General features: G+C 54.3%; 1 protein-coding gene across 2 annotated transcripts; it reads left to right on the top strand.

The window, feature by feature from the left end:
* Positions 1–42,054: 42,054 nt before the first annotated feature.
* On the top strand, positions 42,055–131,148 carry BMP7 (bone morphogenetic protein 7). 2 transcript variants are annotated; one of them, XM_045981850.1, is made up of 8 exons: positions 42,055–42,491; positions 42,632–43,593; positions 75,095–75,284; positions 101,123–101,271; positions 115,956–116,153; positions 124,125–124,201; positions 125,669–125,779; positions 129,091–131,148. In XM_045981850.1, the coding sequence occupies exons 2-8, from the start codon at positions 43,176–43,178 to the stop codon at positions 129,238–129,240; spliced, it is 1,293 nt and encodes a 430-aa protein (XP_045837806.1). In that variant the 5' UTR covers positions 42,055–42,491; positions 42,632–43,175; the 3' UTR covers positions 129,241–131,148. The 2 variants fall into 2 exon arrangements, with proteins under 2 accessions (XP_045837806.1, XP_045837805.1); XM_045981849.1 differs by lacking the exon at positions 42,055–42,491 and having other exon boundaries at positions 42,569–43,593.
* Positions 131,149–141,065: the final 9,917 nt, after the last annotated feature.

Raw genomic sequence — 141,065 nt, 5'->3', positions numbered from 1 at the left:
GTGTCAGAATCCTGGCCTAGAGACACCCAACCACCCCTGTTTTCCAGCCGCGCTCCAACAGCCAGTCTCGGCTTTATTTGAAAAATCAGTTGACACTAAACAGCGACTTGCTTTGGTTTAAGGAGGCTTTAAAACTTTTAGGTAGTTCTCATCCTCCTTCTCTGCCACTTCTTCGTCGTCTTTTTTTGTCTGTCTTCCATTCTAAAGACTTCCTGGCAACAGGCTTGGACAGGAAGAGACCTTTTACAAAAGACCAGAAGGCATCTTTAGTGGCCAGACCCAAGGTGATAACATGCTCCTAAGGTGATTCCCTCTTCACTTCTCCTTCTCTCCTGTGCACAGGTCCACACCAGAAGGCCTCCCCGGTTTCCATCATGACATGAATCATCTGGCAGAGACAAGTGCTTGCCTGGCACCCAGGGCTCTCCTTGGCACCAAGACTCAACAAAGAGCAAGATCGCCAAGTGCCATACCCACATGGCTGGTACTTTGGTGGAGAAGATAGATTATAAAGACAACAAAGAAATCTACAACACAAATGCAATGAGGTTGTGTTGTTGGGAACACACGTCCTGGTGTGAGGACAGGAAAGAGTAAAGAAGTGACCAGAAAAAAATGGGAATCATGAAGAAGGGCCCGCCACAGGCTGGAAGGAATGGCACATGCAAAGGTCCTGAGGAGAGATGGGATCGGAGAGTCAGCCAGTGTTAATGGAGGGTGTGAAGGATGGGAAGGTGGTGGCGAGAGGGTGGGCAATGGCCAGACCATCTGGGGCCTATCAGCCAGCGGGAGGAATTGGGACTTTGCTAGAAGGCAATGATTCTAACTGGGGAATTTTGCCTCCACAGGACACCTGGTGGTGTTGGGACATATTTTGGACTGTCACAACTTGCAGGAGGTTGAGGGGAGAGGGTGGATTTTCCTGGCATATAGTAGTTCAAGGCCAGGGATGCTGTTAAACTTTCCCAAGTTAAGCATTCCCAAGTGCCCAGGGCTGTCCTCGCAGGAGAGAATGAGTCGATCCCAAATGTTAATAGTGCCAAGGCTGAGAGAGCCGGGTCCCAAGGCAGGGGGAGGTCATCAGAGGGTTCAGAGCGAGAGATCCATACAAGCTGAAATAAGAAGAGAATGGAGCACAAGGGAGGGAGGGCGAAGGCGGCAAGCCTGGGGAGAAGAACTGTCCCCGCGCAGGTGAGCAGTGCTCCCGGACCAGATGCTGTCCTCCAGGAAGGAGAAAAGGCACAGGGGTGGGGATTTGTGGTATCAAAGTCAGAGAGGGTCACACGTGTTTTGGAAATGCTGGATACTCCATCAAGAGAGCAGTCTAGCATGAATCCCAGAGCAAGACTCGATGGGTTCAAACCTTGGCTTTGCCCCTTGCCAGCTGTGTGATCTTGGGTAAGACTCGCAATCTCTCTGTGCCTCAGTTTCTTCATTTCTAAAGTAAGGACCATAAGAGTACCCACCTCACAGGCTCAATGTGGAGAGTTAATTTGCTAATACAGGTACATGAGTTCGTATATGCCTGGCACGTGGCGGGCACTCGGCAAGCATTGCCCTTTATTAGAGCAAGGCCTACGTGGGGCGTCAGCAGGCGTCTCTACAAATTGAAGGTTCTGCGTAAAAACCTCATGAACCTGTTTAACCCACATTTACCAGACTTACTTTTTCATGACTTTTCCTCATTGACACTCAGAAAACTGGAAGTCCTTAGAATGCACTTTAAAAACAGCTACCCTGAGATCTAATTCAATGATCACAAAATTCACTCTTTTAGAGTCCTTCTTCCAAGTGAGCTTGCGGAACCGCGCATCCGCCATCGCAATCCACTTTCAGAAGATTTTGGGTTCTTCCCTCTCCCTGCCCCTGGCAAACCCCCCCCCCCCAGTACCTCTTAGTCTTCCAGTGGCTTCCTGCAGCCCCCTGGCAACCTTCTGTCTTCGTACATTTGCCTGTCCTGGAAATCCGTATAAACGCAGTCTCACAATATGAGGCCTTTTTGATGGGTTCATTCAATCAGCATGTTCTCGAGGTTTGTCTGTGTGTATCTGTGCTTCATTCCTTTTTATGGCCAAGTCAATCTCCCGCTGGGTGGAAAGAACAGTTTTGTTTACCCATTCATTAGCTGATGGGTGCTTGGGTTGTTCCCACTTTCATGAATAATGCTGTTACGAACGTTCTCGTACAGATTTTTGTGCAGACGTGTGTTTTCATTGCTCTTGGGTCCAGACCTTGGAATGAAACAGCTGGGCCAGCATTTTGCAGAAAGGGGCGCTCTCTGAGACACAATGATGCTGCCAGTGTGTCCACTCTGCCATTTTCCTCCCCTGCCCCCCAACTTCTTTCCCTCTCCACCATGCAGGGTGCAGGCCAGAACTTTGCCACTTCCCAGCTGCGTGATCTTGAGCAAGCACTGTGCACCTCCCTGAGCCTTGATTTTTCCAATCTGTAAAGTGGGAATTAGAGGCAGGGAGGCTGTTTGTGGAAAGTACTTGTTCCGGTGTCTGCCAGTCCATCAGCGGAAGCTGGTAGCGTCTCTGAATGTGTCCTGTGAGATCTTACTGATACAAGCAGTGTATCTTGGCAGATGGCGTGGACAGATTCCTGGGCTTGTCTCTGGGCAGGACACAGGATGCACACATCCTCACCTTGGCTAGCATTTGCGAAATAAATCTCTGAAGTGGCCACCTCGAGAGGCATTGTCCTGCAAGGGCCCAGCACACCCATCCTTGTCGATCTGGGATAACCCCGCTTTTCCAAGGGTGGGAAATGGTGTCTCTTTACGGTTTGGCTTTGGGTGCCTGCCGCTTCACCTGGGCTATTTTGCTTCCACGGACACACTCTGAGGTAGGTGCTAGTGTTGCGCTGTGTTGCAAAGGAAGGACCCTGCTCTTCAGGTGCAGGGCTGGCCCATGGGTTTGGAACACAGGCCGTCTGGCTCCGATCCCTGGGCTCTCTGCCTCGGCTTTACTGTCCTCCCACGGAGCCCAGGGCTGGCAGCTAAACACAAGAGAGACCTCACGGTGACTACTTAAGACCATTAAGAACATCTAAGAAACATGTCCATCCTTCAAATCAACATATACTTACTGAGCAATTACTCTGTGCCAGGTTCTGCAAACACAGTAGAAGTCCCTGTCCCAGGGACTTGCCGTCCAGCGGGGCAGGGAGAGCAAATACATCTGAAATATCACGTAAACTCCATGAAGAGGAACAAAGCAGGGTTAAGGGGCTGGGGAGCAAGAGGGGTGATGTTTCTGCAGGGAGGGCAGGGCTGGGGAGTGAGAGGGGTGATGTTTCTGCAGGGAGGGCGGGGGCGTCTTCCCAAGGAGGTGCCATCCCCATCCCCATCCCCATCCCCATCCCGAGGAGGTGAGTGGTGAGCCCTGTGGGCACTTTCCGGATGAGCTCTTTGGAGGCACATACAGGCTTTGAGGGAGAGCACAGATGGGATGTTTGAGGAACAAGGAAGCTGGAGGAGCCTCAAGTTGCCCCCCCCCCAAGATTCCCATCCTCTGCTTATTCATCCAGACTTGAAGCTACGTGCTGCCGGGCAGGGACTTTGTAATTGGGATTAGAGCCCCGAGTCCGTTGACCTCAAGATGCAGAGGTAAGCTGGGGGCATGGAAACTCATCAGCGGAGCCCTTGGAGAGTGGAAAGCGAGTCCTGTGTGGCTGGGGGCCACAGGAAAGGTCAGAGGGACTGGAAGCCGAGAGGATCTGCTGTGCCCTTGCTGGTTGGGAACCACAGGACATGGTGGCCCTCTGGGACCTAAGAGCTGTCCCGGGCCAAAAGCCACCAAGGAAATGGGGCCACAGTTCTGCAACCACGAGGAATGGAATCCTGCCAATTACAGGAATGAGCTTGGACGAGAACCCTCAGCTCCTGGAGAGAGCACAGCTGGCTAACACCTTGACTGCAGCCTGAGCGGAGAACCAGCGACGCTGTGATGTCCTTCCAACCTACACAACCGTGAGCTAATAAAAAGTTGTTGTTTCAAGCTGCTAAATTGGGGTCATTCATGACACAGCATAGAAGACAGATGTGGGGGTGGCGTAGCGAGACAGAGGACGCAAGTGGGAGACAGAGAGGGTGAAGCCCAAGAGTAACAGGCCAGATTCTGCCAGGCTGTGCCTTTGTGCCAAGGACACAGGAAACCACCACAGCTGAGTAACTCTCAGACCTCCTCACCGTCCTGGCTTTTCTCACTTCCCATCCTATCCTGCATTTGTCCCATCCCCACACCCTGCTTCTGTCTGTCTACTGACATGTGTTCATGAATTGGCTGGGACCCTGTTGACTGCGTGACAGGAAACCACACAAATTACTTAGCCCTCAAACCCAGGGGCTTCAGGAGTAGCTGGATCCAGGAGCTCAAGTGTTACTTTCAGAAATCTGTGTCTTTCCATCCCACCACTTTGCTTTCTTCTGCCTTGCCCTCATTCTCAGGCAGGCTCTCCCCCACGTGGTGGTTGAGACGGTCACCAGAAGTTGTGAGTCACATCCTGTCATCTTCACAACCTAATCAGAGAGACCCTTCACCTTTCTACATGGCTCCCCTAAAAATCCTGGGATGATCTGGGATGGCCCAGCTTGGGTCACGTGACTACTACAGAAGCAGTCACAAAGGGTCGGGGAAGGAGAAATCCTGGGGGGCAGGGAGCTCAGCCATGGACCTGTTCCCAGATGTGGGGCTCAGGGGATAGGGAGCAAGGGGGCTTCAGGCCTACCTTGAAACCTCCTAGATTGAGGAAAGGGAGGTTTGTTCCCTTGGGGTCCTTAAGGATGTCAATGGGGGGCTGTGAACAGCAGAAGAGAGAAGTAATGCTGTGGGGGGCAAAGTTAGCAGATCCACTAGGAGCCAGCTCTGCCCACGTCTCTGGGTGCCGTGGGTGCTGTGGGTGCCGTGAGAGCCATGGGCTCCATGGGTGATAGAGCTTCTGCATGGAGATCCCAGAGCCTTACCCCCCTGTTCAACTCTGATCTTGGAGCCGTCATTCCTCCCCTCGTTATCTCTGCATCCTATTAGAGCTTGGCACAGGCAGCGGGAGCTGTGGAAACACCACACAACCCTGCCTGTGCCCTGGTTGTTTACTGGAGAAATAAAGAGAGAAAGAAATTCAGCAGAACAGATGCTTGGACCCCTGGAGCAACCCTGGGAGGCTCTGCAGCAGTCATCGTCGCAGACAGATGCCGCGAGAGCAGCCTGGAAAGTCTGGGCCGGCCCCAAACAAATGAGGGCCTGCAGCCAAGTGTGAGGCCGGCTAGAAGGTCCCAGCTGGAGGGGAGCCCTGGGGTGGGGCCGGCCCAGCGGGATGCCCCAGCCCACTGCCTGTGGGTGCGTGCACGCGCGCGCATGTGTGTTGGGGGGCACCAACAGCGGCATTTTCTCCCTGTTACTTTCTAAATGCGCTGTTGGAAATAGCCCAGGAGGACAGGTGTGCTGGTTGGTTTGAGACCCTCCCCTCCCCAGCCACCAGTAAGCCTTGTGCTTGGCCTTACAGTGGCCCACAAGGATGCAATGGGTTCTCCTCGGCCCCTCTAGCTCCGTCCTACTGCTGGAGCTACTCCAGCCTCAAGGCCTCTTTGCTGCACCTGGAATACGCCAGCGCAGTCTTTTGCCTCAGGGCCCTTGCACCTGCTTCTCCCCCCACCAACAACACTCTTCCCACATGTTGCCCTGTGGCTAGCTGCCTGCCTCTCTTTAAGCTTCTGCCCCCTTAAGACATAGGACTTTGGATCAGGCTTAGTGATGCTGCAATCAGCGTCCCTAAACTCTCCGTGTCTGGGAGCCAGGAAGGTTCGTCTCTCACACTCACTGCATTGCCAGTATCATGGTCTGGGGGGGTCTAATGGCTGCTCAGAGGCCCAGGCTGACCCAGGCTCCTCTCCTTGGATTTTCACAGTCACAGTGGCAGTGGGAAGGGACCATGGCAAGGCACACAGTGATTCTGCGGTAGCACTCAAATCGGGCACCTATCACATTTCATTGGCCAAAGCAAGTCACAGGGGTCCGAAAGGAGGACCATGACATGGGACTGCACAGCCCAGGCTACCCCTTTCCTGAAACTCCCCGTGACTGTGCCCCCTCCCCACCCTCCGCTGTAGTGCTCTGCCGCACCTCTCCCTACCTGACCTGTTGCTACACGATCTGCCTTCTTCCCCCCGAAAATCGAAACCCCAGGAGGTTGGGGTTTGTCTGGTTTTGTTCACTGCTGAATTGCAGGCCCCAGAACACTGCCTGGCATACCAGAGGCCCTCAGCAACATTTAGTCAAGTGGATCAGTAGTAGTTTGAGGAGCTGCTGCCCGAGGACGTCCCCGGGGCCGGGCACTGTGCAGAATGCTCTTCACCCATGAGCTCGTTACAGCCACACCTCGGCCCCACGGGAGAGGGAGCTCTGTCATGACCCCATTTTCCATACATGGAAACTGAGGCTCAGACGAGGCCAAGACACTTGCGGAGGCCACATAGCGAGTTAGTGGGCAGTGCTAGCCTCCTGACGTCCGAGAGGCCCCGTAGGACCCGGGTGTGGGGGCCCGACGGCCAGGCATGGCAGCTGAGCATCCAACGTGTGTGGGGATGGGGCCTGGGAGCGGGGGCAGAAGACAGAGTCACAACAGCATGACCTCGTCATTCGTTGGTCCCCGGACACTGGGCTTGGGGAAGCACAGCTTAATTCATGCTCTTGAATTCGCCCGCTGAGCAGAGGAGGAGACTGAGGGACGGCTAGGTGTTTGCCGCCTTGTTGGAGGGAAGCTGGGACTTCCGCCCCAGCCGCCCAGACATGGAGGCCGGAGACCTACCCACAGCCTCTGACCCACCCCAGCGGGGGAGGGAGCAAGAAGCCCACTAGCCTCCTCACCGCCATGGAATCCCTTTGGTGCACCCACTGGACCGGCTGCTGGGTGCCTTCCTGCCTGGCAGGGACGGATCGATTTTTCCATCGGAGTCCTTTTCCTGCTTTCTTCCCACATGTACTCTTCTGATGCCCGGAGTGGGTCCCTGACCTCCCTTTGGGCTCTGTCTCCCCCTCCCCACCCCTCCCAGCACTCTGCGCTCTCCCGAGTGTGGCTGCTCTGCTCACTGGCCGGGCCTTCCCCTTCAGGGGCCTGCCTGGGTTTCATCCCAGCCCCTCCACAGACTAACCCCGTGACCACAAGCCTCCCTTTGCCCATCTGTAAAGTGGGGGCGCCCATCACACCGGCCTGAGAGGGTCGTGAGGATAACATACCCCGATGGTGCAAAGTGTTCAAGCCTTGGGAGCAATCCTTGTTTCTGAGACCTCTATGGGCACCAAGGGTCTATTCTAAAACATTCAGCGGCTGTGAAAATTGGCACATTCGTTGCTCACGGCGTGGAAAAGCAGGAGCGTTGCAAACAGGCAAATATTCTCCAGCATTCGACGGGCTTGACTCAGGTTTTTCGGATACACAGAGGAAACCGCTGAGGCCGATAATGGGAACTAGCGCTGTCCGGGGTCACTTTTTCGAGGCAAAAATATCACTGGTGTCACATAATCCCACTTTAGTAAATGATCTTTTCACTTCCCAGATTATACATTTCTGAAATGTTTGAACTGGTCTTGAAGGCAGGGATGATTCTGTAATCAGGACAAAGGGAAAAAGGTATGAGCCTCATAGAACAGAAGTCAATGAGGACCTTTGTGTATCTGTGACTTTGTCTCCCTCCGTCCCTGGCTTGGCTTCAGACAGTGTGAGGGATCTTAAAGTGTGAGGGATCTTCATCCCTGCTCTTTTCGGGAGCTCTTGACTTACAGCTAAATGAGAAAAGAGTAAATGGCTCTTGGATGTCTGACAGTGGTCTCGCCGTAAGGACATCGCTCATGTCCCCGGACTTGTGAGCTGGCACTCAGCCCACCTGTTCGTAATCCCAGATAGGGGCTGCCTCCTCTGTGGCCTGAGGGCGGTCAGCCCCTTATCCCTGCCATGGAGACAACAGCCACAGCGTCCTCCCTACCTTGCATGCTGCTTCTTCTAACCACTTTGAAAGCCATACCCACACTCTTTGGCACTATAATTAGTCCTGCATGTGGAGGTGGGCCTGGCAGCAGGACAACCCCTTGAAATAAAAATTATCCCAATGCCACTTGGCATCCACGTGTGGTCCTGCCACTCAGGTCTACTCGCCAGTGGGAGCTTTTCTTTTGAGCAGGTGGGTTTCCTTGAGAAGTGCTGCTGGTAAGTCAGACCTTCTCAATCAGCATTAGCATATTATCCAGACAAGGTAAGATTCTGGAAAGAAAAGAGCAAGGAGGCAGGCAGAGGAGAGCCGTCACCAATTCTGTAGTTGGAGAACTTCTCAGGGGATGGTCCCGCTGTCACAAGACTTCCAGTGACCAAGAGCTTTCATTTCTGCCCAGTTCATGATGAGGAGTCAGTTTCGCATCTCTTTCAGAAGACTCACTGGAGGCTTGGCGGTCAGGACCAGAAACAAGAAAGCCTCCCTGAGAGGAGCCCAGCTACTCAGCTGCAGACACACTTGGCTCTGGGCTGTGTGGCTTGGAGTGTATGCTCTGTGGCCAGAATCCCTGGGTTCCCACCCAAGTTCTGCCAGCTATTAGCTGTGGGACCTTGGGCCAGTGATCAATCCTTCTGGGCCTCAGTTTCTCTATCTTTAAGATGGGGATGGTGAAGCACCTACACCACAGGTTGTTAGAAGGATTCACTGTGGTGATGCAGGTGAAGGGTTTAGCACATAGGGATACTCGGTAAATGTTAGCCATCCGCACCACGGTAGCACTTTCTTCAGAAGACGTTATTTATTTGAGAGAGAGAGTGCTCGCATGAGTTGGGGGGGAGGCAGAGGGAGAGGGAGAAGCAGGCGCTCTGCTGAGCAGGGAGCTCCATCCCAAGACCTGGGGATCGTGACCTGAGCCAAAGGCAGATGCCCAACCGACTGAGCTACCCGGCACCTCACTGTTACTACTTTTCTCATTAATATTAGTATCATCATCTTCTGATTGTGATGAAAATATAGTCAATGTAAGCACATGCTCAAACTCTGGTCCGGCTTATGCCCCGTCCTGGTAGATGAGACCCAAGGGCCTGCATACCATCGGTTTACAGGAAAGCTTTCTGGCCCTAATGAAGAGAGGCGGGAGCAAAGGGCGATTTCAAGGTAGTTAGAAGAAGCAGCATGCGAGGTAGGGAGGACATGGTCTTGTGGCTTCTGTCTCCCGGGAGGAGGTGACCCCTATCTGGGATTAAGAACAGGTGGGTTGAGTGCCAGCTCTCGAGGGGACACGAGCGATGTCCTTACGGTGAGACCACCGTCGGAGGTCTGAGACCCATCTACTCTCTCTTTACTCAGCAGCAAATCAAGAGTGCCCCCAAAACAGCAGGAATGAAGACTTGTACTTTAAGATCCTTCGCGCTCTCCGAAGGATGTTGTCCCACCTGTGTGTGACAGCTGGAGCTGCTGCAGCATCTCACGACCACGAGGGGCCAAGCCGGTCTGGAGTGGAGACGGCAGAGCAACACGACTCTGGATCGCTGACCAGTTCCCAGGGACACTGATCCCAAGTGGAGCCGCCCATCGGTGGTCATCACATTCCGGGAGGGAAATCCACTTTCTCACTGTTGTTGTTGTTGTTTTCAAGAAAGAGAGAGGGAAAGAGAGAGCGCAGGGAAAGGCAGAGGGAGAGGGAAGGAGAACCGTAGCAGGCTCCATGCCTAGTGCAGAGCCTGACGCAGGGCTCGATCTCAGGAGCCCTGAAACTGCGACCTGAGCCGAAATCAAGAGTCAGACACCAACCAACTGAGCCACCCAGGGGCCCCTACTTTCTTAATGTCTGATCCACTTTTAATTGGCGGCCCCGTGACCTGCTGTCAGACGTATTGTCACCGACGAACCAGCAGGCTCGGCGTTCCCAGTCCTCCGGTGTCTGACCTACGTCAGCGCTACGTGGCGGGGACACGGAAGCCCTCGAGTTCACAGTTGCGGCCAAGCTCGCAGCAGGTGAGACGCCCTCCCAGAGCGCACACTGCGGAAGGCTCCAGTCTGCACCCAGGGTCAGCTGCCGCCATCACGCTGAGTCCTCCTCCAGGGCATCTGAGGCCATGCGGGTTATCCTCCTTTTACCCACCGGGCCGCGGAGGTGCCAAGAGGTTAAGGAACTTACCCCCGGGGCCCCAGCAAGAAAGTAGTGGAGCTGGGGCTTGAACCCAGGCCTGTCTCCCCTGTGGGAGACAGCTTCTCCTGGGACAGGAACCCTGCTGTCCCCCATGGAAGCACTTTCTAAGGATCAACGAATCCTGCAGAGTGACGTTGCCCTGGGATCCTGGAGGTCCCAACGCAGGGCCTCCGCTCCCGTCGCTGCTCCTCCCTGTGTCTGCTTGGTCCCGAGGCGCTCCCCAGGGATGCGGGAAGAGCCAAAAATCCCCTGGCTCGGCTGCCTTGCTAATAGAACGAGAATGTTCTTGTCAAGATGGATTTCTTTTGGGGACGGCCAAGCTGGCCACGTACTCGGCTGCTCGAGACAGAGGACAAACACAATGTGTCATCCAGGACTCGGCTACGGCAGCTGACACTTGTCCTTCGATCCTCGGGGCTGGATGTGCGAAGACGGGCTTTGCACTCCAAATCCAACCTCATGGCGGCGGGGGAGGGTAGTTTTAGTGATTGCTGATGACTCTGGGCTCCCTTCCCACGTCTCTGTCATTTCCCGTCTTCTCCCGAGGCGACTCTCAGTGTCAGCTCGCAGACGTCAGTCCCCAGGACAGGGTGTCCTTTCACCAAATCAGCCTGTGGAGGGACAGCTGGGTGCGGTTCTGGGGGAGGGGCCCCTGGTGGTCTTCTTCGATCTCTTAACACCACCTGCATGAGGGAATCCCACAGACTGGTGGAAATCCGCATCAGACACTGTTTCTGTGGGCTTTGAACTTTGATCCCTGGCTCTCGGGGGATTTCCCCAAGGATCCTTATCTGGGACACCGCACAGCTGATTCCGTTGGGCGCGCTGGAACCAGACACGAATGCAGTCACGACCGAGCTCCCTGGGGGCCTTGGCGAAGGGAGAGACGCTGGAAGGCCATCAGTGGAGGCGTTGGCCCTCAGATGACCGCGGCCTACAGGGCGCCGCTCGTGTGCCTCACGACTCGCTGTCAGGAGATAATTGCACACAGATCTGTTTTCCTTTATTTCTTATCTGGTTATTGGCAGCGCTAAGATACCCACCCTCTTCTGCATGATTTGCAACCAGGGAAGCTGTCCATTTCGTCATGTGCTTGTAAATCCCTGTCTCGGTTAGCTTCTCAGTGCGTCCAGCTGCTGCGGCTGGGGGTGGGGGACGGCGTGGGCATTTGACCTGGTTGGACGTTCCATCCTGGGGGTCTAGCCTCTTCTGGGCCAGTCACAGAGGGATGACCTCATATTTTACGTTGTGCTGATCTTTCTGCCACTCCCTCGAGTGTAGGCAAAATGCAGGATTGGAGAGGCACCCTTCCGAGGTCAACTAAGCAGGCTGGTGCGGTGTACGTGAACAATCTCTTTGGGGGGGATGGTCCCTGTCTTCACCCTGTGCCCTTGAAAGCCGGAGCAAGCATGTGTGGCTTCTGCCTCTGCAGACCGGGCCCATCAACCGCCTCTCCCTCTCGCCATTCCAAAACCCCTACTATAACTTTCCCCGCTCTGTGATGGCATTTAATGTCACTAAAGTGCGACGGAGTCACCAATATGTTCCCTTTGGGATTTTTCTCCCTGCCCCTCTCATTCTAAAAATTCCACATTTTCAAACAAACTGTAAGTCATTCCCCTTCCGACTCCTGCTCTTCTCTCGGCCTCTGGGCTGCTGTGTTTTTCTTCATGCCACCGTTTGACATTGGATTACATCTGGTTCTGTATCTGCCTCTTGTTTTCAGGTGGTTTCCTCCCACTGCAGTGGAAGGAGCATCAGGACAGAGGCCTTGCAAGTCTTTTGGGTGCTCCATTCCCGGTGTCTAGAACAGGACCCTTGGGATCGCAGGAATGCAACCGGGCCTTGATGATCGATAGCACCGACCCATTCACTAAATACCAACTGTGGAAATTCTCGTGGTGCGTGTTGGATACCAAGGTCAAATGCTACAAGTCATGGATGAGGGGCTGAGGCGTGTCTTGTGTGTGTTGCACAGCTTTTACCGTGTGGAACTGGAGAGCCGTGAGGCATGCGGTCTGTGAGCTGGGCTCTAGCCTCCAGCTGTCTGGGTTCAAATCTGTCCCCAGCACTTGCGACATCTGTGTAGCTGGGCAAGTTGCTCCGGCCCCTCGGTATCCATTTCCTCATCTGGGGGTAATGTTAGTACCCACCTCCCTGGGACACTGTCTGGATTTAAAAAGGCAATACATGTAGCACACTTAGAAAGATGCTCTCTGCCGGGTCTAGGCTCAGCAAAGGCAGCTGTGATAATCCTTACAGCGGCCTCACTAAGCAGGAACCACGATGCTTCCCATTTAGCAGATTGGGAAACTGAGCAAGCCATTAGCAGACAGAGCCAAACAAGACGCACCCTGCCCTCAGCGAGTTCCCAGTTTGGTGGAGGGAGGAGACAACCATGCAAAAAACAACAACAACCCAACAACAACAACAACAAACAAACAAACAAACCCAAAAACCTCAGCTCTGCCCTGCATTACCCTTAAGAAAAGTCTAGTGTAGGCAGCATGCCTCAGATCCCGTTCCTTACAGGATTGCCTCCAAAGCCTGGCACGATACTGTGCTCTGTGGCTTCTGGGACACCTTGCCCTGACTTCCATGCCATTCCAAGAGAATCCCCAGTTATGCAAGGACATGGGCCAGGGTGTGACCTTCTGTATCAAGTGGTCGTAAGTATTCTACACAAAGAGCAGGATGTCTGAAGAGTGCTCCACGAGTGGAAGAGGCTTTGTAGTAGATCTCCCAACCCAGCGGCATCCCCAGGGATGGTGGCGGCTTACGGTAAGTGCGCTGTTCTAGTTCATTCACAGGCTAAGTTTGGTGATGCGGTTCCCCAGTGTCCTCCAGTCGAGATCTCTTCACGGACTGTTGGAAGGGCGCTGAACCTGGGGGCCAAGAAGACACACAGCACAGTTCCCACGTGCTTCTTTTTCCTTAAGCTGAGCTGCAATGCTCCCGGCAAGACAAGGCTGCCTGAAGAGTAGCTCCAGGCCCCGCACAGCAAGCTGAAACCTGCCTTAGACCACGGGCCTAGGAGGGCTAGTCATTACCTGGTTCTGGCCTTTGAATCTTGCCGATGGTGGTATTTATATTCTTAAACTCTGGCTGAGCAGACAGGCATTTCCTTGGGAGTGGGCCTTGTTTGAAGAGTTAAGTCAACAGTGTCTCCAAATGACTCCATGGAGACTGCCGAGGAGATGGCTCAAGGTCACCGAAGGCTAAGGGCATCCATGGGCCACATGCTGGGAAGAGGAAGAAAAGGCTAGTCGCAGCCGTCCGCGTTGATGAATACTCCCTGTGCACGATGCATTGCAGCCAACTGATGTCTAGGATTCCTCTTGAATAGGAATTATTATCCCTGCTTCATAGAAGAGCAAACTGAGTCTCAGAGAGGTTAAATAATCTGTTTAGGTCACACAGCGGGGATGCTGGGTATCTGAAGTCTGGGACGTCTGATTCCAAATTCCATACTCTCACCCATAATGGGCTCATGATTTTTCCTCTTAGGAAAGCAGTAAAGAAGACAGCCTCAGGAGAGGAGGGAGAAGACTGTGAGGGGACAGGAGAATCAGGGGAAGAAAGGAGTGCAGGTGTTAAGGAGGGAGGTTGGGTGGCCTTGCTGATTTGCACAGGCTTCCCAGGGAAAGCACAAGCCTGTTGGGCAGGAGTGTCAGCCTGCAGCCAGCGGCAATCTCCCAGAAGAAATCAAGGGGGTGTGGCCACAGAAGCCACTTCAAAAGCAACTGCATGTTCTGCCTCTGGAGTCAGCAGGACACTTCAAGTTGCAAGTGACAGAAAACCTAATCAAGCCGGCTTAACAGAAAAACTGAAAGATAAATATTGGCTCCCTCACTTAAAAGCCCAGAGTAGATGACTTCAGGTACGGCTGAGTCCAGGTGCTCCAACAATGCTTCTCTCCGTGTGGTCTCCTTCTTCAGGTAGGCGCTCTCCCAGGAGGAGGGTGGTCAGCAGCTCCAGGCTTGTGTCCAAGGCTCTCCGCAACTCCAGTGGAAAGAAGTGCCCTTTCACAAGAGTTCCAACAGAAACGCTGGCACTGAGTGCCGCTGCCACTGACTAACCTTGCCTGAGTCAGGTGTCCATTTCTGAACCAATCACTGTTGGCCAGCGCTCTGATTGGCTTACCTATATGGAGACAGAGCCAGCCCTGCCAGAACTCCTGGGACTCAGAGGAGGGTGTGTCTCCAAGAGAAATTTCCAGAAAAGAAGTGTTAAGCATACTGAAGAGTGAAGACAGAAACGTCAAATATCCTCTACAAAGCATTTTTTAAAAAAATTTTTAGGTAGTCTTTATTCTTAGGTACACCCAACATGCAGCTGGAACCCACAACCCTAAGACAGAGAGTCACGTGCTCTATTGCCGGAGCCAGCCAGAAGCCCCAAGCTTTTTCCTATTGTAGAAAAATAAGGAGCTTCTCCGGGGTCATCCGCCCCACCCACCTGCACACTCCTTCAACAATATTTTTTCCTCCGTTCAGAAATGATCACATGACCGTGTTGGAAAGCACAAGGAAAGAGAAAAAAATTACCCCTAATCTCACACTGAGAGGAAGCCATCCACATTCCGCGCCGGGGGTTTCCCGATGTACTATAGTTTCTCCATAACTGAGGTCATTTTACGTATTTAAGTGCGGGGGCCGCGCCTTCGTGTTAGTGGTATAACCATCTCCCTGCTGAGAAGAGGGACTCTGCTTCACGCAGACGGAGGAATAGATGTTGATGCTCGGCGGCGAAGCTGAGCGCCGCGCTGAGTTAAGGCATTAAGGCGATGCTGGATTGTGACCTGCGGAATGGGGCGACATACGCCACCCAGACGGGGTGGGCAGGGAGCACCCCTAGCATCTGGGCTCCCGCTTTGGCGAAGTGAAAACCCCAGGGTCATCTTGATGGGAGGTGCGGTTTCAGTTGACGCACACGAGCAAAGCCAAGTCACCAGATTTATGACTTACAGACCCCAGGAATGGAGGAGCCGCAATGAGCTGGAAGAAGGGCGGTCCTCCTTCCCCCTGCCCCAAGCAAGCCAGGTAGTGAACACTTATTACATAGAAGGGTGTTGTGGAGGTCACTACTTTTCACGAGCTTAACTCTAAATTAGCTATATTAAAAGGGGCCCCAGGAGAAGCAATGCAGGAACTTATGGCAGAATCCTCAACTCGGGTCCTTATCTAACTGTCCAGACTTGGTGTGAGCAAGCTTGTCGTACTGTAAAATGCCAGGACAGCAACTCAGAGAAACACAAGTTGTCCTCATCACAGGGACTTAGGGCTCATTCTCTCATTCCTGCTTCCAGCCTTCAACCTGGCTGTCCCTGCTGCCTTGATTCCTGTCCTTCTCTGAGGCCGGGTCCCTGTGCTGTCCTGCATCAGGGGGCTTCTGTGTTTTCTGGCTGGGGGCAAGTTTACCTTCCTCTGCAATGACTGCAATGTCATGTGTGGCTTTGGCTTGCCTTGAATTAGGGTTATCTGGACCACGTGCCCCCCTTCCCCCTCAAGGCTGGAACTTATGTAGTGTTTACTTAATGAGCATCTATGGGGGGGTGGCTAGGGGGAGGACACTGTGAACAACAAACTGACATGGTCCTGCCCTTGCGAAGTTTACAGTCTAGACTGGTGGACAGACATCCAGTCATTCATGTCAATCACATGAAATAATAACGGAAAAGGGGAAAGTATTTTGGCCCTTGAGGGCATGTTTAGGGGGGGGGGATAACTTGATTTCCTCTGGGGAACCAGGAAATATTTCATGGAGGAGATGACACCTGAGCTGAATAGGAGGTCCTATTATTCACTCATTTACACTTTGAAAAAATGTGTGCTCACTGTCTTCTAGGGCAAAGCCTATCTCTTTCCCCACTGACTCGAACGGCTTATCCACGGGATTTTTGATCCAGGAATTTGAGTGCATTTGCCATGTTCAAAGTGTATTCCTGTATTCACTCACTCATTCATTCATTTGAAATACCGGTCGAGGTCCCTGCAGGTGTCCAGCACTGTTGAAATCTGGGCAGGCAGTTTCAGGACTAGAATGGTCGAGCAGTATGCTGTATGTAGAAAAGGCTCAACAAACATCTATTGGACAGTGAGGTGAATCTCTCAAGAGGTTGCCGGGCCATGAGGTTCTTGGACATTGGCGGTTTATTTATTGTTGTATGTTGGGATGGTTCCAATGCTTATGAGCTGAAGTTTCAGCTTTTACGTTTTGGAAAAATAGCAACTTGTATAAAAAGGTGTACACATTACAAAGGTGTCAATTCCCCCGCTTGTGATTTGTGTGATTTGGTATAAATTATTTTCAAGCTCCAAACTTTAGGATCTTGACGGTTTAAAGGGGGATAAGAGCCTAACCCTAGGTTGTTCAGAGATGAAATAAAGTGAGTGTAATCCTGAGCGCCCATTGCCTGCTTGTAGAAAGCCCTCGATTACACTGGTTCAAGTTATGCTCACACCCAAGAGAGCTGTGTGCCGTCTCAGGGATGCTGAGAGAGCAGATGTGTCCCAGGGAGATGAGAGCGAGCGGGTGTGTCCCAGGGACATGGGAAGGAAAGGAGGGTTTGACCTCTTTGGTCCTCAGTACCCTCCTCCCCTCTTTCCTCTCCCACCTTCAAGTGGCCACATTCCAAGATCAGGGGTGGGGGTGGGGGCCCGTCTCCCAGCTTCCAGCACATCTCCTTGGTCTAAGTGGCGGTAGTTCTCTCTGGGTGGCCGGTGGACTGACGTCCGGCATCGCAGGTCCCATTTCTTGCTTGCTTGCACCTACCTCTGAACGGCAAAACATCTCCCAGCCACGCTCCTGACTCACCTACGTCAAAGTCACACTCGATGCACTGAGGTTCCTTTTGCAAAGTACGAGACAGCCCTTTCCAGGTCACTGCAATGGAATTTGACCCCCAGAGCCCCCGCTCTGCCCCTTTTCAGAGTCGGACTATTCCCTGGCTGTTCCCAGTGGCCTCGCAGGAGCTCAGTCTCCACCTCCCTTGAGGAGGGCAATTACAGCCGTTTTCATTTCAGTGTATCTTTATTATTACACTGTTGTTTTTAGATGACACCAGGCGTACACTTTCATTTTTAAAATACTGCAACACGATTGTCAAAGTACATTCCTCTCCCCAGAAATGAGCAATTTGTGAAAAATTCTTTAGGATTTTTTGTGTTTCCTGATAAACAAACACGGGTAACACTAGCATTAATCTTTTTGTCACTTTTTTTGGTCACTTTTTTTAAACCTTTAGGCACATCTTGTTTTCTTAAAAGATTTTTTATTTGTTTATTTGAGAGAGAGAGAGAAAGAGAGCGGGGGAGGGGCAAAGGGAGATGGAGAAGCAGACACACGGCAGAACAGGGAGCCCAGTGTGGGGCTCGATCCCGGAACACCGGGATCGTGATGGGAGGCAGACACTTAACCGACTGAGCCCCCAGGCACTCTTTGAGGCACATCTTAGACATCGTTCCAGATCAAGTCCTTCTTTTTTAGCAGCTAAGAGAATCTGCTGTAGGGATGACCAATAGTGCACTGTTCCCTCCAACACCGGTAGATACTGAGTGGTTTCTCATTCTTTGCTATCGCAAACACTGCTGCAATGAACCGCCTTATGTCCATTTTGGAAGGCCCTGGAGGAACCATAAAATTGAAAGTTGGAATTTAGACTGGAAAAGCAGAATCAGTAGGTCAATGAATAACGTATTATGAATCAAGCCCTTCCTCGGACACAGACAATATTTAATGCTTTTCTGTGTATTAGTTTACTCCTCACAGAGATCTGTGCGACAGTCACTCTTAGCGCTGTTCACAGGTCTGGAAACTGAGGCACAAACAAGCGAAGTAATTGCAATCGCAGCTGGTAAGAAGTGTGTTTTCAATTTCAGCCCATATTCCACCAGCGACCCCCAGGAAGATCACGTCCAAGTACTCTCCTGCCAACTGACCATTTTCCCCTACTCTCCAACAAAAGCAGGTCATGGAAGAACGTAGCCCACAGGTATGGAGCACTTCCCAAATGCTTTATGCGCCCCCCATGGTAATCTTCACAACCTCCTCACTTCACGGCTGGGGAAACCAAGGCACAGAGGTGTTGCTTAAGATCACCCAGCTTGGGCGCCTGGGTGGCTCAGTGGTTTAAGCCGCTGCCTTCGGCTCAGGTCATGATCTCAGGGTCCTGGGATCGAGTCCCGCATCGGGCTCTCTGCTCCACGAGGAGCCTGCTTCCCTCTCATTCTCTCTCTGCCTGCCTCTCTGCCTACTTGTGATCTCTCTCTGTCAAATAAATAAATAAAATCTTTAAAAAAAAAAAAAAAAAAAAAAAAGATCACCCAGCTTGGGGCGCCTGGGTGGCTCAGTGGGTTAAGCCACTGCCTTCAGCTCAGGTCATGACCCCAGGGTCCTGGGATCGAGCCCCACATCGGACTTTCTACTCAGCAGGGAGTCTGCTTCCCTCTCTCTGTCTGTCTCTCTGTCTACTTGTGATCTCTGTCTGTCAAATAAATAAATAAAATCTTTAAAAAAAAAAAAAAGATCACCCAGCGTGTACAAGGGGATTTGAGATTATGGCATCTATTTCATTTTGAAACAAAAGAAAATTTACATGAAGATGGTCTTAAGAAGTCCATGGCCACCCAAGGGGTTCCCCCCCCCCAAGTCACTTCTTGCCTAGGTCAGTAAGGGGTTTGGTGCAGTGGTGGCTGGCAGTGACAGTACCTTTGAGGTCTATCGAGACAGTGGGGGATGATTTGGGCATAGGGCTGGGCGGGGTTCTGTCCATGGAAGGGCAGGACTCCTCCCCGGCGAGGTCACGATAGCCCTTAGCGGGATGTCGGGTGGGGGCCGAGAATCCCTGCAAAGGTGAGGACGGAGACAGGAAGGCATTTGCACCTCCAGGTAAGAAGCAGGTGAGCCCCTCTGGGGGTTTCTAGCACTCCTGGGGCACCCACCTGTGTGCCCCTCCCCATTCGCTGTCAGGACTCACCCATTCTCCTTTGTGGCCCTGCAAACCTCGCCGGCACTCACACCTTCGTGTCAATTGCTTTCTTCAGCTAATTAGATCAGCACTTGCCTCCTGGGTGCCCACACTTCCCCTTAAGGCCTTATCAGGAAGGAGACAGACCTATTTCTGAGGGAAGATAGCTGAGACTGAGTGGGGGTTGCCCAGCATGAATGTGGAGACAAAGTCCCCTTCAGGAACCCCGGAGGAAGAGATGGGCCAGCAATGGAGGGGGGGAGGGGCAGCTTCCTGGTCGCTTTGAAGGAGTTGGGGTGAGTGGATTGGAGGAAAGTGCCAGACCTGGGGACGGCTTGGAGGAGAGCGGGGACGGGGGACGATGTGAGACCCTGAGTGGCCTGAAAAGCCCTCAGATGACAAGGTCACTACCTTCACTACATCAGGAAGACCTAAGACGGCTGCAGCCGGAACGTGACCCCACCCCGGGACACGGGTCCTAAACATCGGCTTCTCTGTGGCTTCGTGTCTCGCCTTTGGCTTGTCCTCATCCATTCCTCACCCACTCCCTTTGCACCCTCTTGGCGTGAAGACAGCAAACTCTGGGCTTGTGAGGGGGTCCTAAGAAGTGGCCAGGGATCCCCTTGTCTTCGCATCTGCAGAGGCAGGCAGCTGTCCTGGCTTCATGCCCCACTGGTGTTCCCACACGTCCTACTGACAGTGCCCACCAGCCGGGTGCTTTCGGCTCTCAGCCCAAGCTGTTCCTTCTTCCTGGAATGCCTTTGCCCCGAGGATGAGGCCAGGTCCCCCTTCCTGCAGCATCACGTCCCTGCCTCCCCCTCTCAGCCGGGGGTGGGGGGGGGGAGACAGCTGCTAGCCCTGTGTCCCTAGTGTGTGTCACTAAATACGTCCCTGTACCAGGATGATGTGAGACGCTAACTTTAGGGATAGCGGGGCGAGGCGGGTACTGAAGCCCTTTGTTCTGTTTCCACAATTTTGCTGCAAGTCTAAAATTACTTCCAAAGCAAGAAGTTCACAAGAAGAGGGACCCGATCATCCCAACGGAGCTCACGGACTTGATTACAGGCCCCACAAGTCCCGCACAGCAGGATCTCCTTATCCCGTGGGTCAAGGTCTGTCCTTTGTTTCTCCTCTGGCCCCGTTTACCCCCATTTGTTCAAAGCATGGACTGAGGGGAAAGCCACCCAAAATACACGCGTACAGACCCTCTGGTCCCCCCGCTCTTGGCTTCCCAGAGCTCACACACAGTCAGCTTGGTCCCTAAGCCGCTGCTTGAAACCACGTTGCTGAAAGTCCTCGCATTAGGTGGGTCCCCCTGAAATAGCCCCTGAGGCGCTGATTTACTGAGGACATGTACCCAGGGCCAGCCAGACAGGGGAAGGAAGGAGCCAAACTTGGGGCTGGTTTCCAGGCACAGTGCCCGGCGGGGCCCGATCCCACGGAAGTTTCTGGAGTGTGAAGGACACTCAAAGCCTGGCCTGGCTAGACGCAGGGGCTGGGCTTGCTGGCTCCGGGCCACGGGCTTGACGACAACCAGGTGTGTCCTGCTCCATGTACCTGCAACAGATCAGCGACCGCGAGCGAGAGCAGGTGCAGGGCCTCGGGCGGCTGGAGAGGAGAGCACAGCGCCAGAGCGGGACCCCAGGCAGCCTGCATGGATGCTGGAGGACAGACAGGAAGCGAAGGTGGATGGGCAGCGGGGGACATCTGGCACACGCTGGAACCGCAAGCCTGAGCTGGAGCCCCGGACGATGGACTGGAGCTGGTTCCCTCCCGTTCCCTGGTTCTTGTTCCTTCTGACTGAGAGGGGGAGGGGGAGGGGGGCAAGGGTGTCCCGTAGCAGCCAGAATGTCACAGAGCTGAACACGCAGCCTGGCCCAGGGGTCAAAGAAGCCGAAGGAGGAACCAGGGGAGGAGGAGGGTCAACGGCAGGCCTCACGCCATGGAAGTGAGGCAGGAGGCGAGAGAGAGTGTGTGAGCCACACAAGGGCTGAGCCCCACGGCACCCTCCGCGTCTCACACAGGGATCTCTCTACTCGCCCTGGTACGGCCTCCGTTGTGCCCCACCCCCCCACCCCACCCCCCCCCCCCGCCCCAGAAGAGATGTTGAAGTCCTACCCCCGGATGTCCGCACAGGATGTCATTTAGAAAGAGGGTCGACGCAGATGTAGTCAGTTGAGGTCATAAGATGGAAGTCATGTCAGAGCAGGGTGTCCGACTCTAGCTCGGCGACCTTAAAAGGAGAGGAGACATTCAGACACGGACGTGTGGACAGAAGGCGTCAAGGTGGAGGCAGAGACTGGGGGAGGCGGCTACAAGCCAGGGAAGGCCGGGGGGCCACCGGAAGTGGGAAGCGGGGAAGAAGGATCCTTCCCTAAAGGCTTCTAGGGGGAGCACAGCCCTGCCCTCCCCTCGATTTTAGACTTTCAGCCCCAGCGCCGTGAGGGAATAAATTCCTGTCCTGTTAAGCCATCTAAGCTTCTGGTACTTTGCTTCAGTAGCCGAGGAAATGAAGGCGACCGCCTCCCCCACCCCACAGAGAAGGGGGTTCCGTGGCTCAGAGCAAGCCCAGACTCTCAGATGAATGTCACCTCCCCAGGGAGCACAGCTCAGCCAGGCCCAGCCCGGGTCCATCTTGGTGAAACCTCAGTGGGGCTAGGCAGGGCATCGGGTCACTGGGCATCTGCCCAGCTCCTAGCTGCCATTCTGCTCTGCGAGGACAAGCGTGTCATCTGATCCTTCTCTTCAGTTGTCCCAGACCTAGCAAAGTGCCCGGCACACAGTAGGGCGTTTTGTACCTGACGGAAGGGGGTGGGGGCTCTCAGGGACAGAGAAGCGACCATTCCGGGCTGGTACTGCAGCCTCGATGGGCAGGAGTGGGGGCCTCGTCTCCCCTGACCCTCACTGGTCCGCAGACTAACGTCTCAGAGAAAACCCAGCTTTTTCTTCCTTGTTCCTATGGGACAGACAGCTCCAAACCCCTGGCTCATCAGTTTCCGCCACGTGTTAATTTATCAGGACCATCATAATCTTCGGGGTGGGGTGATTGACGGTTTGGAGGGATTACCAGCTCATAGTGGGGAAGCTGATAGGCATTCATTATCTACTTAACCATTTAAATCAAACAAAAAAGAAAAGTCTTGTTGCACAGAAGGTGATGAATGTTTCTGTTAAAACACCCTATTAAAATGATTCATTCACATGGCGAAGAATTGCCTGGTCTCCGGACACCACAGAGGAGGTGGGAAGATCCCACCAGACCAGCACTGGGAGCGGGGGAGTCCTGCAAGAATTCGGGGATTTACTTCTTCCTGCGGGCAGGGGTGGGGGTAGGGACATTTCTGCGCAGGCTACAGCCTGGCTGCTTGGTGGATTTGGCTTCTGATCCTCGCTCACCTCTGACAGCGAGGCTGCCAGCTGCCCAGTGAGGGACTAGCCGTGAAAGTTTCCCAGCAGTTTCCCCAAAGTCGCCTTCTTGAATCGTTTCTAACCAGCTGAGGGTTAAGGGTAAGGATGTTGCAGTGGTGCTGTCTGAGAAGGGCCTTAGGTTCCTCGTGGACACCGAACATTTGATGAGTGGAAATGCAGCCGAGAGATGGGGAGCGAGGGCTGGGAAGGGGCCGGCTTGAGAGTCTCATCCTGCCACGCCCCTGCGTGTCCGACCTTGAGGAAATGACTTCTCTCCGAGCCTCCATTTCCCTGTCTGCTCACACCTGGACATAGTTCCCTGGGGGTTTTTGGGAGGCCTAAATGAGAATCAGAGTAAAATGCCAGGGTTGGTTCCTGGGCAGAGCTTAGCACAGCCCCAGGCACAAAGCAAAGGCTGGGAAAAGTCACTTTGGGGCTCCCTCAGTCTGCATCTCAGAATTCCCACTTCCCCAGAGACACCTGGGCTCTCCAGGACAAGCCGTGCTCTGTGGGTCGCCAGCTTGTTACTGTCTTCTGAAACCACGGATGACATTCATGCCACCCTCCCGTGTCTTTCTCCCTGTACCCTCACCTCAGCCAGCCCGTGCAGCAGGCACTCCCTTTAGCTCCATTTTCCAGGTGAGGAAGATTGAGGCCCAGCAAGGGTTAAGTGACTCACCCCAGATCACGTGGACACTAAGTGATGAGTGCCCAAATTGAACCCTAATCTGTCTGAATCTTTGTCTTTGGTATTTACAAATATGTCTTGCCAGCTGGGAGAGGCAGGAAATGGGTGAATGTTTCTTAAGGAATCACGTACCAGAATCTCTCATGCCCTTTATCTCATCGAATCACCATGGTAGCACTTCAAAGTAGGTATTTTATTAGTCTTGATTTATAGGTGCTTGCTCATCGAGTGTTTGTCCTTTGGCACAAGGAATAACTTTGGGGAGGCAGGCGGCTTTGGAGGCAAACTACGTTTCAGTTCAGCTTCGTTATGGAGCTGTGTGACCCAGGAACAGTTGCCTAACCTCTCTGTGCCTCAGCTTCTCCCTCGGTAATCCTGGCACCCACCTCCCAGGGCGGTTTGAGGCTCAGTGACTTTATATCTCCATCCAGGGCTCACGGTCAGGGCTTGGCACTTGTTTCCTGTGGTTAGGAGCCCCAGTGGGCTGGGGTCTGACAATGCTGGTCCCCCTGTCGTTGCTTGGAGTTGCAATGATCTATGGGGTTTCCGCCACTGGAAACTGTCCACACCGATCTGATCACAGTGACGACTACTGCCAACAGCACACCACGCTTTCTCACTTTTATTCGAAGATCAAGTTCATATTTCTACTATCTGCTGTAGGTGTGTCTGAGAAAGAAAAAAAAAAAAAGTAATTTAAAAGCCTGGAATTCAAAACCCTCAAACCTTTGAAGCTACAGCCAGCTGAAAAAATTGCAGTCAACTGTAGTCACTCATGTTTATCAGGGGAAGGAAAAAAGTTCACTCCAAACAAAAGTGCTTACCAGGGAGAGGGAAAATATGAGAGGTATTTGGTCAAACGCTTCATTTGCTCCAGAACCTGCTTCAGAGCAGCTTAACCAGCAAGGCATTTCACCCACGGGGGGCTCGGCCGCTCCCCCCCAACCCCAGGATGTTATTAAGTTGAAAATAATTAGGTTGCTAAGTGATTTCACGCCTGTGAAACCATTAGAAAGGAATCCTGTCATTGTTTAATTAAAAAATGAAGAGAGAAGAGAGAAGGAAGGAAGGAAGAAGGAGGGAAGGAAGGAGGGAGGGAAGGAGGGAAGGAAGGAAGGAGGGAAGGAAGGAAGGAAAGAAGAAAAGAGGAAGGGAGAAAGGAGGAAGGGGGAGGGGAGGAAGGAGAGCAGCTGAAACTCTTAGGGGACAGGGCTCTTCTGGGGGCTGGTTAGGAACAACTCTTCTTATCACAGAATGAGCTCATTTCCTGCTCAGCTGGAAAGCGATTCCTGCCATGGCCCTTCGCCTGTGGCCCTCACCCTTAAATGGCACCTCCTTCCTGCAACTAGAGGAGAACAGAGGGATCCTAAAGTTCTCTTGGCAACATGTACCAGCTCCTGAAGACTGCAAGGGTCCCAGCTAAAACACTGAGCTGAAGTTCTGGACTCGGACTGGTTCCAGTGTTTCCCAGTTTGTGTGGCCTGGGGAAGGTCCTTGGCTTTTGCCTGACCGTGATTTTACTTATGTGCAGAACAGGATCAGTAATAGAGGGTCCTGCGACCTATTTAGACCAAATCCTATGAAACTGCCGTTTTCGTAGGTCAAAATGGCCCAACATCAGTAATTCCTTATGGCTGGACCTCAAACAGTGACAATGGAAGAGTGTGAGGGTGTTTTGAATGGTCACATATTGTACTACTGCAAGGGGTGAGCTCATCCGACAGGTAGTCGCTGGACGTCTGTGAGGTGCAGCACTGGGCTAAGGTGGCATATCATTTGGACATCGCTTCATCCTTGCAACAACCCCAAGGATGGTTACAGCTGTTCTTCATTGCTTGGATAAGGAAACTGAGGCTCTGACAGCCCAAATCACATACCCCAGGACATTCGCCTAGGATGAGTAGGGGCCAGGACTCGAACCTAGGCAGTCTGACTTTAGAACCCAAGCTCTTGACCATTCATCAATCATTGACTATTTTAAATCAATCTGTTCATTCACTCAAGAAATATTAATTGAGATTTTTAAAAAATAGACCAGGCACTGTCCTAGGCATTAGGAAAACAACGATAAGGAAGACAAAGTTGCCAGTCCCATGAAGAGAGAAAGACAAGACATAGCAGAGAAATAAAAAATGTTATAGATAATGGTAGTAACATGAAGATAAGAGGTGAATGAGGAGAGGCTGTGATATAATGGAAAATACATATTTGGTCTTCATCTCCAGTTATTGGTATAGAGATCCTAAATCCTTTGGGATTTCTTGAGTAATAAGGGTGATAGGAGAATTTTTTGTTATAATATTTGGTCTTTGGCTCTGCTTCCTGATACAGAGCTCTTAAATCCTTTGGAATCTAATGAGTGAGAAGAACGTCTTTTGTTCTAATGAGGTGACTCTTGGCAGATCCCTAAATAGCTTCATGATGGGGGCTGGTCCCCAGAAAGACCAAATCTTGATAGAAACCTGGAACTTTCAGCCCCATTCCCCAATCTGAGTGGTGGGGAGAGAGACAGGAAACTGAGTTAATAATTAAATTAGTCATACCTATGCGATGAAACCTCCATACAAAACCCTAAATGATGAAGTCCAGGGAGCTTCCTGGGTTGGTGAACACATCCATGTGTTGCATGTGCTATGCACCCCAGTTCCACAAGAACAGAAGCTCCTGGGTTTGGGATGCTTCCAGTGCTATATATCTCCTCATCTGGCTGATCATTTGTATTCTTTGTAATATCCTGTATAATATACTGGTAAATATAAGTCATATTTCCTTGAGTTCTTTAAGTAGTTATAGCAAATTACCAAGCCTGAGGAAGAGTGTCAGGACCCCCTGCTCCACTTCCAGTTTATAACTGGTCAGTCAGAAGTGTGGGAGTCCCAAGACTTACAATTGGCACCTGATGTTGGCACAGTCTTTTGGGATGGAGCCCTTCACCTGTGGGGCCTATGTTACATCTAGGTAACGTCAGAATTGAATTGAGCTGCAAGACATCCAACTGGTGTCCAAAGAATTAGAGTAGTGGTTGGGTAGGAAGAAGCACACATTTGGAGGAGAAACAGATCACAGTTGGTGTCAGAAGTGGGATTTGTTAGCCTCACCGTGTTTCACGGGAACATGTGATTTGAAAAGAGAACGGTGGAAAGCAGAGGGTGATGGCCACATGGTCACCCATCATAGGGACCAGCAGCTGTACTGTAATCAGTTACTAAAGATACAAGTTAGCAACAGAATTCAGAGTTGGATCCAACTTTCGGAGAGTTGGGTCATAGGATACATAAGGAAAGGCAAACTAATAAAAAAAGCAAAATATGTCATTCTTTGGTTAATGGTAATAGGTAAAATGAAGTTAAAAGAGAATGTGGATTGTATCTTGACATTAGACAAAGCTCAGATTTCAAGCAGTCAGAGATTGGCCACTAGCTCCCAAGGCAGTCATATAGGGAAAAGCAGTGGGGGAATAACAGAACATAGTTGTAAGCCTCCGGTCACCACGAAGGCAGTCCATGTGAGAAGAGGGAAAAACAAAGCAAGCACTGGAACCAGAGGGTATAGTGTAACGGAGTCTCCATTTGTAGATCAGCATCATCAGCTTCCTGAAGAACTTTACTAAAATGGATTTGGAGAGTACCGAACTTGGGGACAGGGATCATAACACGTAGTGCCGCAGAGCAGAAGCAACTCTTCTGATAGGGTAGTCTGGGTGGTGGCATTTGAGGAGGAGCCTAGGTGGCTGGAACATCTGGAATAGGGCGAGCATCGTAAAGGTAGCTGGAAGGCGGGGGTAGTTGTGGACGGCAAGGCTTTGGGGGAGGTCACGTGGGAGGCCATAGCCATGGTCCAAGCAGAGATGGTGGTGGCCTGGATCCAGCTGTGGTGGGAGATGTGGGTAGAACCTTGACAGTGGAAGCAGAAGGACCTGCTGATGGCTCAGACATGAAGATAAGAGGAGGTTGTTTGTTTTCATTACTCCAAGTCCACCGCTACTGCGTTGGGGAGAAAGGACTAGAAATCCAGGCTCTTGGCATTGGTCAAATACTCTCTTCATCATTCATTCATCTCCCAAGCATTTATTGAACTCTTACTGTGTGCTTGTCCCAAGCACTGCGACCTGCTGTGTGCTCGGGGAGCCTCCATTCTCGAGGGAAGGGCAGACTCCAATTGCAAATGTCCTGACAGTCCATATAATGACGTGGGTGCAGAGAAGCAGGGTGCCCTGAGAACACATGGCAGGGAACCTCACTACTCCAGGCTTCTTGCAGAGGGACAAAGCTGGACCATAAGGATAGCTAACACCTCCTGGGTCAAGCATTCAGGACTCTCGAGGTCCAGGGAGGTTGCTGAACAATTTATAATCTGTGATCTCATTCCATCATGGTGAAACTCTACAAGGAAAGAAGGATCCTTTTTCCCTTTCACAGATGAGACAACCCAAGGTTCGGTGGGAGGGGGTAGGCTGCCCAAGGTCACAGCTGGCAGAGTCAAGATGCAAACGGTGCAATGTGGACCCTAAGATGTATCTAGTTCTCTGATCAAAGTTCTCTGGCACCAGTCCCTTCCCATTACTGCCTGGGAAAAATAGACATGATTAATAAATCACTATGTCAAATAATAAGCTTGTTCTACCTCCAGACAGTCCCCTGCGATAGAAGCAGGTGTGTTTTTTTTTTTTTTGAGGGGGGTGGTGAGCATGAGAGAAACTTGATGAAAGTCCAGAATTTTCCCCATGAAGTCCACATGACCTTTAATTACTTACAGATTTAATAGAATATCATTCCACATGATTTATTCTACCGAAAGATTGATTAGGAATATAACGTGAATTGTAGTCACTCTCCCCGTGCAACTTAAGATGATTTAGTGCCAAATAAAGACTAACCCCCAAGCCCTCGCTTCAAAGAGCTGCAGTCCCCCTTGTTGTTCTGACGCATTTGGGAAAACTTGTGCCTCCATTGGTCAGAAAGCAATTCGATCTTTCCTAAGCTTCAACTAAATGAAGATCTGGATCCTTCCAACCTTGGTGAGAGGGGTGGAGGCTTGACTGGGGTCTGGGTCCCTTTCTTCTAGCCCCGGGTTTCTCAGCTTCAGCATCATGGACATTCAGTTTGGATCCATCTCCATCACGGGAAACCCTCCCAGACAAGGTAGGATATTGACGAACCCCCTGGGGCCTCCACCCACCAGATGCGGGTAATACTCTCCCCAAGTCGTGAAAACTAAAAACGTCTCCAGACATTGACACATGTCCCCTGGAGGTGGGGTGAGCAGGACTCTACCTGGCTGAGAACCACTGATCTAGACTTCATGAACATGAGGAACCAAAGTGTGTTCTTTAGAAAAGAGCACGTAAACATATTTAAAATCTCACTTGCACGTGTATGGTTCAAAGTGGGGAAACTTTCTCCAAGGGATACATCACAGCTTCCTTTGCCTCCTCTCTTGGGTCCTTGTTCTTACCAAGACCATATCCTGCAGGTGCTGCCTGGGAGGCCCTAGGAGGATGGACACTGTCTCCCTTGACCTTTAACAGAGGTGCTGCGTGGGACACACCTTGTGCCTTGGGGGTGGTTGGTGTATTTCTTCTCCTCTGTATTCTAGATCCTGCATGAAGCCAAGGGACTCCCCAGGCCTCCAGATGAAAAGCCAAGTGGTCAGCCCGAGTTCTCAGGCCAGGGGAACACATGCTCCACCAGCTTCTGGGTTTGCAGCTTTTGGGAACCTCTGTCCCTCCAGGATGACTTTTGATGTCACCGTGTGTGTGTGTGTGTGTGTGTGTGTGTGCCCCATAACACACTGCAAGCACTAATTATGGAAATTTGTGGGACCGTCCTGCTCTTGCCACCCCCTCCCCTTTTCCATCTTAGACAACATAAAATAGCCCTGTTTTCCTTTGTGGCAGGACCACCAAGGCTGAGCAAAGGGCCGCCAGCCCCTCCCGAGGGTTCCCCTGTGCTCTGCTCCACTTGCTTCTTTCAAGGGCGTCTCAATGAGTGGCCTTGTTGAGACGTCCACGAAGGCCCAGACTAGAAGGGACCATTAAAAACAGTTTAATCAGAACAAAAGGAGTTCTGTTCTTATTGTCCCCCAGCCCCCGCCCTGGTTGCGGTTTGGATGCAGCAGCTAAAAATCTATCTGCACCGAGCACCGACCCTGGATCCGCCATGCTACAGAGTGCACCCTCTGCGGAGATTTCTGGATGGATCCTTGGAGGAGATAATTTACAGCTAACGCCAAACACAAGGAGAAGCCTTTTCATTTGGCACAAATGTTTCCTATTAAAAGCCTTCGAAAGCTCCCTGCGCTCAGAGGAGTGCTTCATCCTGCACAAGTTCAAGGTGATCGTATTAATGCATCCAGAACTCTTTAGAGTCCTTGGTTTGGATGCTGATTCTGTCCGCGAGGAACGGTGTGGGACTGGACTGTGAAAAATTATCCGGAGGCAGAAGCCCGTGAAAGAGGAGTGTCTCTGGGTTGATTTCAAATGCCTGTCCTGAAAGCTTTTGTGGTTAGTAATTTTCTGCTGCTGAGAAGCTCCAAACAGGCAGGGGCCTTTGTGGTAAACCTCCAGAACCTTCCGGAAGCAGGGAGAATTGGAGCAAAAAGTAGTGGAGCTTTTTGTGTGTCGTGGGGGGATGGGAACGTTTGTGGCCGGCTTTCTGGGACATCAGAGTCGTTCAATGCCACCTATTCTTTGGAATGGACCACCTAAAAAAGACTTGAAAAATGTTTTCTTTTAATTTGGGGAGTTTAAAAATTAGTTTTTAATTCTATTATTTTATGTATTGGCAAAGATGAAATTTCTACGGATGACTAGCTTGGAAGCTCATCTCGTTTGACCTGTAGACTCTTCTTCCACATTTCCAGAAGGGTGAGAGCATCTGGCTGTAGGCTTTTCTTGCCGTGTGGGGGCTGATACAGCTCACAGCCATTTTCACGCCGGCTCACAAGCACATCTAAACAAAAGGAGTCAAAGGAACCAACCTTCCTGTCTGGGACTGAACCCCAGGGGAAAAATGGGACTGCTGAGGCCTGAGGGGGACCCCCTGTGCAAACACCCAAGAACTAGCCAGAAAGCAACAGGACAACAGTTGGACCAAAACATTGCTGTGTGATGTCAGATAAAAGCCCCAGAGAGAATTCAGTACATGACTGTTTCCCTCCCAGCGCCCAGCAATCAGGAACGTGCAGGATCCTGTCTTTCTTCATCCCCCAAGGAATTCAGGAGTGTGGATTATGAGAGTGACATGGAAAAAAAAAGAGAGAGAGAGAGATGAAGATCAACACCAACCACTTCTTACCATCTCTCAAGCAATTATCATCTGCCAGGCACTTCCACACTCTGCCCCTCTGATTCTTCTAGGCAACATGAGGGAGAGAGATGAGCAGGATGGTTGTGCCCATTTTACAGGTGAGAAAATGGGGACTTGGAACAGTGCAGGCTCACGCAGCGAGTCAGCACAGGTTCTGGTCTCCGCCAGCCCGAGATCCTTTTCCTGAGGATCCCAATGCTGCTGGTCCCCCACCCACACTTTGAGTAACCAGGCTTTCTTGCAGGGGTCCATCAACATTTTCTGTAAAGAGTCGGATTGTAAGTATTTCTGACTCGCAGAATGTACAGTTTCCACCACGGCTACTTAATTCTGCCATCAAACATGAAAGCCGGCTTAGAGAAGAGGCCAAGGTCTGGACGTAGCTGTGTTAATAAAATTTTATTATCTAAGATAGGTGACTAGATGCGGTGCCCGGGCCGTGGTTTGCAGACCCCTGATCGGGTTCCTCCCCTAGATGTAAACAGTCGCTACCTCAAGAGGACGTCAGGAGGGTGAACTGAGTCAGGCTCGTGGCATGTGGGGCAGATGCTGCCTGTTGACCCAGCATCCATTCTCTCCCCCTTTCTTTCTACCAGAACCGACATGGCGCCCGCCAAAAATATTCGCAGGTTAGCCTCTGTTGCAGCTAATCGTGCCTATGTGACCCCGTGTTGGCCGATGAGATGTGTTGTTCCCTCGTCCTTCCTCTTCTTTCCGTTCATCACTCTGGAAGACTCCTGGGATGCCCGGAGCTGGGCAACCATGTGACCCCAAGGGTGGAAACCACAAGCCAAGGACCGCAGGGCACTTGAGAGGAGGAAGGTCCTTGCATGGAAACTGCTTCAACCTATAGGGCTTCCTGCCTATACACTTCCTATGTTCGAAACCGGAATGTTCTTTTTGGCCAAGCCATGTGGGCAGGTTTCTGTTACACGCAGCCTAATGCAAACCTATCACCTCTAACACCGAGTCCAGGGCTGGGCACATCATGAAATCTTACGATGCGATCGTTATTCAAGGTTGGTAAAATCAGACGCGCTGTCTCTGGCCCTCCTAGGCATCCTGAGTGGTGGGCTGGGTGGGGGGTCAGGTGACAAGGTCTGGCATGAAAGCGATGTGAGGGACTCTTTACCCCTCCAGTCCAGTGAACATCTGGGAAGTTGTGGAGGAGTAGGGAGAGCTGTGCCTTCGTGTTCTGCTTCCGTAGTGTTCAGACCGTCTTGGCTGTGGCTCTCCTTCCCCCCAGGACACACATGACCTGTGACTCAGCCTCCTGCCCCTGGTAGTAGTTTCGAAACTCACCCATCCCGTGCTTGTAGAAGTTTGGGGTGGAGCCTTCTTACCCCCTGTGATGGTTAATTTTAAGTGTCACTTTGGGCTAAGGGATGCCCAGATGGCTGGTAGAGCATTATTTCTGGGTGTGTCCTGAAGGGTGTTTCTGGAAGGGATTAGCATTTGAATTGGTAGACTGAGCAAAGAAGACCGTCCTCATCCATGTGCGAGGGCGCCATCCCATCCTCCGAGGGCGCCATCCCATCCTCTGAATCCTGTGAAAATGTGGAGGAAATTCAGGTGCTCCATTCCTTGGCCCAAGACCTAGACATCCTTTTTTTTGGAAGCAAGAAGTTTTCCCTCTCCACCACGGTCACCAGCCAGCACTGTCCGTCTGGAAGAGTCGGGGGCTGGGTCCCCATGCCGTGGGGAGGATGCCAGTCTGTGGCAGGACATAATGAAGCCAACATTCAGGCAGATGCTGAATCAAAACCCAGAGCTAGAGAGATGGAGAGAATAGAGCCACGAAAAAGAGGTCGCCCTGTGAGCCCCTGGAGCCAGCGCTGTCTGGATGGGACCTCCCTCTGAGAGGTACCACCTGGGGCTGGGCTCCCTTCACCGCACTGGATACATTCCTGACTTAATGTTACAGCTCAGGGAAACACTGTGCTCTAATTAAAGACTGAGAAGCTCTAAACTGAAGAAACCTGTTTGTCTTTCTCCAGCTCATCTATTCTTAAACTGACCCAACCAGCAAGTCCCTTTCCATGCACCGCGTGCGCACGTTTGATGAATGGACAGAAAGAGGAAAGACGGTCTGGGCAGCGAGACGGTAGAGGCGGGGAGGGGATATTCGCAGCATCAAACTCATCTGGAAAATGGAGCTTGGAGGTGGCTCCTCAAAAGCCAGATGTAGAGAATGATCTAGGTCCCCCTGCCCTCCCCAAGCTTCCGGTCTGCCTTAGGGTTCAGCTCCCCAGGGAGGAGATCTGTGTCCACACGGGGCCATTTTCATAAGATGACCTCTATGAGTCATGTTCCGTTGTTTTATCTATAAAAATTCTGCCTTAGAGACAGACCCCCTTTTAAACCCAGGACGGCTTTATCTTCCCAGCCTGTTTATCACTGAATGCTGACAAGGATTGCAGAAGCCACAGATGCCTTGACCTAACCTCTAAGAGGGACTCAGTGCGGCCACACTCAATTGATTTTTTTTTCCCCTCCTTCAAAAATGGAAACGAAACAACCAAATGTCTGTAATTAAATTTTCTGGTTATAATGAAGCTTTTGAAGCCCTGTAAATCATCCTTTTGTTTCTCCGCTTCCTACCCCCAACCTCCAAGCAAGTTCCCACAAGGCATTTGGGAATCAAAGAATATTACCCCATAAAAACAAAATCAGGGCCACCGTGCCAGAGACACAGAGGGACGTGGGACAGATTACAGCCTGGAGGTGGGTGTGGGGGGTGGCGGCTTCTCCCGTTCATGGGAGCCCCGCAGAAAAATCCTCGGACTTGATATCTGAACAGCGGCTGCCGGAAGAGGTCTGGGTGTGAGGTGACCGCGATCTCTGCAACCTCTTTGATGTCTGGGAACATCAGCTTCCTGGTTTGGCAACTGCAGACAGCTTCCCCGGGAGCACGCTCCTCGGAGGCGGCCGCCGGGGATGGGTCTGGCCAATGAGGATGCCGAGCTCCAGCCCAGCCGTGGACGAGCACGCAGCAATGCCCGTGTCTGGACTCTGCTGCAGGACAGGGGCTCAGGCCGGGGGTTTGGGCTGACTTCTTTTGCCCATAAGAATTAAGTACCCACACAAGCCACCCCTGGAATGTGGTAAGACGCCGGTGGCCGGGGATCCGGGCACAGGGAATCATTCACCAGGCCCTAGAAAAAGCTGGAACTAGAAGGTGTTCCTGGAGTCAGGTGGCCCAGATGCTCTTGGGGTTTAATTCAGGGTCTTTGAACTTGCAGTCACCCCTACCAAGAGCGCCCTTTCCCTATGCATCTCATGCCTCGTTCCCAGATAGCACCTTTTCAGAGAAGCCTTCCCACCTGTTGATCTCAGCCTTTCCCTGGTGATGCCTGAATGCCTGAACACGAGGCCGTTCTTGTCTACACGCAACTGTCAAGGCCATTTTGTCACCTGATCTCCCTGGTGACACTGGGCTCTAGGATGAACCCCTCAGGCACATGCCTACTCTCACTCAGTGCCTCAGGGACAGGGTATCGGGGACAATCCCAGCTCCTGATTCTGAGTCAGGCAGTGTTCCAGACAGAAACCAAGAAGTGCTCTCCAGGAGGTCATTCATCCTCTCGGCAAGTATTTGTTGAGTGTCTACTATGTGCAAGACACTTTCTGGACTCTGCTTAAGGTAGTGAACAAATCAAACCGAAATTCACACCCACTTTCCTATGGGGGAGAGACAATAAACCAATAGACACATAACTATTTCCAGTGGTGGTGAGTAGGTATAAGCTTGTCCCACACAATTTGGGGTGTACTTATATTTGAAAATTAGTCATTGTTTATCGGAAATTCAAATTTAACTGGGTGTCCTATATTTTGATTGGCTAAATCTGGCAGCCTTACTCAGTGGTCAGTCATCCTGTGAACCACAGAAATAAAAGTCATGGCTGGCTTTATGGAGAGGTGTGGCTGGAAGAAACAAGGGAGTCAGAAGCAGGTTGCCCAGGGTGTGAATGCTGGCCTTGCCCTTTGTCCTGGCCAAGCTCCTTGACTTCTGTGCCTTGACATCTTCATCTGTGAAATGGGAGACAGAGCATCTAATTTCGGGGTTGTTAGAAGATTCGGGATAATCCGCAACGTGCCCAGCACCAGACAGCTGTGTTGTTAGGGCTGACCCTCATTATTCCTTGCATCATATGTAGGAGGGGGTCAAATCTGTTCATCTTCCTCATTATCTTTTTACACAATTCTGGACTAACTTAATTTAGAGTGAAGGCTTACCAAGGGGGGAGGCAATAGAGATAAAATTCAAAGTAGAAGAATTTTTTTTAAGATTTTATTTATTTATTTGACCGACAGAGATCACAAGTAGGCAGAGAGGCAGGCAGAGAGAGAGGAAGGGAAGCAGGCTCCCTACTGAGCAGAGAGCCCGATGCGGGGCTCGATCCCAGGACTCTGGGATCATGACCTGAGCCGAAGGCAGAGGCTTTATCCCACTGAGCCACCCAGGCGCCCCGATTTTTTTTTTTTAATGGGCAGAAACACAGTGATGAGGGAAGAGTAAGAAGGAGAATAAGAGAAGGAAGAAGGAGCAGAGATGGAGCGATGCATGGTGTGGAGGAGGGAAGAGCTCCCAGGACCCTGGGAGCCGGGAGCCCGACTTTGAACGACAGCTGGGAGATGTAGGGTCCCACCGTGTTTCTCTGGGTCTCAATCTCTCTATCTTCAAGCTGAAGGATATGAACCACACATTTGTAGGATTTTGGCTATAACTGACGGAAACTCCGTACCCTGTGGCTTAAACTATCAAACATGCTTTTCAGCAAGCAAAGAAATACATTTTTAGTCTAAGTACGTCTCAAGTAAAGTATGGGACATACTTAGACCAAAAATTATTCATTGTTTATCTGCAATTCAAATCTAATTGGGCATCCCACATTTTGATTTGTTAAATGTAACAACTTCAGCCCCCTTTCTTGCTCTCTTTCACCGCAGAAGCTCTGTTTTCTGCGTTGAGCATCTGTGAAAAGCTTCCTTGATCAAAAGTTTCAGCTGCTGTTAAAAGGGAAGGAGGGTAAACTTCAGATTGACATGATTTCCACGGCCCTTTCCAAGCTCCCTGATGCTGTATTCTGCAGGGTTCGTGGCTACAGCAACAGAAACCATCTGGGGCTGACTGCTACAGGAAAGGGGTTTACCAGAGAATCTTGGGGGACTCACAGAACCTCCAGAAGGCCTGAGAACTAGGTTGGGGGGCTCTACAGTTGGGAAAATGGCCCCAAATGGCTCTGCAGAGTGGTTCAGGTGCAGAAAAACGGCATCTGACGGGCTGGGACTTGGTCACATGCTCTGGTTGCAGGCTGGTTCCAGGCTGGGACACGGCGTCTGTGGGCGGTGCAGCTCCTGTCTGGGGGGGCAGGCTCTGCTTCCCAAGAGGGGAGACTCCTTGGACACAAAGAAGGGCTCCCAGGGGCAGTGTGGAGGTAGGAGACACCTAGAAGCAACGGCCGTGAAGACCCCACCTCCTCAAGAAAGAATTCTGGATGTTGATGTTTGTGGGTGAATTGTCTGAGCTGGGGGGAGGGCGAGTTTATGGAAAGATCAGTTACCAGGGCCAAATAGCAGGCGTGTCCATGGGACAGGGACTCTGGAGAGGGTTAGGGTCTGGTGGGGAGGGTGGTAGTTCTTTCCCTCTCACTCACCCACCTCTCACTCACCGAATGTTCCACAAATAGTGTATTAAATGGAGTTGCTCTGAAATGCACAGACTTTGGGGGTCCTTCGGTTTTGGGGGAACCCGATAACCCTCCACACCTGGCAGAGCCCTTTATAAGGCCAGAGGCACACGGGAGTCCAGACACTGACCGGTAGCTGTGAAATAAGTCCAACTTAGTGTCAATACACGCAGAGAGCTGTCGCATACAAACAGGTTTTCCACTTTTCTTGAAAATTAGAGCTAGGTGGTCACCTTAGACTACAATTCCTTTTTTTTTTTTTTTTGGTAAAATGTGTTTATTTGTGTGTTTTCTTTAGACAGGGAGTGAGGGAGTGGGGGGTGGGGGCGGAGGCAGAGGAGGAGGGAATCAGGCTCCACGCCCAGCACAGAATCCGACACAGGGCTCCATCTCACGACCCTGACATCATGACCTGAGCTGAAATCAAGAGTCTATATGATGGGGCGCCTGGGTGGCTCAGTGAGTTAAAGCCTCTGCCTTCGGCTCAGGTCATGATCCCAGGGTCCTGGGATCGAGCCCCACATCGGGCTCTCTGCTCAGCAGGGAGCCTGCTTCCCTTCCTCTCTCTCTGTGGGTCTCTCTGCTTACTTGTGATCTCTGTCTGTCAAATAAATAAATAAAATCTTAGAAAAAAAAAAGAGTCTATATGAGAGTTGGATGCTTAACTGACCAACTGAGCCACTCAGGTGCCCCTAGAATCCAGTTCCTGGACGGCATCCCCCCATTCCCATGGGAATGTGGTTTTCAGGTCACTTTCTCCGCAGCCCTCCCTGTTATATCTGGGCTGCTGTCCTCTGCCTCCTGCTGTCACGTCTATCTCCTACAGGGTCTCCTTTAGTGGGAAGAGGAGAAAAGTTAGTTGTAGCTTCAGAAATGTAGAGCTTTGCTCAGCATGTAGTCCACAGACCAGGAATATCAGGACACCCCCCGCCCCCCCAGCAGGAACCATGTGAAAACCCAGAATCTCCAGACCCACCTGGACCAGCTGTGTAGGCATCTGCGTTCCACAGCTCCCCAGGGATTCGTGTGCACGGCCAGGATGGAGAAGTGTTGCTTTCGGCTTAGGCAAGGGGGAGAAACCATCTGCTCCCAGATCACTAAACCCCTAGGTGTTTAAGAGCCTGGGCTGCGTAGACAGATGGAGCTTCAGATAATGTCTCCATCGCACTGGGTGCGTCGCTGCCAGAACCTTGGTCTACACTGTGGTCTGAGAAGTCGAGCAGCCCCCTGCACGTTGAAGGGTGACGTCGGACGGTGACGTGGGCTTAGGCAGCGTCGGGCGCACCGGGTGCCTGACCTCAAACCCGTTAGCTGCTCTTATTCGCATCTGGGAAGGAGGAAAGGGCTCCTTCCAAAGCTGAACCGGGAACAGTAAAGGTTCCAAAGCGGCTCCTCCAATTGAAGAAGAAATAACAGCCGTGCGAGTAATAAACAAAAATAAGTTTCCTCTTAGCTGTTTGGGAGATCCGGAGATCAGCTTTCTCTGGTGTGTGTGCATGTGCGTGTGCGTGTGTGTGTGTGTGTGTGTGTGTGTGTGTCTGTGTTTTCCATTTGCAGCTGTGGCTACTGACGCATGTACTTAAGCCCGACGGGAGCCGTCCGGCATTTTACCCCTGTGTTTACAAAATTGGGCAAAGAAAGCCCCAGAGTAAGCGAGTTTGAGCCAATCCCCAGGGCAATGGAAGATCGGCCTGGGAAGCAACGTTCCGTTACAGGTGCCCGAATAATCTCCTCTCCAGGGTAAGTGGACACAGGCAAGGATTTGCATGGGAGGATTTTATTTTACTATTTTTTAAAAAGATTTTATTTTATTTGAAGGAGAGAGATCACAAGTAGGCAGAGAGAGAGGAGGAAGCAGGCAGCTGGGCTGGCTGAGCAGAGAGCCCGATGCGGGTCTCCATCCCAAGACCCTGAGATCATGACCTGAGCCGAAGGCAGAGGCTTAACCCACTGAGCCACCCCGGCGCCCCGCATGGGAGGATTTTAAAGCCCGTGCATGAGGAAGCTCTTGGCCTTTTACTCCATGCTGGTGTCCGAGGCCCAGGTCATCGGGATCCGGCCAGAGGGGTGAAAAGTGGGACCAGCTCCCAGACTGCCTTGGCTAGGGAGGCGGCCCCCAGGGAGCCCCTTGGCCTGCTGAGCTTCTTCCAGGCCAGACGGTACCATGTACCCCGGTGAAGATGAGCTCCCCACCTCCCGCTGACCGTGAATGTGAGGGCAGCAGGGTTCCCTTCTTTTTTATTGCCTTCAGATGCAAGCTGACTCGGGCAAAATCGCTTAGGCAAGATGTGACTGGTGATGTATGAAATGAAAACTCCTTGCCCGGTGCTGGGAGGCCGGCGAGCGTGGGGTGTGGACACTCGGCTGGGCTGGCCAGATACAATGAGACCCCTCACATTTCCAGGCTGTCTTTCAGCCAGGCGAAGCGGGCCCCAGGTGTGGAGCAGACTAGGGCAGATCGGGTTACGGCCGGCCGGGGAGTCCAGCGCTGGGTGCCCAGCTCGGGGAACCACAACTGGGGTGGGGGCTGGGGGGCCGGCCGCTGGAACATGAGAGAGGCTCCAGGGAGGGCGGCTCCTGGGCCCTGGATGGCAGGGGAGGGCTGTTGGGGGACAATGAGGGGGTCAGAATGCAAGCACTGGACTTTCATCTCCAGTACGGGCTCCTGCTCTGCTCTCCTGCTCTCACCCCTCACCCCTGCTCTGGATCTCATAGTCGGGATACAGGAACCTTTCTCTGCTTGGCCCCAAAGCAGACCATCATGAAGAACTGTGTTATTTTTAACTTAGAAGGCTTTCCTGTTAACATATTTTCCTTTTCATCCAGATGGTAACACACATTGATCAAATGCTTTCTCTGTGCCCCAGGCACTTTGTAAAGCCCTTGATGTGAATTGATTTCACTTCCAACTCCTCCTGGCAGCCCTGGGAGAAAAGGGATCCTAGGAGATGGGTGCTAATAGGCTCCCATTATACAGATGGGGGAACTGAGCTCAGAGAGTTTCACTGTCTGAGACATGAGTCCAGGTGGCAGGCCTGGGGTGTGAAACCAGACAGGCAGGCTTCTAGCACCAGGCTGCTGGCTCCCACCCGACTTTCTCTAAACAAACTCCAAGAGTTTGCTGGTGTCATCATACGGGTCTCGAAGCAGCATCTGATGTATTCCTAGCCAGACAGCTCTCACCCGCTTGTTTGCATCCATCCATCCATCCAGGGATCCAGCGAGCCTTCCCTGAGGGCCTGGGGCAGTGCTGGGCACTCCTGGTGAGGGGCGGCGGGGATGAGAAGAGAAACTAGGACACCCCCCTCCCCACCCCCCAGCATGGATTGCAGGAAAGATAAGCCTAAATGAGGTTGTGGGAATTCAGAGGGAACCTTATCTTGCCCAGGCCTTGGATATGGAGAAACGTTTTCTCTTCATCGTACATGGAAAAAGATGGTATCCCAGAGGGAAGGTCTAGGGGTGAGGGGTCTGGGGGACACCTCCGCCTGTGCCTGCCTAGGAGGTGCTCAGCCGACAGTGTTCTGTAGGCATTGGCTGTGCTTCTGCTGTTCACTCAGTGGGTACTTACTGAGCACCCGCTGTGTGCCAGGCTCCCTTGGGCTCAGGATGCAAGGTTGGGGGGGATAATCCTTGCTTCAGGGCCTTCCTGTGGTTGAGGGGGGACAGGGTAGATGCTGGCCAACCAGTTGTTTTCATATGTAAATTAGTAGCAGTACCTGCTGCCCCTTCCCCCCAATACCTGTCAACCACACCCCCACACCCCACCCCCCACATCCCCCCCTTGTCCAGACTTGAGAGTGGATTACAAAGCAGAGAAGGTTGCTGCATTCTGGAAGACAGCAACCCCGCTTCATCCCAGCTGGTGTTGGAAGTGCGCAGAGCAGTCCCAGCGACTTTGTCCCTGGACGGCCAGCCCTGGGGCCAGTCTGGGGTCCCATCCCTGACCTGCAGGGCCCGCTGCTCGCTCTGCCTAGGATGCCTGTCCCTGGGAAACTGTCTTCCCTCAGCCTTCCAGGACTCAGGTCCGTGGCGTCCCCTCCAGGAGGTCCCCTTCCCATTTCTCACCTCCCACCGCCCCTCCCTCACCCTGCTAATATCCCGTCTTCATCACAGGACTCGAGGATCTGGGCTGCACCCTCAGCAGCAGACACGGGAGGCCAGTCCGCACCCCTCGGGCTGCCCCCGCAGGTCCCTGTGTTAGCTTTCCACGCCCCATGACGCCCATCGGAGTCTTTCTTCCCTGCCCCTCCCGTGACCCCCATGCTGCCGGGCTCCGGCGGCTGAGCGGACCACCTCCTTCCCCGAGAGAATGGAGGGACAGCACTGCCGCCCCTCCCGCTCCAAAATCCCGATGAAGCTTCCCGCTTTGTCTCCTCTGGAGTGAATGCCAGCTTCGTCCGGCCGGAGGCGGCCGCGAGGGCTCCCTCACCACGCACGGTGCTTGGCACCAGAATGGGCCCCAGAATTTGCAGGGCCCCGCGCGAAAGGCAAACGGGGGCTCTCTGCCCACAGATGACGAGGGGCGGCGATACCGAAGCAGGAGAATAGAAAGCCGAGTGTGACCCCCTTCGGAGCGTGGAGACGGGGGCGTCTAGGCGGGTGTTAGCCCATGAAGCCCACTCTGCCTGCCACCCAGAAAGGGCCGCGCCAAGTTCTGTCGAAGGAAGGAGCTCACTGATAATTTTCAGAGTGCCTCAGCCGACAGGAGGTCAGGGGCTCGGGACCTGTTCCATCTGGAAGCCCGGGGTCTCGGTAACAGGGCGGGAAGACGTGACAGGAATGGCTGTGACCGGCGCGCTCACGTGGTTCTCCTCGCCTGGCTTCTGGCCTCACCTATCCAGCCACGTGGCCCCTCGGGCTGCCATCTTGTCCCAAAGCCCCCAGAGGGCCCCAGGGCAGAACCACCTCTGCTCCAGAAAACCCTAGAAGACCAGGTTTATCTTTCCCAGTCCTGGAGCTTTCTCCCGTCCCCACATGAGGCCAAGCCAGACTGCCCCCCCCCAACACTTGTCTCCCCAACTCAGCCCTTTCTCTTTCACCCCAAACTGCCTGTGGGGCCCCTGCATCGAGCCCGTCACCTGGGAACCCTGAGCTTGTGGGTTTGCCTCTTCGGGTCAGCGCCAGGAGGGGAAGGCGGCAAGGCTGAACTTGTACCCAAGGCCTCACGTGTGTTCTGGGGGAAGAGCTATTTTGCTCCCATTTTTACGGATGAAGACATGGGGCTCCTGGAGAGCAGTGACTCACCTGAGGTCTCAGAGACAGTCCCCTACGTTCCCGCCACCGGTGCCCATGCCCAGTGTGTGCTGGGCTCCAAGGGGCTCGGCATGCCCACAGGATGAATGCGTGCTGGGAGGGGAGACAGAGAGGCTGGCTGGGGAGGTCCCAGGCCCAGCCCCCCTCAGAGGTGGCCTGGATGGATGCAAGGGGGGTTGGGGGCTCCTCAGACACTGCCCACCAGGGGCTGATGGGGAAGGGCAGAGGCAGGAGTGGGCTGGGGACAGGCTATGTAGGCTCGGGCTGAGGAGTGCTTGGAAATAAGCAGAGCTCACAAGGTGGGGGTGGGGGTGGGGGGAAGAAATCTTGCGGTCCATACAATTTCAGTCATTTCTACAAATTTTGCACTCCCAGATGCTACCGGGACCTGGGTTCAAGGCGCTGTGGTTGCACGGGAGACAGAAAAACTCGGCCCCCCCCACCCCGGTTTCCAGTGGGACACAGGACAGTAAGGAAGGCACGAATAACTCAGAGTAATTCCAGACGGTGAGGGGAGTTAAAGCAAATAAAACAAATGTGCGTCGGGGTGAGGAGGGGAGGCGACCTTCTCTCTCCTGGTCTGAGAGGAAGGGGCACCCGAGTGGCACCAGGAGGTGGAGGTTTGGCCATCGGAGCTAGGCACAGATGGAGGTGGGAGGGATTAAACGGAAGGGATAGAATTCCGGGCCGAAGGAACGGCAAGTGCAAAGACAAGCTAGCCGTAAGTTCTGGGAGGCGCGGAGGGATCCGCGTGGTTGGAGTAAATGGAACGCTAGTGGAGCAAAGGGACAAGAAGGGCTTGGGGTCACCTCCTCCAGGAAGCCTTCTCCGATTGCTGCGCTGCCTCCGCACTCCTTCAGCTTCTTTCCCTCCGCCCGAAACGAATCCCACGGGTACCGCTCAGGCCTCCTCCCCATCCCGACTTTGAGTCCCGAGAGGGCCGGACGGGGCCGGATTCCTCCCTCCGCATCCCCGCGGCGCTCAGTCCCGCGCTGGGCACCCTGTGGGCACTCGGTAAATATTTGTAGAGCGCACTAGAAGGAATGAATGAACCCATTGGGCGCAGCCGGGGGGAGGGCGGGGCCGAGGGCAGGTGGGAGGCCGCGGGCGCGGGAGGGGCCCCTGGAAGCCCGTCCTCCTCCTCCTCCTCCCAGGCCCCAGCGCGTACCAGCCTGGTGCTTCGGAGGCGGCCTCTCGTGCGACCAAGGGCGCGCGCGGCTGGGAGAGCGACTCGGGGCCCCTGCTCTCCGCGCCGGAGTTCGGAAGAGAGTGGGTCGCCGCCGCCCGAGGGCGAGAGCGCGAGCGGAGCGGGAGGAAGGAGCGCTCGCTCGCCTACCGCCTCGCTGCCTCCCCGGCGCTCGCTCTCCCGGCTCCTAGGTTTGCTGGCTGCTCCTCCCACCCGCGCCCGCCTCCTTGCTCGCTTGCTCGCCCGCTCGCTCCAGCCGGTTTCCAAGCCCCGCGGTGCGCCCGGGCCACTGCCGGGCGAGGGGCCCCGGGGCTATCGCCGAGCAGGGGGCGGGGGTCCGGGCAGAGCGCAGCCGGCTGGGGAGGGGCCATGTCTGGCGCGGGCGCAGCCGGGCCCGTCTGCAGCAAGTGACCGAGCGGCGTGGACGGCCGCCTGCCCCCCTCCGCCACCTGGGGCGGCGCGGGCCCCGGTGCCGGGTGCCGGGAGCCCGGGTCGCGCGTAGAGCCGGCGCGATGCACGTGCGCTCGCTGCGCGCCGCGGCGCCCCACAGCTTCGTGGCGCTCTGGGCGCCCCTGTTCCTGCTGCGCTCCGCCCTGGCCGACTTCAGCCTGGACAACGAGGTGCACTCGAGCTTCATCCACCGGCGCCTCCGCAGCCAGGAGCGGCGGGAGATGCAGCGCGAGATCCTCTCTATCTTGGGCTTGCCCCATCGCCCGCGCCCCCACCTCCAGGGCAAGCACAACTCGGCGCCCATGTTCATGCTGGACCTGTACAATGCCATGGCGGTGGAGGAGGGCGGCGGGCCCGACGGCCAGGGCTTCTCCTACCCGTACAAGGCCGTCTTCAGTACCCAGGGCCCCCCTCTGGCCAGCCTGCAAGATAGCCACTTCCTCACCGACGCCGACATGGTCATGAGCTTCGTCAACCTCGGTGAGTGAGGGCATGAGGGGGTGGGGGGAGCGTCTCGGTCAGGAGGTGCTTCGAGGACCGGGAGGGGGCCGCTTCTTACACCCAGCCCGCCCATCTTTACAACTCCGGGGCCGTTTGCAAAACCGCAGTGCCTGGCCGGGGGTGTCCTACTCCCAGCCCCAGGGGACCCCAAGCTGAGCGCGCCCCAGGTAGGGCGAGCCGGGCTCGTTTGGCCTGTGGGAGTGCCGCGGAGGAAAGGGCTGGTCCGAAGCCCCCTCCGGGTTAAATCGGCGGCCGCACCTCTGGGGCTGGAGGCGCCGGGCCGGCCGCGGCTCAGTTCAAAGCGCGGGGCTGGGTCATGTGAGCCGTGCCGGGCCCGCGCGGCCCCTGCTACCTGGATTGAAAGGGCCCTGCTGGGCGAAGCTGCCTTCCCGCCCTTTCGGGGCCCCTTTCAGCCCTATCTGGACCTGGCATCGCAGGCGTCGCGCCCCCTTCCCCGCCCGGGCCAGCCCTACCTGTCCCCCTCGCGGTGCGCCCTCCTTAGCGTGCCGGGCGCCGTCAGTGTCTCCGAGCCCCTCTCCGTGCGACCGGGCGCGCACCCCCCCCCCCCCACCCCCGGCTCTCAGCACTCCTGGCGGGGGCTGGGGAAGAAACGGTGCCATTGGGAGCTTTCTATTTTAAATATTTAATGATAGGTCCCAGGCGGGCAGAATCCATTTTCAGCGTTTATCACGTGTGGCGCGCAAACCACGGCTTTCGGCGATGGAGTAGCGCGGGATCCCGGAGCAGACTCTGTCGGGGGCGGTTGGGGGGACTCACTCCCCGAGCCGCAGGGACCCCGGGGACCGGGGGCTGGTGCTACAGCGGGAGCGCCGTGGCTCCTCCTCCCTCCGCGCACGCACATTCACCAAACTTGCTCAAACTAACCGCCGGCAGCGCGCTGTAGGACTGATGGTCAAATATTTGGTTTCCGAGATAACACGCCCCGATAGCGCTGTTTCCTGAGCCCATTTCATTCTACGTGTGTAACTTGCTGCGAAAATCCGAACGGAGTCGAGACAGCAAACTCACGCCCACGGGAGCCTTGTCAACAGCGCCGGGATATTGAAGCCCCCGGCTGGGGGACTTGGGGCGTGGGTGGAGGCGCGGGTAAGCCGGGGATCAACCCCAAGGCTTCCAGCCCCAGATAAGGCCCGCTGGTGCCCGGGTCGCCATTGTCTGCCCTTAATAATAGGCAAGAATCAAATAGTGCAACGGGTTTCAGAGAGCAAGGGGTGGGAGGTTTAGATGCCAAAATAACTCCAAGAAAGTTTAAATTATACTAAGCAGCCAGCTAGAAGGAGGCAGCTCCGTATGTCCCGATTTAGAACAATCTCTAAGATGTATGAGGTGGAAAAAAGCAAGGTGCAGAACCGGGAGGTTACGTATGTGCTTGCAGATCATCTGTTCCCACTAGAAGAAGGCACCGTGAACTGGAAATAGATTTTACTGGGGGGGGGGGGGGGCGGGGCAGGACTGGGGCTGGGGCTTGGGAGTGGGAGCTGGGGTCTGATTTCTGATTTTTCATGGTTTGCACTTTTGTCTGTGATTTTTTTTTAACAATGTGTATTTATGACCTCTACCAGAAACTAAAGAAAAATTCCAAATCTATATCTGTGTATCTATGTATATGTGTGTGTGTAAATTAAAGCAAGGCTCTGTAGCTGTCCTGAAGCCCATGGTCTCCGCCCCCCCCCCCAACCCACCCCATCCCAGGCCCTTTCTCTGGTGAGGGATTTATGGTATCTTCTGTTCTTTTGGGTACCGGTGACTCCCAGTGAATGCAGCAGGTCCCAGTGGTGGCCTTAAGAGACAGGCTGGGGTCATTAAAAAGGCATTTGTAAGCCCTGGCTTCTGCTAACCCAGGGCAGAAAAGCACCCTGCTTCTATGGACCAGCAACGTGGTCAGGACTTCCTCCCCCCGCGCCCCACCACCACCACCCCCAGCCCAGAGCAGGAGTAGGTTGCTGACTTGGTACCTCTGGGAATCTTGGGGCAGCGCTGTTTGCTCCCCCTGGGTGGTGGGAGCAAGCCGGGACTTGTTTGGGAAGGCCACAGCTGGGGGGTTCTCCTCCTTCGGCTGTGCACACACCTTTCAACCCGTTAGCCTCATTTCTTTCATCTTGAAAGGACAAAGACCAGCTTGTCTGAGCCTCTTAATCAGTCAGGCTGGCTTTGGGCTTTGTGGGACAGTCCTGACTTTCTCAGGTCTTGCTTTCTGGAACATCACTCCAAATTAGATGGCACAGTGGCTTTTAACAGAGTGCGCTGACCTTGTTTTCTTTCCCTCGCCGTCCTTAAAACTTGAGGTAATTAGTTGGGGGAAGACCTGGCCTGCCGTTCGGCAAGACTCTGCCTGCAGATACTTTAAGGGTGGCCTTTCATTTCTGCTCAGCAACAGCGTGGGGGGAGTCAACTGTCTGTCCCCACCATTCAGGCCAGGGCTGGGGAGTTTCTTCATAGGAGGGGCCTGGGGGTGGCCGTGGGGGTGGCCGCCGTGGGGGTGGAGGGGAGTGTGTAGGAGACCAAGGAAGACCAAGGAACCAAGGAAGCGAAGTTTGCCGAGGAAGCACACCGTTTTTCCTTGGATCGCAAATCATAATTGATCTATAACATACAAAGTTTTCTAAAAGTGCATTGAGTCTCACACTTTATCCAATTATAAGAAAATGTCATTCGTCCCTATCAGATCATCACTTGGTAACCCTCGCAGGGACCCTGCGGCGACTTAGTGGGGGGCTGCTGGCTCTCTCCACTGCCCCCCTCCTCCCTCCAGTGCATACTTGGGGGACCTCTGACCAGATCCTGAAGGCTTTTGCAGACCTGGTGCGTTGATTCTTTCTTCTGTCTGCAGCCAAACTGATTTTTGTTCCTCTAAGTCGTTCTCCTTGGAATTCAAGCTTTCTGCCAGGCTGAGTGGGATCTAAACTAGAGGAGAATATAGGACAAAACCAGATGCCCCAGCTTCTGACAAAGCCCACCCTGTCCGATGAAGCCCCGTGTGATGCTAGCTGAGTTACGGAGGGGGACCCACATCTTCTCAGCCGGGGCCCCTTCGGTTCAATGGCGAGATTTGCAAACTGCTTTGGATTAACAAGCCCGACTCCTCTGTATAGATTCAATTTTGGAATTCAAAACAGGCTACCCCCTCTGAAATTGTCCCCAGGCAATATGAGTTCTGCAGACCGAATCCGCCAGAGCCCCCTACCACTCCCCTCCGCCCCCCCCCCCCCGGAGAAATCCAGCAGATCTTTCTGGAATCTTCCAAAAGCAGCCGGCTGGCATTCGGGGCGTGTGACGTGTGTTCCTCTCTGGCCCAGGTTATAAAAGAACCAAATTTGTTTTAATCTTCGAAGTTCAATAAAAAAAAAAAAAGTTGGAAACCGGTCACTATCAGACTCTGTATAAAAGTGGCTTTTGTTAACGTAGCTGGGGAGCAGGGAGAAGGCTGTGTAGTTTTTGCTTTAGACCGTCTGGCTGTCCGTTTTGTTGACAAGTGTTTGGCATGAAGAGCTCTCCTCTTGCCCCTTAAGAACAGGCCCTACCACTGTAGAGTATTAGAAAAAGATTCTGTTACAGTTTAAAAATTTCCTTCAGGGAGTGCTTCGTGAAAGGAGCACTGGGCTGCAGGCATTTGCAGCTGTAACCTGGCTTGTGTTAAAATTTGGAAGGGGCTGTTCCACATTCCAGCACTTGGAGCAACGGCCCTCACTGGTAAGCAGCCAGAGGTTAACACAGATGTCGCACAGGCTTCCCCCTGCTTGCTTGCTTGCTGCAGAGTGCCTACGCTCCAGCGAAGAGAGCCCCAACAGCTGGGTTTTTAGCAACCCTTTCAAAATCACTTCTTTCAAACCTCATTTTCCCGGTTCTTAAATCAAAGATCTTCTCCACACCGTCCCCCCCCCACCCCGCCTTTTCCCAAGGATATATCTGACCCAGATTTGAACTTTGTTGATCTTCTTTGTACTTCCCTTCTGGAATCGAAGCAGGTTAAGGCCGAGCCCTGGATGCCAGCCTATGGGGCTATTTTTGGTTTTTATTCCAAGGGCTCTCGTTTGGTTGTGGAGCGGTCCGCCCGAGGTGTAAGGAAGGTGGCCCAGGTAAAGCTCGATTTCTGGGCAGTAAAGGGACGATTCTGTGAATGCCCAGAGAGAAGAAAGGGCTTGCGAGCCGCGGTCCGGGCCCCTTTCATCGCCTAGTAGGGCTCTCAAACCTCCCCGAGATAAACACAGCTGGTGTCCCATCCCCTGACGGCCGGGATGCCTGCGATATGAGCGAATGTCACATGCCTGCTGCACTCGGAGGCAAGTGATGACTTCATTCCGGGGAGAGTCCCATCTGACTTGATTGATCACCCCTATCGCTTTAATATCTTTTTTCCCCTATTGGGTAAGGTCATCTTTGGCCCCTTGCAAGCACGGGCATGTCCTAACGCTTCCCCAGTCCCCGCCCTCCCCAGCCTGCCCGTCCGTTTTGCCGGATGAACATGTAGCATGGAGAGCCCGAATGGCTGGCCGTGTTCATTTTTTGGCCATCACTCTTCAGACCTAGCTGGGGCTGTCGACACACTGTTTCTGGCAGGCTGCTGCGACGCTTCGCCGTAGTGCGCGCTGGCAGTGTCTGCGGGGTTAGGGCGCAGGCAGGGATGTGTGGGACCTGTCATGTTATTGTCAGAAGGAATGCGAGGATTAGCCTTGAAAACGTGCTGGTGGGAGAGCGCTGCAGCTGTGTACACTTATTATAAAAGACTGAAGTCCCACTGGTAAAATCAATATATTGAGTTGCACGACCCTCTGCTTTTAATTAGTTTGAATCAAATGCGCCGGTGCCATTTTGCCTCCTCTCGCCTTCATGGGGTGAGGAAATACCAATATTTACATAGAAACTGTTAATTTGTGGTGAAAATGATAACACATTTAGCTCCACATGCCCGAACTGCTCGAACTTGATGGATCCCAGAGCAGCGTGGCGTTGCGGGGTGACGTCCCCGGGGCGCGGGAGCAGGGGCGGGGGCCCCGGGAATGCGGTCCCCGGGACTCCCGGGGCCGCACGCGCAGGTGGGCACATCCGTGGGCGAGGTGCCTAGGGAGGCTGGGCTTCTGAGAAACGAGCCGATTCTTTCACTGCGAGCCAGAAACGTTGGGATTCACCCACATCTTCTACAAGCTTCCCTCCGAAGCATTCTTACAAAATCGTTAAGCGGGCGCTTGCCTTTTTGGTCGTTACCAGTCCTTGCGCCCAGCATGCCGGGTCTTTTGTACCGGGCAGCTCAAGGCATAGTACTTTATTCCAGAGCTTCAGATGTTTTCTTTCCAATTCCTGAAACAGTTTGTAGAGGAAAGGGGGCGGGGGTGGTTCTTCTTGCTGCAAACCATCCCATGTCTGACGAGGGCCATTATGTGAACCGTTTGGTATTAGCTGTGTGTTCAGCTGTAGTTGAAATCTGGGTTTTGCAGGGACTGGCATTTGACAAATACTATTTGACAAAAATGTGACTTGGTATTTCTTAATATGGAACAGATATTTTGCAGTTAACCTTCCCCGACGAGAGACCGCGCACACCCAGCGTGCAATGGCGGTGTGGACCAGCTACACTGCTGCCGCTGTGCATTCTGCCCCCCCCCCCCCCCCCCCCCCCCCGCCCAGGGGAGTGTTTATGATTTGGGGGGATATGTGGGGCGCATGAAGTTTGACACTTCTGAGCAACTCCGAGAAGCACGTGCGATGTGTCCTTTCAACATTTGTGGCAGAAGGCATTGTTGGGAGCTGCGCAAAGCCTTTGCTGATCCGCGTGGAGTGGATTGAATTAATGACAACTCGGAGAGCCCCAGTTTTAGGGTAATTGCTTTATTGTTTTGGAGCCAGGGTGCTTATAATCCGGTTCCTGTACAAACATGTTTAACGTGTGTTAATGCATTTCCAAACCAGAGCCTCTCAGCACAACCCTGCTTTCCATTAATTGATGTCGGTAGCATGGTACAGTATTTCAAAGGGCTGGCCAAGTATAAACTGTGTTTCCAATTTCCTTCCTTTCCTGTGTTTGGAATGCCAATGTTAATTTGTTCCCATGCAGGAGAGGGGGCTGCCAACTGCGGCTTTCTATAAAGGGCTTCACAGTGAAGGCTTCCAGCCCTCACTGATGCTTGGGGTTGCCTGGCCAAGTTTCCTGACACTTTGCAGCTAATTCTGGGTGATATATGGAGTGGGGGGTTGGGGGCTTCACCGCCGTGTAACGGAAGTTCTCAGTGACAGCCGAGGGTGTGACTTGGCGAGGGAGAACGGACCGGCATCCACAGCGATTCTCTTTTGACACAGCTTAAACCCATGTGTCTGTTTCCACTATGGGTGCCTATTAGCTGTGTGACCTTGAACTAGTTTCTCAACGTCTCTGAGTGGGTCTCCTCTTTTTATGAAGGTGAATAATAATTCCCTCCTTTGCAGAGCCTCATGAAGACAAAAAAAAATTTTTTTTTGTGCCACGCTTTGCTGGCACACAGTAGCCACAATAGACAGTGGCTCCTGTTTTATTGCGGTGACTGCATCACTAATCGCTTTGCTGTATTAGTCCAAATATTAGGGTTTTTAAAAAAAGATTTTATTTATTAATTTGACAGAGAGAGATCACAAGTAGGCAGAGAGGCAGGAGGAGGCAGAGGAGGAAGTGGGCTCCCCGCCCAGCAGAGAGCCCGACGCGGGGCTCGATCCCAGGACCTTGAGATCACGGCCTGATCCAAAACTGGGAGTCTGACTCTTAACCTACTGAGTCACCTGGTGCCCCAAATATCAGTTTTGAAATACTTAACCTTAAAGTATTGAGACGAAGCCACCCATGTTATTTTAAAGATGTCTAGAAAACGGCCCCCCAAATGCTTGTGTGTGTGTGTGTGTGTGTATGTTTGCACACACACATTTCCTTCTTTCAGAGGTCCTTGAAGTTTGACTGAGAAGACCCAACTTATTTGAGGATGGAGTATAAAGCAGACTCTTTCTCTTGCTTTTAGCATTGATGGCTATTTAAAAATTTTATCACGAGGCAAGCTGAGACTTGAGTGAGGGGTATCTGGGAACTCTCTGTACTATCCTTGCAACTTTTCTCTAAGTCAAAAGTTATTCCAAAATAAAAAGTTTTAATTTAAAAAAAAAAGCACATGACTGAAGTATTTCTTCCCACCCTTTCTGGAAGGTGGTCAAAGTACAAATTGTCTTTTCCTTCAAGGGAGGGACAAGCCCCAAGCATTCATTAACAGAACAGCACAGCCTTCCCCGCTCTTCATTGGAGCAGGTGCGAGGCTGCCCCCTACTCCCCCAGCTGGGATGGGGCCACGACAAAGCCCTGTGTCCATGCCCTGCGTCGAGAAACCTCTGGAGACCCAGGCACGAAAGCGAATGTCTCCAGGGCCCCAAGACGAGGGGTGGGCTTAATCACTCAAGGCTTCCCGTAAATTCCCTTCAGCTCTTTCTGTACTGTTTGAAAAATCCGACTCGGTGAGTATTAGGTTTCCCTGCATCTTTGAGGTCACGTGTTGTTCTTTCACATCTTTATCTCCCCAGAGTAGCTTTCAAGTTCCAATCCTTTGTTGTCTGGCTTAATTAAATTTGGCCGTGAATAAAAACTTGCAGTGTTTCCAAAATGGAGGACTTGCATGTTTTTAAGCATCCAAGTTAGGCCTGTACTGTCTTGTAGGGCCGGCCTCTCTCTTGCTTTCATGTAGCTGGAAAAAAGAAAAAAAAGGTAAACACGGTCGGCTTCAACTGGTTCTATCACAGTGCCCGTCGTCTGCCCGGCGATTTAACCTTGCCAACCGAGGCCCGCGAGGGACTGTGTGGTCTCACTGACTTGTGTTTGGCCTTTGATAAAGGACTCCTTTCTGGACTACTTTTTCAGACATTCTTGTTATCCTGTTCTGCGTTGCCGCGCCAAATTCTCATGGCACAGTGCTTGGATGTTGGCTGCTCGTGTGCATGAATGAGTTGAAGGTGTTCTAATGCAGCGTCTTCTAAATACTTTTTGATTTCACGTCCCCACCAGGAAATCTCTGGGTCCACACCCTAAATAGAAATAAATCCTACTGGGGCACCTGGGTGGCTCAGTGGGTTAAAGCCTCTGCCTTCGGTTCAGGTCATGATCCCAGGGTCCTGGGATCGAGCCCCGAATCGGGCTCTCTGCTCAGCGGGGAGCCTGCTTCCTCCTCTCTCTCTGCCTGCCTCTCTGCCTACTTGTGATCTCTGTCTGTCAAATAAATAAATAAAATCTTTAAAAAAAAAGAAATAAATCCTACTGTTTTAGTGAATATATATATATATATATATTACCTTAAAAAACATACACTAAAATATACATGTAAGGAGATAAAAAAATATAAAATTCTGACAATCGTTAATACGCATTTCAACTAATTGATCATTATTAATTAGTATGAAATGATGCTTTTAATGAACAGGACACCTTTCATTTTGCTGTCAAAAATTCATTAATGTTATGCGATAGACTTTAATGTCTTTCAGAATCGTGGTTCAGCAGTTGGGGGTCAGCGAGCTCAAGGTCTGGTCCTGCATTTTGATTATTTTCATCCTTCATTTATCTGTTTGGACTAAGTGAAGTCCTCACGTGATTAACAGAAAACCGCCACAGTCTTGGCGGGGCTGGGGATAAACCCACAGAGGTTGGTTCTCTCGGATGAAGTTCCGGCTCCGTCGTGGGTTGGTAGGGGGCTCTGCACTTTGGTCAGGTGGGAGGTGCTCAGGTCCCCGGCTGATGGGGATGACACTGTCTCCAATTCACCAGTTACCGTGTGAGAGGGCAAGACTCTGAACTGTGCCTGGGCTTAAAATTCCCACCTGGAGGGGAATGTCAGAGCTAGTCACGGGGTCACACCAGAAGGAAGGTCGGCGGGAAACTGCAACCCTAAGCACGGGAAGGAGCCCGGGAGAGGGCAGCAGCGCCTGCCATCTCCAGGAAGAACATGGAACTGGGACAAAGAGACTGCTGGCTGCAACAAGATCCTACCTTTTCAGTTTCATCCACAGTTATGCAGCTCGGCTGCTCATTTCCACCTTCCCCGTTGGCCATCGGCCCTTGACATTTCCTTAATTGTGCTTGTAATATTTTCCCCATCTCCCAATGGACCCCTCTAGCCTCCCTCAAGTGCTCGCACCCCATTTTGGAGACCAGTGTTTCTAGAAGTTTCTGCATCACTGAGGTGTTCACACGGTTCAACAAGGATAACCACATCTCTCTATCCGCACTTGTAAATGACTCGCTTTTTTGGGACTTGTCTTTCGGCAAAAGCGTGCTTCAGCCTTAGTCTGGTTCACGACCCTGAGAATTAAGGAGGATGCCTCTGGGGTCCTGGCTGGGGAGGTGCTTGTCCTGGCCGGGTTTCTGTGGGTCCTGCAGGGGACTGCTGCGGCATGAAGTCTTGCCCCAAATGGGACTGCTGCCTTTTCTTCCTGAGCCTCAGAGGCAATTCGTAGTGTGGGTGGAATGTCGCATGGTTGACTCTAGAGGCTGAATTCACAGAGTCCTTCGTTACCTAAAGGCATCGCTGAAATAAATCATAGTGATAAAGCGGGAGGGTTGAGATCTTTTTGTAGCAGCCTCCTTATTGGGCTTCTCACTGAATTCTCTCAGCTGTCTGCAACGCAAGTGGTTTCATTCCCACTTTAGGGAGGAGACGGAAGGGGCTCCAAAACTTGCATAGCTTGGAAGTGGTGGGGTTGACGTTTGACTGCAGCTCTTGCTGAATGTAAAGCCATACCCTCCTTCCTCCTGGCCCCAGGGAGGTATGTGCGTGGGGCGGGGGACACACAAGGAGAGAGATGTCCAGGCCACCTAAGCACACACCGAGCCCTTGACGTTGTGGCTTGGAGCCCTGAAGGTGGATATAGAGATAAGCAGCGTGGACCTTTCTTCCGCTATCCATCCTGCTTACGATAACCCCTCCTTCTCCATCTCTTTGACTTCAAACAATTGTCAGGGCCCAGGGTCCCGAGGACCATGTACTGGGGCTCCTCCATGCCTCCCATGCTCCTCTGATGGGGGAAATCCCAGAGGTAGCTAGAGATTGGTAGTTTACGTGATCTCAAGAGAAACCAGAGAATAGAGATTGGTCGTTTAATAGCAATACCTCAAGGCACTGGAGAAGAGACCATGAATGTACCAGAATAAATATTGCATAGTTTGTAATAGTGTGAAATCACCCACAGTCTAAACGTCCGTGAGCAGGGGTTTGGAGAAATAGATTTGTATTAAACTTATTTATAAGTTTATAATCAACCAGAAGGGAATCAAAAGTCTTCTTTCTTATGTATCAATACCGATTGAAAACAATGTCAAGAGGGAGGAAGCAAGTTGCAGAAAAGTCTTTAAGGTGTAACCATTTGTCACTGTGTCAAAACACACACTCAGGATAGCACCAGATAATATTATATGTCCTGAGTGGTTCCGTACACAGTTGCACCCGGGGAACAGAACAGGGGCTGCCAGACTCGCACCAGCTGCCTCTGGGGAGGGGGACGGAGAAGGGCGAGAATGCGATTGGGGAGAAATTTCAAGTAAACTGACTGTTCCCTTCAGGTCTTCCTTCCCTTAATAAGAAACCATTAGAAGTACACTGCGGTATCCTGGATCAGTTCTTGGAACAGAACACGGGCAGCCGTGGAAAAACTGGTGCAGTCTGAAAAACAATCTGGAGTTTAGTTACTAGTAAGGAGAAACGAACACTGATGTTCATTTCTCCGCTTTGACAAGTGTCCCGTGGCCCTGGGGGATGTTGGCGCTGGGGCAACCTGCTGAGGGTGCTCTGGGACTCTGCACTGTCTTTGCAACGTTTCCGCACATCCGAAATGATTCTAAAAGAAAAAGTTTATCACAAAGGCAGCAACCAGGATATTAACTCTTGTTAATTCTCAGCTGTGGTACCTGGATATTTGTTGTACTTTCCTCTGTGTTCTTCTTTGTGATTACATTTTTCCCCCAAACTCCAAGGCACCGGTAAGCCTCCCAGAGACCCAGTCTGGGAGTGTGTTCAGGGTCTCATGCTCCAAGGACCAATAACTCATCAATCTCCAGCCCCACGAGAGCAACGGGGACTCAGCTGGCGAGTGAAAACCCCAAGCAGCCGTGCCTCGAGACCTTTAAAACTCTTTCTGCCCCATTCATAAGATGCCCCGTGTGAGGCAGACATTCATTTATGAGCACGAGAGACAGGGTGGGGAGGTCGTGTCAGGTCTTTCGGTTTTTCTCCCGGTCCTGAACTTTGTAACATGCCCCCCACCATCTTCCCCTCTCTCAGATTCCACTGTCTGACTGACTTGACCTAACATTTGTTGAGAGAGAAGCCCTTAAAAATGGCAGTGGGGCCCCAGAACCTTCCAGGGCTAGTAAACGTTTATAGGGTAGAGGCACCAGTTGGTCATTTCCTTTAGGAGGAAACAATAAATGAAGCGACTTGCCTTATACCAACTTGAACCCTGAGTTCCTCGTTGTCTTAATATGCTTGGCGGGGGAGGGGCGGGGGGATGGGGGGATGGGAAAGGGGGTCCAGAAGTGTCTGGTTCTCTTGTGGCTCAGCCCAAGAACTGGGAAATGCCTTTTCTAGGTAGTTTAGGGCAGAGTTTCCCAGCCTTGACACGCCTCCGTTTTCAGCCAGCCCAGTTCTCCGTTGTGAGAGCTGTCCTGTGTATTACAAGATGTTGGGCAGTATCCCAGGCTCCTACCCGCCAGATGCCAGGGGCACCCCAAGCCAACGCCGAGAGAGAGCCAAGAATGTTTCCCAACATTGCCAATGTCCCCCCGCCCTGGGGTGAAGGGGGGCAGGGAGCAAAATTGCCCCCAGCGGTGAACCGCTGGTTTAGGGTAGCTTTCCTCCAAGTTGGAAATTGACTTGAGAGCCTTTGGTTCAAACCATTGGTTCATGGCAATGGCTGGGGGAAGCCAGCTTTTCTAGCCGGATGGATTATTTTCCGGTTGAAAGGAACACAGATTGCAATCCGAATGTGAGCCTTCTCCTGGGACACAGCGCTGCCTGGGTTTGCAGCATTCTAGGGACAGAGATGGGGGTCACATCTCTACAGAGCAGCATCACCTCCTGGGAACCAGAACAGTCTTGCAGTGCCTTTTGCCCCATGATACCAAAAGGTTATGAAACACACCCGTCACAGTGGTTCCTCTTTTTTTGCCCCTTGGGAGGAATTAGGGCAAAAACCTCTCTTACCTGGCCTCCTCTGTCTGCAGGTAATTTACGGGGGGCAGGGGGAGTGGGGAGCAGAGAAGCCACGTGTTGCCACGGCCACGGCCACCGTAGCTCCCTCCAGACCTGCTTCCATCAGGGAAGGCTGCTGGCTTTAGACCACGGTCCACAGGCCAAATTCGAACCTCCGTCTGTGTTTGCACAGCCTGGCAGCAAGAATGGTTTTTATGTAATTTTCTAAAGGATGTTAAATGATCAAGAGAAGAATACTAGTTCACGACATTGGAAAGTTAGATGAAATCCAAATTCCAGCGTCTGTAAGGCTTGACTGGGGACATGAGCACTGATGTGTTGTTGGCGTCTGCTTTCCCCCTGTGGCGCGAGTGGGGTCACTGCCACAGAGTCTGTGCTCTCCAGAGCCTTGGAATACTTCCTATCTGGGGGGTTATGGAGGTCTGCCCGGGGCGCCTGGGGAGCTCAGTCGGTTCAGTGACTACCTTCAGCTCAGGTCATGATCTGGGGGTCCTGGGATCCAGCCCCATGTCAGGCTCCCTGCTTAGCGGGGAGTCTACTTCTCCCTCTCTGTTTGACCCTGCCTCTGCTCCATCTCTCTCTCTCTCACAAAGATAAAATAAAATCTTTAAAAAAAAAAAAAGTTTGCTGACCTTTCGACTGTCCGTACCCTCTACCTGGGAAGGGATAAAAATTAAGAAATCCCGAGTTTTACCTACCCCCTCTGTGTCGCTCTGCAGATGATCAGCGACACAAGGCCCCGTCTGTCCTGCTGGCCATGCAGAGGGGCTCCTCCTAGCTTGAGGAAACTCTGATTTACGCAGATTGCTCCTCTGATGGCTTCTCGGCACCGTGAATCCCTATGAAGGCGCTTTTAGGCTCCTCCTAAATTTGCTTGGTCCTTGTAGCCTCCTCTCCATAACCCGCCCCCCTCCCCCAATTCTCCTAAAACATCTCAGGTGGTAGTTAAGACCAGCTCTGGGTTAGAACCTATGAGTCTAAATCCCACTTCTGCCCCCTATAGCTTCGTGACCTTGGGCGGGTGATAATACTGTGCGAGTCGGGTTTCCTCCTCTGGGTCAGTAGTGGGGCCTGGCTCCTGGGCAGCTGTGGGGGGGCGTCCCCTGTGCGGAGGCAGGAGGAGAGCCAGGCACGGTGCCCGAGGGGTGCGAGGTGCCCAGGACCCATACTACCAACAGTGATGTGGTCACTCCTAGTGGGGGCAGCTCCTCTGGGCATTCTGGGCAGGGGACGCCGCCGGCTCATTCTGGGGGTGACAGCGGGGCGTGCATGTGTCCCCCACGCTGAGCTCTGCAGGGCTGGGCTCTGCCGCTAGCTGTGTAGCCTATGGAGAGGCGGGAAACTGACGGTGCTCACAGGACACGATCAAACCGGGAAGCTAGTTCCCTTAGGGCAAGTCCTGTTACCCCAGCAGGTTGCCTCTGGCTGTCCCAGTCTGTATTTATCGATGCAGGTTTGAAGGAAACACCAAACCGTCGGGAGACCCGGCACCAGCTCCGGGCACCAGCAGCCCCTCAGATGTTCGCACTTACTGTGGGCTGCCCGCTCTTCATGAGTCAATGAAAACTTCACAGTAAGGTTGCACCTGTATTTGGTTTTTGATTTTTATTTGTGGAACTCCATTGATGTAGAATTTCGTGGGGTGGCATTTCCTGTGTCCCCTCATTTTTTGATCTGAATACCTGACATTTCTCCTTTTTAAGTGAGGTCCTCCCCACAGCAGCCACAGGGAACAGTTAGCACGGGTCCCATATTTGTTACTACGTGTGAGGAGAGGGGAGGTCAGGGAAGACCAGCCACTTGTCCAGCTTTGGGGACAGTGTGTGACCTCCGGCGGGTCACTGGAAGCACCGCAGCACTCAGGGCCTCAGTTTCTGCCTCAGTCAGCTTGGGCCAGAACAGAGTACCCCACCCTGGGGGGCTTAAAGCCCAGACATGTATTTCCTCCTTAGGGCTCCCACAGGTGAATTTGGGGGGTACAGTTTGGTCCCTAGCAGTGTCCCTGTAAGGTGGGGTGGCTCAGAGCTCGGGGCCTGTGGGACCAGCCCAGACAGTCGCAGGGAGCTCTCAGCAAACGGGGGCCCCTCCCGGGGCTGCCTTTGGAGTCCTGTCAGCTACAGAGTCTCTTCTAGGCCCTTCCGTGAGCATGAGCATGGTGATGGGCGAGTGCGGATATGCTGATCGGTCGGCAGGCAGCAGCTCTCTGGGGACGCCTGTGAATCCCTCTCCCAGCCCTGCCCTGGGCCCTCCCGTGTGAGACTGCATTTCTGTAGGTGACTTCACATTTTAAAAATTATACTTACTTTTTTTACTCAACTCCCATTACAGATTTTTTTTAAAAGATGCATTTATTTATTTATTTATTAAGATTTTATTTATTCGAGAGGGAGAGTGAGTGAGAGCGAGCGAGCCAATATGCAGGTTGGGGGAGGGGCAGAGAGAGAGGGAGAAGCAGACTCCCCGCTGAGGATGGAGGGGGACATGGAGCTCAATCCCACGACCCCGAGATCATGACTTCAGCCAAAACCAAGAGCCAGACGCTCAACTACTGAGCCCCCCAGGTGCCCACCCGCCCCCCTCCTTCTACTTCACAGGTTTTGACAAGAGGCATGGGCGTTTGAAAAAAGTGCGATGTTGCTGTCACGTCTTCCGTGGGAGCTAGGCTGAAGGCAGTGGACAGAAGTTGAGCGGAGTGAAAATTATCCTTGAAATCCCTGAAGAAGCCGCACCAGAAATACACACACTGTGTCTTTGGGCGAAGAGCCGGGGCCAGTTTTCCTGCGTCCATTGTGCGTGAGGAGAAGTGCTTGGTTGAGGTTCAGGGCCCCTCGTGGACTCAAATACTTATCTTTAACCACTAGCACCGCCCTCAAGGACAGCAGATGCTGCGAGGTCTATGCTTCCCAAAGCCGGCTCCGTGCTTCAGTGGAAAGGAATGATGTCTCATTTAGGACTTGTTCTAAGTCACAGAACACCTGCCTACCAGTGGGTTCAGTGTTAAAAACATGTCATTGTCTCCCACAACAGTAAGCAATCAGGGAGGTAATGCCAAGTGTGGGGTAGTAGCTCAGTGATAATCACTCAGGTATATGTGAAATTTATGCCTTACCTTCAACCATCCTCAAAGTCCTCATGCCCATTACTTCATGGTACAAGATGGCTGCTACAGCCCCAGACATCACATCCTCACACAATCTCATGTTCAAGGTAGGAGAAAGGGGATAGGTTCAAAGAGCTCTCCTGGCTTGCCTAGTTCTTCATTTCCTACAAGCCTCTAAAAAAACTTCTCTTTAAGTCCCATGAGCCCAGCTGGTTCCTAAGGCCAGCTCTTGCTGCAAGGGAGGGTGGGAAGGTATGAAACTGGCCTCTGACCAACACAGTGGGAGGCGGGAGAGGGAAAAGTGGGTTGGAAGGGGTTGTGGGGTAGCCACTTTCAGATTATTTGAATTGTTTCTCTTTGTTGTCCTTGCCCATGTGCTGCATAGTTTGATTACAGAAGTTATTTGCACGTGTGATTTTGCTCCTCTCTATGACAGATAGGGGCCCTAAGCTGGTTTCTGGTCTCCAAGTAATAGTGCGGCGTGCTGATGTGAGTTCAGACCCTCTGCAGCTCACCGAGACACTTGAGCTTTTCTTTAAGCTCAAACCTGTATGTCAGTACAACTTCAGTCCTCACAGGACTCTAGCCCACAGCCAATTGTTTGCAGAAAACAAACTTTATTTTATCAGCTCAACCCTCCTGATCTCCTCAGACAAGGGGCCAAAGTATTTGAAAAGACCCAAGAAGGTCAGGAGTCACTGTGCCCTGGGAGGAAGCAGAAGCTGGGCTGGGCTTGGTCTGAGCTCTGAGCTCGGCTTGGTCTGAGCTCTGAGCTCTGCTTGGGGGACAGGTGGCTCCTGTTTCCCTCTGGTTGGAGGACGAATAGATCAAGATACTCAAGGCATCGGAAGAATCTGTGTCACATTGTTTGCTAGACAAGGGTGGAGAGCTGCTTGGGGGGGAGGCCTGTCTGTCCTGGTGGAACCCTGTGTGTACGCTGAGAGCCCAAAACAACTTATTTCCAGGAGGTGGGCTCTGAGTGCCTGGGTTGTTTCTGCTGGTTTGCAAGAGACTAAGGCGTGAGGGTCTGAATACACCCTTAGGTATACCTGTCAGAATTGATGATCAGCGGAAAAGGAGGTAGAAGGTATTTTAGGGATTATTTTTGGGCAGTGTAGGTAACAGAATTCTTTGATTGTGGGCAAAACAAATCTATTCAAACTAGCTTAAATGAAAAAAAAAAAAAAAAAGGGAAATCAATGCATCCCCAAGCCTGTGTACAGGATGCGCCGGCAACTTGCTGGTCTGTAGCGCGTCCAAGTATTATTATTCTCTCTGTGTCCCTCATCTGTCCCTGAATAGCCCCTCCTGCCTCTCTGCCCCACTGGATTCCTCTGCTCTCCTGCCGATTGGCATAAAGAAGGCCACCCACAGCAACTTGTAATTACAAATATCTGGCTAGCCACACACTTGCTTTCCCAGCTTTCCTAGCAGGTTGGAATGGGCACAGGATGCTGTCCTAACCAGTGAGACATAAGAGGAAATTTGCTAGGGGAGGAATGGGGTAGGAGGTGGTTCTTCTGAAAAATATTTTGCTTCCAGATGAGTGACAGCTGAGCAAACAGAACTCTCTGTGCTCTTCGTCATCTTTTTTTTCTGCCTTGAATGTGGTTCTGTGAATATGTGATGTTTGGAGTCATGGCAGCCATCTTGTGATCATGGAGCAATAGGCCTGAGGATTAAATATCAACATGCAGACAATGGCAGAGCCAAGAGACAGAAGAAACTTGGGTTTTTGGTGACACGATTGACTTACTGCACCCAACTAAAATTTCTGGAGAGAGACTCTTTGACACCTTGAATCACATGTTCATGATGCATCAGTTGGGTCTAGAAGGTGGGTCACACTACATAAATAAGATTGCTGGGAGTCAGCCTCTGGTCCCTTTTGGCTAGGTCGGAGAGGGGTTGGGCAGGTATCAACTATTCAGTTAGAGCTTTGTTACCCATCATGATAATAATCTAAGTCGGTGACATGTATCAGGGGCTTACTGTGGGCCAAGCGTCCTTCATTCTCTTTACCCACATTAACTTAGTGAATTTTCATGATAACCATTTCAGGTGGGGACCATTCTTATCCTTCCTATTTTATAGACCAGAGAAACTGAGCGCAGAGAAGTAGCTGGTCCAGGATACACAGCTAGGAAGTGGATTTAAATTTGGAGATCTGCTTCCTGAGCCTGCCTCTTAGACTTGATCCTGAAGTGCTCCTTGGGCTCAAAAGATGGGTGTGGAGCAGGTCAGTAAACAACCTTGCTAATGGGCAGGTCATTTGGGAGGGCAGGAGGAGGCCACAGAACTCCGCTTTAGGGATCATCCCCCATTTCTTTCCTTTTTAAAAAAAAGATATTTATTTATTTATTTATTTGACAGAGAGAGAGAGAGAGCACAAATAGGTAGAGAGGCAGGCAGAGAGAGAGGGGGAGCAGACACGCTGCTGAGCAGAGAGCCCGATGCAGGGCTTGATCCTGGGACCCTGAGATCATGATCTGAGCCGAAGGCTGAGGCTTAACCCACTGAGCCACCCAGGTGCCCCATCATTCCCCATTTCTTTGATGATCAGTGTTTCTGAAACCAAAATGTCTTAAAATTGATGAAGATGCTTTGCCCCCAAGAGCTGCCATGACATTAACCACATCTCTTAGAGGACATATGGTTACAAATACTTCTTGTGTTGAACCAAAGGGGAACAGAGCCAGCCCACGTTTACTGTGCATATGGTTTATTGACATGGAAGCGGGACGGGCACAGAACAGTGCTCAAAGCCAAAAACAGAACACAGTTGGCTCCTAGGACCCCTCGCGTCTTCCCGGAGGGTGACCACTGTCCTAACTTCTAATGGCCTAGATTTAGTCTCGTCTTTTTTTAAACTTCATATACATTGAATTGGGCAGGAATTCTCTTAAATCACTACCAGTCGTTTCCAGTGATTTGTAAGATGACCCCTTTTCGAACTGTTTTGTGTGAGCTGGAGACTCACCTTGTACGTCGTCGGCATCTCTACTGAGTACGTGCTACGGATTTCCAAGCCATTCTTTGGTTTTTGATGGTGGATTCCCCTTCCCTTATCGGAAATGGGTTCAGGGGACAGCAGTGTGGTTTTGAGGATGTTTTGGTAGTTCAGTTTGGGAATCCCAGCGCAGCTTGTTGAAAATATGAAGATTGGGGCATCTGGCTGGCGTCGTCGATGGAGCCTGACTCTTGATCTTGGAGTCATGAGTTTGAGGCCCTCGTTGAGTATAGTGATTACTTAAAAATAAACCACCCCCCCAAAAAAAAACAGAACAAAACAAAAAAACACAACAACCCTCCCCCCCAAACTGGAAAATGTGATATCAAGTGGATCAGACTCTTGAGGATTGCAAGTTTTCCAGCAAACCTCCGCCGCCGGTCCCTGGGACAGGCTTTGCACAGCCCCACATCACCCTGTGTGCAGAACAAGTCCACATGGCTCCGTGGGTTTTCGGTTCCGGTACAGGGCTTTGGAGGAACTCTTATTTTGAAAGGGAGACGGGAGCCCAGCGTGAAGGAAACACAGAACAATGTCTTCCTTAGCTGCACCTGCACAGCCAGGGCCTAATGAGTTTGGGTTGATGGAACCCAGACCTCAGGAAGGATTATAAATTCTCATTTGATTTGATTTGCTTCTAAAATACCTTAAACCAGCTGTGCCTGCCCAGCTGACCCAGGAGTCTGTGGCTGCTCCGGGGGAAGGTCTGGAGAGGCACCCTCCTGTCCCGCAGCAGCTCCTCTCGCCCCCGCCAGCCGCTCCTGGGGTCTCCTCTGGGCAGGGTCCCCCCCCTTCCCCCGCCATGCCCCATGATTGCTAGCCTGTGTGTCCTCGAATTCTCAGGGAGCCTCATAACCGAAGGCTCCTTCGTGTCTCCATTTTATAGAAGGGGGACGCTGAGCCTCCCAGAGATGGATTAACTCGTCCTGAGTCCCTGCTGGCGATTGGCAGAGCCCATGTTCCAACCCAGGCCGTCAGGCCCCCTCGCCCACCTGAGTCTCAGCTTTCTACGGCCTCTTGAGCTGAGTGAGGCAGGGGCTCCCGTGGGGGACGTTTCTGGACACTCTTCGTTAAGATACTTGGGGCTCTGCCCAGGGCCATGCAGGTGGGTTCAGCAGAAGCAGCGGCGAACACAACAAAACAGTGACAGCTGCTGTCTTTCAGGCCCTCCCTGTGTGCCAGCGAGCCAGACGGCCCCCATGCCAGGGCTTCTCAAAGCGGGGTCCCCAGACTGTCAGGATCTCCTGAGAGTGTGTTAGAAATGCCGGTTCTTAGGCTGTACCCCTGAATGAAAAATGCTGGGTGTCAGCCCTGTGGTCTCTGTGTGGACGAGCTCCCAGACGGTTCTGGCGCACGCTGGTCTGCAAATCCCTGGTCTGTTTTAACCCACCAACAGCCCCATGGAGGAAGTATTCCCGTCCTCCTGTCTTACAGGTGAGAAAGAAGTAAGTTGCTAAGCCCCGGCGGGCATTGGAGCCGGGCCTCCCACCCCAGCCTCGCTCCACGGTTGAAGCCTTTGTTCTGTGCTCTCGCTCAGTTTGTGTACTCTTGGTTAAGATGTAGACGAGAAGACAGGTCGTAGACAGGTTAGCGGGCCAACCAATACAGTAGTCAGAGCACTTCAGTCCAGGAGGGAAACGGAATGGGCTGGTGGGGAGGGGATGTGAAGGGACGGTGGCCCTGTGGGGCTGTGGCCATCCGGTTGAGCCCAGCTCAGTGAGAGGGAAAGGGCTGGGGTGCCGGGCTGGACCTGCAGCAGAGCCCCTGCCCCGTGTTCTCGAACTTTCTGTGTCTGCTGATTATTCCGTGGGATGTCACTCACCAACGAACAGGTTCCCGGTGGTCCTGCGCCCACAGCAGGGGCAGTCATCATGCCTGTTTACAGACAGAACCGAGAGCCTTGGAACCACCAGCTTCCAGCCCAGGCCGCACACACAGCTCCAGGATTAAATTCTCACTGCTTCTGTGGCATTTCTCACAATGGAGATGTCTTTGGTGGGCGGTGTGGGGGGAGGGGACCTTCCCGTTGCGCCTCTGAGAACGTGTATTCGGACCCTGGTTTGCAACAAGCTCTCCCTATATCTTGTTGCTCTAAGAAGCCAGCACACGGATGTCGCAGAGCATTGCTTTAAGTTCCCCGAGAACTTTCTACCGTGACGGCCAGGTTCTGTATCTGTGCTGTCCAAGGCGGGAGCCACGAGCTCCATGTGGCCGTTTAGATTTCGATGGAACACCAGAACACACGTAACCCACCTCCCAGCCACACCAGCCGCGTCTCAAGTGCCCAGTAAACATAGTGGCTCGGGGCTATCACACCAGAGGCACGGATGTAGAATCCAGATTTGGCGGTATTTGGCTGAACCATCGATAGGTCAAAATCGATAGAATGTGGGTGACTTTCTATGGTATGACGTCATGGAAACTCAGGGAGGAGGCGGGACCAGGGAAATCCATCCCCTTGTTGCAGAGGGAAGAACTGGGACCCCACCCACCTCGCTGAGAGCCCAGATGGGGCCCAAACCCAGGTTCCCAGACTCTCTTGAGGTTTGTCTGTCTGCTCGGGGATTCTCAGCTGGGCATGACTGACAGCTGGGGCTGGACCATTCCCTGCGGGAGGGGGGCCGTCCTGTGCTTTACAGGATGTTTAGCAATGTCCCCGGCCTCCACCCACTAGACGCCGGTAGCACACACCCCCTGAGTCGCGGCAAACAAAAATGAATCCAAGCATTGCCCAATAGCCCTCAGTGAGGTTTTGGGGGGGAGGACAAAACCACCCCTAGTTGAGAATTACTAGTTGAGCTGAAAATAGTAGCTAGTTTCCATTCTTTTCCCTCCTTTGTAGTTGGGGACGGGATTGGGACCCAGGGATCCCTGGGGGCTGGGTTCCTCCGTCCACGGAGATGGGCTGCCCGTGAACGAGGAATGGCTGCCCTTGGTCGATGGCAGAGAGATCGACATTTGCTTACAGCTCATTTTTCTTTTGAGCTCTACCAGCGTCTGGGTCTTTTTAGGCAAACAACTGGCTTCAGCCCTAGAGATAATTAAACCCATCTTTTTTCCCCTCTCTCCACCCCGTGCCCTAAACCCTTTGGTCCATTCAATTCACAATGATAACATTGTTCGAGCAATACCGCGCACATGTTGACATGAAGTGTTTAATCTTGTGGTACAGTAATTCCCCTGCCCCACCCCCACCCCACATCTGTGCGCGGCACCGATGACAAATGCGGGGCCTGCCAGCGGCCTCGCCTCCGCGCCTGCGTCTCTGGCCATCTAACAAGGAGGCAGTGTCTGCGAAGACCCTCTCGGAGCACCCGGCGCTGGGACTCCAGGTGGTCTTGTTGGCAGCCCAAGTATTTGGTGGAAAGTTCGAGAGTTGAAGCAGCAGTCCAGGGGCAGGGAGACAATGCTGCTTGTGTGCCCTCCGCCAGGCAGGGCCCTGCCCCCCATCCCGATGCGGGGGGCTAGGGAGGGCAGAGGATGGGGAGACAGATGAATACTTTGCCGTCTTCAAGCTGTCATCCTCTCTCCAGGGCGACTTTGACCTTGGGCAGGAGCAAAACTTGCCAAGCAAAGAGGCACCTGGGTCGCATGCAGTCTTTACTCTCCGAGTGCAACTTTGAAGGTTACTCTTGAGTTCACATGGGTGCCAAGAGCTTCCGATACTCTAGAGTTGTCCTCACCTGATTATCTCTGTGGCTATGACGTCTGCGGTGGCGTCCAGCGTCAGGGAGTGGGTCGGCACGGCTGAGTGGTGAAGACCATGTGGGTGTTCAGGCCAGCCCTGTGGCCTGTGGGAAAGTGATTTTATGGCTCTGAGCCTCAGTGTTTCCATCTGCAAAATGGGCACGATTCATGCGCCTCCCTCTGAGGAGGATTTCTACAAGGATCGGTGAGGTGTCGTGTGTGACACATGTGATGTGATGTTCAGGACAGTGAGACGCCCTTTATAGTTGTGACTCACCCCCGTTCGGGTGGCTACTCTCCAAACAAAACCGAACCTCAGAAAACAACAAGTCAGCACGTGTTGGTGAGGATGTGGAGAAATTGGAGCCCTTGTGTAGCGTTGGGGAGGACTGTGAAATGGTGTGGCTCTGTGGAAAACAGTATGACAGTTCCTCAACAAATTAAAAACAGAATTACCCTATGGCCCGACACTTCCTTCTAGATACAGACCCGAAAGAATTGAAGGTGGGGCTTCAAGGAAATATTTGCCTCCCCGTGTTCATAGGGGCGTTATTTATAGTAACCAAAAGGTCGAAGCAACCTGAGTGTCCATCGACAGATTAACAGATAAACCAAACATGGTCTGTACACACAACGGAATACCGTTCAGCCTCGAAAAGCGAGGGAATCCTGACAGATGTCAGATGCTCCCGTGTAGATGAACCTGGAGGACAGGATGCTCAGGGAAATAAGCCAGACACAAAAAGATCAGTGCTATAGGATTCCTCTGGTGGGAGGTCCTTAGAGGAGTCGAACTCAGAGACAGAAAATGGAATTGTGGGTACCAGGGGCTGGGGTGGAGAATGGGGACTCGTTAATGCATCTTTCAGTCTTGCAAGATTAAGAGACTTCTGGATATTGGTTGCACGGCGCTGTGAATGTCTTTAACACGACTGAACTACAAAAATGGTGAAGATGGTAAGTCTTACGTATATCGTACCTCAGTTAAGAATCCAATGGAAAAAACAGTAGCCATTAGCCAGCTCAGGGGTCAGGCAGCGGACAGAGTTGCAATCTTTTTTTTTTTTTTTTTTTTTTTAAGGATTTTATTTATTTACCAGAGAGAGAGAGTACACACAAGCAGGGGGACAGCAGGCAGAAGGAGAAGCAGGCTCCCCGCTGAGCAGAGAGCCCGATATGGGACTCGATCCCAGGACCCTGGGATCATGACCTGAGCCAAAGGCAGACTCGTACCTGACTGAGCCACCCAGACGTCCCCAAAGCTGCAATCTGACTGGGCTTTTATCTGTCTTTGTCCCACCGCACGATGACAGAGGGCTCTCACACCTCACTGGGATGGTCAAAAGGGCTTGAGGGTGTGAGGACACATGGAGATAGTTTCTTGGGAGCATCTGTCATTTTCGACTCTTACGTGATAGTCCTTTCCTATGCCTTTAGGAAGGCGTCCTCTCTTCTGCAGCAGACCTGTGTCTGTACTCGTGTTCCCAAAAGAACGTTTTCCTGTTAGAGTACTTGGGTATGTCTGGTCCATTTTCCAGAGCTCCCAGTTTATGTCATGCCCCTGCCAACTTTTTCAAGCTCTTTCATCTCACCATGTAAATCTTTGAAGGAATGAAAAGTCATCATCAAGGTTCACATCCCTGAAGCTGTGGGACCATAAATTGCCTTCCGACAGCTGCCTTGGTCACAGTCAGCTCCAGTGAATTCTGGAATGTGCCAGAACTTTCCGGATGAATTGCATCCCTGTAGGAAAGAAGGAAGCCTGCATTGGAAATTTTGGAGTAAAATCAGGATTGGCAGGAGGACCTGGGACACGGGATCTTAAGCAGTCAAGGGTCCTTGAAAGTGCAGTTCTAGCTTCTGGTTATATTTTGGTCTTTGATTGGTTCTCTTGGTTCCCAGAGCCTCGTCGTCATGCAAGAGGTTCATATCTGGAGCTCTTTGGGACCAGTCTGTTTCCTCTGCCTTTTCTCTGGGGCTGGTCAACCTCCACCCTTCTTCAAGACTGCACTCGGGGCGCCTGGGTGGCTCAGTGGTTTAGGTCTCTGCCTTCGGCTCAGGTCATGATCTCAGGGTCCTGGGATCGAGCCCCGCATCGGGCTCTCTGCTCGGTGGGGAGCCTGTTTCTCCCTGCCTCTCTGCCTACTTGTGACCTCTCTCTCTGTCAAATAAATAAATAAAATATTAAAAAAAAAAAAAAAAGGGGGCGCCTGGGTGGCTCAGTGGGTTAAGCCGCTGCCTTCGGCTCAGGTCATGATCTCGGGATCCTGGGATCGAGTCCCACATCGGGCTCTCTGCTCAGCGGGGAGCCTGCTTCCCTCTCTCTCTCTCTGCCTGCCTCTCTGTCTACTTGTGATCTCTCTCTGTCAAATAAATAAATAAAATCTTAAAAAAAAAAAAAAAAAAAAAGACTGCACGCAACACTTTTCCCGTGAACTCCCTCGTACCTAAACAAATGCGCTGGGGTTTGCTAGAACAAACTAAAATGAACTGTTCCTTTAGGGACTGTGTCTCCTTTGGCCCCATTGCCTATTACCCCCAAACTCTTGACGTGGAAATGGTCAGATGCATATACTAAAGATGACCATGCTCTCCTGCCCTCTGACCTCCTGCTTCGAATTATTTACCCAATAGAAGTGTGGTCACCGAGAGGCACACGCAAGGATGTTCCTCATAGCACAGTTTATAACAGTCCCAAACGGGAAACTATCCAAAGGCCCATCAGAGAATAGACTGTGGCCCACTCACGCCGCGGGGTTCTACACAGTAGCAGAAATGAACGATCACCACTACAGACAACCAGCCGGACGCCGACACAGAAGGGTAAGCGCTCGGCGGGTGAACTGAGTCTGTGGCATCAGGTGCTGGGTTAGCGGCCACCTTCGGGAAGGAGCGGCTTGTGTCCGGGAGGGGCCCCACAAGTGTCTTCGGTCCAAGGAATGAATGTACCGTTTCCCACGCTGGGTACGTTTGTGTTGAGATAGTTAATCGAGCTTTGGTCTGTAGGCTTTACCGTATGCATGTTATTTAAAGGCTAGAAGGAATTTTCCCGGAGAGTAATATATTCAATCCAGTCGCCTTAGGGAGCCCTACGTGGGTCAGGCTGTGCCGGGCACTGGGTTTTCATGATTGGGTCAGTCTTTGCTTTCTGCTCGGTCAAGGGGTCATCTTGGTGATCACTTGGGTGGCTCAGGTGTTAAGTGTCTGCCTTCGGCTCAGGTCATGTTCTCATCTTCCTGGGATCAAACCCCGTGTCGGGCTCTCTGCTCAGTGGGGAGCCTGCTTCTCCCTTTCCCACTTCCCTTGCTTGTGTTCTCTCTCTTGCTGTGTCTCTCTGTCAAATAAATAAAATCTTAAAAAAAAAGGGGGGGGTCATCTTGTTTGGAAATTATCCAGGCCTAAAGAATGCAGCTTTCCCGGCAAATGGTCACTTGGAGGTAACCACAGTCGCCTGGATGTGTTTCCTCGCCCATCCGTTTCCAGGTGGGGAATATTACTGGGCTCGTGATTATTTTGTGCAGAATAGCTTTGGTTGCAAATGGTAGGTTGCGATCTGTCAAGTTGCAAACCCTCACTCCAAGTGAGCTTAAAGGGGACTTGTTTGAGGGGTTCCACGTAACCCACAGATTGGAAGAACTGAAACCCCAAACTTCAGGAAGGATAGGGATCGCCACACCAAAGGATCAAGCCTGAGACGCTTCCCTCCTCAAGGCTGGTGTCTGTGCCCCCTTGCCTGGCATCTTCCTTCTCGCCGACCAGCTTCCTCTGCACAGCAGGGGCACATGGCGGCCCACATTCCCAACTTACACCCTTAGAGTTCAAGGCAGAGACGACAAACAGGGGCTGTTTAGCAGCAGTTTTGAGGAAAATAAAAGACATCCCGCGTTTGGCCCAGCTTGGGGCTTGTTCCCTCCCATCCCTCAACTCTGTGGAAAGGGGTCATGGGACAAGATGGCAGCTCCCTTGGCACCACGTGGTTTGACGGAGAGAGCCCCAGTGAGGCTTTCTAAGAGAAAGAGGTGGTACAGTCACATCACCTACTTGTGACATGACCGCGAGCGGTCAGTCCTGCAGCCACTTCGCCCACCCAGCGGGAGCCAAAGACATATGATACCTTCTATGCCTGTTTTCTCGCACTTGTAAGAATGTATTGTATTCTGGGGTGTATGACTATGTATGGACATAGTATAAATATATTGGGGCATCCATACGCCCTCATTTTACAGGGTTAAATACGGTTCTACCAAACATGGTTCTCAGCACCTACACTTCGGTGCTGGTTAAATCCGTGCTGCTCCCCCGCAGGTCTACACAGCAAGATCCATTTGGTTATCATACCCCTTTGTTTTCAGAGGACACTAACTTTGTGAGAGCTATGCCTGTACCTTTTGTGTCATGTCAGTGGGAGGAGGCGCTCAGATGCTGAGAGGAGGCAGAACTCTGGGGCTGTACGTGGGGCAGAGGTCTCCCCTCGCAGGTCTGAGGGTCATGGGAGGGGACGCCCTAGAGGGTGGCTTCCGGTTCCCACCTGCCTCTACCCTTTATGGACAGCCTCCAGCCCGGAAAGACCCCTCCCAGAAGCAGCTTTGGGGTTATTATCCCAGGCTTTTGTAAAATGACACGAGAATTGGCTCTGGGGACAGTCTTGGGGCTGGTTGCTGTCAGGATGGTGTTTTCCGGAATCCATTTTCTTTGGACTTATCTTTTGGTCTCGGGGATTTGGGCCCTTTTAATCTTTTGAAGATGAAAGTCTTCATTAATGCCTTTGAGCTCTCTTAGCCGGTGGGGTGCTGGAATGTTCAGGGCGGTGCAGAAAAAGCTGGATTCCCAGGGTCTGGGTTGCTTTCGGAAAGCTTCTCTTTATGGACAAAGGGAGATACCAACAGTAGACAATTATTGAAAAACCCAAGTCCTGGGTGATCAGGTATGGTAATCTCAGAAAGACTTGTAAAGCTGTGTTTTCTCCCTAAAAGTACATGCTTCTACCTATTTCGGGGTGACAGCTGAACCCCCTTGACCCCTGAGCTCGAAATGGTGTGGATTCCTTGCCGTGGGGTGGCTTCTGTATAAGAGGGAAGCCTTGGAGGGATGAGATTTGGAATTTGTTTTGGACTTTGAATTATGAACTGCTCTTTTAAAAAAAAAATGACTGTCTTTGATAGATTACAAAATTATTTTTAGAACCCACGGTGATGTGGTTTCAGGAAGAGCAGAAAGTGAACATGGTTCCTACTGCTCATTGTCTTAAAATAATTAATGAAGGCGATGCATGCAGAAAGCTGTCCGGGAGAGCCTGCACATGTTTGCAAGAAATTTAGCCTGAAAGAAATTTAGCCTGACGCTATGCATAGATCTTGTTAACAAAAGAATCCTTGCAACCTTGGTATCTTAACTGTCTTAACAGTTAAGATACATTTTATCTTATACATTTAAGAAGTTATGTATACCCCTGCTGCTGCAGATTTATTTTTGTGACTATGTGTCCGTGTTTTCTTTCTTCCCTGGGTGTGGCTTGAATGGTCGCACCTGTGTTAATGCCCTGCTCCTTCAAACATTTCTTTAGTGTTAGGCCTGACTGTGGTATTTTGCAAATACAGTTGTCATAGCTGAACTATGCAAATCCCCACCCGCGCATAAGGCTTCTTCTGTCCGGTTTGGCATTCTCCCGCCTCACTGTTTGAGAGGCCCCATGACAACGGCAGACATTAACTTACATTGCTGTTCAGTGCCGACTCTGTACAGAGATAGGGCCACTATCATTATCCTGGGATGAGGGGAGGCATGCGGAGGTTAAGGAACTCGGCTGAGACCACACAGCTGGTAGGGACACAGAGTTGAGGTGAGCGCACTTGGCTCTAGAAAGGGTCAAGGTCAAGAGTGTGAGCTTCGGAGCCCAGGCACGGACTAAACTTGTGACCTTGAGCAAGTCACCTGCTTCTCCACACCTCAGGGTCCTCATCCATGAAATGGGGATCAATCCCACCCCGCCATGCTGGGAGTGCTCAGAGTGGGAGCCGACTCAGAGCAAGTGCTCCCTGAATATGCCTTTTTGTCCTTCTGGGTTGTTCAGCTTCTTCATTGTAAGTGGGGGGTTCTGCACCCCCATCTCTGGGGCAGGACTGAGGCAGATGGTTGGAAATGGAGACTTTGCGTGGCCTGTCAGCTTGCGGGGGGGAGGGGTGGCCTGTGGGATGCTCCCCTGTTCTTCCACAGCTCCCGGGGACTTTAATGGGACTAAGAGGATGTTCAAGGAGTGGCCAGAGAATCGGGGGGAAAGCTAGCTGTTCACAAGGGAAGGAGCCACAGGAAGATGAGGTTTTTGAAGGCAGGAAGAACCAAGTGCTGCATGCTGGTACCTGGAAGACTGGCAAGATCATGGCCATAAGACAGCCTTTCCGTTTAGTTAGGAGATGGTCTTCGGTGACCTCAGGTTGGGGGGTGCTGCGGGGCTGGAGGGCAGCTCAGGCATGGTCACTGGCTGCTCACTCAGTGAGGGGGCCTGGCTGGGGGACTATATAGGCTCACGCATGGACTGCTCGCTGGCGGGGAGGTGCTCTCCAGGGGTGGCTGCCTTGCTGCCCTCAGCCAGTCCCTTGCAGAAAAGCCCTTGACGGCCCCCAGACGGGGCCCATCTCCCTACCAGGATGAACTTGTGTTTCTCCACATTGCTCCTGGCACCCAGGGCGATGGTTGGGGTGAAGAGCTTGGCAGCATGACTAATGGGGAACACACACAATTCCACTCTGCGCGTGCCTCCCCACGTTCACCAGATACGGGGCGCATGGGTACCAGAAGGCCCTGCTCTGAGAGCCCCAAACTGGAAACGACCCAAATGCTCGCGGACTGCAGAGTGGACATGTGAATCGTGGTGAAATCCACGCGGGGACTATTACACGGCGTCAGGGCTGGGTGGCCGTCCCCAGGCACGCGGATGGACCACACAAACACTGTTGAATCATAGAGACCACGGACAAAAGAATATGTACGGTGCTATTTCCTGTTTGTGATCTTCTGAACAGAGCAAAACCAACCCGAGATTTGAGAAGTTGGGGGAGAGGAAAGGGGAGCTGGCGAATTTCTGTTTCTTGGTCTGGGAGGAGGCCTCGTGGGGACGCTCACGGCAGTTATGCAGAAGCACACACGTGCATTTTGCGTGCACTCCGTGTGTATGCAGCAATGAGAAAGTTCTGACCACAGGCCTAAGAGCTGCCCTTGCAGAGCTAGAGGCGTGGCCACTGAGAGGCGTGGCCACTGAGAGGCGTGGCCACTGAGAGGCGTGGCCACTGAGAGGCGTGGCCACTGAGAGGCGTGGCCACTGAGAGGCGTGGCCACTGAGAGGCGTGGCCAAGATTTGGCAGGGTCTGGGTTTGAGGTCCTGCTCTGGTCCTGGACAGGGCAGTCAGCCCCTCTTGGCTCTTAGGTACGTCCCCTACCAACGTGGCATTGCGCTCGCCTCCTAGGGTGACCTGAAGGTTGAGTGAGAAGGATGACAGAGGCCTGGCCCCGGGTGTTAACACAGTGACTGACCTTTGCTCTGCTCCCTCACTCTGAGGTCCCCTCCTGACCTCACTTGACCCCCACGGTGGGCTGCACTTCCTAGAGGCTGCCACAAAGACCCCTCCCCCACCCGCTTTCTGCATAAATCAAAGCTGGGGGAAGCCCCCATCTGCATTCTTTGTCCTCCAACCTAGTCTTTCCCTGAGACTGGGTCAGGAGGCAAGTGCTCCGGATGGGGGTCAAGGACAGAGCAAGTGAGGAGGACAGGTGAGGTCTTCAGTGACCACGGGATGTTTTCTGGAGAAGTCATTCCTGTGGCCAGCTCTCCACATGTGGCCCAAGATTCCCGCAGCTGAAGTCCAGAGGTCACCTTCCTGGGATCTCCCCGGAGGCAGAGTCACTGCTGTGCGCAGCCAGAGTCCCCTGGCCTTGAAGACTTCACCTGCCCCCTCTGCCCAACAGCAAACAGCCTGATGAGTGGATAATCCGTCACTACCCCAGCCCCCGTCCCAGTATCTTTTAGAACTATTACTAAGGTTAATAACAGTTTTGTTGTTGTTATTTTTAAATGAAGGTCTGTAGGAAGGGCCGTTGGGCTGCCGGTGTTGGGAACCCTTTGCCTCAAAGGCGTTCCTGCCCTGCCTGCAGCTGGGCAGCCCTGACCCGGCCTGAGAGCCTCTAGGGGTTAGGAAGCTGAAGCCAGAGGTGAAGCTGGGCACATTTCTCCTCTGTTTCTCATATCCCTGGTCGTCCCCCGCCCCGCAGGCAGGAAGCAGAGATGGGGCCGTGTCTCCCGGGAGAGAGGGAAGGGATCTGCGGGTATCACACACTTGCTTGAACTTGGCTGTTCTGCGTCTCTCCAGCCCTTGATTCCCAGCTTCGTCCCTGCTCCGTTTTGGACCAGAGGATACATGAACCTCGGGAATCCCAGGCCCTTTCCAGAAACACTCTTTTTGGGCTTACATCCATTAACATTTATTACCGATGAAATGGGCATAATCTCTCAGTCTGGTCTCACTGCCGGTGTAAAGGAGAAGAGTTGAGGCCTTTGCCTTGTTTTATCCAGTCATTTTAAAAAGCCACACCCCCGACCTTGCCGTTTGCCCCTCTTTCTGCGTTTAGCCTAAGGCCGCGGTTGGAAACTCTGGCGGTTGTTAGAAACATCTGGGGTGCTTTAAGAAGTATGGGTTTCTGGGCCCTCTCCCCGAAGGTACTGAAGTCAGTTGGCTCAGATGGGGGGTGAGCACAGTGGGGGGCTGGAGCCCACCATGTCGACCTCCTACCCCCATCTTCAGTGATTTCACTTCAGGAGCTCGAAATCGGCCGAGGTGGAAACTGACAGACACGACCGATAAGGTCCCAGAGACCCAGTTCCTCAATATTGACCAGCGCACCCCTGGGACAGGGCGTCAGCGTTTTCCCACAGCCCCCGTGGTGATTCCCACGTGCTGCTGGGGCTGAACACCACTGGGCCTCAGGGACCCCATGACAGGCAGAATGAGGTCTGTCTACACTCGTCATAGCTCACTGTTGTCAAGCCCTCCCAGAGGCTAAGCTGCTGATGTTAGGTTTCTTAGCTCTCCCAACAACCCACGCAGGATAATGATCCTCATTTTTAGATAAGGAAATGGAGGTCCGGAGAGATTAGCGGTGCCTTGTGCAGGCCTGCCAGTTAGTGGCTGACCCTGGATTTGAACCCAGGCCCACGAACCAGAGTGTGTCCAGGGCCTCTGGGATGGCTGGGCCGGTGCCCCACTCTTCCCAGCGGGTTGATGCCGAGTCACTGCTCTCGTTCAAGGGGATCATAGGGCCAAGGCTGTGCCTCTCCAGGCTTCCGCAGGGCAGCGTGGAAGGGGCAGTGAGCGCCAGGGGGGTCCGGCCGCGGGCGGGCTTGGACTCTGCGGCGGGAGAGTGAGAGCCGGGAACTAATGAGCCGTCGGTGCGGTGTGTGCTTCCTCCCTCCAGTGGAGCACGACAAAGAGTTCTACCCACGCTACCACCATCGCGAGTTCCGGTTTGATCTTTCCAAGATCCCGGAAGGGGAGGCTGTGACCGCAGCCGAATTCCGGATCTACAAGGACTACATTCGGGAGCGCTTTGACAACGAGACGTTCCGGATCAGCGTTTACCAGGTGCTGCAGGAGCACTTGGGCAGGTGGGTGCTGGGACCGGTGCCGGGGAGGGGTGCCGAGCTGCCCTCAGCGGCAGAGGAGGAAGGGGTTGGTGGCCCGGCTGGGGCCGGGGCGGTCGGGCCACTTATGTCCCGGGCTGCCAACCACGTCCAGGCCCTACACTGCACCTTTTTCATCAAGAAAGTTTATGCTGCGGGCTGGGCTGCTTCTTTAAACTGTCCACATCAGCAAATCGAGTTAGGAATGGGGGATGGCCAGGTGAGCCCATGGGCATATTGTGGGTGGTCTGGTTCAGGGGCACAGAGGGGATGGGGATAGGGAAGAGGAAGAAGTATTTTTTGAGGGTCTATCTCCCCTTGCTCACCGTGAAGCCCAGCACATGACCTCAGACAACCAGTGAAGGCGGCCAAGAAAATGGGATCAAAACCCCAACCTAGAAATAAACAGGCAGAGAGAGAACTCGGCCTTCTAAGAATCACGAGGTCAGGAACCCAGATCTTGGGTTGAAAGACTTGACTGTCTGGAGACCCTTTGGTTTCGAGGTCTCCTGAGAGGTCAGGAGGCTCAGAGATGGGCCAGAGCATGGAGTGAGCACATCGGTCCTTCCAGAGGTGACTGTGACCCGCCCCACCCCAGTGGTGCTGCCCAGGGGCTGGCTCGTTGGTGGGTTCAGGCTAGTGGACTTCTGTCATGGCTGGATGCCATTCCCCAGTAAGGAATGGTGGGAAGGTGCTGTGGGCGCCTCCTGATGGACAGTCCCAGCATTTGGAGCGGGAATGGGGACCCGTTACTACCCTGGGGACAGAGGAGACGTCACCACCGCCTTCACGGGTCATCTTCTTAAAGACTAAGACGACCAAGCCTTTCTTTCTAAGGGTTTCCACTGTTTTGCATTTGTTACCTGGTTTGTATTCCCACAGCCCTGTGGGGCGGCCGCTCCTCTGGGACGCGGGGAGCGTTAGGGGAGCGTTAGGAGCTGAAAGCTGAGGTTGAATCATGTGCCTGCCCCCACCCAGGGAGACAGTGGCCAAATTAGGACTTGAACCTGGGCGTACAAAAAGTAGTTCTTTTGAAAAGAGACTTTTGCGTAGGTAAGACCGTCACGTTGTCACATGGACAAGAGAACAGCAGCTACAGTGACCAGGAAGGCTCCATCCCAGCTCTGGGCCCCGGTGCCCCCCACCCCCAGGCCACCTCTGCTCCCCGTTCCTTGAGGTTCTCCACCCTGGCGGGTTCTCCCTGTTTCCGTGTGACAGGAGGGAGGCACGTTATTTTTGTGGACAACATTATTTCACACCGGCGCGTGTCCGTCAGCTACAGCCCCGGAGATAGAACCGTGGGGTCCGAGGGTGCACACGTTGGTAACCTCGATTTTGCTGGACGGCTGTCCTCGGAGGTTGTGTCCGTTTATAGCAACAAGCTAGGGGGAGGCCGGTCTCCTGTGTGCTCACAACATCGTCTCTGATCGAGCTGTTTTGGTCTTTGTCAGTCCGATGGGCGGGACGAAGTCTGCACTGAGGGCCCCCACTTGTGTGCATGGCCCCACTCGCCCTACAGGGAGGCCAGCAGACGCTCCTGGAGGGGAGGGTCCCAGAAGGAGGGTGTGCTGTGGGGGAGGCGGCAGGCGGTCGTGGGAGGCACCTCCGAATCCTACGATAGGTGCTCCGGTCCCCCGGTGAACCCCGACATCGGGGCCCCGCCCCTCAGACCGAATGTAGGAAGAAGGACGGAGTTCATTTTGGGGGTGACACACGTTTGCTCCGGACCCTGACAGACCCCCCCAGGACTCCTAAACAAAAACATATGTTTGACTCCTGAAGGCGGGCGAGGACGCAGGTACCACCGGCCATTTGTCACCAGCACTCGATCGGCCCACTCGTGTGAACGTCGGGCCGCACCCCCCCCCGCCCCCGGCAGGCTCCCCACACCTGCCTCAGGAGCGTCCCCCAAGAGGCTTCACCTCAGGAATGGCTGCTCCGAGTGGGTTTGGCTGAAGGGAATGCACGGGTTGGCTGGTGTCACCTGGGCCGCCCTTTCTCCGAGTTTCCTGAGATGCCGAGCAGGAAGGCCTTTGCCCTCCCTGGCCGCTGCAGTGTCCCCAGGGTTGGCTGGGATGCTGCTGCTTCCCGTGAGGGGCGTCGCCACCCACTGGGCCCTGAGGCGGGCAAGCCTGGTGTGACAGGCAGGGGACCTCGTTTGTGGGGGTCCGAGGCCGCCGCACTTGGAGAGAGACGTGCGAGCCCAGGGGTGTGTTTCGCCTCCCCCCGCCCCCAGCACCCACAGGCCAGGCACTGGCTTTGGAGCTGGTCTCTGGGGACGGGGGCCCCGTCTGCATTGGTGGCTGAGGAGAGGACTGGTTTTCTGGGGCTGTGCTCCCAAAGTCCCACGAGGTGTGTGGCTTAAAACAATGGAAATGGGCTCTCGCAGGGTTCTGGGGGCTCAGAGTTGGAAGTCAAGGTGTCGGCCGCCTCTGAAACCTTTGAAGGGCAGCGGTGGGTTCCTTCCTGCCTCTTCCAGCTTCCAGGCCTGTCTGTCCATTGTCAGCGCTCTTGGCTTCTAGCTGCCGCTGTCTGTCCCCTCTCCGCTTTCTTTCCACGTGGCTTTGCACCGTCGTGGGACTTTCTCCTGGTGCCTCTCTCCTCTTGGAAGGAAACCGGCCATCTCGACCGAGGGGCCCTCCCTGCTCCCTTGCGACCTCACCTTACTTAAGCGAGTGAATTAATCTGCAGAGACCCTCTTTCCAAATACGGTCACATTCACAGGTACCTGGGGTGGGACTCGAGCATATCTTTTTAGGGGGTGGACTCCAACCCACGGCACAGGCTGGGGGAGATGGGCAGGAAACCGGCAAGCAAGGGCGCAGACAAGCTGGCCTCCTAAAGTGATCAAGTGGTCATGGATGGCCGTGGCCGTGCTGAGCTGCGGTGTCGGAATGACAAGAAAGCTCTGGCAATGGGCCGTGGGCTGGAATAGGGCGAGTGGCAAGGGAACGGCAAAAGCCGTGGCCCTAAGGTGGGGGACAAGCACGGGTTGTCGGGAGGACAGAGGGACGTGATAATACCCAGATGGGGCGAGCCACTCTGTCCTTGCTCAATGAAACACGAGCCTTGGCTTCCCCATCAGGCTGCCAGCGGCTGCTTGTCTTTCTGCCTGTGTCAGCCTGCTGGCCTCGTGGTCACGTGTCCCGTCACGGTTTGAGGCTGCTGCCTCCTCGACCCTGTCTTAGTTCCGTGGGGTGGATCCAGAGGCCGTCGGGGAGTGGAGAAGGCCTGAGTCACTGTGGTTGGAAGAGGGGCGGGCGGGACGGCTGTCTGCGGCTCGCTGGCAGGTGGCGAGGGTGGGCATCGTGCGGTGCCCCTGTGAGCAGCTTAGCCCCAGGCCACCTCTGGGGGCTGCCAGTCTCGCTTTGCGTTCCTGACTCTGGGGGCATTTGGTTTGCTGGGAGACCAGGTCCCTCGTTAGCAAATGTCTGATCACCTGCTGTGTGCGGGGCACCAGAGTAACCAGACCCACGCCCCTGCCCTCCAGGAGCTTCTCGGCCGAGGAGATGACCTGGCAAGTGCAAAGTAGGAAAGAGGCAGGCAGCGGAGGGAGGGGAAGGGGCTGCTGCCTTTCGGTTTCTAAGTTTCCTTTCTGTCCCTGAAAGAAGGCAGCAAGTCCTTTATTCTCCAGAAGTTAAAAGGTTAAAAATTTTTTTTTGAATTACTTATATGTGTTTTCTGGGTGGGTTGTTGTGTTTTTTTAATCCAGAAGCCATATGATTGTATTGTGTAATTCCCCGGCTGGGTCACCCGGCTCTTGAGGGTGTGGATTCAAATCCCGACACGACATACCAGCGTGGCCTCGGGAAGCAAAGACCTGGGAGCCTCAGGCTCCTCCTCTCTGTACGATGGGGATGATAACGCCATCTACCCCCCAGGGCTTCCTTAGAACACAGAGGGTGCCCAGGAAAGGTTCAAGGTTACCAGTACCACCATGACCGCCCACCATGACCTACATCACCGCCGTCTTCACCATGAGCCCCGTCATCTCAGGGAATGCAGGGGTCTTCAAAGGAAAATGGGGGTGGGGGGACCCAAGATTTGGCTGCAACGGTGCTCCCCCCCCCACCTGCCCATCTCTGCCGAATGCCTCATTTTGCAGTCTCCGGTGGGACGCAGGCCTAAGCTTGTGGGGAGGTGGGACCCTTGTTAGCGTTTCCCCAGCTCTGGGGGCCGGGGGAGGGACACGTATCTTCTTTAGGCTGAAGGCCTGTGGCTGATCTGATCCCCCGAGGAGCCCAGATCCTGTCGTTGCCACCCTGCTGCGTGGCCAGCCTTCTCCCTCTGCCGCAGGGTCTGGGGTCTTGCTGCCGTCAGCCGCCCAGCTGTGTGGGGCCGGGACATCTGGCTCGCTGGCGAGCCTCTGCCTGAGCTCCAGGAAAGCTCCGCAGTGCTGGGGATTAGCCGGCTTTGGTTTAGCCTCAGCACCTCTCCCCTCGTGGCAACCACTTCCCACCAAGTCCTCTTGATCTCTCGGAATCCAGATTAAATTCCGATAATGAGCCGAGCTGGAGGCCTTGCACAGCCCTCGGGCCTTGCTCGCAGTGTTGGCCCGGACAGCTGGGGAGGCCGGGGAAGGCCGCTGGAGCCGCCCTCGACGGGCTGTCGGGTGAGTGGGGCTGTGGGGCAGGTCTAGGGATGGGGGCCTTCGCTCCACTGGCCTTGCTGGGGGAGTAGTGCTTGAGGGGGGCAAGGGGTCAGAGCCTTCCCTCCTCTTCTGAACCCCAGGACTCGGGCTGGACCGGCTTGGGCCTGGCTTACAGGGGGTCGCATTAGTTAACCAGTTTCATTCTGGGCTGGACTTGGCATTTCCATCCTCACCCCCCCCCCCCCACCATAGGGTCCAAGCTTGCTTCCCCAGGGCAGCCCCATCTGTGGGGGACGCAGGTGCTCTATGAGAAACCCCCGGAGGGGACACCCGGGCCTGCTAGGACAGCAGAACCTCGTCAGAGGGTGTCAGTCACTGCCAAGGTCGAGATGATATTGGCAGCTGGATGAAAAGTGTCCCTCGGTCAGTCTCAGGGACTTTGGTTGCCAGGAGGGTGACCTCAGAGTGGTCTCCGGGGCCAAGGTTGGCTCAGCCGCAGCCCGAGTCACTGAGGAAGAAGGAGCTGTCCCGGTGACGGGCTGGAGTGGGGGCCAAGGGGCCGTTTGCCAGGGCAGCCGGCAGGCGAGGAGAGGGAGGAGGCAAGCATGTGACCCTTTGTTGTTGGGACCCAGAGGTGGGGGGGCTCTGTCATACCCAGTGGCCTTCCCCGGGATCCCCCAGCGCTCCCGGCTCCTCTCATGGAGGGAGCGTCGTGGGGCTTCTTGGCAGTGTCCTCAGCACCCCCAGAACCCTCACACCTGCCACAGCTCTGACCCCTCCCTCTCGAGAAGAAAGCCCAGCAGCTTCCTTGTCCTTAATCAGTTTGCTGACAGGGCTCCTGGAGATCTGGTGAAAATGCAGTCAAGTTCACCTTCTTTGGGGCGGGGAAGGGTGTGTGTGTGTGTGTGGATGAGCTTCTGCATTCTGGCAAGCTCCCAGGGGAGGCCCTCGTGATGTCCATCCAGGGAAACGGCGGTGGGGGTTGAAGGTGCCTGGGGGCTGGGTGCAGAGCTGGTCCTCGTGGGAGAGCACTGACAGCTCCGGGGCACAGCTCTCTGGGCCCTTCGCCAGTCTCCCTCCGTGCTACATAAAGGTTAAGGACTTGGTAGCAGGACTGACTCTTTTCCCGACTTTAATCACCGTGAGCATGTCTGGGCAGAGGACCCGGTCACGCACCGGAGCACCTCCCCACCCCCTGCTCTAGGCTTGCCATCATTTGGTGCTTCTGGAAGTGACTGTGCCGGCCGCTTCTGCTTCCTTACGTACCTTGGAAAGGATCCTTGGAAAACTTGGTATCCCCATTTTCCAGAGAAAGTCCCCAGCCAGAGACTGGCTCAGGGAGAGGGAGTAACTTACCTGGGCTCGCACAGCTAGAAGGTGACAGAGTTGGGACTTGAACTCGGGTCTCTGGGGTTCCGGGACTCGCGTCTTTGGCTATGGCAGCACCGTGGTGCTTCTCGAGTGTCCTGATTTCCTCACCTGGGCCTCACACGGTGATTGTGATTCCCCAGCTCTGGTTCTCACCCTTGGCTGTGGTCGAGAATCACTGCGGGGAGGGGGAGGTTTTTTTTAACTCCTGAGAAGTCAGAGTCTTGGGGGTGGGGCTGGGCATTTTTGTATAGCTTGTGGGCTGCGGACAGGTGACCAAGAGCTCTCTTCTCTCTCATCTGTGAGCCATCTTCTCTGCCTGAGAGACGGAAGGGGACAGACAGATTCCTGTGTTCCCTTTAGCCTGGTTTCTCAAAGATGACTGTTTTTCTCCATAGGACCAAGCCTGAAGTGTGGTCCTGACCCTGACTGACAGTCTCAGTGCACAGGGAAAGGGCTGGCTGAGGGTGGGGATCCCCTCGGGCTCTGGCTCCAGAGGCTTCCGGAAGCTTCCAGAAGCAGTTTTCTGCTGCTCCTGAAGGCCTACGTGCCTGGTTCCCCGTCTCCTGGCTTGCACGTCTCGCCGCTACACCTCAGCCCCAGGGCGGGAGCTCTGATTTTGAGCTGCTTTCTCAGGAGTGGCCAATTCAGCTCCCTATAGCCTTTTCAAAAGGCAGGAAAGGAGCCACTGGCTAGCCGCCAGGGCACCACCAGACGTTCTGGAAGGTCAGGGGAGAGCAGGGCCTGGGCGGTCTGGTCAAGGACCCATTGGCATGTTTCTCAGCACCATTGTCAAATCCCAGCTCGGAGCTGCTTGGACAGGAACAGAGGCCCCTGATGCCTCTTGGTTCCCCTTGGGGTCCCCTCCCGCGTCCATAAGGATCACTCTGGAAGAGGCCTGCATGTAGGGACAACGTGCTGGGCAGAGACTGTGTCCAGTTAGCACCACTGGCTTCTGGTCCTGCAGGCTGTGGCTGACTGGTGGGCCTTGGTGGTTTTTCTGATCTTTGTGCTTTTGTTTCCTTCCATCATTCATCCCAAGCCTGGCTTTGTGGGGAGAGTCAGGTTGGTGGGGAATCAGTGATGACAGGTTCCGTGCCTGTGACTGACTGGGTCAGTGCTTAGCAAGCCAGGGCCCGCGTCCTCCCTCCCTCCTCCTGATGACCTCGAGAAGTCCGTGTTCTCCCATTTTGTGGATGAGACCGTTGGGGCACAGAGTGTTAGATGACCCTCCCGAGGTCACACACTAAGGTGGAATGCAAAACCAGGTAATAACGTGCCAGCTGGGGTGCTGGGGGCCCGCCTGGACAATTCTGATGTGGCTGGTCCTGGTGTCACCTTGACACTGATATTTTTTGAGGCTGCTCTGAGTGGATTTACTCCCTACCCTGCCTGTTCCTTTGAGGATCTGTGGGACCTTGGATGAGTCCCTTCATCCATGCCGTGGGGGCACAGATTTCTGTCCCGCTCCCCTCCCAGGGCCTCGAGGACTGCGCACCGTGCAGCTGAGTGGCAAGTAGGGTTCCCGAGGTGATTGGCTGGGTCCAGCCGTCTTTCTGCAAGAGGACACAAATGATTCCACCACGGGGCACGCCTCCGCCTTTGCCCCCTTCTGATCGCTCCAGGCGGGTTTCACGCCTGACAGCTAAGGTCAAGGGGAACAAATGTCCCCCCATGAAGTGGTCCCCTTGCAGACCTGCCTGTGGGTGAGGACTGCTGCTTGTCCATCTGCATCCATTTGGCTGATGCCTTCCATTTCGCAGTGCGTGACCTCTGCCCCACCCTTCTTGAGGACACCTCTGTGAATGGAGAGGAGAGACCAGCCTTCTGCAACAGCAATGACAGAGCCAGTTGCCTTGCATCGTCGCGGTGCAGCCCTCTGTAGTCCTTCCCATCACAGCCCCCTCCCCAGGGACGTACCACTACCCATCGCATTTCACAGACAGGGAAACTGAGGCACAGTGCCAGGTTAGGGATTAAGGAAAGGAAGCTTGCGTCTCTCTCCTGTCCGATCTGTTTTTCTTCCTTTGCCCTTACAGCAATCCCAGGAATCAGGAAATGGCGGGGGAAAGGAAACTGAGGCAGGGAAGACAAAAGACCTGGCTCGCGTGTTCCACAATCCTGCATAATGAAGAGGGAAAGACTGGGGGCTTTGGAGACACCTGGATCCGCCCCCATTCCACCACTTGGAAGCTGGGTGGATTGGGGACCCTGGGGGAGCCTCCCCCAAAGATCAGAGCCTGACAGTTGCCCAGGGGCTGAGCAAGGACAGGTGTCTCGTGAGGGTGGGTGCTGGCTGTATTCCCCATTGTCCTATTTTTTGGACCAGGAGCCTGGGACACAGCAGGTGCTCTGGAAACCCTGTGTATGTGTGTGTGTGTATGTGTGTGTGTGTGACCGGAGGAAAACGTGTGTAGCCTTCTCCCAGGGTGTGGACTTTCTGAATTGTGGGACCATGGCCGCCTCCTGCCTGCAGGTATCCCCAGCTCCGAGCCAGGGCCTGGCATGAAGACGCCAGGGGCAGCCCAGTTGTCTAAGTGCTGGCCGAGGAGCCCCACGCTGGCCTTGCGCCCTCCCAGCTCCTCCCAGCTCCTCCAGCCTCGGACTGGTCCGTCCCGGTAAACCTTCCAGCGAGTTCTGTCTTCCAGGGCTGAAACTTGAGAAGGCCTTGTTTGCAGTCTTTCTTCAGCATTTGAGCCCAATTTCCAAAAAAGTGAAAATTGCCCGTAATTATAATACTTTTCGATCTTAGGGTGGTTTCCCTGTGATGATTATAATTGTATTATTTAGAGCTGTGTGCCAGGGGGTACCCACGGTGGATTGGCTCTCGTCTGCGAATAGGGGAAATGTCGGCCTGTGTGCCGTGGGCCTGGGTTTCCCGCACTGGAATGAATTTCGGGAGAATGGCTTTCGCATCGGGGGCTGTCTGTATAACTTGATCCGGCACGTTAATTCCAAAAGCACTTCATACTTGGACCTCTGCTTGCCTAGAGGAGCCTGTTTTTCCAAATGTATTAACATCTGTGTTTCATATCAGGGCCTGTAATTGCTTTAGCCTTTTTGGCAGGAGACAAAGAGAATTAATATTTTTCAATTTGGTCATGAGCGGTCATCTGTAGCTGGGAAGAAAAGGGCCTGCTCAAATATGAACTCAGTGGGAATGGGGAAGGCAGGCTTACCCAGAAGATGATGTTTTGAAGGAATCAGCCATGCTCAGGGAAGTCCTTGGTTGTTTCAAGTTCATGGTGGAAATAGGCGTCTGGGCAAGTGCCCAAGGTTCTTGCAAACACGGGTTCTTCCTTCCTTTGTCTTCCTGCTAGCCTGTCAGCACCATTTTCTTCTCCCAAACCCCCCAGCCCCTCGCAATGCCCAGGGCATTCCATTTTCCCACTCCTGGAATGGAGGAAGGAAAGCCAACCTGGCCGGCATGCCCCCTCCGGGATCCAAGGCAGGCATTGCTAATGGATCACGGAGCTCCCTCCTGCCTGATCCTCAGCGGGACCCCAGGCAGAGAGGAGAGGCAGCTGCTGCTGGCTGAGCGAGTTGCGGTGGAGCGAAGCCTGCTGACCACTGGTCTCAGGTCAGCTTTCCTGGAAGCTTGCCCAAGACGAGGATTATATGTGCGAGTGAGTAATTAGAAAATGTTTCCAGCAAAGGAAGGAGCACTGGGAAGCAGGTGGGCAAAGGCAGGCAGCCAGGCCACCTAGAGTCTCAGGAGGGTGACTTCGGCTCCCTCCTCCTGCAGGGGCTTTGGGAGTCAGAGTCGCACCCCTTACCCCCCGTCAGGGCTCAAGGGGCTGGCCACCTCTGTCAGTAGGGCTGGAGGCTGGGTCTCTCAGGCTTGGCAGCACTGACATGCCGTGGTGTCCCCGAGGACCCCTGCATGAGCCGGGCCTTCCTGGGCATTGCAGGGTGGTCAGCAGCGTCCCCGGCTTGTACCCGTGAGATGTCACCCCCAAGCGGCAACAACATAAACGATCTCCAGGTGTTGTCACATGTCCCCCGGGAGCAGGACGCCCCCTGATTAAGAAGCACCGGCGTGGAGGAGGGGATGGCAGTCCCCAGGCACTTCCAGTCTGGATGCTGATGGGCGGAGTGGGTGCTGGCATCTGGGAGGGAAGCTCCCTGGGGGCCGCGGAGCCACGTAGGAGGGTCTAAGACGCTGGGGTTCTGGACAGGCCGCGGGGGTGCTGCTGGCTCTGCCGCATGCTCGGCATAGGACGTTCTACCCCATCCCTGTCTTCCTCTGACCTTCCTGTTCACCTTGACCGCTCTCCACTCCCGAAATACTGCTCCGCGCCTGTTACACACCTGCTCACGGGCTTCTACGGGTCCCATGGTCTGGGATTGTAAGGCCCAAACTGAGTTGTCATTGGAACCACATGGGAGCAGGTTTAAAGAGAAACGTAGAGGGGCGCCTGGCAGAGGCTTAGTTGGTCGAGTGTCTGCCTTCGGCTCAGGTCACGATCTCACAGTCCTGGGATCGAGCCCACATCCGGCTCCCTGCTCGGGGAGGAGCCTGCTTCAGGATTCTCTCTCTCTTTCTCTCCCTCTGCCCCTCCGGCCACTCACTCTTGCACTCTCCCTCTCTCGAATAAATAAATAAATCTTTAAAAAACAGAGAGAGAAACCCCCCCCCAGAAATTCTCATTTCTAACCCCAGCAGGACGGGTGTTGAGACTAGAAGTCTTCGTGTGTATTCTTTTTATTTTTTTAATCTTATTTTATTTTTTAAATTTTATTTATTTATTTATTTGACAGAGACAGATCACAAGTAGGCAGAGCAGCGGGCAGAGAGAGGGAGGAGGAAGCAGGCTCCTCGCCGAGCAGAGAGCCTGATGCGGGACTCGATCTCGGGACCCTGGGATCATGACCTGAGCTGAAGGCAGAGGCTTTAACCCACTGAGCCACACAGACGCCCTTTTTAATCTTATTTTAGAGACATTTTAGGTACAGAGGTTTCCTCTTAAACCCCCTCGCCCTACACATGTCAACATCCGCAGCCAGAGTGGACCACTGTTACATGGGGGAACCACATGGACATGTCATCATCTCCCCAAGCCTGTAGTCCACACTAGGGTTCCCTCTTGGTGGTATCCATTCTCTGGGCTTTGATAAATGTATAATGACTTGTGTCCACCATTATGATGTCATCCTGAGTATTTTCATGGCCCCAACAGTCCTCTGAGCTCTGCCTGTTCAACCCTCCCCTCCCCCGAACCCTGACGACTCCTGTTTTTCTTTAATTGTCTTTATAATTTTGCCTTTTCCAGAGTGTCCATAGTTGGAATTGTACTGGAAGCGGCCGTTACGATTTGATGGTTCAAAACAAGCACTAGGACGGGCCGCATCATTTGTGAGACCCAGAACAAAGTGAAAATGTGGGTCTACTTGCTAAGAATGTACCTTGGATTTCAAGCCAGTGGTGGCAGAGCATTAAACCATGGAGAGTCCTTCTGTGGGGGGGCCCCTGAGTGATGGCACAGGTCCCCTCCCGTGGAGCGGGCCCTGCGACTCTCCGGGCGCCGATGTCTGCGGGTAGCGGTATTCACCTGCGTACACCCTGCAGCTCTACCTTGAAGTACTGCGGGGGGGGGGGGGGGGGGGCGTGCCTTCCACAGCCCTGCTCCCGCCTCATTTCCAGGGGGGGGCGTGCCTTCCACAGCCCCGCTCCCGCCTCATTTCCAGCTGCCTCCTGTACACAGACACTTGGACACACACACACAGACACGTGCACACACACGGACACACACAGGCACGCCCATCCACAAAGGCATACACGCATGCACACAGACACACGAAACACACAGACGTACACACTGGTACACACTGATGCCTGCGCACACATACGCGCACACACACGCCCTCTGGTATGACCAGGTTGGCGTTTGCCTACCCCGTTGCTCTGGAAACCTCTTGTTTTCCAGCCCCTGCTTTTCTCATCCCATCTCCCTGTCTGTCCGGTCTACTCTAATTTAGTTCCCACACCTGTACCCCCAAACCAGCTTTTTGAAAAAAATAGAATTTACTTTTTCTTCTTAGACTATTTTTTTTAGAAGTTTTAGACATGGAAAAATTGGGTACAGAGAACTCCAATATGCACTGTAGCTGGATTCCCCCACTAGCCTATGACATTAGTATGGTGCATTTGCTGTAAAAAAATAAACCCACGTTGGAGCACCTGCGGGGCTCAGTCGGTTAAGCGTCTGCCTTCGGCTCAGGTCATGATCCCAGGGTCCTGGGATCGAGCCCCGCATCAGGCTCCCTGCTCAGCAGGAAGCCTGCTTCTCCCTCTCCCACTACCCATCTTGTGTTCCCTCTCTTGCTGTGTTTCTCTCTGTCAAAAAAAAAAAAAAAAAAAAGAACCCATATGCGGATGCATTGTTACCGTTAACTGAGGCCAGTCATTTATCCAGATTCCTTTTGTTTTCATCCTCACGGCCTGTCTTCTCTTGCAGGATCCCCCCCCCCCCCCCCCCCCCCCCGACCTGACATTTCTTCGTCCTCTCTCCTTAGGCACTTCCTCCTATGAGTTTCTTGGACTTTGCCCATTTCCGATGACCAGCTTTTCGAAGAGTGTGTGTGCATAACCCTTTCCCACTACTGCCGGTCTGTCTCAACCCTACCTATAGTCTTTTTAATCTGACCGTTTTTGTCATTTTTCTGTTTTCTTTGTATTTTATTTTTTAAGTGTATTTATTTATTTCAGTCATCGCTACACCTGGAGTGCTGCTCACGCTCATGAACCTGAGATCGAGAGCATCGCGCTCCTCCTGAGTGGGCCAGCCGGCTGTCCCCATGGCACAGCCTGCTTTAAAACGAAGATCAAGGGGCGCCTGGGTGGCTCAGTGGTTTAAGCCACTGCCTTCGGCTCAGGTCATGATCTCAGGGTCCTGGGATCGAGTCCCGCATCGGGCTCTCTGCTCAGCAGGGAGCCTGCTTCCCTCTCACTCTCTCTGCCTGCCTCTTGCCTACTTGTGATCTCTCTCTGTCAAATAAATAAATAAAATCTTTAAAAAATAAAATAAAATAAAACCAAGCTCAACTCCCCCATCACGGTGCGGTCTCGCTGTCTTTTGAAGCCGGGCAGCTGGGAGTCAAGATCACTAGGTCCTCAGCCTGGAGCACCCGTAACCTTTGGGGCTTTCAACCACCGTCCCTCCACTGCCCGGCTCAGAGCAGACGGTTTTGCTTCTTGAGCGAAGACCGGATTGTAAGAGCCTTTTAAGGAATAGGACTTCTTTCGCCACTGACTCTTCTTTAGGACTGTATTAAGGCTCTTTAAAGATGATACCTTGGTCCAAAAGCAGACGTCTTTTTTCCCCTTGGGGATTTGCACTCGACCTTTGGCTCAGGGATTGGGCCCGCAGGTGGGGGCCGTGGAGGAGGGAGGGCAGGTGGTTCGGGAGTCAGGTAGGAGGAAGAGCCAGAACCAAGAGCCTCCACAGAAACCTGTTGTCAAAGGAAAGGAAATGGGGATTCATCTTGGAAAGCTTTTGCTAACAGAGTCCTGCTTCGATCCCTTTCCTGTCAGAGGGCCCGGGGTGCATGTCCGGACCCCAAATTTCCAGGAGAACAGGTGACCCCCGCAGTCTTGCTTCCTGGGCAATCAAGGGTGTTGCCGCCTTCCTCCTCATCACTTTCTCCGCTCGCTGGCACCGTGGTCATGGGTGTATTGGGTGGGTGTCCTGTCCGCTGTCTTCCTCCTCCAGCCCCTACCGGCCACCTCGGGGGGGAGGACTCCTATCACGTTGGCCTTGCCAGCTGGGGCCTTGGACAGAGCCTGCGTCCCTCCTCGGTGAGGTGGCCACAGACCTGGAAGCTTCCACTTGGCGCTGGCCTCTCCTGCCCGAGAGTCTTCTCAGACCCTGGGAACGTCTGCAGCCCACGGAGGGGCCAAGGCCCCCGGGAGCAGCGCTCCGATGCCGGTGGTCAGGGACCGGTAGATCAGTCCCGCACTCTCCTCTCACTTTGAGAAGCACCATGCGGAGTGGTGTTCACCCTCGTCCTGGGGGCCCAGAGGTGTGAGCCCCAGCTGCACACGGCGTCCTGTTGGGGCTTTCTTCCATCCCTTCCTCGCGCTCTCGCTCATGTCCAGGTGGTTCCTGGGGGGGGGGCTCTCGGGCTACTTGCATTTGAGTCCTTGACTCGGGATCTGCCTCTGGGGGAGGGTCCCCGAAATATGACAGAAGATACGATGGGGTGTCCGGCCGGTGGGGCCCTCGGCGAGCTGCCTCCTCAGCCTCCCCCCGGCCACCGATCTTCCGTTTCAGGATCTGTGGTCAGAGTTAAGTCTGAGACACCCCGTCCCACTCTGCACTGAGGCGCTCCCATCTGGCCTTTGTTTCTGGAAGCCTCGAGCCTGGCGATCGTGATCCCTGTTTCTGCCCGCAGACCCTGCTGCCAGGCTCGCTTCCCTTCCCTGTGTCTGCCCGCTTCTCTTGACCTCCCTGCCTCTGGGTTTGGAATCTTAAAACAGCCTGTGGTTCTTTAAAAAAAAAAAAAAGAAAGAAAGGTAGGGAGGACGACCAGCATGAAAGCTGTGTTTGTGTTGGTTTGTTTATTCCCTGAGTGTGCGTGGAACAGGCAGCCTTGACCTCGGTCTATTTTGGTCTGGCGCTGGAGGCTGGAGGAAATGGGGCAACAGGGGAAGGGCTGGGGAGACGAGTCTGCCGGCCGGGGAGTCTCCCCCGCCCGCCTCCACGGTGCCAGGTGGCCGCAGCCGCCCAGCAGCGGGTTTCCAGAGCCGCCTCCGGAGCCCCTCGGCGCTCCCCAGCAGGCCCCGTGTCTCTGCAGGCCACCCCCCGCCCCCAGCCCCGAGGCCTGCCGGTGACCGACGTCACCAGCATGACTCACCTCTTGTCCTTTGCTGTCTGTGTGGCTTGTGCCTCAGTTGGACGGAGTGACAGGGGTCCAGTTTCTGGCAACTGGGGGGCCCAAACCCTGGAATCGGAAGCAAAGGGGAACAAGAGTCGGGGCCAAAAGTCAGTTGGCCACTGGTTTTCTTCCTCGCTGTGGCTTCCTGTCCACCCGGGTCCTCCTGGCTCCCCGGACACATCCCGATGAAGGAGCGGGTGCTGGCGGTGACGGGGGCACAGGCATGGAGGGATGAAACTCACACCCCGGCAGCTTCCCGCCGGGGCTCTGCTTGGGTCATCCGGCAGCCCCCCAAGGGCACAGGCAGGCCCGGGGCTGACCGTTGGCCGGACCGGGGACCCCCCCCATGGGCAGTGGGGTAGGGAGAGCAGTGGCCTGAGGCCCTAGGAACTGGGGGTGAATCCGTTGCTGAAAACACTAGAGTCACTTGAAAAAGAAAAACATTTGCTTTTCCTCTTTTGCTAACACAGACGACAGGACGTGAGCCCAGAAACCGGCCCCTGGGCTGGTAAGCGCGCCGATGGCGCAAGCACGTTCGCTCAACAGAAACTCGAGACCTACTGAGAGCCACGCGGTGTGTTCGGTGCCCGGGCTACGCCGGCGGCCGGCAAAGCAGGCCCGGTTCTTGTGGCCTCGGAGCTCAAAATCCTGGTCGGGAAAGAGGACGCTCCAAAGAACTCTGCAGACAAATTCACACACCAGCCCGAGCGCTGGAAAGGAGAGGCTCGGAGCGTGTCTCATGACAATGCGCCTCTCGGGGTGTCGGTGGAAGCGTCCCCGGGGGGCCGAAGGAGGCGCAGGTGTGACGGAGATCCAAGGGCGGGGGACAGTGTTGCGGGGGCCTGTGTAGGCGGAGGCCCCGCCCAGACGGGCCTGAAGGGAGGCAGGGGAGGCTGGAGCCGTGGGGCCGGGCAGGAGGAGTGTGGGATGACGGGGTGTCGGGGAGGTAGGGGGAACACGTTAGGGACTCTGGGCTTTTTGTTCTAAGAGCTAATAAAGGGTCGAAGGCAGAGCAGTCATCTACTCAGGTAACGAGGCTCTGAAGGCCTCGCGGGTTGCTGGGGACAGGGGAGGTTGGGTCAGGAAGTGGGGAGTGGGGCCCCCCGGGGTTCCTCCTGGTGGCAGCTCTCCCTCCGCCACCAGAACCAGTGCTGGCTGCCCTGAACCATCGCCTCCCACCCGTGGAAACGGCCACAGCCCCTGCCTCGCAGCTGTCGTGGGAATCAGCAGGCCCTCTCAGTATCAGGAGCCAGGCCATTTCCAAGATCGTTGCATCCTGAGTGAGGGTCCCAGTTGTGAGCTCCCTGCTTTGGGGCTGAGGCGGCTCAGATCGGGGGACAGGGGGAGTTTCACACTGCCTTTGAGGTCTGCTCCAGCCCGGAGCCACGGGCCTTGGACACTGGCTGGGCCCTCCTGACCCTGTCACCCCGTTTAATCCATTTGAGAACAGTCCTCAGAGTTTACCCATTTTATAAATAAAAGAAGCTGAGGGACAGAAGTAGGCTTGCCCAGGGTCACTCCCCTGGGATTTTACTTTAACTTTCCTAAGACCCAAAGCTTTGTGTTACAATACCTATGTCCCTGCCCACCCAAAGTGTGACCCAAGGACCAACCAGGGGCTTCTTCACAAAGAGGATTCTGGACTTCACTCAGACCTGTTGATTGTTTTCTCTTGCTGGTTGCTGCATCCCCGATAGGGGGGGACCTTCTATTTTTAGCTCTGCTCCTCCTTGTCCACTTCCTGCCTCCATGATGCATGGACACAACATGTTTGAGAGCCTCTTTATCACATGCCCAAAGCCAGAGTAGACCTCCTTTGCAGCAGGACTTCTCAGAGCCTTTAAAGAGCTAATGCACATTCTGAAATTTCTCAAGGAGGGGTGATGTGGCGCATTCCTTCCTTATTCGAATACAGAGTCTTTTCATGCTTCACCATCTCATTTTCCTCTCTTGGGTATTCGATTAATGGAGGCAGTTTTCGAGACCTTGGTAAATTTCAGACCCTTCCTCTTGCAGATGGGGAAACTGAGGCCCCGGCATTAATGGCTGCTGATCTGCTTCCTGACTTTCAACAACATGGGCCTCCTGGACTGTAGACAGGAGTGTTGTTGACTGTCCCGTGAATGCCCAGACGAGGGGCAGGGGCGGGAAGAGAAGAGGGAGAGAGAGACGGTCAGAAAGACAGACAGATGGTTCTGGGGTGGGGAAACCGTGGGCTGGCGACTCATGCTCCGGCCCTGGGTGGAGGGTACCATGCTTCTTTGTGTATTTTTCCACCTTCCTCCCAAATGACTTAATTTTAGCCTTCCTGGATATGCGTAGTCCTAAAGAAAGCGTGTTTAAAAAAAGCCTCGGACCTCCCCGACTTCGTCTTCCTGTCCCGGGGACGCCAGGGACTGTTTGGGTGACTTGGTAGAAGGGTAGGGCATTCCCTGGAGCCGCAGGTGGGGTGCTGGGGACCTGGGCTGGGTCGGCCCCACCCTGGGGCCCTGGAGGGGCACTCCCTGCGCGCCACGCCCGACTTCCCCCGTGGGCCCTTTGATCTCCTTCCCGGCGCCCCTGCGGGCCTGGTGTCTGCGTGCTGGCCCGACTCCAGGTGCACGGGGGCTGCTGGCTTCCCAGCCTGACTCATCCTGGACCGAGCAGCAGCATGCCCGCTCCCCCTGTGACATCACGTCAGCCCGGGAAAGCTGGGGGTTCCCCACCGCACTCGCTCTTGCTCTGTCTTCTGGGGCATGTTCTCGAGGCCCCGCGGTAGTGCACAGTGTGCGGAGATTTCAAGTGTCCAGCCCTGCAGTGTTCCAGAGAGCCGGGGGTGGGGGTGAGGGTCAGAGCAGGGGTGAGGGAGGGGAGTCTGCTGGTAACCCCTGCTGGAGACTCTTCCCGGCTTCCCCGTTCTCTTGGGACCAGAACCTTCCCTCGGCTGCAGGCTCCCCTCCCCTCTCTCACCCTGCTCTGCACGCTCTGTTCCCTCGGCTAGAATGCTCTTCCTGCCCTCCTGGCTGCATTAGCCTTGCCCATCCCTCTGACCTGCCTCAGGAGACCCTGGGCTGCTTTCCTTCCTCTGCTGCCCTGGGGGACTCCTTCCTCTCCTCCTGCCCCCTGATCGGGGTCTGGCAGCCTTCACTGGGTGATGCGTTCGGCTCATCGGGAGTCCGAGCCCGTGTCTGGCTCCTCACAGAGCACCTGAGACCGGGGGGTTGGTTTCAGGAATGAAACTCCATTCGTTCCTACGGCTGTTGTGATAAATCACAAATGTAGTGGCCTGAGACAGCACCTGTTCGTTGGTCATGTTATGTCTGTGGGGCTTGGAAGTTCTAGACGGATCTCACTGAATTACTCTGAAGGGGTGTTAGGGCTGAGCCCCTTCTGGACGCTCCAGGGGGGACAATCTGTCGCCTTGTCTTTTCCAGCTTCCAGAAGCCACCCTCATTCCTTGGCTCACGGCCTCCGGCTAGCAGTCACGTCCCTGTGATGCTGCTTCTGTCCTCACACCTCTGTCTCTGGTTGGCGCGTCACCCTCTTTGCCTTATAGGGACCCCGGTGACGAAAGGGGGCCCCCTAAATCACATCAGCAGAGCCCCCTTGACTCGACAAGTCACAGGTTCTGGGGGTAGGATGTGGGCTTCCGGGGTGTGTGTGTGTGATTCTGCCCACAGAGTCAGAAATTCATTTCTCTTTCTTGGATGGGGGTCACTTGGCCCGGGGCCAGCCATGTCCTCCTGGATTCTCTCTGTGCCCTCCAGTGGGAAGGAAGGGCGGCTCCATGTTGCTTCCTGTCTGGGGCCTGCCACTCCCTGGCTGAGGACAGTTTCTTAACCTCTCGACCCCTTCACTGTCTCACCTATAAAGTGGGCGTCCCGACCCTGTGTGTCCCGTTGGAGGGAGGAGTATTAGGTGAGAGAATGTCACTCCCTCAAGCGGGGCGGCAGGAGCGCTCCCAGCCCTCAGTGTTGGGTGCTGGGCCCCTAGCGGCCAGCCAGGCCCGCGGAAGTCCTGGGTACCTCTGGGTGTGGCTCTTCCAAGCCCCCGCCATGGGTGCTCCCCAGAGCTGATGGGCTGTGTCTGAGGGACGTGGGGTGGGGGTGCGGGGCGACTGTCAAGCCGCGGCTCAGGCTAGAATGGCGAGACACTGTTTTCCGTCATACCACCTGAGACGGAGGCCCAGAAGTGGCTGTCCACGTGTGGCCACTGGTGGCCCACACACAGGTCTGGCCTCCCCAGCTGAAAATTGAACCAGCGGGAACAGATACCCAGGCTCTGTTCCGCTCTTAAGACCCCAGACCGCTGGGACCCTCTGGCAGGAAGGGGGAGGAGGCTTCATCCCCACGTGGCTCTGGGATGGTGGCTGTCTCCAGTGATGAGGCCATGGGCACAGGGGACGGGGTGGGGGGCCCGGCTGGGTTTTCTGTTCCCTGGGGCTCCTGCTCCTGCCTGGGGTGCACCGGCCCAGAGAAACCCTTAGACTTCCAAGCTGGGGCTGGTTTGAATGGCGCACTGATCTCCCGGGGGCCCTGGTCTGGGAGGGGCTCCCTGCATCTCATGTGGGATCATCCTGTGCTGGGAGTGGGTCATGGTGAAGGCCCTTGAGATCTGTCTCCGAATCATTTGTAAGGAGCCAGACGGAAAAAAAAAAAAAAAAAAAAAAAAGACGACTTTCCACCTTCCCACGCCCGAGACTTAAAAATACCCACTTTTCCAGCGTCGTGGAACTTTCCAGGGGAGGTGGGCTGGGAGGTGCTGGAAACCAGCTCTCGTGGTGGCGGGCCGCCCTCCTGCTTCTCCCTGTGGGTTAGCTTTCAGCTTTCTCAGGGTTGTCCCCGGGAGCGGGAGGCCGCCAGCCCCAGCAACTCCCTGTTCCCAGGCTGGTGGTTAAATATTAACACCCCTCCGTGCCATGACGTTGGGGTCACCGGCGGTTCACGCCTCACAGAGAGCAGGGCTTCGGGGCAAGCTCGGTTTCAGGAGGGAGCCGTTGACCTTCGGGGTCTCGAGGCTGCTGCTTTCATTGGGAGCAGCTGGAGAAGGTGAAGCAAGGCAGGCCGCATTTGCGTCCCAGCTCTGTAGCCCCTCCGCGAGCCTGGAGGAGCAGGCACGTGGTCCGCACCCATGGAAGGGGGCTGAGAGCCGGGCCACCTCCCTCCCCTCGGGGTCATCATGCCGGTCTGGGGGAGCGTGGGAATAGGTTGTCCCGTGTCAATCTTGCTTCTTTCAGAAACAGCAGGTGCCCGCTGAATTAGACGCTATTGAGGAACACGGACAGAGGGGACAACGTGTCATGGCATAATGGCTCTGTGTTCTGTATTTCAGGCTTCAGTTGGCTTTATCCCTTTCAAAAACAAAGCTTTATTGAGATACAATTCACAGATTATACAGTTCACCTTTGTAAAGTGGCTCAGTGGTTTTAGTCTGTTCCAAGCTATGGGACCATCACCCCTATTCCACGTTTTCATTAGCCCAAAAGGAAACTCCATGCCCGTTAGCACTCCCCCGTTCCCCCATGCTTCCCCTCCCAGCCACTGGCAACCACTGAGCTTCCTGTCTCTGTAAATTTGCTTCTCTGGACATTTCATAGAAATGGACTCACACCGGACACGGTCCCGTGTCTGCTTTCTTGTACTTGGCATAATGATTTCCGCGTTTATCCATGTAGTACCAGGTGTCACTTGAAGATTCCTTCTTACTGTCCAAAATTTCCCATTGTGTGGATTTACCATACTTTGTTTATCCATTTATTGGAGCATGGATATTTGAGTTGTTTCTTCTTTTCAGGACTATTATGAATAATGATGCTATGAACATCTGTGTGTCAGATTTTGTGTGGATCTATTTTTTATTTCTGTTGGGTGGTAAAATTACCCCAAATCGTAGCTCTGTGTTTCACCTTTTGGGAAACTGCCAGACCCTTGTCCAAAGCAGCGGCAGCATTTCCCAGTCCCATGAGAAGTGATGAGCGATCCAATTACTGGATATCTCGTCAACACTTGTTACTGTCTGTTTTGGTTTTAGCCATCCGGTGGGAGAAAGTGCTATCTGACTGTGGTTCTGAGTTGCATTTCCCTGGTGACTGACAATGCTGATCTTCCTTTCATGGCCATTCGTGTATCTTTATAGAGACGTCTGTTCCCATCAGCCGTGTCCATTGTTGGAGGCCATGGTGGACTAGATCTCCCCACCTCGTCCTCTCCCATTTTCATGACCGATTTGTACAGGCAGGAATTCTCTGTTGATAATCTGGCGATTTGGGCAAAAACACAGTACAAAACCGTTTGGGGATCGGGAGTGAGAACGACTTTTCATTTCTGTTATGTTGTGCGTCTCCAATTTTCTATTTCTTCTTTTCACCATTTTTTAGCATTTCGTATTTCTCCAGAAACGTACATGCCACACATTCTGTTTCATAACGCCTTTTCGCTCAACACCCGATCTCCCCCTCATCAAGAAGTGTCGATCTGTATGGAAGCTTGTACATACCACCATGTCTTACTAGTGTTTCTTAGTAGATGGTTCTCAGTTTTTCAGTAATAAACGGTGTAACCATGGTTTGGGTTCTGTCTCTGTGAGGGACAGACTACCCACAACACCTTGTAACTCAATAGTTATTTTGTTGTTCAGGAATTTGGGCAAGGCTCAATTAGGACACTGATTGAGGTTCTTGTACTTTCTACAGCATCTGCTGCGGTCAGTGACGAAGCTGGCAGCTCAGCTGGGGGCTGGCTGGGTTTCTTTCTCTCTCTTTTCCAGACCCTCTTCCCCCGTGGTCTGTCCCCTTCCATGCAGTCTCTCTCTCAGCACAGACGTCCGATTTTGGGATCCACGGCTAGCGTCCCAGAGAGCAAACACAGACCTGCTAACCCTCGGACAGAGCAGGGCCTCTCTACATTGGACCCTACTGGTCACAGCAAGTTACAAGGTCAGCCCAGACTTCAGAGGTGGGGAGCAGCCCCCACTGATTTATGGGAGAGCTGCCTGTGGGCACCAAGATGGGAGGAATTGTGGGTGGCCCCATTTGCAGAACGTCTATGACTCTGACCATCCTGTCAGATCAACTTTGGAGACGAAGTGCACATTCTTTGAATGGATATGTAGTCTACCGACTTGTGGATTTGGGGGATCCGTATCTAGCAGGGAACGTGCTCCTGTTCCTTCCTGCGTGCCCCCTGGAACTGCAGGGTACCCCCACAAGCCATCAGAATTTGCTGCCAAGCTGGTCCTCACTTGGGTCTCCCCACTTGCTCAAGAAGGCAGCATTAACCCCACTTTACAGAGGAGGAAACTGAGGCCCAGCAGTCTGCTGGCTCAACCTACTCTCCTCCCTTCACCACCATCCAGATCTCATACTTTCTAGCATTTTCTCTGCTCCACACAATGTTGTGAGAGTAAGAGGCATCACGCAGAAGCCAGCCACCTCCCGTGTCTCTTATCCTTTGGTGAGAGGTGAGTTAAGGAAGGGACGGGGCTCATGTGCTCACGGTCTGGGGTCAGACTTCCAATGCTGCGCCCGGTTCTGTCCCTTTTAAGGTCACTGAGCGTGGGTGGTGCTTTACTTCTCTAGAGCCCACTGTCCTCATCTGTAAAATGAGAGCAACCGTCTTACGGTTGGGGCTCCCAGAGCATTGACATGAAGGAAGCACCTGGATTTCCAGCAGGGTTGAGGGTGGGGGAGTGCCGTCGGGCTCCTTGGGGGACCGTCACCCCGAGCCTTCCCCTCCTCTGCTTGCACCTGGCCTGGGTCAGGGGGGCCAACGTGTTCAAGGTAAATAACACGTCTCAGAGGTCCTCCCCAGTGTGAGAACCACTGTGCTCTCATGAGATGCTTAAGGCGACCGCTAGAAGAGCCCACTCTCCCACCGGTCCCTGCAGACTCGGTCGCAGAGTCATTCCAACATTGTCTCCTCCTGTGGGCCAACCTTGTGCCTGGACCTTGGGTGCAGAAGCACAGCCTCGCCAGGCGTGTCCTGCCTCAGTGCCTTCGAATGCGGCTCTGCGTCTTCCAAGCAGGCCCGGAACAGGCGGCAGGCTGAGGCCCCGGGGAGGGGAGCTGGTGCGTTCCCGCTGATTCATGGGATGAGTCAACGCGGGCCGGTACCATCTGGCGCTCAGTGGCACGGCCTGTAATAAGAAGGTTTAGTATCGTTTGGCAAGGCGTTCGCTGGTCGAGAGCCCCAACGTACTCTTCGTTGCTTTACTGCCCATGAGGGCTTACCCAGATATCTGGTCACATTTTCCGGCAAGTAACATTTTCCGGCAAAGTCACCACCCAGGCTTGCGACTTCTGGGACGTGGCGCGGACGCTTCCTACGGGACCCGGGGAGCCGGTCTGAGCGGGGGAGCTGTTCTGGTTTGGGCTGGAGTTTCTGCTCGCTCCTACGTGTTGAGAACAGCTGATGGTCCGTTGACAGTGCGGGCCGTGCCTGGTGGCCGGAGGGAGTCGTCGAGGCACACCGGAGACGCGGACGGCAGGGAGCTCTTGCTTGCAGGCTGGAAACCCGCACAGGTGTCCCCCGAATCGGTTCTGGAACTGCCCATCCAGGGGCCAGGGAAGAAGTGGAAGTGATGTGGTCGTTCAAGACTGTCTTGTTACTCTTCCACAGGGACGGGACGGGCCAAGTTAGCGTCTCCGGTATCCTCTGTGGCTCCAAAAAGCTGTCGCCCCTTCTAGCATCTTCTAGCCTCTCTGTGTGTCAGAGCAGGGAGTGGGCTCAGAGGGACCGGCGAGGGGACAGTACATGTCCTGTGTTCGCTAGGAGATCCCCAGGCATGGTTCATTCCCACACATTGCATAATATAACTCAGTATTTTCTCAGTCCGGTTCTGGCCATTGTTGAGTATCACCTACAAAGAGATTTTCACTGACACGGATGCCGAAAACCCCTCTTTCTGTCTTGTGGTCCCGGTGAGGCTGTCCCATCTCCGTGGAGTGCCCTGGCTTCCCACGGCCAAGGGCTGGGCACCTCCCTGACTCAGCCAGCTAGGCTCTCTGCTCTCAGACTTTGGGCTGGAGCGATGCCCAGAGAGAAGTCGAGCTCGGGTTCCTGCCGTCCACAGCGGTGCTCCACGAGACAGCCCGACGTCCTCTCACCTGCCTTGGCTCCTTCTCTCGCTGAGGCTGGTTCTCCATCCCTGTGTCCGCCTCTCTGAGCACCTGGGACTCTCCCCGTACATTTCCAGTGGGCTCTGCATTCAGGTAAATTTGAACGCTGGCTCAAAGTACTGCTTTATTTCCTGCGTGCCTTCTCACGACGCCTGCACACACGAAGGTGACTGGTAGACGTCTGTGTGTTACGGCAGGCAGCAGAATTACAGTTCGGCAACCTCACAAATGTGGAGTCTCCAGGCCACGAGGCAGAGATGAAGGCTGGGGTGATGGGTAATAGGAGAATCGGGGACTGGGGCCGATAGGAAACGTGTGCCTCGTCTTGGGGGGCACCTGCTCCTTGGCGTCCAGTCCACGGCTCAGTGCCTTATAGCACAGTGAGTTCGATTTGCTAGAGGCTCTGAAATGGTCACAGCTGAGCAGAGGTAGTGTCCAGAACTGTGTGGCTGGGTGGTGGCAAGCGTGGGCTTGCAGGCTGTCTCCCTGGATGTCAGCCCTGCCTTGGCTCCATCCTAGCCCACAGGGAGCCCTAGTCACCCCAGGCAAACAACTGGGTCTTTTGGAGCCTCCGTTTTGGGGTCTGTACCCTAATATCCTCCTCACAGACTTGTCGTAAGGACGCAATGATGACCCGATGCTGGTCAGGCATGTCAGCCTGGAGCCTGGCGCGTGGTAAGTGCTCAGTAGTCAGAGAAAATTCACCGTAATTCCCCGGAAAATTAGATCACTCCGGGTCTGACGGGGTGGAGATGGTCAATGTCCGGGGGCAGGGGGTTTAGATGTTGGTCACCATTGTACCCCGGTGTCTGGCACGATGGGGGGGGGTGTGCTCAGATATTTTAACTGATTATTGAAGACTCAAAATGCTGAAACTTCGAATGTTTCTAAGTAAAACTTCGCAAGATGTTATGAGACCTTGTATACTGGAATTATACTACCACAAAGGTAAAAATTCACCAACCTATCCACCCAACCACCCATCCACCCACCCACCCATTCACGGACCCAACTATCCACCCCTCCAGCTACCCATGCACCCATCCTTCCCTCCACCCACCCATCGACCTGTCCACCCGCCCACCCAACCGCCCATCCATCCATCCATCTATCCACCAACCATTCACCCATCCATCCATCCACCCACCCATCCTTCCATCCACACACCCATCCATCTTCCATACACTACAATGTCATTTGTAGTTTTTTTGCTACGCAAAATGTGAGAAAAAGAGGATTAAAAGGTTATCTCTATAAATAATGTCAGTCTAGGAGTTCAGCTCCTAATGCTTGGAGGGCTTATGAAGAAATTGCATGACATGGAAATGAAGAGCCTTTTCACTGGTGCAAGTAACCTGAGCTCACACCCTAATGCAGTAGCGTCCTGGCTAAATGAGCTGTGGCAAGTCATGGCCTCCCCGTAGTCCGTGGAGATGATAGTCTCACTACACTGTAGGGTCGTGAGAGTTGAGTGAGATAATGTGTGTAGAATTCTTGGGGCAGTACCTGGCACATGGTGAGTAATCTAACAAGTGTGGGCTTCCTCCCCGAGACTCCCAGCAGCACAGAGGCTATACATTCCTGCCATCCTGTCCCCTGTCCCTTGGTGTGCTGCCTAACATGTGTGAAGGGTGAGTTTGCCTCGGAGCAGCTCCTTGTCCCCTGTGTGTATCTCTTTATGCCTCTTCCACACTCCCTTTCCCCAGCACAGCTACTAGGGGGTCTCTAGGCTTGGATCTTGCTCTGATGCACCCACTTTTGGGAGCCCGGTGGCCCTCCTCCTGCCTCCCGTACTCCACATGGTCCTTCTCTCCAACAGCGGCTGGCCAGTGACGGGGGGACAGAGCCATGGCCTGCTGACCTGGACTGTGGGTCTCTCCTCCTCTCTTGCAGGGAGTCAGACCTGTTCCTGCTGGACAGCCGCACGCTCTGGGCCTCGGAGGAAGGCTGGCTGGTGTTCGACATCACCGCCACCAGCAACCACTGGGTGGTTAACCCACGGCACAATCTGGGCCTGCAGCTCTGCGTGGAGACCTTGGACGGTAGGTGCCCAGCCACCACCTCCCTGCTTCTAACGCAGCCTGTGCTCCTGGAGCCACGCAGGAGCCCGGCAAGCTCATGCCTGCCTCCAACAGAACAGGGTCCCCCAGCCCCGACCGGTCGGTACTCACCGTCCAGCCTTTCGATCCCAGGCAAAAGTAACACCCACCCCCTTTGCAAGAGAAGATTTCACGATTGGCCACAGCTGGGTCGGGTGGGGCCCCGTGCAGAGTGAGGTCCTACACCGGCAGGGTCAGCATCGTCTTGGAAATGCAGACTCTGGTCCGTCCCAAGCCTGCTGGAACCAGCGCTGTGCCTGGGGCCCCAGGTGCTCACCGAACACATTACGCATCTGAGACGTGCTGACCCGGGCACCCCACCCCCGGAGACGGAGGACATCCTGCATGCCCCGTGCATGGCAGATGTCTAACAATACCCCGACCTCTACCCACCAGAGGCCAGGAGCATCTCCCAAAAATGTCTCCAGGTGTTACCAGGTGTTCCCTGCTGAACAAAACTGTCCCAGTTAAGGACCACAGCACTGGTGCAAGGAAGGCATGACGCCCCTTCCAAGAGACCCTGAATGTGGTTCTGAGTCCCAAATGCTTGGAGAATCCACGGTTGGTCTGTGTCGCCCTGCGCCTCACAGTCACTCTCTGTGGGCACCCACCTGCTCGGACAAGGGTGACCAGAAGGCGAGTGGGAACTCAGGTGGGACCGCTCGCGCCCACGTCTTCCCCCAAAGCGTGTTTCTTATTAAGTGTGGGATGGCTTTGGGTGGGTAGCTTCTTCCTTATACCAGCTTTCAGGGCAAAAAAAAAAACCCCAAACTAGAAACACATTTATTTTAGAGTAGGTAGTATTTGCCAGTGGCTCAAAATGTAAGTTACAGATACGCGCAACCGTGCGGCTCCCCTGGGGCCGCCTGAGCGCCTCACTTCCACCCCGGGGGCACCTGCCGTTTCCCTGTTCCTGGCTGTGTTTTCAGAGATGCCCTCCGGGTGTTTAAACAACTACATATAGATTCTGTTTTGCTTTCATTTTTTCCCTTATGCGGTGTTCTCCGTTCACTGACCTTGACGGCTGGCCCTTCGCGGCCCTGGACGAGCTGCCGCATTTGTTCAGGGGCTGTTGTGCCGTCGTGTGCGCATGCAGTGAGTGGAGCTCTGCTGCTCACTCGCCTTGTGACGTGGGACAACTTCCCTCACCTTCCAGAACCTCCTCCTCTCCAACACACAGGGCCACAGGGGGTGTTAATACAGAAAGGTTTTAAGATAGTGCCCCGGTGCGCATAAGAATCTCCCCCCGGGCATCCTGGTAAAATGCAGTTTCGGATCGAGGGCGCCTGGAGTGGAGGAGAGGCTGCCGCAGAGGCTGCTGGTTCCGGGCCACGCGTTGGGAGGCAGAGCTGAGTCTAGACCTGATGCCTCGGACACACGCCCCACTCCAGGGCTGTTTCTCTTGTTATTCACAGTGTTGGTGTCATTACACTGCTCCTACGACCCACACTGACTTATCCGGGGCCCCCCTGGGAAGAACGTGTAGGCGTTTTATGGTCCTTTGCTCTTACGAACAGGGCTGCAGTGGAAAACCTCAGTGGACATGTCGTTTTCCACTGAGTGTAGCCCTGGGATAAATTCCCAAAAGGGACGATATCTGTGCGTAGTTCGGACGGGTGTGGTCAGTCTGCCCTCCTTGAGGCTCCACCTATTCACACCCCCGTCTGTAGCACATGAGGGCACCTACTTCCCCTTCTTTAACACTGCACATTCCCAAACTGGTCCATCTTGGCTAATCAGGGAGATGACAAATGGGCTCTTGTAGCTTTGCTTTGTTTTCCTCTCTGCTATGTGAGGCTGATCCCCTTCTATGGTGCAACTGCTTGTAGTCAACTCCCTGTGTGCCATGCGTTCATCCCCTCTGTCCATTGCTCTGACAGAGCGTTGGTCTTTTTCTTCTTTATATTCTAAGGACACCTGGCTGTTTGTGATTGAGCTGCAAATAATTGCCAGTTTTTCATTTTTCTTTTTTACTGTGGTTAATGCCAGGTGCCAAATGGATTGGGATGATGTAGCCAAATTGTCTCACCTTTTGTTTTATTGCTGCTGGGCTTTGCCTCTCTTCTTTCCTATCGGAGGCCACTGCTTTGGTCTGGAGCTGCCCCCTCAGTCTGAGACTGGCCTGAGGCCATGCACCATGTGGGAGGTGCAGCAGAGTTTAGGACCGTGCTTGTCTTGTTTCCAGGTTGGTCTCTCTACTGGTGGAGCCTTCAGCCTCTGTCTCCTCTTTCCCCTCTCCATGACACATAAAGAGGGGAGGTCCTGGAACTGCTAGAGTTTTCCATGGCTCTATATGGGATTGGCAAACTATATGCCCGGTGGCCCCGATTGAGCCTGCACCCTGTCTTTCTGTGGCTTGTGAGCTGAAACTAGTTTTCACATTTTTAAATGGAGGAGGAATATCAAAAGAAGAAGACTATCTCATGATATGTAAAATTATATGAAATTCACATTTTGGTGTCCATAAAGTTTTATTAGTACACAGCCACACTCACTCATTTACATATTATCTAGGCCTGCTTTTATGCTATCACAACAGAGTTCAGTAGTCGTGACAGACTGTAGTCCACAAAGCTGAAAAGATTTATTATTTTCAGATGATTATTTATAGATAAAGAATGCAATCCCTGTTGTATGCCAGAACTTCTCAAACTGTGTCCCATGAAGTGTCAGTGGGCATCCCAGGGTAAAGGGAAGCATTCATGATCAGTTAAGTGTGAGAAAGGCGAGGTTGGATAAACTAAGCAGATTTCTCTGCAGGACTTATCAGAATCTTTACTTTGCAAATATCCGTTGTGAATTTCCTGATGGGGCACAGAGCATAGAGGAATTCTAAACTTATTTGACAGTAGAGTCATTCAACTCTTCTTTTTACTTAAACGCTCCTGAAGACAAATTGGAGATGAAGTAAAAATGGGGCTAAATTAGACTTGACTCCTCTCTTCGGAGTGGCCATTTCCCTGGACTCGTGGGTATTGTCTGGATCTTCCAACTTGACTTTGGTGGGTCCTGTGCTTCTCTGCCCTATCTGCCCTGCTGGCTTGGGGTGGCCCAAGTTTGTTTTTTCTCTTAACTGACACCCAACCCAGTTTCCCTAGTGTCAGGCTTGCCATTATCTTTCTCTCCCCAAAATCTGGGGCTTTGTGCCCTTATTTCCTCCAGCTTCTGCTTCCCCCCAGAATGCAGGTGAAGCTTAGCACTCTGTGAGATGGCACAGCCTGATGGTTAAAGCCTGGACTCAGAAGGCCAGACTCACCAGGTTCAAACCCCACCTCTACTGTTTCTACCCACATGATCCAGGGTGAGTCACTTAATGTCCCTCATCTGGAAAGTGGGGTTAATAATAGTTTCCACCTTCCAGGGTGGGTGGTGAAGGATCAGATGAGCTCATGCAAGTGAAGAGCTTAATTGTTCAACTTGGGACAGCAGCTGAGCCCAGAGTCAGTGCGTAATGCCGTAGCCTCTTGTCATTCCCACTGTGGAGCCACAGGGCAGGTGCTGCCAGTAAGATCCTCATGGGACAGGAGGCCCCTGGCAGGTGCGCGGCTCCATATTCTGCCAGATCCCTGGGGATCCATCTTCATCTAAGGGGAGGATAGTCTAGTGCTTGTAAGATGCTACCCAGGGTCTGAGCAAGGATCGGAAACTGTACTCATGACTCAGGGCCTTTCTCTTCCCCTCCTGCCCCCTCCTAGATGGGGCGCCCGGAGCTGGGCATGGATGCTGCCGCTCAGGAACTGGGCTGCTCTGTCCAGGCATTGTGTACACCCAGGAGACAGGTTTGGCCTGGCGGCCTCAGTCAGAAAAGGACCACCCAGGCAGACCATCAGAGAGGGATAAAGTGAATGATGGCTAACTGGGGGTGTGAATTTGGGGATCTTCATGGGGATGAGATCTAGCAAGTGAGCCCAGTGTTTCTGAAACCACAGGATCCTGGCTACGCAGCTGCTTTCCTTCTGACCACGGTGTCCCTCAGAATCCCCTGGGGGGCACGTTGAGACTAGTGATTCCCGCCCCCACCCCAGACCCACGGATGCTGAGTCCCTGAGGGCTGGGCCCAGGAAGCTGCCTTTTCTCACGAGCTCCCTGAGTCACTTGGGGCCTGGCCCAGTGCTGACCTGCTGACAAAGTCATGCCCCGTGTTTTGGGGTACCTGCTAATAAGACCATGCTCGGGCTGAGCACCCCGTCAGGTTAAATCCCTACCCCCGTGAAAGACCAGCAGAGCCTGCTGGGTAGTCCATGGATTCGGGGTTCTGTTTGCCTGTGCACCACGGCTGTGCCGCCTGTGGGAGCCACGGGTCCCCGCCTCGGGGGCAACTGCTGGCATTAACCTAAACTCAGTGAGCATGGCAGCCTCCTACGGTACCTGGGCAAGCCGAGTTCCAGGGCGGTGGCACCCGGTCCCAACCCCCAGTACCCCCTTTGGGAGGAAAGGAGAAGGGACACCGAGTCAGGGACAGTGTCTAATCCTGGTCCAGACCCTAGCAGCACCTTGTAGCCGCGAGGTGGCTGCCGGAATACGGAGCCTGTCCCATCTCGGAGGCCTCAGTTTCCCCACCCATACAATGGGCATGTTGATGACAGTTATACTGGTGAGCTTGCTTCCAGCCTAGTGAGGCACAGACGTCACAGATCTTCTCTGAGAAGCTTTATGTTTGGTGTGATGTGAGCCTCCTGCCCACCGGGTCTCCAAGTCCCTCCTGAGACCACCCAGGATGTGTGCGTCTGTTCCCTCTCCCTACAGCTTTGCCTTCCTGTTAGTGCCCCTGGGGAGCAGTGAAGAGCGTGCCTGTGCAGGGGAGAAGCCCGTAAACGCTCCGGGCACCTGTGGCTCATTGGGAGCCAATGGGGGAGCGGTGTCTCATCCAGGGACAGGACTCTGTGGGAGGGAGGGCTGGCATCTACTTGTCTTTCCCTTTGTACAGAAGACAGGAGGAAAGGCAGCCACCCCCAGCCACCCAGGGGGTGCCCCCTGCTCGAGGGGCGAGTGAGTGGGAGAGGAGAGGAGACATGGATGGAGGGGTACTGATGCCTTCTGGCTCCCCCAGAGCTAGAGAGAGCTAGCCAACTGACAAGGGGGCTGTCCCCATGGTGCCGGTGAGGGCTGACCCCTCGCTGTGGGCCAGGCCGCCGGCTCGGGGCTCCTGTGCAGACCAGGGAATGGCCAGCAGCTCCCACACGGACCCCGGAGCTGGCGGCCCAGCCCTGCTCCTCGGACAGCCTCGTGTCATGTTGGGCAGCTGGTGTAGCCTCTCCATGCCTCGTCCCTTCTTCTGTTCCACGGGCGCAATAATGATCGGGCAAAAGAGTGAATTCCTGTGAAATGCTGAGCCCTGGGCCTGGCACCCTGACCATGCTCCTGTCATCGTCATGGTTGCCGTCGACAAGCTTCGTGATCACGGTGACCCACCCAGGGAGTGTGGCTCTGATCATTGACACATTAGCAGACGAGGAAACCGAGGCCGAGAAGGGCGATCCACTTGCCTGAAGTTGCCCAGTTCCTCGGGCAGACCTGGGCTTCGCCGCCAGGTCTGACTCCAGCCCCCAGCCTCGCTCTTTGCTGGGACGCCTCCCAGGAAACGTGGTCCGCGGGAACCAGGCTTGGGGAGAGCGTACCCCATGAGCGCCTGCCGGGTACGTGGCTGAACCGTGGGGACAGACAGCCTGGGACCCTGCAGTGTCCTGCTTCCTGCTGGGGAAGGAAAGGGCTCGAGAAAGAACCCAGAGGACAGTGGGCTTCCCGCTCCTGGGACCAGCAGAAGTGGCCAGCGCTACATGTAACTTTTGTGGCCTCCTCCCTCTGTTAAAAAGAAAAATAGTAAAAATGTTTCATGACCACGACAATATAAAGATGAATATAATCCTGGTTGGATTAAAAATGAAAACAATTTCTGTAACCCTCAAAAGGTTATGTGTCTTCTGACTTTAAGAGACATTAAAACATTTTCGCGGGCTCCTAAAAGTACCCAGGCCTGGGACAGGACAGCCCTGGGTCCGGCGTCCCAGGCTGGGGAGCGATGCCGGCCTCTCCCTGCCCCAGCACCTGGGTGTTAGAACCTGCTTCCTACAGTCGAGAGCCTCTCCGCCCGCACTGGAAACACATGTCTTCACTCAGCAAACATCTGATGAGTCTGGGATTGTTGTAGGCCCTGGGCTACGGCCTGAGGGATTTTGCCATCACGTCACCCACGATCTCATTGGAAGGTGGAGAGTGACGAGACCGTACGCTAAAGGTCAGGGAGGAGGCGTGAAGACAAGTTCTGGGATCCTCGGGAGGGTTTATCCACGGTTTTTCCACTGCCGCCTTCTGTCCCAAAGCCACAGGGAGAGGAAGACACTGCCTTGAACTGGAGGCACGTCTGTCCTTGCAGACGTGGAAACACCTGGACATTTGCTCCCAAGACAAGGACTTCAGCCTCTTGGTCGAGGTTATCGTGTCCTCCCTCTCTGTCTTGTCCAGAGAAGAAATCACTCGGAGGCTCGGGAGGGCAGCGCCGAAAAGCCCAACTCTCCGATCCGAGAAGACAATCTGGTGGTCCCTCTCCCTCTCCTCGCCTCCAGCTGCTGCTCTCGGACACGGAGGGCCCCTTCTCCTGCCACCCGCCCCGTGTCTCCTTCCTTGTGTTCTTGACGTCTGTGCGCAAAGGGAGCCTCAGGCTTCTCTCCTCGGGCGCGAGAGCACGTGCCTCTCTTCTCCATCCTCCCCGAGGGGATTGAACGGGATTGCAAGGCATTTAAAGGATTGAGGGCGTCTGCTGTCCCAGTGTTCGGCTGCGGCAGCTGGGCCGGGAGCGGGAGGTGAGCCACGCGCCCACGACAGCCTCGGAGGCTAAGCCGCGTAAAGCCATGGTTGGCGAGCGGTCCCGCCTGCAGCGCTGCTGGCTGGGAGTTGCCTTCGCCCTGCGATTGCTTCACATCCTGTTTGTGCAGAAGCCGAGGGAGAGGCAGGAGGAGGCCTTGATGACCCAGAGGCTGGGATGGGTCCTTCCCGGGTTGGGTGCGCAGCCGTGGCTGGGACAACATGGGGTTCCTGGGGCCCGGCGGATGTCACAAGCGATAAAGACATTCTCACCCGTCACTTGGGCCTTGGTCCATGGAGACAAGCGGCTGAAGTTAACGTGTTTTGCAGGATCCTGATCCGCAGGGGGCATTCTGCTGCTGCGGGCCTCCACCAGGGGGCCTCCACAGGGGCTCTGGGCCTGGAAAACAAAGAAATCCCAAAACCAAGATGTCGCTTTCTCTGTGATGGTGCTGTGCTCTCTCTTCTCCCAAGAGGCCCCATTAGGGTTCCATGCCCCTTCCTGGGGCGCTTCCCCGGAGCTGGGTGCACTGATTCTGCTCCTGCCTCTCCAGGACCCGCCAGCAGTGGCCTGATGCACACTGGCTTGTCGCTGTCCTCCAGGCCCAGAGTCCTGCCCCCCACACCACCACCCACCCGGCTCCCCCCTTGGAAGACCTTCTCCTCATGCCTTGGGGAATCCTTCCTGCCATCTGAGGCTCTGTGGGTTGTCCACGTTCATGCCTGAGCAATCTTTTCCTTCCTGTGTGTCTATCCACCTGGACTCAGCGATGGTGTGGTGGTCAAGTTCACAGCTTCCGCACAGCTTCCCCTTCTGTAAATGTGGGATCGGGGGGCCTGCCTGAGCAGCAGCACGTGGAATGGCCCCAGCACAGTGCCTGGCGCAGAGCAAACACTCGGTAATGCTTGTTCCTCGTCTTTATTGTGAGCCAGCAACGCAGAGAACCAACTCTGCCGGGAATGCTTCCACGGGCAGATGATAGACAACAAAAGTGCCTTGTCTCGGGCAGGTATGGTTTCCTTTACAAGTCCGGAAGGGTGCGGATCCAGGGTTGGTTAGAGCAGAGGTCAGCAAACTTTTCCCATAAAGTACCACATAGTGAATTAAGTTTTAGGCTTTGTGGGCCGGGTAGACTCTGTCACAGCTCCTCAACCGTGGCATTAGAGCACGAACGCGGGCGGTAAATATGTGCACCAATGTGCAAGGAGGTGTTCCAATAAAACTTCATTTGCAAAAACAGGCAGCAGGGTGGATTTGGCCCGTGGGCTGTAGTTGGCCAAGCCCTGGGCTACAGAATCAACAGTAGTCAAGATCTTCTCCCTCCTGGCTCCGCGCCGTGTCCTGAGACTCACCGCATCCCATTTGGCGAGACGGCAGCCTCCACGTCCCCAAGCACGGAAGAAGGAAGCAGGCAGGCTAGAGGATCTTCTTTCCTTCTGCCTGCCTTTTTAGGGAGGAGACCATCTCTGAGCAGCCGCCGTGCCCATCCCAGGAGCAGCTGTGTGGAGCCTGGGAAGGGTCTTGGAGCAAGAGCAGGTCTAGAAAGTGGAGCTCCTCTCCAGCAGCATGTTGACATCGGGGGCCGGCTCCTTTTCCATGGGGGGCCCCTCCTGAGCACCGTATGATGTTTGGCACCATCCCTGACCTCTACCCACGAGATGGAGAAGCACCTCCCTCACGTCATAAAGCTCCAAAATGCCTCCAGACCTTGACCTGTGTCCCCAGGAAGCAGCGGCATCTCCAGCTTCGACGCATGAGACAAAAGGCTGTACAGGAGCCATCCTGCATCCTGATCCAAGTGGCGACCGCCATCAGCCTGTATGTTCGGAAAGACTCGCTCATCTGTGCACAAGATGTTCGTTTAAACACTAACATTTAAAAAAAAGAAAACCCAAAACAAAAACAGAAGCAAAGCAGCCCACAAAGAATCAAGCCGTGTTCCACCAAAGAAGAAGAAAGCAGGGAACCATTGTTCTGAGCCCACGTACCTGCCTACCGGGTAGACCAGATGGCTCGCCCGTGGTGTGCGGGTGCGGCCAGTGCGGGGGATCAGCTCTGCTGCTACTTTGGGAAGCCCTTCCTCTCCCCACTTGAGGAGGGCCTCTGGGCAGATTAAAATACAGGACATCCCATTAAATTTGAATTTCAGATAAATAATAAATTATTACGTAGCATAAGTATGTCCCATATACGGCCAACATTATTCATTTCTCTGAAATTCAGATCCAACCAGGCTTCCTGTATTTTAATTTGCAAAATCTGGCAAACCTGCTCTTGGGCAAATCTTCAGGTGGGTTTTTGTTTTTTTTTTTAACCTATTAATTCTTAGCTAGACTATGCATCTTTTCCAACTTCCCTGAAGACACAGGCCTTATGGTTCAGGTATCTGGTTTCTCGTGCCTCCCTGTCTCCATCAGTTGCTTCTCCCTCTAGGCATCAGCCCAGTGCATGTGGCCTGGCTCCCTGGTCGTGTCCCTCACCCTGGACATTTAGAAACACACCGTCAAAACAGATGCTTGCCCTGGCTGGTGCTCAGTAAAGCCAATGCCCTGTGATATCATAAAATGAAACAGAATTCTTCCGCCAGACAACCCACACTTCCTCTCCTCCAGTAAAATGCTTCTCGGCCCTTATGCATAAGGCCTAAAACCCTTATGCACGTACACACTCATGTATGTTGGTATATGTTTTAAATTTCTTCTCTCCCAGATGTGGTCACAGCTTATCTGATTCCGCGCTTCCTTCCCCAGGCTGCGGGTGTAACCTCCGGGGTACGGGGCAGTGCCTGGCCCCCGCCTGTGCACCGTGAATATGTGTAAAAAAGATGAATGAATTATTTAGGTGCCTGGTCCGTTAACTGTCTGGGTAAAACGCCACGTTGTCTCTGGAGTTTTGCAGTTAAAAACTTGACGGCGGCTGGGGCGCCTGGGTGGCTCAGTGGGTTAAGCCGCTGCCTTCGGCTCAGGTCATGATCTCAGGGTCCTGGGATCGAGTCCCACGTCAGGCTCTCTGCTCTGAAGGGAGCCTGCTTCCCTCTCACTCTCTCTGCCTGCCTCTCTGCCTACTTGTGATCTCTCTCTGATAAATAAATAAAATCTTTAAAAAAAAAAAAAAAAAAAAAAAAAAAAAAAAAAAAAAAAAACTTGACGGCGAGGACCTACCTTTGCCTGTCTGTCCAGGAGTGGAGCTTGCCGTAGGGAGGATGTGTGCCAAGCTGTGGCCTCCCAGGGGACACTTGGAGATGTGTGCAGACAGTTTTGCTTGTCAGGATTCTGGAGGAGGGATGCTCCTGGGACACCTGTGCACCGCCTGAGTGCCGGGGGCCCGGGACCAGCCACAGTGCTGCCGCCGTCTGCTTGGTGAGCACGCTGTGGCCCGTCTTGGAGCCCTGACCTGTGCTGGGGCAGTGGGTGGAGGGGACCACCCTGCCCTGACTTGCAGGGCATGTGGGCAGGACCCAGAGAGGCTGCCAAAGCGGGGAGTCTAGAGGAGAGCCTGCAGGGACGGGGCTCATTTCTGGGCCATCCTCTTCCCCCCACACCAGCCTCATTGGGGCTCTCACCACCAAAGTCTGGCCACATCCTCTCTCCAGACCCTCTCTGGCTGCCATAATACCTAGACTGTGATCCAGAGCCCACACAAAGGCCCCCAGGGACCCGGCCTTATCACCGCACCCCGCCATTCCGACCCTGCTGCCCTCCTCCCTGTTCTTCAAACACTCATCATGTGTTCCTGCCTCCTGGACTTGGCATTGGCCATTCTTTCCATGGGGAACGTTCCTCCCCCAGAATCCCCGTAGCTAAGAGGCCTTCTCTCCCTGACCAGTGCCCCACCCCGTCCCTGCCCCTGACTCAGTCCTAGTTTCTTTGTGGCCACCATACTCCACATCCCTGGGCTTATCTTCCTCCCTAGGGGGCAGGGAGGCCTTTGGGGGTTCCTCTGGCTCACTGCTTGCATGCACCTCCCACAGAGCAGAGCACACAGTAGGTGTTCACTAGTAGTTGCTGAAGAAACTAATGGGCCAACAATGGGGTGGTTGTTTTAAGCCTGGGACATTAACCTCATTGTCTGTCAATAGGAGAGGATGAGGTAAAGGCATTTTCAGATGCGAGGCTCCTCTGTGGCCACAGAGGGTGAGGTCGGGGTATTTCGCTGATGGAGAAAGATGTCCACTGTGTATTGCATAACACCCAGGTTTATATGAAACAGCGGTAACTGTACCATCCCAATTATGAGGAACTGCACACACCTGTTTTTGTAGACACATGTGTATGCGACTTAGACTAAACAATCACAGGGGTTTAGTCATCTTGGTGGTTGCGGCAAGAAGCGAGCTTCAGGACCGGTTTGATCCAGTGGTTCAGCAACGTCACCAGAGATTCTGCGTCTGTCTCTCTGCTCTTCCTTCCACCAGATCAGCTCCATTTGAAAATGTGTTGCTCTCGTCGTCTCCAGTTGGTGGCCATTTCTGGGGCTCCGTCCATTCCTCCTCCCTGTTTTTTCTGGGGAGAGAGAAGGTTGCTTTTGGATGCTAAGTACCTCTCTTCCATTCATTGGCTGCATTGGGTCCTAGGCCCATCCTTGAGCCAATCTCCGCAGCTGGAAGATTAGTTGTCCGTTAGACCACAGGCCCCCCTATGGCCAGGGCAGGGCCCGCTAAGGCACAAAGGCTGAAATGAAAATTGGGTTGGGTACCAAGGAAAGGAGGCATGGGTGAGACAAATGGCCTCGTCCCCACTTTACAGATGATGCCACTGAGGCCCCAGCATCCAACTTTGCCTCTCTTGGCCCACAGTGGCAGATGTGAGTTCAGACTCCCCGGAAGTGTCCCTTCTTTCCCCCGTGTCCACCGATTGCTTCCCCGAGGCTGCAGGTCGCCGGGCCTGGCTGTGCTTGACCGCCACGAGAGCCGGCCGGACACCCTCCCTCGGTGCTGTGCAGCCCGCTTGCAGCCCTCGGATTTCTGTGCCTGGAACAGCATCAGGTTTTCAGGCGAGGCATTTTTATTTTGCCCTAAAAAGCCTTCCAGGTGGGGGTAGGGCAAGATACAATTCCTAGGGGCTCCGCTTTAATGGTTTCTTTTATAGAATCATTCATATTATAAATGCATGAACTCGAGGAAACCCTTGCTAAAGAATGCAGGAGAGCCGAACGTTCCAGGGGGTGAAGGTACAACAGTGGGGGTTGGGGGACGCTTGCTCTTTCAAACACGAGCTGTGAGAACACCAGAGCGAACCTCTGGTGCCGATCTGGGCCCCGGGAGGCTGGGCGTCCTGACTTGGGCCCGTCCGGGGGGCTCCAGGTGAAGTTAATTCCAGATGTGGACAGGCCCAGTGCCCCCCAGAATCACCGCGTTCATTGGCCTCTGACCCCTCCAGCTAGGTTATGTATTTCTGTCCCTCGTACACAGCCTGGGTCCAGACTCTGCTCGGTCCCTTCCAAGCTGGGTGTCCTTGGGCGGGCTGTTCGGGCTCTGGGCTATTCTCTCATGAGTAACTTGAGCTTTCCTTGCCCTGTCTCTTGCTTTATCTTCCTTTGGAATATTTGTCACCATGCAGCATGACATCGGGTACATATCGGGCGGTGGCCTGCGTGCTGGCCTGTTCTCCGCTCCCAGCCCCACCCCGCCCAGCAGCAGGACACAGGACACGGTCCTTGTTCCATCTGCTGTCTCCTCTCTGTCTCTCAGGTCCTGTATCCTCCGGGTGCCCTCCTTCTTCCTCCCCAAGTTCCTTCCAGATCCTCCCTAACTGGGCAGCTGGTGTGAACCCTGCCCTCTCGGTGGTGGAGACTGGATGCCTGGGCTCAGCTGTCACTCCGTTGCCCAGCTACTCCCTGTCCCCAGAGAAGCTCCTCCGTGTCACCCCGACCCACGCCCCGGGGCCAGCATTTCTCGAGCGTGTCTGACGTGCAAAGCTCTGTTCTGAGAAGCGTCTGTGTGTTGAATGGCAGAGGCAACACATGAACCCGGGAAGTCTGGCACCAGGCCAGAGCGTGTTTGGTTCCGGGTCCATCTCTCCCCCCTGGATCAGGGGCCACACTCATGCTGGGATGGTCCTGCCCCCCTGCCAGTTTCCCTCCAGTGACAGGTGACATTGCAAACAGCAGCCACCGAACCACACTGCGTTCTGCTTTCCACCCTCCCCTCCCCCGCTTATTCTCTCCACCTTACCCCAGCCCTGCCTCGGTTTCCCCACCTCCATAAACGGCCCCTCCCTTCTTCCAGGTGCTCGGGCCCAGAGCGTGGAAGTCAGGGATGACTCTGCACCTTTTCACACTCTCTGTCCAGTCCCTCGGCAAATGCTGTCGGTTGTTTCTCTCCAAGTAGACCTGGGCTCTGTGGTTCTCGGCTTTGGATATGCTCTAGTTATGGGACTGTGGGCTGAACTGGGAAGGGTGCGGGGCACGTCCCTGTACATTTCCTTCTGCAACTTCCTGTGAATCTGTAATCATTTCAAAACAAAACCTTAAACATAAATTCCAAAGACCGATTTGACGAATGAATCACTGAGGATCTGACTGTCTCTGGCCAGCTGTGCTCCCCGCCGCCTGGGGCCAGCCCCTCCCTCTCCCTGGACTGCCCCGTAGCCTCCCCCTGGCCCCCCAGGGGCACCCAAGGTGCTCTGTTAGAGATGTGCCCCCTGCTCAGCTTAAACACCCCGTGGCTGCCACTTCGTGCCTCTCTCAGCCCCCTGGTCCACAAACTGGGGGGCTTAAAGCACTAGGGTTTTGTCTCCCCAGTCTGGAGGCCGGAAGTCCCAGGGCCATTCCCCTTCCAAAGGGATTGAGGAATGAGTCCATACTTGCCTCTCCTGGCTTCTTTGGTGTTGGTGTTTGTTGGCTTCTTTCCCTCAGTGTGTGTGTGTGTGTGTGTGTGTGTGTGTGTGTGTGTGTGTGTGCGCACATGTGTGTGTCGGTGTCTCTGTGTCTTCACGTGGTCTTCCTCTAAGGACACCAGTCCTTGGGTTAGCTGCCGTCACCACCCTCGAGTCCGGTCGATCTTATCTATGTCTGCGGAGATGCTATTTTCACAAATAAGGTCATACCCTGAGCTTCTGGGTAGACATGAATGGGGGGACACTGTTCAACTCCGGAAACAGAATAAAAGCAAAGTGCTTACTTTTGTCCACAGGACCCCACATGACCTGTGCTCCAGACGGTCCCCCTGAATAACCCCACTGATACCTCCTTCGTCCCTCACCCCCAGTCTGCGCTCTAACCCAGCGGCAGGGCTCTTCCCTGTTGCTTGAACACCCCACCCCACTCCCACGTCCAAGCATTCACCTTTATAGTACACTCTGCCCAGAATGCCTGTCCCTCAGTGCCCACATGGCTCCCTCCTCTGCTCAAACAGCCCCTGCATGCCTAAGGTGGTCGTCACTGGGCCTGTTTGCAACTGTTCCCACCCTCCTTGGGCAAACAGGGTTCTCCCACCTCTTGAAATTGGGTGGATCCCATGACCTGCTTTGGCCAATGAAATGTAAGGGGCACATCTGTTAGCCGGAGCCCGCAAACCTCAGCCAGGTTCCTACGCCGCATGCTCACGTATCAGCAGTGGCTGCTGTGGTCTGTGCTGTCTGCCTGCCCCCCTGGCCCCACTGCAGGCACGCCCAGAGGACCTCTCTGTGTGCTTCCCTGCTGTGTTCCAAGCCCCTGAGCAACCTGGCATAGAGTCAGTGCTGACTAAGCTCTTGCTGGATGGACTGATAGCAGGTGCATGAGTGGACCGTGAGGTGTGGGTGACGTCACGCCCATGCAGCCCCTCCCCACGAACTGCTTCTCCTCTGAAATCGATCTTCTGTGCATCTGCCTGCTTCCTATCTAGGGCAGAGCATCAACCCCAAGCTGGCGGGCCTGATCGGGCGGCACGGACCGCAGAACAAGCAGCCCTTCATGGTGGCCTTCTTCAAGGCCACGGAGGTCCACCTTCGCAGCACCCGCTCCACGGGGGGCAAGCAGCGCAGCCAGAACCGCTCCAAGACGCCCAAGAACCAGGAAGCCCTCCGGGTGGCCAACGTGGCAGGTATGCCTGGACGGCAGGAGGGTTAATGCACGGACCCCGGGAACCCACAGTAGGACCCCGGTAGGCTTGTGACTCAAAATCCCATCCTGCGTGGAGCTCACCACCTTAACTGTGTGTAAGTAGTAAGTTCATTTCGAAAGGCACGTAGCCAGGCATTAGTAGAACGAGGCCAGTCGTGTAAATTTCCAAGTAGGCAAAATGACGGCTACAAATAAATGAAAAAAAAGCCCTAGAAACATGAAGCGGGAAGACGCCACACCACCTTCCCCGGGAGGCGCTGCTTGTGAGTGAAAAGGAAGAAAAATGGGGGAGTTTGCTGTGTGTTCAGTTTTAGTTCTTAAAGCGAAAGATACTTGAAACTCATGGCTCCTTTGACTAATGGGTGGTAGTGAGTTTTTTGTGCATTATTCGGGATATTGTTAGGTTTGTTTGAAATGTTTTGTTTTTAGAAGTAAAAAAAAAAAAAATGAGCACTAGATCTTTCAGTGTATTTTAGGGGGTACTTTTCGGTTCATTGCCATGATGCATTATTGTAAGTAAAACCAAATTAAAAATAAAGGTAGCATTTCAAAAATATTTAAAATATTTAAAAATACTTAAAAATAAAGGTAGCAGTTCAAAGATTAGGAGGAAGTACTGGCTAATGCCTGACTTCGGGGCCGGAGACATTTAGGTACTTGTTGTAGGGTGTGCGTGGTGTTCTGTGGTTCTTGAGGCTCTGAGGAGGATGGCCTCCCATCTGATAGCGGGGGCAGACGGGCTCAGAGAGGTTAAGTAACTTGTCCACGTGCACAAAGCAAGTGAGAGGCAGCCCTGGGGTTTGAGCCTGCTTGGCTTTGCCAGGATGCGCTCTGGTGCCCCCAACGATCCTGTTCAGTGTCTTCTGATGATTTATCAGACATTTGCTGAGCTCACTTGGGCCTGCCTTTGCCAGCCTCGGGGCTTGGCTGCGATGTGGTCCTTTTTCCTCCAGGCTGACCAGGCCCCAGGATGTTGCTGGCATCCTGTGGCTTGGGGTTTCTGGATGAGTTTGGGAGATGGTTGGGCCTGGACCGGCCTCTTCAGCACTGCGGACGCCTGTGGTCTGCCCCACGATCTCCTGCACGTTGAGCACCTCCTCTGAAAAGATGCACCTCGTGGCTGATAACTTCACCGCCAAACCATTTTCCCCACGGACTGTGGAAATGACCACCCAGATCCCAAGAACCCAGCTTGTGGCTGAAAGAAAACTCCTGCCCCATCCCCTCCCCGGGGCCAGCTGTGTGGCTGTCTACGGGGTGCTCCCTCAGCTCCCCAGACATCTGTGTCTTAATCCCGGGACTGGTGAATGCCTTACCTTACCAGGCACAGGGGGCCAAGGCTGCCAGTAGGATGTGGGTTACCTGTCAGCAGACTGTAGAATGGGGAGATAAGCCGGGATGGTCCAGGCGGGCTCAGCATCCACTGTAATCACGGGGGTCCTTCCGGAGGGAGAATCCAGCCTCACGCGGTCAGAGAGCTGTGAGGCCAGAGGAGAACGGAGAAGTGTGACGTCACCTGCTTTGGAGGTGGGGACGGGGTGTGGCATACGAGAAGGCAGGTGGCTTTTAGAAGCTGGAAGAGACAAGGAAATGGATGTCTCCCGGAGCCTCCAGAAGGAGCATGGCCCCCTGACACCTTGACTCGAGCCCGTGTTGGACTCCGAACTACAGAGCTGGAAGGTGATGAACGGGCGTAGTTTTCAGCCACCGCATCCGGGATCGTTCGTTAACGCAGCCGCAGGAAGCGGGGCCACCACGTTTTACAGGGTGGTTTACGCTGCGTGTCCCTGTGCCATCTCAGGGCTCCGGGTGGGCTGCAAGGCCAGGCAGGGTCTGCACGGAAACCAGGCTGCCGGCCGCGTGGGGAACTTGGGGCCGAGCTCCTCAGCTCTGCCCACTCCTGGGCCCGGAGGCTGGCCCCGAGGGGCATGTTGGGGGGCGCACAGTGGCCAAGAAGCCCCACTCCCAGACTAACCTTATATTATCATCAGCTAATTTGGGTTCACGTAGCCAGTTTTTACTTTTCTCTTCATTTTCCTTTTTGAAGGCAAAGAAAGGACTAGTTGTTTATGCTTGTGGAGTTTTTAGAGCGGGGTTTCCTGACCCCACGGGCCCTGGATGGCTTCAGTGTCTCTGAAGCTGGTGTGCAAGGAATCTGGAAGGCTTCTTCACCGGCCGGTGCATCCACTCTGTGTTTAGGTTCTCGGAAGGCTCTGTAAGGCCTCCTATCGGAAAATCCTGCCGAATCCCTTAATTTGCGGTGGAAACCTCTTCTGTGTTGGCTCTCGCCGTTGGGCTCCCGTGGGGAAAGCCCAGCTATGGACCACCCTTGGGGTCTGGGCCAGGCTGGAGGTGGCTGTCCTTACTAACAGGCCTGAGAGGCAAGGGATGGTGACTAGGGGATGGACACGTCCTGGAGGAGGGAGCTGCAGAGAAGGATGCCCCACCAAGAGCTCGGGGACCAGCAGGTGCCCCGAGGCCTGGCTGGGTCCGCTGGACCAGAGTGATCCAGGGAGTGGGACCCATGGGCAGAGAGGCCTAGGGTGGGCAGCAGTGGGGCTCCTTTGAGGGGAGACGGAGGCCGTGGAACAGGAGGAGGGTGGGGCTGGCAAGGTGAGCAAGATCAGGAGTTCCCTTAAGAGTCACATCTTGAGTTTGAATTTCATCCAAAACAAATTTGGAAGCCTTTGCAGAGCTTTAAGCTGTGGTGTGGGGGCAGGGATGATCAGATGATCCTCCCGGCTGTGCTGAGAATGGCGGGGAGCAGGGTGGGGTGCTCAGGAAGGGTCGGACGAGGGGAACTTGCCAGGTTTCTTTCCGTATCAGCCAGGCAGGATGTGGTGACGGCACAATCCATCCGGCAGACTCCAGCGTCCTGCAGGCCTGCCGGGTGTAATGAAGGCAGAGGGACCAGGCCTCACAGCAGAATTCGACACCCGACTTCCTCCTGCATCCACACCAAACACGCCATTTACATAATCCCCAGGACGGGGCTCTCACTCCCTCACATGGCAGCCGTTCTAGCTTGCCTGGAGTCTGCCTCCATCCTGGGACTTTCTACTTCCTAGTCCTTTTTGCAGTTCATCTCAATCCTTCCCGGAAATTTAGAAAAAAATACCAAGGCCTGCCCCTCCCCCCCACCCCAAGGCTTGGTAAACCAGAAGGTCTGAACGTGTGTGTAGGCATATACGTACACATGCTTTCGAAGGGCTTTACCTCACGGGATGGCTGGTATCCTGCTGAACTCTCTCATGTGCTGGCCCTTCGTGTGTGGGAGGAACAAACGCCCCTGCCTGCGGTCCACTGCGAGGTCCCTGTAGGCTGATCACCCCTCACCCTGCCCCAGAGCCTTCCCCTGCTCTTAGGGGGTGTGGTTTGGGGTTGAGAGACTGGGTCCCACTTTTTTCTCCCCTCCCACGTTTGCACCTAACTCCCTAGGAATTAAGCATCTTCCCCAACTGATCTGGGGGCTGTAACTTGTGAGCTGCTCGGACAGGGGCTGGTCGAGGCAGATGAGGAACGTGTGTGGATTCAGGGGGGCCAGACCAGAGGGAGGAGGGATCTCGGAGTCTCCTTTGCGGGCATCTCTTCTTCCCTGTCCTAGTCTTTCTGCCAATATGAGGTCGTCAGGAAACAGGACTTCTGACCCCTTTCCCCCAGAGCAGCCCCACAGTCCGAGGAAGCCTAGAGAGGTAGTGCAGGTGGCTGGGTCTCTGGTGGCAGGGCCGGTGCCCCTCCCCCATGACACCCACAGCTGGGCTCACAGGCTGCTCACAAAATCCAAATCCTGTTGGACTTCAATGTCTTGGGTTTCAACATTAAGCCAAATATCATTGCTTTGCTTGAAGATAGGGTTGGGAAAAGGGACTCTCAGGCCTACACCCGCCCTGCCTCTGCTCATGGCAGACATTACTAATCAATGGTAGCACCTTCTTTTCACTGAGCCTCCCGAAGCTTCCAATCCTTGTTTACTCAGGACATCAGGCAGCCTGCAGTGTTGGCGCTTGATGTGAAACTTCTTTCCACGTCCCTGTCCCGAGCGAACATCACTGCCCGAGGGACGCGCTTCCTCCTTTCCCGCTACCTTCCACCTCCCTCCAACGAAGAGGGGGAAGGAGGCTGCTCGCTGGCGGTCCTACCTGCGGCCGCGGGCACGGCCACAGCGATGGAGCCGTCTTTGGACGCGTCCACTCAGTGCTTCTAGACAGTATCGCAGATGGTGCAAGAGATCTCTTGAGGCTCTTCTCTGATGGCTGCCTTGACCTTGGCCTTCCTATCTTAATTACCACCCAGCCCTCCAGAGGCTGCTTCCCCTGCAGCTAGAACCCCAGGCCCCTGTTCCTTCTTTGTCCTCCCCTGGCGCCCAGCCTCGGAGCTCAGTCCAGCAAAGTAGACCTTCCGCCCCTCCCGCACCGCCTGCTGCTGAGCCCGGCTCATGCCTCATCCCTGGAAGGCTCTAGTGGCTGCCTCTCTGTCCTTGGTCAGCAGCTACAGCTGATAGGGTTCTTGATGATCTTCTTGGTCACGGAGGGCACCCTCCTCTCCATTCCCCTACATCCTTGTCAAGGAATTTTCCTCCTTTGGATGCTTCTCTGGCTCGTTTCCTTTTGGTTCTTACACAAACATCACTTCTTCGGAAGAGCCTTCTGTGAGCACCCTCTGTCCCACAGCCTCCCTGGCAGCCCACCCTCCTCCTCTGTCTACTGTTCTCCACCTCGACAGGATGCGTTTCTGTTTACTCGCTGGCTTACTGTCTGCCTCCATCCCTGGAAGACAAGTGCCCCCAGGGCAGGGCTTTGTTTTGTTCATACCTGTAGCTCTGGTGGCTAAAACAGCATCTATAAACCAGTAGACACTCAGTAATGGTTTGTATGAATGGATGGATGGATGGACGCATGCATGGACGGAGAGATGGATGGATGCATGGACGGACAGATAGATGCATGGACGGATAGATGCATGGACGGATGCATGGAAAGATGGACGGAGAGATGGATGGATGTCTGGGTGCATGGATGCATGGATGGAGCACTGGGTACTGAGGTGGTAAGACTGTGCCCACCCCACCCTCACTGAGGTCATCTCAGGAGCTCCGAATGTCCCTGAGGGCCATAAAGTGGCCTTTTACAGTGTCCTGTAAAGACACATGCAATTTTGTCATAATGAGTTCAATGTGATTTTTCCCACTGGTTTGCAAATCTTTAAAAATCGCTTTGCTGAACCGTAGATACAAAGATATGCACAAAGTCAGGAATATTCACGGAGGCTGGTGGCGGAGGAAGTTGCACGGGATTGAACCAGCCCAGCCGTGCGCATGTGCTCATCTCAGACCTACGCATTTCCGGAAATGCGTTTCCTGCGGAAACAGGAAAGCCTGTTGGAAACCATTTTCCGATTGCTGTGCCCTCTGCTGCCCTCCCTCCCTGTCTTCTTCTCCTTGACCTTGTTCTTCCTTCTCTTTCTCCTTCCCACCCTCACTCCCCTCCCTCACCACTTCACTTCAGATTTGTTCCTAGCCTCGGAGTAGCCCGGGTGCCTGTACACTCATTACTTCTAGGACAACAGAACGCCCAGCAGGTGTCCAAGGAGATCTTCCTGACTTACAGTGTATGGTCGCCACAGGTGGCTCACACCCATTTCAAGTCTCACACCCATTTTACAGATGGGGAAGTTGAGGTCCAGGGAAGGGAATTCAGTGATATCCCTTTTATCTTATTGTTTCTCATTAACCTAGAAGCCATACAGATAGAATTCCTGGGGACAGCAGGAAACCGATGGGTATTTCACTTCTTCCAAACGTGGTTTGTTGTTGGGTTTGGAGGAAGCAGTCATTAACTCCAAATGGTTAAAGAGTGTGGGGGGGGAATGAAGCGTGTATATAGTTTTAACCTTTCCTCACAGGTGGGCTGGAAGGATACTAATCAGCATCTGGTGTCTATGAGCTGAGCGTCGTGCTAAACAGATTTGAACACACACGGCTGCCCCGGTAGACACTTCCTCCTCGCTCTGCAGACGAGGAGCCCAAGGTCTAGGAGAACCAGGGTCTGACTCCGGAGCTGGAGCCACACCCCCTTGCCTGGTCCTGACCCACTGGTCAGACTCCACTCCGGAGCTGGTACGCTCTGAGGTCTACACCTCCAGGGTCTAACCTAGGCTCCAGCTGACAACCACCCCCACACTGGACGCACCTTTCCAGGCAGGAGCCCTTGGGTGGTTTGGCTGCAAGTCTCAGAAACACAGATCAGGTGGCTTCAACCACTAGGAAAGCCATTGGTTCCCAGTGCCAAGGCATGAGGGTTGGTTGATCCAGAAAGTCAACAACAATGTAAGCTCTCGCTTTCTGTCCTTGTCCCTCATGTTCGGTGTTGGCTTTTCCTCAAGGCTGTGGCTGTATGTAACTATCAATGCTCCTTCTTTGCTGGTTGCAGGCAACAGGGGCAAGAGATGAGCATCTTTTCTCATGGGCTTCCTTAAGAATTAGGAAACTTTTTCCAGAAGCCGCCAGCATGTTGCCACCACATCCTTTTGGCTTAAATGGGATCATTTGCTCTTATCTGAACCAGTCCTCACTCCAAGGACGAGATCAGAGCTGGTGAGCTCAGTCCTGGTTTCTGAACCAGTCAGTGACAAGGGCTGTGGTTGCCACAAGCCCCTGAGGCCACCAGAAGGACCACTCATCTAGCCATCTGAGAGAACTGACCGGGCAGGGAGAAATAGGTGCGTTTGGATGGCTCCCAAGTGCAGGTCAGGCAAGCAGACAACCCTGGGTCATCTCCTGGACTTTGCTCTCCACCCTGTGAGCAGTTCTTGTGTCCCTCACCCACTGGTGTGCATCACCTTCTGGGACACTGAGGCCTGGAAGGGTCACAGCCATAGACAGAGGCATTGACTTCTTTATTTGTGTGTTAATGACACACATATTGATAGACACTGGGCTCTGGGGACCCAGTGGTGACCTCACAGTGTTGAAGAGGCAACATTCGAGGAGAGACGTGAATATCGAGTAGAGCCAGACATACAAAGATTACAAGCAGCAGCATTTCGGGTGGATGAGACAGCAAGTGCAAAGGTCCTGAGGTAGGCAGGCTTGGCAGTACATCCACAGCCCAGAAAGAAGGCTGTGGCTTAGGAATCAGGGCCATATTGGGCCATGCAAGCTAAGGGCAGGTGTTGAGACATTGCCCTGAGCATGAAAGAAAGTCCCTAGAAAGTTCTAGCTGGAGGAAAGACAAGTCATAGATAAGGGGAAAAAAATATCCATAGCTGCAAGATGAAAAATTGTGCAGGAACACCAGAATGTGTGTGTGTGGGGGGGGGGGGGGCAGGGGCAGAGCTTCCTACGTGTTTGCAAGTGCTCAAACCCTAGCCCAGATGCCTGCAAACACTACATACTTCTGGAAAACCCCAGTGCATAGTTTTCGCTCCTCAAAGAAACCTCAGTAGTGGTATGTCTCTCTGGGAGGTCAGTGGGATTGGCCTTCCCGCCCTCTCATTTCTTCCTGGTGGTGGGGACTTTGTCCCAGGCCCGGTCTGTGCCCCTCCCTGCTGCCCTTGAGGAGGGGTGAGCGTTGCAAGGCAGGCTGGCCTCGGCGGGTGAGCTTGGCCAGAGGCAGACCCCTCTGAGCAGGCCCCCGCAGCCAGCATGGTGGCACGTGGGTTCCTATATGGAATCCCGGCAGCGGTCAGCATCCCGATGACACCTATGCAGCGACAGGCCGAGGTCCACAGACGGGTCCGGAGAGTGCTAGGGGTGAGGATGGCCCAAGGGGGATGGGGGGGACGGCACTGCCTACCTGGGCCGTTTGCTAGGGATGAAAATGACTTCTATGGCTACAGGTCCTCAAAGAGCCGTTGTGTCTGTCCATGTTCACACTGCTGCCTTAGACTGAGGGAGCCTTAACACGTGTGTGTTTCCTCTCTCCGCCCGCACCCCTGTCTCCCGCCAATGCAGAAAACAGCAGCAGCGACCAGAGGCAGGCATGCAAGAAGCACGAGCTGTACGTCAGCTTCCGCGACCTGGGCTGGCAGGTGAGCACGGGCGGCCGCACGGGCCCCGATGGCGGGGGCTCCGGCGTGGGTTCCGGTGTGGGCTCCGGCGTGGGCGTCCCTGCGCTCCCCCCACAGCAGCGGGCCTGCATCCCGTGTGTGCAGTGAGTCACGTTTCTCACCAGAATCAAGAGTCCTAAGCAGGGTGGAGACGTCAGGTTGAGGGTATAGGGACGCCTCGTGGCATGCAAGAGTAGAAACATGGGGGGATTCTGGAGAGAACCAGGAGCCCCAATACTCTGGACTCTGAGCTTCATTCGCTGTGGGAACTTGACTCCATCCCGCGGCTGGCTGCTCCTCTCTGATGGGGCAGAGCCCATCGCCTGCAGGGTCCCCCCACCCCCCACCCCCGCTGCCCTGTCCATTCCTCCCCTTCCATGATTCAGATTCCCGAGGGCAGGGGTGGATTGGCCCAGCTCAGGTTGGGTGCTTGATCCTGTCAGGGTGCTTGATCCTGTACCTGTCACCTGTCTGGAGATGAGCTTTTGTCATAGGACCGTGACAGCTCCTTCCGGAATGATTCGGATGGAATGGGACGAAGGGCAGGGGATGAATCCTAGGACAGGCATGAAGGTCATACACTCTAATGACTGTTTATGAGCGTCTCTGACATTCTGGGTGCTCTTCCAGGCCCGGGAGACGCAGAAGGGAGCATGACCCTCTGCCTGCCCTCATGGAGCTCAAATATCCGGAACGGGGCTTTGAGATCCCCAAGACCAGTGGTTTTGTTGTCCACTCCTCAGCGGGCTTGTGGTCCAGTGGGGGAGTCCGGATCCCTCCCTGGGGACCGTGCGCTAGCGGAACAGTAGCCCACGGCCGGTGTGGAGCCCTCCCGTGGTCCTGTGCCCCATGGGGCACCTGGCCATGCCTGCGTCCTGGTGCTGGAGCCTGACCCCAGACCCCAGCTCCTCTGCAGACAGAGTCCACGGACTTGAGTCGGTGAGGGGCGTGCGTGCTATCTGAACAGCATCCCCGGGCGGACCCAGCCCTAAAGGCAGGCCTGGCTGTGAGCATCCTTGACCAAGCCGCGCATGTGCACCAGGCGCTGGCGGGCTTGTTACACAGTCATTTCATTCTCAGTGTTGTGGGTGAGTCGTCGCTCTCCCACTTGCTCAGAGCAAACTGCCAACTTGTAACCACCTCTCACAGCACTAGAGTTGACGGTCCCCCTTCCCCCTCGCCCCGGTCACATGTCTCATGGCCACCTCCCAGCAAGGCCGTGCAGGCGTCCGTTCTGGGCTCAGCCCAGCCCCTGGGTGGTCTTCGCCTCATTTTGCCTTCTGTGGGGACTGTGATCGTCCAGCCTCCGTTTCTCCTGCTTCTGCGGGACCCCCAGCTGCTCAGGACGGTGTGGGCTGTGTCTTTGTGCCCTGGAAGCACGGAGCCTCGCTCGCAGGAGGGGGCTGGGGCGTGAGAGGTCATGCGGGGCTCATGCTGTCCCTCCCGCAGGACTGGATCATCGCTCCTGAAGGCTACGCTGCTTACTACTGTGAGGGCGAGTGCGCCTTTCCTCTGAACTCCTACATGAACGCCACCAACCACGCCATCGTGCAGACACTGGTGAGTGTGGCCTGCACGCCCTCTGGGCGGGCTCAGCCGGGGTCAGGGCACGCAGGACCCTGCCTCGCACTCTCCGGACCGGGGCCCTGACTTTTTGTGGGCCTTGGGTTCTCCTCCTGGCGTAGGCCCCTTCCTCCATTAAAAAAAAAAAAAAAAAAGATTAAAATTGTATTTTATAGCAGCATTGGCGTAAAGATGTGTGTAGTCTCTGACCCTGGAGTTCACAGATTGCTCCCAATTTGGAAAGCAAGAAGAACAGTTTCAGGGGCTCCTAAAGGTATCTTGGATAATGTCCTGTGCCTCATGGTGACGTTAGCCCTGACCCTGCCTCTCTCTGGGCGACTGTTCTTGGTTGCCGCGTGTCTGCTTATCATCCATGAGTGTCTCCACCCCCGGCCCCCAAAGTCCGGGCTTCCCTGGGTTCAGGCCGGCTTGAGAGCCCGTCCCTCCCCCTCGCCCCCGAGCTCAGGTCTTTGCCTCCTAGCCTTGATCTTTGGGGTTCCGCCATCCAAGGGCATCTCCTGCAGGTAGACCCCGCACTGGGTGTCTGGGAGCTGAGGACACCGCAGGGAGCAGCACAGACCTGTTCCCTGCCCCTGGGGCTCAGTTTCTAGGGAGAGAAGTAGTCAGGTGAGCAAAGGAGGAAGGGGGAGGAAGCTGGGAGACAGGACCACGGGCCAGAGAGATGGGGTGGGGCAGGGGCCGTTTCAGGCTGAACCTTCATGGGGTCCTTGGAGGGTTCACTGGGATAAGAAGATAAGCTCTTAATAGGGTACCCAGCCCTGCTGACGCTTGGGAGAAGGGATTTTAATGACTCTTCGGAAAACAGCAACAGTGATAAAAATTAGGAACTTGGTTCTTTGGCCTAGAATCTGAGGCTTAGGGATCTTGGTTATCTAGCTCCTTGCCATGAACATCATGGGGGCCTTTCCCTGGCTTGAATGCTCCTGGTGACAGAGAGCTCACTACCCGGGGCCATCCGTTTTGTCCTACAGTTCTGTTTGTTCTGAAGCTTTTGGCTTCTTTTGTTTGGTGGCAAACTTGTTCCTGCCCCACAGGTCGGGAGCACAGTTCGTCTCCAGCCCAAGCAGGACTTCAGAGTTTACCTTTGGGAAAGGAAGGGCCTTGGAAAAGCACAGCTCAAAGAGAAGCCTTCCCTCGAACGGCAAACAGAGGTCCAGATGAAAGGACTAGGGGGGCTTTTTTCCCTGCTTGGGATTGAAAGTCCTTGGGCTGGAAACGAATCGTGCTCCCAACCTGTTTCTTGGCCTGGGCCTGTTCTCCCGTGCCCGTGTGCGCCCTAGGGTCCGGCCCTGATGCCCCTGGGAGGTGCCGGGGGGTCTCTCACCTGCCAAGGGCACACCTCTACCCTCCGACCTGCTTCATGGCCCGTACAGGGGGAGCCTGGCTGTCCCCTGATCACCCAACTCAGTCTACATGTCACGAAGGAGCTCTGGGATCAGAACGAGCTGATTATTCTGAAAAGAGGTTCTGTGGTCATGTTTAAAAAGGGAGAAGGGAAGGAAAAGTAAAGTAAGATCGAGAAAATCGAGAGGGAGGCAAGCCATAAGAGATGCTGAGCTCTAGGAAACGGAGGGCTGCTGGAAGGGAGGTGGGCGGGGCAATGGGGTCACTGGGGGATGGTATGAAGGAGGGCACTTGGCCGAATGAGCACTGGGTGTTGTATGCAACTGATGAGTCACGAAATTCTACCTCTGAAGCAAATAAAAAAAGGGGCGGGTGATCCTTGCCTTTGGGGGTCCTGGTGAAAAACACAGGAAATGAGCTGATATCTGGGATTTGCTTTCAAATTATTCAAGGATGGACGAGCTGGGGGAAGGCTTAGATCTGTAGGGTTTGAAATCGTCCGTCATGAAAAGCTTCTAACTATGCTGTCTTATGTCAGAGGTCACAGGCTGGAGGCTTCCAGAATGCTTTCACTTGGCATGCGCAGTGTGTTGGAAACCTGGAAGTTTCACATGCAAACAAAGCAGGACTAAATCCCTGGCCTGTCCTGGACACGGGGCACACCCAGCTGCACTGGCCTTGATTGGCCAAGGTCAGCGGGCAGCATCTGCCTTGGGTTTGCCCCAACCCCCACTCTCCCCTCTTGTCTTACTCCTCGCCTCCTTCACTCGTCGGGTGGTGCCTGCGTGTCCCCTTCGGGCCTTGAGTTTGCCACCCCCACCCCGGCCTTTGTCTGCTGTGAGGTGCGTACAATCCCATGAGCAGGAAGGAGCCGTAAACCGAGCCGCATCTGGCTTCCTCCCTTCATCCCTCTCTTCTAGACCCCCTTTCTCGTGGACATCCAACCAAGTGTTTGCCCAGTGTTGTCCTCCAGGTTTTACTGCTCAAGAGGCAGAAGCGTCTAGGCCAGTTTCGACCTGCACCATCCAATCCGGTGACCACTTTTACACGTGGCTCTTGAGCCCTGGAGATGTGGCTGATCTGAATCAAGGTGCTTTGTCGGTGTAAAATACATGCTAGGTTTTAAAGACTTAGTGCAGGAAAAAAAAAAAAGATTCTTTGTGATAAGTGCGTGTTGAAACGATAATATGTTTGAGATACCAGGTTAAATGAAATACTGTATTTAATGTTACCTGTTTCTTTTTCGTCTTTCCAAACGTGGCTGCTAGAATGTTTTAAATTACACGTGTGACTTGCATTGTTTTTTTCTTGGACAGGACAGGTCTAGCCCAGAGGTCAGCCACCTTTCTCTGAAAAAGGCCAGATGGTAAATATTTTTAGCCTTGTGAGTCAGAAGGCCTCTGTTGCAGCTTCTAAGCTCAGGCCTTTGCAGGGCAGACGCAGCCCTGGGTACTCTGGAACCAATGGGCTTGGCCGGGTGCTAATAAAACTTTGCTCACAAAACCAGGCCTCGGGACAGGATTTGACCTGCTGGCCCACTCTGTCTAACCCGGGTGTTCTCCACTAGGGACAGATCTGCCTCCCAGGAGACAGTTGGCAATGTCTGGAGACGTTCTGGGGGGTCGAGGTTGGGGCCTGAGGGTCTCTGGCTCCTGGTGGGGGAGCAGAGAGACGCGGTGAACACTGTGTGGTGCGTCGGACCGCGGGGCGGTGGAGAGCCGCCTGGCCGCTCGCTCCCCAGCTGCGGACACCTCTGCTCTGGTCCCCTGGTCTGTGCACCAGAGGTTAGGCGTCACGGGCCAGAACTGGAAGTGTGACGCGTGGTCACTCTCAAGGGGGGAGCGTCACGTGCGTCATTTTGTCCAAGCAGCTGGCGTTCCTTCTAGAACGGGAGCAGGGACCCGGCGCCGCTCACGGCTGCAGCCGTTCTTTGTGTGTTCCAGGTCCATTTCATCAACCCCGAAACGGTGCCCAAGCCGTGCTGCGCCCCCACTCAGCTCAACGCCATCTCTGTCCTCTACTTCGACGACAGCTCCAATGTTATCCTGAAGAAATACAGAAACATGGTCGTCCGAGCCTGCGGCTGCCATTAACACCTCCCGAGGTCCGACCCGCGGTGCCGCGCTGTTCTGGGCTCCTTGGCCTCCCACCACCCCGCACCGCAGCCGCCTTCCGGGAGACCTGCCCCGCCCCCGGCCCCAACCTTAAGGGCATTGGAGGATTAAGGAATTGGAGAGGCAAACGCCTTTTGATCAGGTTTTCATCAGCCTCCTATGGACAAGATCCTACAAGCTGCTGCAGGCCAAACCTAAAGGAAAGAAAATATATAAAGAAAAATTGCCCGGCCCTGATCATTGGCTGTGAAGTCTCAGCCATGCACTGACTTGTTCCCAGGGGTAATTAGGAGCACCCTTCAGCCAGGCCACCCAGCAGCAAGAGGAAGGGGGCACGGCGAGGGGTGGGCACGTTTGTGTCTGCGCGCAGGGAAAACCGACTCGGAAGTTCCTGTAATAAATGTCACAATAAAACGAATGAATGAAAATGGTTAGGATGTTACAGATATATTTTCCTAAACAATTTATCCCCATTTCTTGGTTTCCTCTGATTTCATAAACAGAAGCCGTGGCCGGCGGAGGCAGGGGAGGCCCCCTCTCCGTTCTGCCTCACTCTGTGGCTTGCAGAGACCTGCTGTTTACATAGACTTGCCCAAATCCAAGATTTGTCTGGGAAGGGAGAGGGCAAATTTCTGCTTGGAGGAGGGGGTGTGTTAACCTTGAAGGAAAAATACATCCCGTCCTTCGGTTGGGTGCGTGGTGGCAGAAATTAAAATAGGCATGCGAAGCGCCGACAGATGTTCGGAATTGGTTTTCTAGCTCTCCTAGGGGCAGAAAATCAACATGGAATGACAGGGCGGAAGGGACAGCAATCAGGAGAGCCCACACCATGACTCTGAACTCTAGCTAACATGGCCCGTTTTAAGAAGTGTCAATGAACCCTCACTCTAGATGGGGGTGGGGTGGGCAGGCATGCTGTCTCTCCCCCAGGTGGGTTCCCCTGTTGGTCATGATTTAGCAGCATTCTGGAGTCCAGGTGCCAGCCAGGGCCTCTGGAGCCCCTGTTCTCATTTGCAGACCCCTACTGAGCACTCTGCAAACTATCAGCTCCTCGAGGTAAGGAGCAGACGGCAGGGTGGAGATCTGTCTGCTAGGTGCAGGATACGGTGGACGTGAATCTCAAATGGAAGGATCTAGAAACTGCCTTGAGAGTGACATCCTAATTGAGCCTTCCAATTCAAAGGTGCCATCTCTGATGTGGCTTTTGGCGTGAGCCTTCCTTGCCTTGGCCAGTGAGTCCCCTAAATGCCATGCACCCAGCCTCCAGCTGCAATGCAGGCCTTGTGGAGCTCTGGGCTGTCTGGAAACAAAGAGCAGGGTTATCCAGGCGAGGCCTGTGCCCCCGGATCCCGGTCCAGCGGGCAATCATTTCTCCGTCTTGATTAAGTTGGTTCCTGGAAACACCGGGGTTCCGTTTTTCTTTTCTTTTATTTTTCTTCCTCAGTAGCTTAGGCCGCAGCCTCCAATCTGCCTGGTCAATGGGGAAGAGTCACTGTTTTTGCCGTACTTTGTTTTATCTGTTGGCAGATCTGGGAATTTCTGTGTGGTTCCCTCTTGGTGCAAGTTTTCTCACCATCCACGCTCCACCTGGTTTCTGGCTAGCATCCTTTGTACATTGAACCATGTAAATAATTGTTACAAAACAAAGAAATTATTTATGTCCGTTGGAAGCTCATTTTACACCCTCCTTCAGTCCCTTGCTCAGGATGATAAGCTCGCTTCCCCCAGCCTGTTTGTTTTCTTATTTAAGACTATTTATTAACGATCAGACCAATGTACCTTCAGCTTTTGTACAGAGCAGCCTTCAGCGAATTTTCTGTATAAATAGACAAAATAAAAAGGGTTTGACTTTTCAATAAAAGAAGACATTTGGTTCTGATTCTTGGGGCCATGCATGTCCGTGTGTTGTTTTTTCTCTCAACTCCTGGACTTTGGAGTTCTGTTGGTTTGCTGAGAACTCTCCGCCTTGGCCCCACCATTAACACGCTGTTTATCATCCAGGCCCTGGGGAGAAAGGGGCGCTCGTCAACATTTGCTGCAGCTGTGTGGGGCTCCAGGCAGGAGAGACGGAACCCAACAATACATGGGAATTTCGTAGGCTCCACTACAAAGATCCTTGATTGAATTACAGTGCAGCTGTCAACAGCTGTTTCAAAGAGGCAGGGGGTAAATTAGCTGTGTTTACTGCTAACATAGTTTAAAGATGTAGTCATCCCAATAAAATAGAGGCGCAAGAAAGGAAGGAAAAAAAAAAAAAGAAAGGCGGGGTGGGGGATGTGTACACCCAAAACTAAGGCAGCGCAGGCCCCAGAGCCAACATTGTCCAGTGCAAATTATTTCAGTGGTTTGGGGGCTGCTGTTGGCTCCTAGCTCAAGCCATGGAGGGAGCCCTGGGGGCCTGGTGGGGGCCGGGCCTGCCGCCTCACTATGCACAGAGCTCACTCAGCCATGCAGCATGGAACAACAGCTTCGGTTCCTTCTGCCTTTGAAGTGCACACTGAGGTCACCTGATGGATGTTAGAACCCCAGCTGTTACTTGGCCAGACTTTTCGCTCTTCTCCCGTTGCCTCCAATGAAGCAGCCGCTCCTAACAAGTTCCAGCCCCTGTGATCTCCAAACCCTCCTGTCACTGTCCCGATGCGCGAGTTAGCTTTTGTTCTGTTTCCAGGCCAAGGACCAGAGCCACAACCCGGAGGGCCAGATGTGGCCTGCAGACGTGTCTTCTCCCCCCACCCCACGTGGTGTTCATACATCTTCAAAAAGTGAATCTGTGGCCAACTGTTTTTGAGAACCAGAAGGTTGGGGGTGAAAAAAAAATTCCCAATTCTGGCTTCCCTGGAGAAATGGCAGAGCCGGCTACCTGGGCCGCATTTCTGCACGGAAACTCTCGGCTGGAGCCGAAGGGTGGTTGTTGCCACAGTCACCACTACTCCCAAGCGCCTCCCCCATGGAGGGGTGAATGTCCGTTGCTGTTACAATACTCGCAGAGAGCTGTGTATTTGTACCCATATGTCCGTTAGGAGGAAGAAGGTACAAGCTGGGCAGAGAGGGCCACACCTTCAGGAAGAAGCAGAAAGGACACATTCTTTATCCCTGGCTCACCGCCCCCCGGGTCTGGCACCTACCCGCGCCCCTGTAGGCAGGTGTGTCTGTGGCTGCAGCACCACACGAGGCCTCATCTTTGACCTTCACATTTCCCTTCCTGCTTTCCAGCTCTCTTGCTCGTTCTCACCTGGGAGCCGCTTCTTGTCGCCCGCTCTCTTGACCCTGCTCTCTGAGCTCCCATGTGGGGTCCCCCTGCCCCCAGCTTGGCCTGATGTCTCTGCTGGCCATGCTGAGTGGACACAGAGATGAAGGTGTTTACTCAGAAGTCCCCAGCGACTAAATACTGGATCTGGGGTTCGAGCCCCAGAGCCTGGTCTCCCCTGAGCTCGCTGGAGCTGAAATCTGCTGGGGCTGCTCGTGAAAGTGGGGATCCCTGGCCCCCAGCCCCAACAACCCCCCCGAGGTCCCCCAATCCCAGGTGTCAGTCCTTGAACCAGTGCCGACTTCCCGAACCACCAGTGCAGGCCTTGGGTCTCCCTCCTGATTCCTAGCTGTCCGAGGCTCTCCCTCACCAGCATACTGTTGAAGGCAAAGCTCCCTCCCCGGGCCGGGGCTGGAGGCCCTCCCTGCGAGTCCTCCCTTGCCTGCCAGTGACAGCTTGTGTGGGCCGCCCTGGGAGGCTGGGGTCGGGGGGGAGGTTAGCGGTGGTCATGGAGGCTATCTGCTCCGAGGATTCTCACACGTACATTTTGAGTCCTTCTCTCTGTTCAGATCTTTTGGAGAAGATGAGTGTGTCCGTTTCCTGGGGCTTTGTTTCCTGGAGTGGCCATGGCTGGTTCCTCCAGAGCGGGGGCCTGAAACAGCAGAAATGTATTGTCACCAGAAGTCAGGCCAGAAGTCACCCGTCAAGGTATCTGCAGAGCTGTGCCCCATGCCGAGGCTCGCTGGAGAATCCTGCATGTTTCTCCTGGCCTCTGGGGCTGCTGGCTTCCTCGGCTTGTGGCTGTTCTCACTCCGGCCTCTGCTCTGTCTTCACATGGCCTCTGCTTTTTCCTGCGTCTTTCCTGGGCCTGTCTCTGAGAAGGACCCTGGTCATTGGATTTGGGAGTCCCTGGATAATCCAGGATGATGTCATTTCAACATCCTTAATAACACCTGCCAAGACCTTATTTCCAATTAATGTCACAGGTACTAGGGATTAGGATGTGGGCAGGTCTTTTTGGAGGCCACCGTTCCATCCATTACAGTGAGGCTCCTGTCCTTCCCACAAGGCCTTGTCCCCCTCTCCTGTCACGAAGTTTAGGGGCCCAACAGAACTTTCTAGCTAGCCTCAGTTGGTCTTCACAACGTGACTCGGGCCATACGTGCCAGCGGTGTGAGAACTCCAGCATTCTGTGCTATCCAGTGGCTGGAGAAGGGACTTGGGGGCCCGACCCCAGCTCCCCCCAATTCCCACCTTTGCCAGCAAACTGTTGGACCCCTGCTCTCCAGTGGGGCCAATGCAGCACGGGAATCCAGGCTGGTCAATCCTGGGGGAGCCAGCAGGCCACACATGGGGATGACCGCTGTCGAGGGCAGCTGAACCACAGTGCCCTACATAGGAGCGGCGATCACCTGGAGGAAGCCTGACCTGCCTCTTTGGCCGGAAGCATTCCTTCACTCCCCTGCTCCTGTGCTAATTCCTGGTGCCCGCTGATCCCAGCGCTCTGAGCTGGGGGACAGGGCAAGGTGTCTGCAGCACGAAGCTTGCATCTGGGGAGCACAGGAAACAGATGGTACCTGGCGCCAGAGCATGGCTGCCCGGAGCCACCCTTCATGCAAAAGCATGCAAATTCTGTTTTACGACTATGCTGGAACAAAGATGAATATAAATCAGGCTGAGTCACGTTTATTTCTTACCTCTGATTCTAAAAGGCGTTAAGCCATTTCGGGGGCCCCGGGTGGTACCACGAGCCCTGGGCGCTGTGTTGGTGGTGCTGGACGGAGAAGCTGGCGCTGGTGGGGAGCGATTTAGTGGCAGGGAATGATGTATCGGGAAGAAAACAGTGAGCAGGGAAAGAAGTGAGGGGTTGGCAGCCAAGCTCCTCAGACGGAGCGGTCAAGGGAGAACCCCAAGGGTGCTTTCAGCTGAGACCCTGAAGAAAGGAGAGAGCACGCCCGCAAAAGGCAATGGAGCTCCTGTAGGGAAGAGCATTTCTGCTTGAGGGATTAGCATGGACAAAGGCTCTGAAGTCCCAGCTGAACCTCTCCCCTCCTCACCCGCAGAGGCTGGAGCTTGGGTGAACACTGATGGCCCTCACCCGCTGTGTGGGGTGACAAGGGACACCTGCTCAAATTCATTGCTGGAGGCCGCCGAGAAGACTCTCACTCACCTGCTCCAGAGGAAGACCACTGCTACTTTCTTCCAAATCTCTGTCTGGAATGCAGAATTCCCTTGCCACCGAGTCAGACGCTGTGGGTGTGGGGGAGAGGGGCCTGCGATCAGTTACTTACTTAGCTGTGGGACCTTCACTGTGGGCAACTCTACCCTCTCGGTGACCTTGGTTTCATTTCTACCTTTCTGCTCCGTCATCCCAATTCATGGCTTCTATCTTCACAATCTACCTCATGGTCCAGTATGGTTGCTGGAGCACCAGCCATCATGTCCGTATTCTAGGCTGAACGCTCCCTCCAAGCAGCCATCCTAAAGAGCAGACACAGAATACCCATTCACCTCCAAGTAACAAAAATGCAGTCACATGACCACATCTAGCTGTAGAGGAGACTGGAGATGATAGTCGTCTATTCTAGGTGGCAGTCAGGGGTCTGTCTCTATCAGAACTTTAGGGATGCAGGAGTATCCCAAATAGCAATTAGCTATTTGTATTAGTTTTCTGTTGCTCTATACCAATTACCAAGCTCGTTGCTTAAATCATCACCCATTATCTTACTCCTTGTGTGGATCAGAAGTGTGGGCAAGGCGTGGCTAGGTTCTCTGCTCAGGAGCTCACAAGGCTACAGTCAATGTGTCGGAGGCTGCATTCTTACCCGAGGCTGAGTCTTCTTCCTAGTTCATTCAGGTTGTTGGCCAAATCCAATTCCTTGCACTTTTAGGACAAAGGGCCCCATTTTCTTGCTGGCTGTCAGCCATGGGTCACTCTCAACTCCCAGAGGCCACTCTCAGCTCCTTTATAAGTGGGACTCTCACCACGTGGCCACTTCATTCTTCAAAGCCAGTGGGAGGATCTCTCGTCTTTTCGAGATTCACCTGATTAGGTCAGATCCACCCAGAATAATCACCCTTTGATTAACTTAAAGTCAGTTGGTTAGGGGCCCTAAAGGCACCTGCAAAATCCCTTCTTCTTTGGGAGCAATATATGTTGGGCAAAAATCTTGGGGGGTTATGTCCGTGTTTTTCTGTGCATCTCACCTAAGTTCCACTGCACCCCTTGGGTTACAGAGGATGTTAGAGGCACCACAGACACAGAAACTCTCTGCCAAGTAGCAGGCACATGAAAGAGCGAGGACCAGAGCTAAATGTAGGGTCCTCCCACTGAGAAGCCCCCCACCCCACCAAAGGAGTGGTGCAATTTGAGTTGTGCCCAGAATCATTAGCTGTAATCCTCAAAGTCTTTATAAAGCCCCTCACCACCTCACCTACTCTCATCTGTGCCTGGGAAGGACGAAGGACTGACCTGTCTGTACGAGCTCTGGAGCGTTCCCTCCGGGCCAGGGCCCACCCAAGGCACATGAAGCGCTTTACACTTGAGCTCACCGAGCTCTCGGGACAAGCCCGAGAGCCATACGCTGACTGCCCCCCGCCTCCACTGAGGGAGGTGGAAACCTTAGGGAGGCGGACACATTTGCTGGATGTTGGTGGACTGGGCTCTGAACACCTCCAGGGGGCGCTCTTTATCAAGGGGGAGATGAATGAAAGCAGCACTACCACGGCAGGGCCGAGTAGAGGCAGCCCAGCCCCAGCCCTGACTCAGGGGGCCTCTGCCGGCAGGACGGACCCTCTCCCAGGGGACCCGGTCCTTAGCGGGACCCGGCCCCACCCACAGGCTGGAGTCCGTCCACCGCTTCCAAGGGTTCTCACCGTGACCCCTCCAGACATGCTTCCCTTCGCCTGCGGATAAATTCGCCCGGGCTCAGACGGCTTCAGGACTCTGGCCCTGGCCTCTCTTGGTCTTAGATTTGAGAAAATAAAAATAGAAGAGGAAAAACACAGAGCTCTCCAAAGCCTTTGGAGTTGTGACAGCTGGTTGGACGGAGGCAAAGTGCACCTGGCCTGGGGGGGTCGGCGTGGGCCCCAGCGAGCAGCCCTCTCCGTCTCAGACTCGCTGCTAGCCGGCCCAGGAGCTGCCCCGCGGGCAGGGGCTCCAGTATCACCGGCCCCCACCCCGACTCCATGGAGGGCAAAGCCCAGAGCTGGCCCTCCTTGAAGGGCTGTGCGCCCTCAGGTGTGGCCACAGATCTTGTCAAAACACTGGTGACAGTCACTGCAACACAGTATGAACTCTCCCCCCTCTCCGAACTCTCCCCCTTCTCCCACCGCCGGGGCCGGCCTCACGGGCTGTGCGCCCAAGGCAGCTGCATGGGGCTCTGTGCTCCGAATGGCCCCTTGTTGGCTTGGATGTGCTGTTGTGACCGTCCCACAACTCTTCCTGCCTTTTAAGCAAGCCCCCTGCCCCTGTCCCGGTCCCCTGCCGGCCCCTCCTGTGCCTGGTGAGTAGAAAAGACTTTGACGTCCAGTTCGGTCCGCCGCGAACTCTGCTGTTCAGCGAGTGCGTTTTGAGCTTGGAGGCGCTGTGGCCGGGGTTCTGGGCACCGGGGACATACCATGACCCACCGGGAAACAGGGGCCCCGTGCTCTTAGACAGCACATCCAGGGGCAGAGACAGCAGGAGAGCAAACAAACAACCGAGGGAAGGGCTGACGACGGAGAGAGTGTCCAGACACGGGGCCCAGAGGGGCCCAGAAGGCGCTCACATCAGGGTGGCTTGAGGAGGGCGTCGGGAAGGGCGTGCAACATGGGTGCGCGGGCAGAGTGTACGGAAACCCCACGTGTGATGCCCCCTGTCTACAGGGCTGCGTGCAGGCCCCGACGGAGAGACGCGAGGCCGGCCCGTGATGGGCGGAGGGTGATTCCCAGCCCTGCCGCCACTGCCGCTTGGCGCGGGTCCTTCTCTGTTGCGGGGCATCCTGTAACCTGTAGGATGCTCGGCGGCATCCCCGGCCCCCATCCTCTAGATGCCGGTAGCAAGCCCCAAGTTGTGAGAGCCACTCAGGTCCTCAGACATCGCCAAATGTCCCCTGGGAACACAGTGCTCCCGCGTGAGAGGCACCGATGGAGAGAAACTGAAGTCAAGCCCAGGGAGACAGGAGCCTGGGAGCTTGGGGGAGAGGTTAAAGGACGGGAGCCCCCTCCTGCCTTCCGGAGAAGCCCCGTGATGTCCAGCCTGCTGGGTTGGTGATGGAGTCCGCTCTCCGGCATTGCCTGCCTCATCAGGAGAGCCGTGGGCACCTGCGGGAGGCGATGGGGGCAGGGTGGGGGACAGTAGACAGCTGGACATTTGTTCCAGCGGACATTGAAGGAGAGCTCCTCTAGCAGGTGGGGCCACCGGACGAAGGACCCTGTGTGCCCCGAAAAGGAAGGACGTGAACCTCTGACGAGCTGGCACGCCTCAAAGCCCCACATCGGGACTGCATAGCTCCCCAAAGCCCCGGCTTTCTCTTCTGTAAAACGGGCACAGGAATAATAAACTCTTAGGGACACTGGGGACATTAGAGGAGAGGATGTCGGCCGAGCCCTTACCTTGGGGCCTGGCTTACAGCTGCAGCCAGCTCAGCTGTTAAACAAGAGAGACTCTTCTCAGAACCTTCCCCGAGCCCCGCTTCGACTAAAGTCACCCGAAAGGCCCACAGCAGCTGCCCCTGCCTTGGTTTCCCGGGACTGCTGTAACAAGTGCCCAGCGGCGTTGCCTTCCAGCAGCACAGACGTGCTCCCGACAGCTCTGGGGGGCAGGTGGCTTCTCAGGCCTCAGGAGAGGGCTGGTTCCTTCCAGAGCCTGGAGGGCACCCACGTTTTCCAGCCCCTAGAGTCCTCACCCCCGAGTTTGTGGCCCCTGCCAAATGAATATATATTTGGTCTTTGTCCCCGATTCCTGGCACAGAGCTGCTAAAACCCTTGGAATGTCCGGAGGGATGGGAAGAAGGGGTTTTCGAGATGTTGTCTGATTCCCATAAACAGCTCCCTCCAGCCACACCTGAGTTTCTGCCAATGAGCTGACTCTTGCCTGAGCCAGAGGGACAGACCCTGAGGTTACAGGGTTGGAACTTCCAGCCCAATCCCCTGACCTCCGGGAAGCGAGAGGGGCTGGAGATTGAGTTACTTTCCTTTGGCCCACGGTTTCCCCAATCCTGCCTACTTAATGGGACATCCATAAAAATCCCCGAAAACTGGGGTTTGGGGAGCTTCCTGACTGGGGATCACAGGCGGGGCTGGGAGGGTGGCATGCTGCAGAGGGACTGGGGGCTCTGCTTTGCCCTTTGCCCCCCTTTGGCCCTGGGCATCTCCTCCATTTGGCTGTCCCTGACCCATATCCTTCAGAACACACCGTCGTAAGAAAATTAACTTGTGAGTTCTGTGAGCTGTTTTACCCACCGATCAAAACTGAGGAGGGGTTGTGGAAAGCCCTGATTTATAGCCAGTGGTCGGAAGTGCAGGTGACTTCCTGGGACTTACACCTGGTGTCTGACGTGGGGGTGATCTCCAGGTGAGCCCTGAGCCCAGGGGTCGGCCCGAGCTCCAGGTGATGAGCGCCAGAAATACAGTGCAACACGGGATACCCAGGTAGTGTCCGAAGATTTGAAGACTTGGTTGGTCTGGGGGCTCCCCAACGTCACTTCCACGTCCGCCGTCGGAAGCACCATAGGCGGAAGCAGTCGACGCGAAGTAGCTCATGTCATCTCTGCAAGGTACCGTCTTCAGAGATTCCAGGGATTAGGATGTGGCCAGCTTTGAGGAGACATTATTCAGCCCCTGCACCTCACCCATCTCCTCTCCCTGCATGGGCTCTCCTACAGCTGCACGCCCTCCTTGCCCTTCTTAACACCCTATGCGTGCCCTGCCTCAGGACCTTTGCACTGGCTCCAGCCCTTTGCCAGGAATGCTGTTCTCTGGACAGCTGCAGGCTCTTCCCTAAGCTTCATCTGTTCTTCGCCCTACGTTACCTGTGCAGGAGCCCTACTCCTGGCAAGGACCTTCGTCTGTTTCGTTGGCTGTGTTGTTCCCAGCGCCCGGCCCAGGGCTTGGCACATAGAAGAACTTCCTTGACTTACCTGAGGAATAAATGTCATTACTGTCATTCGCAGGCTTGGAATTAGACAGGGTCTGCCCCTCGTAGCTGCACGAGCTTGGGGGGGCCTTAACCATGACCCTCTGGGTCCCTCCCTTTCAGAGGGAAAGGAGCCCAGTGGCGAGGGCCCGGGGTCTCTTAGCCTCACCTGATGGGCAGCTTCGGCCACATTTGGGATCACCGGCGAGAAGTCTTCTCGGGTGTGCCCAGGCGCACCCGTGAGTGGTGAACCTTCTCGCTGACTTCATCCCGGACCTGTGGCTGTCTTCTCTGCTTTTCCTGCTCTGTGACAGAGGGTGGCTGGGGGAATTGGGAACAATGCCTCTGAACTTGTTCTCCCAAACTTGCGGCATTAAATGATGCCTCCGAGTAAAAGATGGCGTAATTCCAAGAACGGTTTGTGCGTGTGTCCAGTGGGGGTGGGGGAAGCGGTGGGGACCAAGGTGGAAGTGGGTGGGGGTGGGGAGGGGGGAGGCGGGGACCACAGTTTGCTCAGAGGCCTGCACCTTTGTACTTGACCCTCAATGGTGCGTATCCGACTTAATTACGTTATAGAAATGCGCTGAATAAAAATGGTTTCAATTGTTAAAGCCAACAGAAAAATTACATATTTGAGCTCTGACCCTCTAACCGAATCCAGATCTGGGATCTTTCTATTTTAGGAGGCTTTAGCACAAGTCCTCTCACACATTCCTCCGGCCCGGAGCTGGAGAGCAGAGGCTTCGACCTTCCACCCCGCTCTGCCTGTGGGCCGGTGAGTGACCAGAGGTGCTAGGAAGGGGATGGGAATAACCGCTCTGAGCACGGCTCTCCCCCGGCTGCCTTTGGGGAGGATGGTTTCTCCCGACAAGCGCTGGTCTTTGTTCTACTCTCGGGTAGCGTGTTGATGAAGGACAGGATGACAGCTGCCTGTGCCCCATCCCGTCCTGTCCTTCTGAGTGGTCCCTAAAATAATACCATTAGTGGGGCCAAGCGGAGGCTCCTTATCTCTGGAGTGGGCCTGCTGATAACGCAGAGCGGGTCTCCTCGGAAGTCCGGGGCTGAGATGGGGCTGCGGCTGTGGGCTGAATGCCAGCAAGGGTCTTTGCGTCCCAGCCAGCCTGGTGACATTCCAGGGGTATAAATGGCCCAGGGGGCCGGAGGCCTGATTGTGCAGGTGTGACATTGGCGGCAGAGTCCGGCCCACGTGGCCCCTGACACCCACGGAGTCACGCTTGCGCAGCCCTGACGCCGCTCCTGGCCACACGTCCTCAGCCGGAGCGGGGCCGCTGGGCGCTGGGGAGGTTCAGTGACCTCACCCCGGACGGTGTTTCTTCTGGCCTCTGCCCCAGGTGACCTCCTGTCCCGGCCGTCCGCTGCACGTGCTCACCGTCAGCGTCTGTGTGAAGCCTCTGTCTGGCGGCCTCTAGCTGATCATCA

This window comes from Meles meles, chromosome 16, assembly GCF_922984935.1.
Source record: "Meles meles chromosome 16, mMelMel3.1 paternal haplotype, whole genome shotgun sequence".
In the NCBI taxonomy this organism is placed as follows: domain Eukaryota; kingdom Metazoa; phylum Chordata; class Mammalia; order Carnivora; family Mustelidae; genus Meles; species Meles meles.
This window is presented reverse-complemented; position numbering and strand designations above follow the sequence as displayed.

Coding starts and splice junctions, on each gene's coding strand:
- BMP7 (XM_045981850.1), top strand. CDS start 43,176: ATGCACGTGCGCTCGCTGCGCGCCGCGGCGCCCCACAGCTTCGTGGCG. Junction 116,154..124,124: donor CCGGGTGGCCAACGTGGCAG/GTATGCCTGGAC, acceptor CCGCCAATGCAG/AAAACAGCAGCAGCGACCAG. Junction 124,202..125,668: donor TCCGCGACCTGGGCTGGCAG/GTGAGCACGGGC, acceptor TCCCTCCCGCAG/GACTGGATCATCGCTCCTGA.